Below are 144,179 nucleotides of genomic sequence, written 5' to 3' on the forward strand. Positions count from 1 at the left end.
ATATTCCAGTACACATGCTCTCAGCATGTCCTCCAGTATCTGGTTGACTCTCTCAGTCTGTCCGTCAGTCTGAGGGTGATAGGCGGTGCTGAAATTCAGACGGGTTCCTAGTCCTTCGTGCACCTTCTGCCAGAATCTTGAGGTGAATTGTGATCCTCTATCTGACACTATCGACTTCGGGGTTCCGTGCAGGGCGACTATTCTGGAGATGTACAGTTCGGCTAACTTTGGGCCTTGGTATGTGGTCTTGACGGCGATGAAATTGGCGACTTTGGTCAATCTATCGACAACTACCCATATTGAATCATTGCCTTTGCTGGATTTGGGCAGTCCGGTGATAAAGTCCATTCCTACGGAATCCCACTTCCATTCTAGAATCTGCAGTGGTTGTAGCAGTCCTGCGGGTCGTTGATGTTCTGCCTTGACTCTCTGACAGATGTCACACTTGGCGATGTAGCTGCCGATTTCTCTCTTCATTCCATACCACCAGAATTGTTCCTTCAGGTCTTGATACATCTTGGTACCTCCAGGGTGGATTGAATAAAGGGTGTCATGGGCTTCTTGCAGGATGACTTGCTTCAAGTCTGAGTCTGATGGTACGCAGAGGCGTTCTTTGTACCAAAGAACTCCGGCTTCATCCACGGTGAATCCAGGGGCTTTTCCTGCGGCTATCTGTTTCTTGATTCCGTCAATGCTAGCGTTGTCCTTCTGGGCTTCCTTGATCTGGCTAACCAAGGTGGGTTGCAGTTCTATGCTGGCTAGGAATCCTTCACTAACAAGTTCAAGTCTGAACTGTTCAAACTCTTGATACAGGCTGGGCTGTTCGGTTGCGATCATGGAGTTCAACTGGCACGGCAGTCGACTCAAAGCATCCGCTACCACATTGGCCTTGCCGGGGTGGTAGTGAATCTCCATGTCATAATCCTTGATCAATTCGATCCATCGGCGTTGTCTCATGTTCAGCTCCTTCTGGGTGAAGATATATTTCAGGCTCTTGTGGTCGGAGTAGATCTCGCATCGGTTACCCATGAGGTAATGACGCCAAACTTTCAAGGCTAGGACCACGGCTGCAAGCTCGAGGTCATGGGTTGGGTAGTTCTGTTCATGTTGCTTTAGCTGTCTTGAAAGTTAGGATACAACTTTGCCCTCTTGCATAAGCACACATCCAAGACCAGTCTTGGAGGCGTCGCAGTATACGTCAAAGGGCTTGGCGATGTCTGGCATGATCAGGATGGGGGCTGTGGTCAGTCTACTCTTGAGCTGTTGAAAGCTCTCTTCACATTTGTCAGTCCACTCAAACTTCTTGTCCTTTTTCAACAGTTGGGTCATTGGTCGAGCGATGCTCGAAAAGCCTTCTACAAATCTGCGATAATATCCGGCTAATCCAAGAAAAGCGCAGACCTCGGTTTGGGTGGTTGGGGCTTGCCATTCCATAACAGTTTTGATCTTGGCGGGATCTACGGCAATTCCTCCTGCAGACAAGATGTGTCCCAGGAATCCAACTTCCTCCAACCAAAACTCACACTTGCTGAACTTGGCATACAACTGGTGATGCCTAAGGGTTTCTAGGACAGTCTCCAAATGCTGTTCATGTTCCTCTTCGAACTTGGAGTACACAAGAATGTCATCGATGAAGACAACGACAAACTTGTCCAAAAAGTTCATGAAGATCTTATTCATGAGATTCATGAAATAAGCGGGGGCATTGGTTAGTCCAAACGACATGACGTTGTACTCATACAACCCATATCTGGTGGTGAAGGCAGTTTTTGGAATGTTGGTGGCTCGGATATTCAGCTGATGATAACCAGTTCTAAGATCTATCTTGGAGAAAACTCTGGCTCCGGTGAGTTGATCAAACAAGTCTTCTATCTTGGGTAAGGGGTATTTGTTTTTGATGGTGACATCGTTAAGCTTACGATAGTCCGTACATAAACGATTCGCACCATCCTTCTTGTCCACAAACAAAACTGGTGATCTCCAGGGGGATGCACTAGGTCTAATCAGACCCTTGGCTAACATATCATCTATTTGTTTCTTTAGCTCCACAAGCTCTGTTGCGTTCATGCTGTAGGCTCTCTGGGCTATAGGTCCAGTTCCGGGAATTAACTCGATGATGAACTCGATATCCCGATCCGGGGGCATACCGGGTAGATCATCCGGAAAGACATCAGGGTAGCGACAAACGACCCTGATTTGATCCAGAGTTGGCTTGGATACACTTTGGTTGCAGGTGAATTTTCTGGGTAGTCTTTCAGAGACATGTTCTACTATGATGCCGGTGCTGCTGGTCATGGTTATGGCTTTCTTGGCACAGTCTATCAATCCACTGTGCTTGGACATCCAGTCCATTCCTAGTATGACTTCCAAACCTTTGGTTCCCAGAATGATTAGATTGACATAGAAATCTACATCATGGATTTTGATGGGTACATTTTTGCAAAATTTTCTGGCTTTGGTGGTTGATCCGGGAATTTGAACTATCATAACATGCTTCAAACTGAGGGGTTGAATTTTACTTGTTGATGCAAAGTCTTCGGTGACAAAAGAATGAGATGCTCCGGAGTCAAACAATACTCTGGCAGGGATGTGGTTGACAGAAAACATACCCAGTACCACATCTGGTGCTTCCTGGGCTTCTTCGGCGTTCATGTGGTAGAGGCGGCCGTTGCGGTTATTGGGGTTGTTGGGGGCGAACTTCTTGCCGGTGGAGACACGGCGTTGCTGCTGAGCAGGTGCTGCGGTGTTGCCGGCGAGCTTGGCAAGTCGCTTGGGACACTCGTTGGAGTAGTGCCCCACTACACCACACTCATAACAAGTGATGGTGGCCTTGTCCTTGGTCGCAACGGGGATGGCGTTGCTTACGGTTCTGGGAGCAGTGTTGGTATTGTTGTTGTTGTTGTTGGGGGCTCTGGGCGGAGCGCGATTGTAGTAGTTGTTGTTGTTGTTGTAGTAGTTGTTGTTGTAGCCTCCTGGCTTGGAGTTTCCTCCACTCCGGTTCTGATAACCGGGGCGCGAGTTCTGCATCGGGGGTTTGTTGTTGTTTCTTGGAGTGAAACCTCCACTTGAGCTGGGGCGATACTTCTGGGTATTGCTAGACCCACTTTGATTCATCATGAGACGCTTGCGGTTTTCATTGGCTTGGTTCAGCTTGCCCTCCATCTGGATGGCGGAGTCAACAAGGGCTTCAAGGTCGGCGAAGGGGATGTTGACGAGGACAGTCTGCATCTCATCATGCAGTCCGTTCAGGAATCTCTCCTTCCTCTTCTCAACGGTGTCGGTCTCATCAGGGGCGTACCTTGACAGTGTAAGAAACTTGTCGCGGTATTCTACCACCGTCATGCGACCTTGCTTCAGTTCACGGAACTCATCCCTCATCTTTTTGATAAGACCAGGGGGTACATGGTACTTGCTGAACTTGAGCTTGAAATCCTCCCAAGTCATGAACTGACCTCCGTTCATGGCACGGGTGCTTGTCCACCAAGCGTGGGCTGGTCCGGCGAGATAGTGGGTGATGACCCACAAGTATAGGGGGTGTATCGTAGTATCTTCGATAAGTAAGAATGTCGATCCCAACGAGGAGCAGAAGGTGTTGACAAGCAGTTTCGATGTAGGATTCACTGTAAATGCTCACAGACAAGTATTCAAGGGGTTTTGATGTAGCAGTTGAATAAAGTACGAGTAAGTAAAGTGCGAGAGTAACAATTGCAGCGAGTGGACCAATCCTTTTTAGCACAAAGGACAAGCCGGTTTGTTTACTTATAATGACCAAACGTTCTTGAGGACACACGGGATTTTAGTCTAGTGCTTTCGCTACATACGGCTAATTAATCTTCATTGTTTTGATAAGTGTTGTGTGGGTGAACCTATGCTAATGTACCGCCCTTCCTAGGACTAATACATACTTGTGATTATACCCCTTGCAAGCATCCGCAACTACAAGAAAGTAATTAAGATAAATCTAACCACAGCCTTAAACTCTAAGATCCTGCTATCCCTCCTGCATCGATATACCAACGGGGGCTCAGGTTTCTGTCACTCCGGCAACCCCGCAATTGGCAAACGAGTACAAGATGCATTCTCCTAGGCCCATAAAGGTGAAGTGTCGTGTAGTCGACGTTCACACGACACCACTAGAAGAATAACACCACAACTTAAATATCATAACATTGAATATTACTCAACCATACTTCACTTCTAACATTTAGACTTCACCCATGTCCTCAAGAACTAAATGAACTACTCACGAGACATCATATGGAACATGATCAGAGGTGATATGATGATGAATAACAATCTGAACATAAACCTTGGTTCAACGGTTTCACTCAATAGCATCAATAACAAGTAGAAATCAACACCGGGAGAGTTTCCCCTATCAAACAATCAAGATCAAACCCAAATTGCTACGGCGGTGACGATGTGCAGCGGTGGAGACGGCGGTGATGATGATGGAGATGATGATGATGGTGGTGGAGATGATGTCCAGCTCGATGGCGGTGACGATGACGTCGATTCCCCCTCCGGGAGGGAATTTCCCCGGCGGATCTCAGCCTGCCGGAGAGCTCTTTTCTCTCTGGTGTTCTCCGCCCCGCAGAGGCGGCTGTAACCCTTCGCGACGTATACCCTGGAGCTTAGGTCTTCGGGACGAAGAAATACGCGAAGAAAAAGGAGGCGAGAGGGGGCTGTGGGCCCCCTCCTCACAGGGCGGCGCGGCCAGGCCTTGGGCCGCGCCGCCCTATGAGGTGGGCCCACCTCGGGTCCCCTCGGCTTCCCCTTCTGGCACCCTTCGTCTTCTGGAAAAATAGGATTTTTCATATAATTTCCGTCAACTGTTGATCTTCCGAAATATTGCATTCTGGCGGCGCTTTTTCCAGCAGAATCCTGACTCCGGTGCACAATCCTCCAATAATCATGAATCATGCAAAATAGATGAAATAACATAAGTATCATCTCCAAATATGAAATATATCAATGAATAACAGCAAATTATGATATAAAATAGTGATGCAAATTGGACGTATCAACTCCCCCCAAGCTTAGACTTCGCTTGTCCCCAAGTGAAACTGAACTCGGTAAACAGGACCACATGTTTATGGAGTGAAGAGTCGATAAATCAAATACGGACAAGAAGCATCATATTCATTCACACAAGACATTCTAGTAAACAACTTCCTCATATAATTCAACTTGGAACAAGTATAAGGTAATCACAAATAAAGGTGCATAAGAAATCATAGTTGGTGATGGCAAACTTCGTTCTTGGTCAGAGAACAATTAACAGGTTATACTTATCTTATCGAGCAGCGCTCTCATGTTAAAGTTTATATGGCATAACTTGCATACTCAATCATAATAGTTTCCTCATGATCATTGATAACTTTCAAAGCTATATTCATTCGGATAAAACTTGTACTAAACAAGGAAGAATAAAAGACATGATGAAGCAAATCACAATATAATGGTTTGATCACAACAAATCAAATGCTTGCTTAAGATGGAGGGAAATAGGTTTACTGACTCAACATAAAGTAAAAGACAGGCCCTTCGCAGAGGGAAGCAGGGATTAAATCATGTGCTAGAGCTTTTTTAGTTTTAAAATCATATAAAGAGAATAAAAGTAACATTTTGAGAGGTGTTTGTTGTTGTCAACGACTGGTAGCGGGTACTCTAACCCCCTTGCCAGACAAACTCTCGAAGAGCGGCTCCCATTAAGTTTTATTTTGGGTTGGCACTCCTTCCAACCTTTCTTTCACAAACCATGGCTAACCGAATCCTCAGGTGCCTGCCAACAATCTCATACCATGAAGGAGTGCCTTTTTATTTTAGTTTTATTATGATGACACTCCTCCCCACCTTTGCTTTCTCAAGCCATGGCTAACCGAATCCTTCGGGTGCCGTCCAACAATCACATACCATGGAGGAGTGTCTATTTAGGTTGATTAATTTGGGACTGGGAACCCCATTGCCAGCTCTTTTTGCAAAGTTATTGGATAAGTGGATGAAGCCACTAGTCCATTGGAGAAAGTTGCCCAACAAGATTGAAAGATAAAACACCACATACTTCCTCATGAGCTATAAAACATTGACACAAATAAGAGATAATAAATTTTGAATTATTTAAAGGTAGCACACGAAGTATTTACTTGGAATGGCAGGAAATACCATGTAGTAGGTAGTTATGGTGGACACAAATGGCATAGGTTTGGGTTGAGGTTTGGATGCACGAGAAGCATTCCTTCTCAGTACAGGTTTTTGGCTAGCAAGGTTAATTAGCAAGCATAAGAGTTGAGGGAAACAAACAAATATACATGTGATAGAAACAATCATGCATCTTTCTTGTAAGCACAAACAATTTTAACTTCAGAATAATAAGCTATGAGCTAACAAGAAAATAAGACAATGAAATAACTACATGTACTTCTCTTTTCTACTTAAACCTCAAAGTGTTGTTGCTATTGACCAATGCTAAGTTTGCCAAAACCAAATATATTTATTCAATGCTCCCAAAGTGATACCAATACTAATAACAAGATTAATCATATAGTAAGGGTTGCAAACTAAAATAAGATGTGCAATATGTAAATGATAAGACTTCTCATTAATATTCCATAACGATAACTCACACCAAGGGATACATAGACAACCAACTAAAGGAGAGATACTTCCACACTGCAACCCATCTTATATGATAACTTCCCTACTCATGATATGACACTACTTGATAGTAAAAAGTAAAAGATAGTGATGATGTGATACCGCGGCACTCCCCCAAGCTTGGAACAAACCAAGGGGATGCCAATACCGATGATGAATTACTCCTTCGGCGATGGTGGTGATGAATTCCTCCCGCGCTTCTTACAGATCTCCTTCAGCTTCAGTTTCTCAGTTTGGCAATTCTGCACTAAGACTCGTAGAGATTCATTGCTATCTGAAGTTGGCGGTGGTGACCTTGTGATGGGAATCGAGTAATATTCCAGCATTCTACGGAGTCGGTAATTCTCCTCCTGGAGTATCTCCACTTCTCTTCTTAGAGCCCGGTATTGATCACAAAACTCATCGGTAGTCCGTAGAGCTTCTTCCAACACAGGGAAAGAGTCGAGGCTAAGAGCAGGTGGTAAGGGTCCCTGCAAGTTATGAGAAAAAGAACGTCGAGTGTCAACAGATCCCACCAAGATTTTCTTACTCCCAACGGCTTGTTGCTCTTGTTTTGGTGACACCCTTTTCACTTCTTCCTCCGAAAGCCCCTTGCCCTTGTTGTTGGAGGCCATGGTGCTTCTAGACCGAAAACAGATCCTGGCAGAAACAGCTCGAAACAAAACACGTCGAGAAAACGATATACGGACCTCCAGGGGTCCGGGGGATTATATAGCAGGAATTTGTATATCATAAGGAAAGTACCAGGTCGAACCAGAGTCGGAGAGGGGCGACGAGGCGGCCAGCTCATAGGGCGGCGCGGCCTGGCTGGGGCCCACGCCGGCCTATGGGGGCACGCCCCCGAGCGTCTCCTCCACTCCGTTTCGATCTCGTAATTTTTCATATTTTCCAAAAACAGCAAAAATATTGTTCGGAAAGTAAATCGCGAACTTTTTATTACCTGTACTGTTATCTATTCAAAGTCGAGTTCTGGCGGACTGTCAATTTAACCTTTAATGAAAGCCTCCGGTGTTTCCACTCGAATAACATCAACATCTACATTATAAGAATCACCTGAGATAAAATGCTTGAGTCTTTGTCCATTCACCACTTGTGTGGCATTGCCTTGGAGAGAACTAATTTTAATTGCTCCTGAACGATACACCTCCTCAACAACATATGGTCCTTCCCATTTCGAGAGTAATTTCCCTGCAAAGAATCTGAGACGAGACCGATACAATAGGACTTTATCCCCAATATTAAATTCTCTTTTGATAATCCTTCTATCATGCCATTTCTTAACTTTCTCTTTAAAGAGTTTAGCATTTTCATAAGCTTCACTTCTCCATTCATCTAGAGAACTCAATTGCAGCAACCTCTTCTTACCGGCAAGTTTAGGATCTTTATTTAGTTCTCTAACAGGCCAATAAGCTTTGTGCTCTAGTTCTAAAGGTAAATGACAAGCTTTTCCATAAACCATTTTATAAGGTGACATTCCCATGGGATTTTTATAAGCAGTTCTATAAGCCCATAGTGCTTCCTTTAATTTACTAGCCCAATTCTTTCTAGTTTTATTAACAGTCTTTTGCAAGATAGATTTAATCTCTCTATTTGATAATTCTACTTGCCCACTAGTTTGAGGATGATAAGCGGAAGCAATTCTATGATTAATACCATATTTAGCAAGAGTTTTTCTAAAACCACCATAAATAAAATGAGAACCTCCACCAGTCATAATATATCTAGGAACTCCAAATCGAGGAAAAATAATATCTAAAAGCATTCTTAAAGAGGTCTCACCATCAGCACTTTTTGTAGGTATGGCTTCCACCCATTTAGTAACATAATCAACAGCAACAAGTATATGAGTGTTACCTTCTGAAGAGGGAAAAGGTCCCATGAAGTCAAATCCCCAACAATCAAACGGTTCAATAACAAGAGTATAATTCATAGGCATTTCATTGCATCTGGAGATATTACCAACCCTTTGACATTCATCACAAGATAAAATAAAATTCCTTGCATCTTTGAAGAGAGTTGGCCAATAAAAACCTGACTGTAGAACCTTTTGTGCGGTTCTATCTCCGGCGTGATGTCCTCCATAAGCACTACCATGACATTTACTCAATATCTCTTGTTGTTCATATTCGGGAACACATCTTCGCAGAATACCATCCACTCCTTCTTTATATAAGTGTGGGTCATCCCAGAAATAATGCCTCAAGTCATAAAAGAATTTCCTCCTTTGCTGAGGTGAAAAGGTTGGAGGCAAGTACTTGGAAACAATAAAGTTAGCATAATCAGCATACCAAGGATTGTCTCGCGAGCTCACCTTTATTACAGCCAATTGTTCATTCGGAAAACTATCGTTAACAGGAACAGGATCATAAGCAATATTTTCCAATCTAGACAAGTTATCAGCAACAGGATTATCAGCACCTTTCCTATCTACAATATGTAAATCAAATTCTTGCAACAGAAGTACCCATCTAATAAGCCTTGGCTTAGCATCTTTCTTTTGCATAAGGTATCTGATTGCAGCATGATCAGTATGAATTGTAACTTTTGAATCAACAATATAAGATCTAAACTTATCACAAGCAAAAACTACAGCTAACAATTCTTTTTCAGTAGTACCATAATTTCTTTGAGCAGCATCAAGAGTTTTACTAGCACAATGAATAACATTCAATTTTTTATTTACTCGCTGTCCAAGAACAGCGCCTACAGCAAAATCACTGGCATCACACATAATTTCAAAAGGTAAGTTCCAATCAGGAGGTTCAACTATAGGAGCAGTCGTTAAGGCTTTCTTTAGAGTTTCAAAAGCTTCCTTACAATCATCATCAAAAACAAAAGGTACATCTTTTTGAAGAAGATTAGTAAGAGGCTTTGAAATCTTAGAGAAGTCTTTAATAAACCTCCTATAAAACCCAGCATGACCAAGAACACTACGAATACCTTTAACATCCCTAGGGTAGGGCATCTTCTCAATTGCTTCAACTTTAGCTCTATCAACTTCAATACCTCTCTCGGAAATTTTATGTCCCAATACAATTCCTTCATTAACCATAAAGTGGCATTTCTCCCAATTAAGAACAAGGTTAGTTTCTTCACATCTCTGCAAAACTTTATCAAGGTTCCGCAAGCAATTATCAAAAGAATTCCCATAGACAAAAAAATCATCCATGAATACCTCTACAATACTCTCGCAAAAGCCATGAAAAATAGTAGACATGCATCTTTGAAAAGTAGCAGGGGCATTACATAAACCAAAAGGCATACGTCTATAAGCATAAGTTCCATAGGGACAAGTGAAAGTGGTTTTCTCTTGATCCTTAGTTTTAACAGAAATTTGTGAGAACCCAGAATAACCATCAAGAAAGCAAAAGTGAGTATTCTTAGACAACCTTTCTAACATTTGATCAATAAAAGGCAAAGGGTAATGATCTTTCTTAGTAACTTTATTAACTTTTCGATAATCAATGCACATTCTATACCCTACAACTACTCTTTGAGGTATGAGCTCATCATTGTCATTAGTCACAACAGTCATTCCTCCTTTTTTAGGAACACAATGCACAGGACTAACCCATCTACTATCAGCAATAGGATGTATAATACCAGCTTCAAGAAGTCTTAATACCTCATTTCTTACCACATCCTTCATCTTAGGAATTAGACGACGCTGAGGTTCAACAACAGGCTTTGCATCATCTTCCATATTAATGGCGTGTTGGAAAATAGAGGGAGAAATTCCCTTCAAGTCATCAAGAGTGTAGCCAATAGCACCCCGGTGTTTCTTCAATATTTCCAATAACCTTTCTTCTTCAAACTCTGAAAGCTTAGAACTAATAATAACATGATATATTTTCTTATCATCAATATGAGCATATTTAAGATTATCAGGCAATGGTTTTAAATCAAAGACAGGATCTTCCTTTGGTGGCGGTGTTGTACCCAGATCTTCTACCGGTAAATCATGCTTAAGAATAGGTTGATGAAGGAAAATTTCATCAAGCTCATCTCTTTCTTCCCTAAAAACTTCACTCTCACTATTCTCCAAATGTTGCTGCAAAGGATTATTAGGAGCAAGAGCAATAGATGCACACTGTTCAACTCTAAAATCATTATTAGGCAAATCAGCTTTATAAGGAGTTTTGGTAAATTTAGAGAAGTTAAACTCATAAGATTCACCAGCAAATTTAGTCAAAATTTTCTCTTTCTTGCAATCTATAATAGCTCCACAAGTATTTAGAAAAGGTCTACCAAAAATGATAGGACAATATTTACTAGCAGCAGAACCAAGTACCAAAAAGTCAGCAGGATATTTAATCTTACCGCATAGAACTTCCACATCTCGAACAATACCAATTGGAGAGATAGTTTCTCTATTAGCCAGCCGAATAACCACATCAATATCTTCAAGTTCACAAGAACCAATTTCGTGCATAATCTCCGTGTAAAGCTCATAAGGAATAGCACTAATACTGCACCAATATCACATAAACCATAATAACAATGATCACCAATTCTAACAGATAGCATAGGAACACTAGCTTTCTTAGACTTATTAGGATGTGAAACAATATTAGAGGCATCTTCACAGAAAATAATATGACCATCCTCCACATTTTCAGTCACAAGATCTTTAACTATTGCAACAGCAGGTTCAACTTTTATTTGTTCTTCAGATTCTATAGGTTTCTTTTCACTTTTATGAACCGCACTATTTATAACAGAGTACTCCTTCATTTTAGCAGGGAAAGGAGTTTTTTCAATATAAGCTTCAGGAATAACATGATCAACAGTTTCAACTACAACACATTTATTAATAGATGAATCAATTTTATCTTTATACGGTTCATGGTACTTATCAAAGTTTTTCTTAGGCAATTCATAATGAGAGGCAAAAGCTTTATAAAGATTTGCAGCAACTTGAGAATCAAGACCATAAGTAGCACTCATATTACGAAATTTATCAGTATCCATAAAAGCTTCAATGCATTTATAATCATAGTTTATACCTGATTCTCTATCTTTGTCATTCTCCCATCCTTCAGTATTTTCCTGGATCCGATTAAGAAGGTCCCTTTAAAACTCTTCTTTGTTGCGTGTAAATGATCCAGAACAAGAAGTATCCAGCAAGGTCTTGTCTTGAAAAGAAAGTCTTGCATAGAAATTATCAATAATAATATTACCAGGAAGCTCATGAATGGGGCATTTGAGCATTAAAGACTTCAATCTCCCCCACGCTTGGGCAATACTCTCTCCATCATGAGGCCAAAAATTATATATGCGGTTCCGATCTTTGTGAATTTCACTTGGAGGATAGAACTTAGAATAAAACCGGGGCACAAAATCATTCCATTCAAGAGAATCCCCATTATCCAGTAATTTATACCAATGCGCCGCTTACTGCACAGCGATATAGAGAATAGTTTCTTCCTCACTTCATCCATAGCAATACCTGCACACTTGAATAAACCGCATAATTCATGTAAGAACAGTAAATGATCTCCAGGGTGGACAGTTCCATCCCCTGTATAACGGTTATCCACTACACGTTCAATAATTTTCATAGGTATTTTGTATGGTATCTCTTCCTCACCTGGCGCCTCATCCACTACCTTTGCAGTATTAGTAGATTTTCCAAATAAAAACTCAAGAGAAGATCTCTCCATAATGAATTATGGCAGCAGGCAGAAATAAAATCAGCACAAACAGTAGAAATTTCCCTTACCAATTCAACTTACCAATAGCGCTTCACTCCGCAAGAACGGCGCCTTTAAAATAGTCTTGATGACCCACAAGTATAGGGGGTGTATCGTAGTATCTTCGATAAGTAAGAATGTCAATCCCAACGAGGAGCAGAAGGTGTTGACAAGCAGTTTCGATGTAGGATTCACTGTAAATGCTCACAGACAAGTATTCAAGGGGTTTTGATGTAGCAGTTGAATAAAGTACGAGTAAGTAAAGTGCGAGAGTAACAATTGCAGCGAGTGGCCCAATCCTTTTTAGCACAAAGGACAAGCCGGTTTGTTTACTTATAATGACCAAACATTCTCGAGGACACACGGGATTTTAGTCTAGTGCTTTCGCTACATACGGCTAATTAATCTTCATTGTTTTGATAAGTGTTGTGTGGGTGAACCTATGCTAATGTACCGCCCTTCCGAGGACTAATACATACTTGTGATTATACCCCTTGCAAGCATCTGCAACTACAAGAAAGTAATTAAGATAAATCTAACCACAGCCTTAAACTCTGAGATCTTGCTATCCCTCCTGCATCGATATACCAACGGGGGCTCAGGTTTCTGTCACTCCGGCAACCCCGCAATTGGCAAACGAGTACAAGATGCATTCCCCTAGGCCCATAAAGGTGAAGTGTCGTGTAGTCGACGTTCACACGACACCACTAGAAGAATAACACCACAACTTAAATATCATAACATTGAATATTACTCAACCATACTTCACTACTAACATTTAGACTTCACCCATGTCCTCAAGAACTAAACGAACTACTCACGAGACATCATATGGAACATGATCAGAGGTGATATGATGATGAATAACAATCTGAACATAAACCTTGGTTCAACGGTTTCACTCAATAGCATCAATAACAAGTAGAAATCAACACCGGGAGAGTTTCCCCTATCAAACAATCAAGATCAAACCCAAATTGCTACGGCGGTGACGATGTGCAGCGGTGGAGATGGCGGTGATGATGATGGAGATGATGATGATGGTGGTGGAGATGATGTCCAGCTCGATGGCGGTGACGATGGCGTCGATTTTCCCCTCCGGGAGGGAATTTCCCCGGCGGATCTCAGCCTGCCGGAGAGCTCTTTTCTCTCTGGTGTTCTCCGCCCCGCAGAGGCGGCTGTAACCCTTCGCGACGTATCCCCTGGAGCTTAGGTCTTCGGGACGAAGAAATACGCGAAGAAAAAGGAGGCGAGAGGGGGCTGTGGGCCCCCTCCTCACAGGGCGGCGCGGCCAGGCCTTGGGCCGCGCCGGCCTATGAGGTGGGCCCACCTTGGGTCCCCTCGGCTTCCCCTTCTGGCACCCTTCGTCTTCTGGAAAAATAGGATTTTTCATATAATTTCCGTCAACTGTTGATCTTCCGAAATATTGCATTCTGACGGCGCTTTTTCCAGCAGAATCCTGACTCCGGTGCGCAATCCTCCAATAATCATGAATCATGCAAAATAGATGAAATAACATAAGTATCATCTCCAAATATGAAATATATCAATGAATAACAGCAAATTATGATATAAAATAGTGATGCAAATTGGACGTATCAGTGGGTTGCAAACAAGACCTTCTCGTTGGCTTCCACTCCGGCTACTTCCAAATTATTCCCTATAGTCTGGAGCCAGTCGTCGGCGTCGAGGGGTTCCTCCGTCTTGCTAAACACTGGTGGGTTGGTGTTCTGGAAGTTCTTGAGCTTGGATCTGGGGTGGTCATGATTTCCATGGCCTTGGTTTGCAATGTTCTGCAAGGCTGTGATGTTGGCTTGACGTTCGGCTCTTTCTGTCTCCCTGTCGGCAAGCAAGGTTTGCAGCAGTTGCATCATCGCGTCATTGGTGCGATTGGGAGGGGCCATCTGAAGATATAGAAGATCATGAGATAAGAGGGAACATTCTATGGTTTATTTTGGGTAAGTTTGAAAACATTTGAAACTTGTAAGCTTTTCATGACAAACATAACATTCATTCATTCATCACATAGTACAAGCTAGCACACACATACTACCATGGTTTTAAGAACCATTCTCATGCTACGATACAAAGGACGGGATACAACTCACACCTACATAAGTGAAACTAGTGCAACAACTCCTCATCCTCGATGTCGATCGGGACGAAGTCGTCAGGTCCTGCCTCCAGGAACTCGTAGTCCTCCTCCTCGGTGAACTCGTCCTCCTCAAAGTCGTCGTCGTCGCTCAGGAAGGCTCCTCTTCCCTGAAGGTCGATACCTCCGTCGTCATCCTCCATCTCTCTAAGCTGATCCTCCTGGGCCTTGACAGTGGCCTCAAGTGCTGCAATCTTGGCGCGAAGGCGCACAATCGTAGCGTCCTTCTTGGAACGCTGCCGGCGAAGGCTCTTGCGGTCGTTGTTGAGTAGCTTGATCGCCTCACCCTGCTCGATGATGTGAGCATGGGTCTGGTTCACGTAAGCGCGAGTGGTGTCGAGGTCCTTCTGAGTCTGGTAGAGCATGAAGTCCAGGTGCTCAGCATGGTGCCTCAACTGCGGGTGCGGCTGCAGCTCCATGGGCACTCCCATGGCATCACACCTCACGAGATGCGCGAAGCGCGAAGCGAGGATGCGGACCACGTTCTATCCACACAGGCGCGCAAGTGCCTCCTGAAGGCCACGTGCGAGTCCGTCGAGCCAGTTGCTCTCACGGAAAGAGAAGAGGATCCTCTCCGAGGTGGGAGGCTCCATCTTGCCCCTCAAGTCAGCGGTAATGATCCACTGCAACTCTCCTCCAGGAGTGTCGTCCACCTGAATTCCGTGGAACTCAGGGTGCGGGCGCTCGAGGAAGTCCGAAAGTGCGTTGAGGTCGTTCTCGAAGATCAAGCTCCGTCCGTTCCCAAGCTGGTAAAACTTGGTGTTGATGGGTTCATTCGGCTCCATCTGAAAGAGAATTGGATGAGTAAGTTAGAGAGTGCAAAGTGTGGCAAAATTTTAAGTAGATTCAAATAAGATAGAACATGATTCATCAAATTTTTTGAAAAAGTCTCTAAGGCAAGAGTGTAAGTAAATTTTCACAAATATTCTCTTCATTTGATTTCAAAGTTAAGTTTTTCAGAATGCCCATTCTAACTAAGGTCTTCTAAGGTCAAACAATGGCTCTGATACCAACTTGTCAACACCCGGATTTTTAAGTCCGAATGCCTATTATGACATACATCGCAATCCCAGGAATGTTGTTGTTGCGAGGCATAATAGTTAAGTATCACAGTCATCATTCATTACAAACCATAATGTCTTACAAGTGGAATCACATCATCCATATTACACGAATAGTTGATCTATTGATCAACAAACAAACACAAGTTCATAGCGGAAGCGTAAGATACAAGGACTCTCTAGTCCACAGGCCAACGCTTGATGTCGGAAGACTCCTAGTTGTCGTAGGCGTCCTGTTGGTCATCTCCTTGTTCATCTTCATACTCTGGCCATTTGAATAGCCAGGGACAAAGCCGTGAGTACTTCAAGTACTCGCAAACTAATACTAGTGTAAGTGCTAGACAATTCTTAGTAATGTTTGCTAAGCTCTAGTTTATTTGCATACAGCCAGTTTTAGTTCACAAGTATTTGAGAAAAGCTTATTCAAGTGCTAACTAACTCAAGTGGGAACATTAGTGTCATTCCCACCATTCAAGTGGTGATTTCAATTCAATTCACCACTTCACAAGTCATTTCATCAACATTTCAAATATTTGACATCGAAAACTGTATGGCCTTTCCAACCGTCCGTAACCGTGGATGCGGCTATTCGAATAGATTGACACTCTGCAGAGGTTGCACACTTGTGCCACAACATTTGATTTCATCCGTCGGGATTACCCCGAATCATCGTAACACAGTACGCGGATCATCAACCATAACCTTTCACTTACGAACCCTAGTATGAGCACCTCTCCCCATGAGCTTGGCCTCCCAGTGAAGACCAACTGTCAACCTGGGAACTGCACAGGGCTTGGCCGTACAATTCACCTCAATTCACATCTTTTCTCAACAACGGAGGCAGCCTCAAGCATAACCCCTATGATGTGTGTTCAGAGGGAACCCATACTAAGATGCATAAACTTCCAGTTAAGCCCTACCCATAATTAGGTATTGTGGGAGTACTCAATATTGGAAAGGTATCGCATTCAAACCAATATCATTTTTATCAAAAATCACCATCTTCTCTTGGTCATATTCACCTTCAAAAATCATTCAATGGAATGCTTCATCATTCCAAGGTTTCAAATTTAGTTCAAGTCACTTTGTTCCCATCTAGAGTAGTCAAGTTTTATTTCATTAGCACTAGCTCTAAATCATGAGGGGTGCTACCTTGCTTTGCTAGATAGAGACCAATTTTACTACTCTAGTAACTTCTTTCACTTTGACCAAAGTTAACTATAAAAGTAACTCTTGGAAAACAACAAGTAAAACTTGTAATGTAGAAACTTGGGATAGGCTTATGGTAAGAAAAGGTAAGACTATGGTGCCTTGCCCCAAAGGGGCTTTGCACTTTGCAAGAATATTAGCTTGCCTTGGTAGTTCTCAAAGTTCTCCTCCTCTTCCTGGTAGCAACCTTCCTCTTCCGGGTATTCTCCGATGCTAGCGTCTAAATTTAAATACGAGTATAATCACTCAACTAATTCAATGGCTATTCCATACATCACATATAATCACACAAACTATTCTATGCACACAATTAATCCAATTAGGGTGCATGGGTTGTGTTGCTTAAGGAGGTTTAATTTCCTTTTATTTAATATGTAAATGATAGTTTCCATAGGGTTCTTGAGAAATAATTTCCTCTCATTGAAATCTTCTTAAGATTTAATTTCTCAAACAATCATACATGAACTTATATTGACTTAAGTCAAACATTCATCATCATCATTTGAGAAAATGATTTAAATGAGGTATACCACCTCATACCATTTAATAATGCTACAAATGATTTAAATCTCCAAGTAATTCATATAAGTGAGTTTGGCCAGGGGTCCAAACATCACATGAATTCATTTGAGACAAGATTTAAATGAAGTATATTACTTCCTATGATTTGCATAATAGTTTTGGACAATATCACTTAGATAAACTAGCCATATTGTCCATTAATTAAACTAGGGCATGATCATGCAAAGTGACCACACCATTTTCTTGCATAAACAATTAGTGTAAGTCAAATGTAAGCTATTAGAGTTGGAATTAACTTAATATCTATTTTGGTTGATTTTTAATAATTATTTGAATAGGGAAAAGTCTCTGTCTTCTTCTTTTTATCAGATTAATTCTACAACTAATCTTGACATGGGACCAGTGGCATATTGTAGATCTTTTTACTAGATTTCCAACAATATAAAATTCATTGAATTTGGTTGAGCCGATTTGAATCTATTCAATTTCAAAGTTGGGGAATTATTGAAATTGATTTGGATTTGATTAAATGGAATTTGAATTAAGAGGGTCGGTGGGAAAACGAAGCTGGGCCGAATCGAATTAAACGGCCCACTCCAGCCCACCACGGTCCACAGACGCGTGGGCTTGCTGACAGTGTGGGGTCCACGCGTCAGCGACTGTTAACTACCGAATTGGTACGTTTTAAAATGGGACGTTGGATTAGAAGCACATCGAACGGTCGAGGTTCATCGTCTTCTCCGACGAGAACCCGACGTGCTGGCGGCGAGGGTAGGGGGTCGGAGAGCTCACCGTGGCTCCAGCTAGGGTGGACAGTGTGCGTGATGACGTTGTGGACGACGGCGAAGCTTCTGGTACCGGCAGCTCCTCCTGGAACGGCTCCAATCGACGCGGCGACCTCCGGGTACTGGCGGCTCCGATCTTCAAATTGGGGCAGCTCCGGCGAAGATCAAGTGAGTGGTGTGGTGGTGGAGAGGCAGTGAAGGGTGGTGAGCGAGGTGGTGTGCTCCGTTGCTTCCAGGGAACTCGCTATTTATAGGATTGAGAGAGGGTGGCGGGGCAGTGATGCGGTCGACAATGGCGCGGCTCCTCCAGCAAGCTATCGAGCTAGGCGAGGGCGCAGAGGTGTTCACGACATCACCAGGGTCCTCTGGGAGGCGTGATACGTGTACAGCACGCGTCCGTTGGGAACCCCAAGAGGAAGGTGTGATGCGTACAGCGGCAAGTTTTCCCTCAGTAAGAAACCAAGGTTTATCGAACCAGTAGGAGCCAAGAAGCACGTTGAAGGTTGATGGCGGCGAGATGTAGTGCGGCGCAACACCAGGGATTCTGGCGCCAACGTGGAACCTGCACAACACAACCAAAGTACTTTGCCCCAACGAAACAGTGAGGTTGTCAATCTCACCGGCTTGCTGTAACAAAGGATTAGATGTATAGTGTGGATGATGATTGTTTGCGTAGAAAAAGAGAACAAGTATTGCAGTAGATTGTATTCGATGTTAAGAATGGACCGGGGTCCACAGTTCACTAGTGGTGTCTCTCCCATAAGATAAATAGCATGTTGGGTGAACAAATTACAGTTGGGCAATTGACAAATAGAGAGGGCATGACAATGCACATACATGATATGATGAGTATTGTGAGATTTAATTGGGCATTACGACAAAGTACATAGACCGCTATCCAGCATGCATCTATGCCTAAAAAGTCCACCTTCAGGTTATCATCCGAACCCCTTCCAGTATTAAGTTGAAAACAACAGACAATTGCATTAAGTATGGTGCGTAATGTAATCAATAACTACATCCTCGGACATAGCATCGATGTTTTATCCCTAGTGACAACAGCACAGCCACAACCTTAGAACTTTCTGTCACTGTCCCAGATTTAATGGAGGCATGAACCCACTATCGAGCATAAATACTCCATCTTGGAGTTAAGAGTAAAAACTTGGCCAGAGCCTCTACTAATAACGGAGAGCATGCAAGATCATAAACAACACATAGATAATAGATTGATAATCAACATAACATAGTATTCTCTATCCATCGGATCCCAACAAACACAACATATAGTATTACAGATAGATGATCTTGATCATGTTAGGCAGCTCACAAGATCCGACAATGAAGCATAATTAGGAGAAGACGACCATCTAGCTACTGCTATGGACCCATAGTCCAGGGGTGAACTACTCACTCATCACTCCGGAGGCGACCATGGCGGTGAAGAGTCCTCCGGGAGATGATTCCCCTCTCCGACAGGGTGCCGGAGGCGATCTCCTGAATCCCCCGAGATGGGATTTGCGGCGGCGGCGTCTCTGGAAGGTTTTCCGTATCGTGGCTCTCGCATCGGGGTTTCGCGACGAAGGCTATTAGTAGGCGGAGGAGATAGGTCAGGGGGCCGCACGAGGGCCCCACACAACAGGCCGGCGCGGCCAAGGGCCAGGCCGCGCCGCCCTAGTGTTTGGCCACCTCGTGGCCCCACTTCGTATCATCTTCGGTCTTCTGGAAGCTTCGTGTGAAAATAGGCCCCTGGGCGTTGATTTCGTCCAATTCCGAGAATATTTCCTTACTAGGATTTCTGAAACCAAAAACAGCAGAAAACAGCAACTGGCTCTTCGGCATCTCGCTAATAGGTTAGTGCCAGAAAATGCATAAATATGACATAAAGTATGCATAAAACATGTAGATATCATCAATAATGTGGCATGGAACATAAGAAATTATCGATACGTCGGAGACGTATCAGCATCCCCAAGCTTAGTTTCTGTCATTCCGGAAAGTGTAAACGATAACAAAGATAATTTTTGGAGTGACATGCATCATAACCTTGATCATACTATTGTAAGCACATGTAATGAATGCAGCGATCCAAACAATGTAAATGACATGAGTAAACAAATGAATCATATAGCAAAGACTTTTCATGAATAGTACTTTCAAGACAAGCATCAATAAGTCTTGCATAAGAGTTAACTCATAAAGCAATAATTCAAAGTAGAGGTATTGAAGCAACATAAAGGAAGATTAAGTTTCAGCGGTTGCTTTCAACTTGTAACATGTATATCTCATGGATAATTGTCAACATAGAGTAATATAACAAGTGCAATATGCAAGTATGTAGGAATCAATGCACAGTTCACACAAGTGTTTGCTTCTTGAGATGGAGAGAAATAGGTGAACTGACTCAACGTAAAAGTAAAAGAATGACCCTTCGCAGAGGGAAGCATTGATTGCTATATTTGTGCTAGAGCTTTTATTTTGAAAACAAGAAACAATTTTGTCAACGATAGTAATAAAGCATATGTGTTATGTAAATTATATCTTACAAGTTGCAAGCCTCATGCATAGTATAGTAATAGTGCCCGCACCTTGTCCTAATTAGCTTGGATTACCTGGATTGTCATCGCAATGCATATGTTTTAACCAAGTGTCACAAAGGGGTACCTCTATGCCGCCTGTACAAAGGTCTAAGGAGAAAGCTCGCATTGGATTTCTCGCTATTGATTATTCTCAACTTAGACATCCATACCGGGACAACATAGACAACAGATAATGGACTCCTCTTTAATGCTTAAGCATTCAACAACAGTTAATTTTCTCATATGAGATTGAGGATATTTGTCCAAAACTGAAACTTCCACCATGGATCATGGCTTTAGTTAGCGGCCCAATGTTCTTCTCTAGCATTATGCATGCTCTAACCATTCTAGCGGTAAATCTCCCTTACTTCAGACAAGACGGACATGCATAGCAACTCACATGATATTCAACAAAGAGTAGTTGATGGCGTCCCCAGGAACATGGTTATCGCACAACAAGCAACTTAATAAGAGATAAAGTGAATAAGTACATATTCAGTACCACAATAGTTTTTAGGCTATTTGTGCCATGAGCTATATATTGCAAAGGTAAAGGATAGAAATTTAAAGGTAGCACTCAAGCAATTTACTTTGGAATGGCGGAGAAATACCATGTAGTCGGTAGGTATGGTGGACACAAATGGCATAGTGGTTGGCTCAAGGATTTTGGATGCATGAGAAGTATTCCCTCTCGATACAAGGTTTTAGGCTAGCAAGGCTATTTGAAACAAACACAAGGATGAACCGGTGCAGCAAAACTCACATAAAAGACACATTGTAAACATTATAAGACTCTACACTGTCTTCCTTGTTGTTCAAAACTCTTACTAGAAATTATCTAGACCTTAGAGAGACCAATTATGCAAACCAAATTTTAGCAAGCTCTATGTATTTCTTCATTAATAGGTGCAAAGTATATGATGCAAGAGCTTAAACATGAGCACAACAATTGCCAAGTATCAAATTATCCAAGACATTTTAGAATTACTACATGTAGCATTTCCCATTTCCAACCATATAACAATTTAACGAAGAAGATTCAACCTTCGCCATGAATATTATGAGTAAAGCCTAAGGACATATTTGTCCATATGCAACAGCGGAGCGTGTCTCTCTCCCACACAATGAATGCTAGGATCCATTTTATTCCAACAAAACAAAAACAAAAACAAACCGACGCTCCAAGCAAAGTACATAAGATGTGATGGAATAAAAATATAGTTTCACTAGAGGAACTTGATAATGTTGTCGATGAAGAAGGGGATGCCTTGGGCATCCCCAAGCTTAGACGCTTGAGTCTTCTTGAAATATGCAGGGATGAACCACCGGGGCATCCCCAAGCTTAGAGCTTTCACTCTCCTTGATCATATTGTATCATCTCCCTCTCTTGATCCTTGAAAACTTCCTCCACACCAAACTCAAAACAACTCATTAGAGGGTTAGTGCACAATCAAAATTCACATGTTCAGAGGTGACATAATCATTCTTAACACTTCTGGACATTGCACAAAGCTACTGAAAGTTAATGGAATAGAAAAATCCATCAAGCATAGCAAAACAGTCAATGCGAAATAAAAGGCAGAATCTGTCAAAAACACAACTTCCAATATCATGTGTTTTATATTTGAGTCTTGGAAGTTGTTACTACTGTAGCAACCTCACCTTATCTTAGTTTTGTGCATTGTTGTGCCAAGTAAAGTCTTTGATAGTAAGGTTCATACTAGATTTGGATTACTACGCAGAAACAGATTTCTTTGCTGTCACGAATCTGGGCCTAATTCTCTGTAGGTAACTCAGAAAATTATGACAATTTACGTGAGTGATCCTCAGATATGTACGCAACTTTCATTCAATTTGAGCATTTTCATTTGAGCAAGTCTGGTGCCTCAATAAAATTCGTATTTACGAACTATTCTGTTTTGACAGATTCTGCCTTTTATTTCGCATTGCCTGTTTTGCTATGCTTGATGGATTTTTCGATTCCATTAACTTTCAGTAGCTTTGTGCAATGTCCAGAAGTGTTAAGAATGATTGTGTCACCTCTGAACATGTGAATTTTGATTGTGCACTAACCCTCTAATGTGTTGTTTTGAGTTTGGTGTGGAGGAAGTTTTCAAGGATCAAGAGAGGGAGATGATACAATATGATCAAGGAGAGTGAAAGCTCTAAGCTTGGGGATGCCCCGGTGGTTCACCCCTGCATATTTCAAGAAGACTCAAGCGTCTAAGCTTGGGGATGCCCAAGGCATCCCCTTCTTCATCGACAACATTATCAGGTTCCTCTAGTGAAACTATATTTTTATTCCATCACATCTTATGTACTTTGCTTGGAGCGTCGGTTTGTTTTTGTTTTGTTTTGTTTGAATAAAGATGGATCCTAGCATTCATTATGTGGGAAAGAGACACGCTCCGCTGTTGCATATGGACAAATATGTCCTTAGGCTTTACTCATAATATTCATGGCGAAGGTTGAATCTGCTTCGTTAAATTGTTATATAGTTGGAAACGGGAAATGCTACATGTAGTAATTGGTAGAATGTCTTGAATAATTTGATACTTGGAAATTTTTGTGCTCATGATTAAGCTCTTGCATCATATACTTTGCACCTATTAATGAAGAAATACATAGAGCTTGCTAAAATTTGGTTTGCATAATTGGTCTCTCTAAGGTCTAGATAATTTCTAGTATGGGTCGAACAACAAGGAAGACGGTACAGAGTCTTATAATGCTTACAATATGTCTTTTATGTGAGTTTTGCTGTACCGCTTCATACTTGTGTTTGTTTCAAATAGCCTTGCTAGCCTAAGCCTTGTATCGAGAGGGAATACTTCTCATGCATCCAAAATCCTTGAGCCAAACACTATGCCACTTGTGTCCACCATACCTACCTACTACATGGTATTTCTCCGCCATTTCAAAGTAAATTGCTTGAGTGCTACCTTTAAATTTCTATTCTCTATCTCTGCAATATATAGCTCATGGGACAAATAGCCTAAAAACTATTGTGGTATTGAATATGTACTTATGCATTTTATTTCTTATAAGTTGCTTGTTGAGCGATAACCATGTTCCTGGGGACGCCATCAACTACTCTTTGTTGAATATCATGTGATTTGCTATGCATGTCCGTCTTGTCTGAAGTAAGGGCGATTTACCATGAGTTGAATGATTTGAGCATGCATATTGTTAGAGAAGAACATTGGGCCGCTAACTAAAGCCATGATCCATGGTGGAAGTTTCAGTTTTGGACAAATATCCTCAATCTCATATGAGAAAATTATTTGTTGTTGAATGCTTAAGCATTAAAGAGGAGTCCATTATCTGTTGTCTATGTTGTCCCAGTATGGATATCTAAGTTGAGAATAATCAAAAGCGAGAAATCCAATGCGAGCTTTCTCCTTAGACCTTTGTACAGGCGGCATAGAGGTACCCCTTTGTAACACTTGGTTAAAACATATGTATTGCGGTGATAATCCAGGTAATCCGAGCTAATTAGGACAAGGTACGGGCACTATTAGTACACTATGCATGAGGCCTGCAACTTGTAGGATATAATTTACATGATGCATATGCTTTATTACTACCGTTGACAAAATTGTTTCTTGTTTTCAAAACCAAAGCTCTAGCACAAATATAGCAATCGATGCTTCCCTCTGCGAAGGGCCTTTCTTTTACCTTTATGTTGAGTCAGTTCACCTATTTCTCTCCATCTCAAGAAGCAAACACTTGTGTGAATTGTGCATTGATTCCTACATACTTGCATATTGCACTTATTATATTACTTTATGTTGACAATATCCATGAGATATACATGTTACAAGTTGAAAGCAACTGCTGAAACTTAATCTTCCTTTGTGTTGCTTCAATACCTTTACTTTGAAATTATTGCTTTATGAGTTAACTCTTATGCAAGACTTATTGATGCTTGTCTTGAAAGAACTATTCATGAAAAGTCTTTGCTATATGATTCAGTTGTTTACTCATGTCATTTACCGTTGTCTTGGATCGCGACATTCATTACATGTGCTTACAATAGTATGATCAAGATTATGATAGCATGTCACTTCAGAAATTATCTTTGTTATCGTTTACCTACTCGGGACGAGCAGGAACTAAGCTTGGGGATGCTGATACGTCTCCAACGTATCGATAATTTCTTATGTTCCATGCCACTTTATTGATGATACCTACATGTTTTATACATACTTTATGTCATATTTATGCATTTTCCGGCACTAACCTATTAACAAGATGCCGAAGAGCCAGTTGCTGTTTTCTGCTGTTTTTGGTTTCAGAAATCCTAGTAAGGAAATATTCTCGGAATTGGACGAAATCAACGCCCAGGATCTTATTTTTCCACGAAGCTTCCAGAACACCGGGGGAGATACGAAGTGGGGCGACGAGGCGGTCAGACGCTAGGGCGGCGCGGCCCAAGCCCTGGCCGCGCCGGCCTAGTGTGTGGGCCCCTCGCGTCGCCCCTAAACCTACCTCTCCGACTATAAGAAGCCTTCATCTATAATAACTCCAGTACCGAGAGCCATGATACGGAAAACCTTCCAGAGACGCCGCCGTCGCCAATCCCATCTCGGGGGATTCAGGAGATCACCTCCGGCACCCTGCCGGAGAGGGGAATCATCTCCCGGAGGACTCTTCACCGCCATGGTCGCCTCCGGAGTGATGAGTGAGTAGTTCACCCCTGGACTATGGGTCCATAGCAGTAGCTAGATGGTCATCTTCTCCTAATTGTGCTATCATTGTTGGATCTTGTGAGCTACCTAACATGATCAAGATCATCTATCTGTAATGCTATATGTTGTGTTTGTTGGGATCCGATGAATAAGTAAATGCTATGTTATGTTGATTATCAATATCATCTATGTGTTGTTTATGATCTTGCATGCTCTTCGTTGCTAGTAGAGGCTCTGGCCAAGTTGATACTTGTAACTCCAAGAGGGAGTATTTATGCTCGATAGTGGGTTCATGTCTCCATTAAATCTGGGGGAGTGACAGCAACCCCTAAGGTTGTGGATGTGTTGTTGCCACTAGGGATAAAACATCAATGCTATGTCTAAGGATATAGTTGTTGATTACATTACGCACCATACTTAATGCAATTGTCTGTTGTTTGCAACTTAATACTGGAGGGGGTTCGGATGATAACCTGAAGGTGGACTTTTTAGGCATAGATGCATGCTGGATAACGGTCTATGTACTTTGTCGTAATGCCCAATTAAATCTCACACTACTCATCATAACATGTATGTGCATGGTCATGCCCTCTTTATTTGTCAATTGCCCAACTGTAATTTGTTCACCCATGCCACATTATTGATGATATCTACATGTTTTATGCACACTTTATGTCATATTCGTGCATTTTCTGGAACTAACCTATTAACAAGATGCCGAAGTGCCAGTTGCTGTTTTCTGCTGTTTTTGGTTTCAGAAATCCTAGTAAGGAAATATTCTCGGAATTGGACGAAATCAACGCCCAGGGTCCTATTTTGCCACGAAGCTTCCAGAAGACCGAAGAGTCAACGAAGTGGGGCCACGAGGTGGCCACACCCTAGGGCGGCGCGGCCCAAGCCCTGGCCGCGCCGACCTGTAGTGTGGGCCCCTCGTGACGCCCCCTGGCCTGCCCTTCCGCCTACAAATAGCCTTCGTTGCGAAACCCCCAGTACCGAGAGCCACGATACGGAAAACCTTCCAGAGACGCCGCCGCCGCCAATCCCATCTCGGGGGATTCAGGAGATCGCCTCCGGCACCCTGCCGGAGAGGGGAATCATCTCCCGGAGGACTCTACGCCGCCATGGTCGCCTCCGGAGTGATGAGTGAGTAGTCTACCCCTGGACTATGGGTCCATAGCAGTAGCTAGATGGTTGTCTTCTCCCCATTGTGCTTAATTGTCGGGTCTTGTGAGCTGCCAAACATGATCAAGATCATCTATCTGTAATTCTATATGTTGTGTTTGTTGGGATCCGATGAATAGAGAATACTTGTTATGTTGATTATCAATTTATATCTATGTGTTGTTTATGATCTTGCATGCTCTCCGTTACTAGTAGATGCTCTGGCCAAGTAGATGCTTGTAACTCCAAGAGGGAGTATTTATGCTCGATAGTGGGTTCATGTCTCCGTGAACTGGGAAGTGACAGAAATCTCTAAGATTATGGATGTGCTGTTGCCACTAGGGATAAAACATTGGTGCTATGTTCGAGGATGTAGTTACTGATTACATTACGCGCAATACTTAATGCAATTGTCTGTTGTTAGCAACTTAATACTGGAGGGGGTTCGGATGATAACCGGAAGGTGGACTTTTTAGGCATAGATGCATGCTGGATAGCGGTCTATGTACTTTGTCGTAATGCCCAATTAAATCTCACTATACTCATCATAATATGTATGTGCATGGTCATGCCCTCTTTATTTGTCAATTGCCCAACTGTAATTTGTTCACCCAACATGTTGTTTATCTTATGGGAGAGACACCTCTAGTGAACTGTGGACCCCGGTCCAATTCTCTATACTGAAATACAATCTACTGCAATACTGTTCTACTGTTTTCTGCAAACAATCATCATCCACACTATACATCTAATCCTTTGTTACAGCAATCCGGTGAGATTGACAACCTCGCTGTTTCGTTGGGGCAAAGTACTTGGTTTGTGTTGTGCAGGTTCCACGTTGGCGCCGGAATCCCTGGTGTTGCGCCGCACTACATCTCGCCGCCATCAACCTTCAACGTGCTTCTTGGCTCCTACTGGTTCGATAAACCTTGGTTTCATACTGAGGGAAAACTTGCCGCTGTACGCATCACACCTTCCTCTTGGGGTTCCCAACGGACGCGTGCTGTACGCGTATCAAGCACTTTTTCTGGCGCCGTTGCCGGGGAGATCAAGACACGCTGCAAGGGGAGTCTCCACATCCCAATCTCTTTTACTTTGTTTTTGTCTTGCTTAGTTTTATTTACTACTTTGTTTGCTGCACTAAATCAAAATACAAAAAAATTAGTTACTAGTTTTACTTTATTTGTTATCTTGTTTGCTATATCAAAAACACAAAAAAATTAGTTACTTGCATTTACTTTATCTAGTTTGCTTTATTTACTGTCTTGCACTCTATATTAAAAATACAAAAAAATTAGTTACTTTTGTTACCATGTCTAGCTCTGAACCTGTTACTTCTTCGCCTGAAGAATTAGTCTTCACTTTTAAACAAGGGGATGAGGAGAGTTTTAAGGATGCTTGGTCTAGAATTTTTACTTCTTATCGTAAAACTGAACCTCAAATGACTCTAAGTTTGCTCCTTAGTAATTTTTATTTTGGTCTTATGATTCGCTATAGATATGCTTTGGATACTTTAGTGGGAGGAGATTTCCTTCATTGCAATGGGGATCAAGCTTTTAATGCCATAAAGAAGTTGGTTGCATCACATGATTCAGCTAATAACTTTGATTCAGCCCTTATTAGCATTTATAATAGATTAAACAATCTCGAGATAAGTACATCTCGCTTGGATGACAACTATCACCATGTTCGTAATCGTCTTGAACAAGTTTTAGTGAACTCTAAACCTTCATTATGGGATCCTACTGTTAAAATTGTTATCGGTGATCAAACTCTTCGTGCCAACTGTGATATTATGTCTGAATTTTGCCTTATACCTGAGAGCATTTATAAATCTTTGAAACTTTGGGGAGTTGATGAAGGAGGAGAAGAAATAACTCTCATTGATAACTCTGTTATAATTCCTAAGGGAATAGCCGCAGGTGTGCATACAACCATTCTTGGAAGAACAATATCCATTGATTATCTTGTTATTGAATGTGTAGGGACAGGAAAAATCACACTCGGAAGATCCTTGCTGAAATTATTGGGAGCAGTCATAGATGTGGGAGAAGGCACCCTGGAATTCACCTCTACACCGGGGGGGAATCATATATTTCCTAAGTCAAAGATAAAGAAAAACAGCAAGAAAGGTAAGGGTAAAGCCCAAGGTAAGGTTGATGCACCACCCTCCGATAATACTTGATACACACTTTCTGCGCCTAGCTGAAAGGCGTTAAAGAAAAGCGCTTATGGGAGACAACCCATGGTTCTTACTACAGTACTTTGTTTTTATTTTGTGTCTTGGAAGTTGTTTACTACTGTAGCAACCTCTCCTTATCTTAGTTTAGTGTTTTATTGTGCCAAGTAAAGTCGTTGATAGTAAAGTTCATACTAGATTTGGATTACTGCGCAGAAACAGATTTCTTTGCTGTCACGAATCTGGGCTGTTTTCTCTGTAGGTAACTCAGAAAATTATGCCAATTTACGTGAGTGATCCTCAGATATGTACGCAACTTTCATTCAATTTGAGAATTTTCATTTGAGCAAGTCTGGTGCCTCGATAAAATTCGTCAATACGAACTGTTCTGTTTTGACAGATTCTGCCTTTTATTTCGCATTGCCAGTTTTGTTATGTTCGATGGATATTTCGATTCCATTGACTTTCAGTAGCTTTGTGCAATGTCCAGAAGTGTTAAGAATGATTATGTCACCTCTGAACATGTATATTTTGATTGTGCACTAACCCTCTAATGAGTTGTTCTATGTTTGGTGTGGAGGAAGTTTTCAAGGATCAAGAGAGGGAGATGATACAACATGATCAAGGAGAGTGAAAGCTCTAAGCTTGGGGATGCCCCGGTGGTTCACTCCTGCATATTTCAAGAAGACTCAAGCGTCTAAGCTTGGGGATGCCCAAGTCATCCCCTTCTTCATCGACAACATTATCAGGTTCCTCCCCTGAAACTATATTTTTATTCCATCACATCTTATGTGCTTTTCTTGGAGCGTCGGTTTGTTTTTGTTTTTTGTTTTGTTTGAATAAAATGGATCCTAGCATTCACTTTGTGGGAGAGAGACACGCTCCGCTGTAGCATATGGACAAGTATGTCCTTAGGCTCTACTCATAATATTCATGGCGAAGTTTCTTCTTCGTTAAATTGTTATATGGTTGGAATTGGAAAATGATACATGTAGTAATTTGCTATAATGTCTTGGATAATGTGATACATGGCAATTGTTGTGCTCATGTTTAAGCTCTTGCATCATATACTTTGCACCCATTAATGAAGAAATACATAGAGCATGCTAAAATTTGGTTTGCATATTTGGTCTCTCTAAGGGCTAGATAATTTCTAGTATTGAGTTTGAACAACAAGGAAGACGGTGTAGAGTCTTATAATGTTTTCAATATGTCTTTTATGTGAGTCTTGCTGCACCGGTTCATCCTTGTGTTTGTTTCAAATAGCCTTGCTAGCCTAAGCCTTGTATCGAGAGGGAATACCTCTCATGCATCCAAAATACTTGAGCCAACCACTATGCCATTTGTGTCCACCATACCTACCTACTACATGGTATTTCTCCGCCATTCCAAAGTAAATTGCTTGAGTGCTACCTTTAAATTTCCATTCTTCACCTTTGCAATATATAGCTCATGGGACAAATAGCTTAAAAACTATTGTGGTATTGAATATGTACTTATGCACTTTATCTCTTATTAAGTTGCTTATTGTGCGATAACCATGTTCACTGGGGACACCATCAACTACTCTTTGTTGAATTTCATGTGAGTTGCTATGCATGTTCGTCTTGTCTGAAGTAAGAGCGGTCTACCACCTTATGGTTAGAGCATGCATATTGTTAGAGAAGAACATTGGGCCGCTAACTAAAGCCATGATCCATGGTGGAAGTTTCAGTTTTGGACAATATCCTCAATCTCATATGAGAAAATTAATTGTTGTTACATGCTTATGCATAAAAGAGGAGTCCATTATCTGTTGTCTATGTTGTCCCGGTATGGATGTCTAAGTTGAGAATAATCAATAGCGAGAAATCCGATGCGAGCTTTCTCCTTAGACCTTTGTACAGGCGGCATAGAGGTACCCCTTTGTGACACTTGGTTAAAACATGTGCATTGCGATGATCCCGGTAGTCCAAGCTAATTAGGATAAGGTGCGGGCACTATTAGTATACTATGCATGAGGCTTGCAACTTGTAAGATATAATTTACATGATACATATGCTTTATTACTACCGTTGACAAAATTGTTTCTTGTTTTCAAAATCAAAGCTCTAGCACAAATATAGCAATCGATGCTTTCCTCTTTGAAGGACCATTCTTTTACTTTTATTGTTGAGTCAGTTCACCTATCTCTCTCCACCTCAAGAAGCAAACACTTGTGTGAACTGTGCATTGATTCCTACATACTTGCATATTGCACTTGTTATATTACTCTATGTTGACAATATCCATGAGATATACATGTTATAAGTTGAAAGCAACCGCTGAAACTTCATCTTCCTTTGTGTTGCTTCAATACCTTTACTTTGAATTATTGCTTTATGAGTTAACTCTTATGCAAGACTTATTGATGCTTGTCTTGAAGTACTATTCATGAAAAGTCTTTGCTTTATGATTCAGTTGTTTACTCATGTCATTTACATTATTTTGATCGCTGCATTCATTACATAAGCTTACAATAGTATGATCAAGGTTATGATGGCATGTCACTCCAGAAATTATCTTTGTTTATCGTTTACCTGCTCGGGACGAGCAGAAACTAAGCTTGGGGATGCTGATACGTCTCCGACGTATCGATAATTTCTTATGTTCCATGCCACATTATTGATGATATCTACATGTTTTATGCACACTTTATGTCATATTCGTGCATTTTATGGAACTAACCTATTAACAAGATGCCGAAGTGCCAGTTGCTGTTTTCTGCTGTTTTTGGTTTCAGAAATCCTAGTAAGGAAATATTCTCGGAATTGGACGAAATCAACGCCCAGGGTCCTATTTTGCCACGAAGCTTCCAGAAGACCGAAGAGTCAACGAAGTGGGGCCACGAGGTGGCCACACCCTAGGGCGGCGTGGCCCAAGCCCTGGCCGCGCCGACCTGTAGTGTGGGCCCCTCGTGACGCCCCCTGACCTGCCCTTCCGCCTACAAATAGCCTTCGTTGCGAAACCCCCAGTACCGAGAGCCACGATACGAAAAACCTTCCAGAGACGCCGCCGCCAATCCCATCTCGGGGGATTCAGGAGATCGCCTCCGGCACCCTGCCGGAGAGGGGAATCATCTCCCGGAGGACTCTACGCCGCCATGGTCGCCTCCGGAGTGATGAGTGAGTAGTCTACCCCTGGACTATGGGTCCATAGCAGTAGCTAGATGGTTGTCTTCTCCCCATTGTGCTTAATTGTCGGGTCTTGTGAGCTGCCGAACATGATCAAGATCATCTATCTGTAATTCTATATGTTGTGTTTGTTGGGATCCGATGAATAGAGAATACTTGTTATGTTGATTATCAATTTATATCTATGTGTTGTTTATGATCTTGCATGCTCTCCGTTACTAGTAGATGCTCTGGCCAAGTAGATGCTTGTAACTCCAAGAGGGAGTATTTATGCTCGATAGTGGGTTCATGTCTCCGTGAATCTGGGGAAGTGACAGAAATCTCTAAGATTATGGATGTGCTGTTGCCACTAGGGATAAAACATTGGTGCTATGTTCGAGGATGTAGTTACTGATTACATTACGCGCAATACTTAATGCAATTGTCTGTTGTTAGCAACTTAATACTGGAGGGGGTTCGGATGATAACCTGAAGGTGGACTTTTTAGGCATAGATGCATGCTGGATAGCGGTCTATGTACTTTGTCGTAATGCCCAATTAAATCTCACTATACTCATCATAATATGTATGTGCATGGTCATGCCCTCTTTATTTGTCAATTGCCCAACTGTAATTTGTTCACCCAACATGCTGTTTATCTTATGGGAGAGACACCTCTAGTGAACTGTGGACCCCGGTCCAATTCTCTATACTGAAATACAATCATCGCAATACTGTTCTACTGTTTTCTGCAAACAATCATCATCCACACTATACATCTAATCCTTTGTTACAGCAAGCCGGTGAGATTGACAACCTCGCTGTTTCGTTGGGGCAAAGTACTTGGTTTGTGTTGTGCAGGTTCCACGTTGGCGCCGGAATCCCTGGTGTTGCGCCGCACTACATCTCGTCGCCATCAACCTTCAACGTGCTTCTTGGCTCCTACTGGTTCGATAAACCTTAGTTTCATACTGAGGGAAAACTTGCCGTTGTACGCATCACACCTTCCTCTTGGGGTTCCCAACGGACGCGTGCTGTACGCGTATCAGACGCCATCAACTATTTCACCTTTGTTGAATATCATGTGAGTTGCTATGCATGTTCGTATTGTCTGAAGTAAGGGTGATTTATCATGAGTTGAATGGTTTGAGCATGCATATTGTTAGAGAAGAACATTGGGCCGCTAACTAAAGCCATGATCCATGGTGGAAGTTTCAGTTTGGACAACAATCCTCAATCTCTTATGAGAATATTATCTGTTGTTGAATGCTTATGCATTAAATAGGAGTCCATTATCTGTTGTCTATGTTGTCCCGGTATGGATGTCTAAGTTGAGAATAATCAAAAGCGAGAAATCCAATGCGAGCTTTCTCCTTAGACCTTTGTACAGGCGGCATAGAGGTACCCCTTTGTGATACTTGGTTAAAACATATGTTATGCAATGATAATCCATGAAAATCCAAGCTAATTAGGACAAGGTGCAGGCACTATTGGTATACTATGCATGAGGCTTGCAACTTATAAGATATTTTATACATAACACATATGCTTTATTACTACCGTTGACAAAATTGTTTCTTATTTTCAAAATAAAAGCTCTAGCACAAATATAGCAATCCATGCTTCCCTCTTCGAAGGGCCTTTCTTCTACTTTTATGTTGAGTCAGTTTACCCATTTCCTCCCACCTTAGAAGCAAACACTTGTGTTAACTGTGCATTGATTCTTACATGTTTGCATATCTACATTCATTATATTACTTTATATTGACAATTATCCATGAGATATACATGTTACAAGTTGAAAGAAACTGCTGAAACTTAATCTTCCTTTGTGTTGCTTCAATGCCTTTACTTTGAATTTATTGCTTTATGAGTTAACTCTTATGCAAGACTTATTGATGCTTGTCTTGAAAGTACTATTCATGAAAAGTCTTTGCTATATGGTTCAGTTGTTTAACCATTGTCTTTACCATTGCTTTGGATCGCTGCATTCATTACATATGCTTACAATAGTATTGATCAAGATTATGATAGCATGTCACTTCAGAAATTATCTTTGTTATCGTTTACCTACTCGGGGACGAGTAGGAACTAAGCTTGGGGATGCTGATACGTCTCCAACGTATCTATAATTTCTTATGTTCCATGCTACTTTTATGATGATACACACATGTTTTATACATACTTTATGTCATATTTATGCATTTTCCGGCACTAACCTATTAACAAGATGCCAAAGAGCCAGTTGTTGTTTTCTGCTGTTTTTGGTTTCAGAAATCCTAGTAAGGAAATATTCTCGGAATTGGATGAAATCAACGCCCAGGGTCTTATTTTTCCACGAAGCTTCCAGAAGTCTGAAAGGGAAACGAAGTGGGGTGACGAGGCGGCGACACGCCAGGGCGGCGCGGCCCAGGCCCTGGCCGCGCGGCCCTGTTGTGTGGGCCCCTCGCGTCGCCCCTGACCTACCCTTCCGCCTACATATAGCCTTCGTCGAGAAAACCCCAGTACCGAGAGCCACGATACAGAAAACCTTCCAGAGACGCCGCCGCCGCCAATCCCATCTCGGGGGATTCAGGAGATCGCCTCCGGCACCCTGCCGGAGAGGGGAATCATCTCCCGGAGGACTCTTCATCGCCATGATCGCCTCCGGAGTGATGAGTGAGTAGTTCACCCCTGGACTATGGGTCCATAGCAGTAGCTAGATGGTCGTCTTCTCCTCATTGTGCTACCATTGTTGGATCTTGTGAGCTGCCTAACATGATCAAGATCATCTATTTGTAATGCTACATGTTGCGTTTGTTGGGATCCGATGAATATGGAATACTATGTTATGTTGATTATCAATCTATCATATATGTGTTGTTTAAGATCTTGCATGCTCTCCGTTGCTAGTAGAGGCTCTGGCCAAGTCGTTACTTGTAACTCCAAGAGGGAGTATTTATGCTCGATAGTGGGTTCATGCCTCCATTAAATGCAGGACGCTGATGAAAGTTCTAAGGTTGTGGATGTCTTGTTGCCACTAGGGATAAAACATCAATGCTTTGTCTAAGGATATTTGTGTTGATTACATTACGCACCATACTTAATGCAATTGTCTGTTGTTTGCAACTTAATGTTTGGAAGGGGTGCGGATGCTAACCTGAAGGTGGACTTTTTAGGCATAGATGCATGCTGGATAGCGGTCTATGTACTTTGTCGTAATGCCCAATTAAATCTCACACTACTCATCATAACATGTATGTGCATTGTCATGCCATCTTTATTTGTCAATTGCCCAACTGTAATTTGTTCACCCAACATGCTATTTCTTATCGGAGAGACACCACTAGTGAATTGTGGACCCCGATCCATTCCTTTACATCGAATACAATCTACTGCAAACAATGTTCTTACTGTTCTCTGCAAACATCATCATCCACACTATACATCTAATCCTTTGTTACAGCAAGCCGGTAAGATTGACAACCTCACTGTCACGTTGGGGCAAAGTATTTTGGTTGTGTTGTGCAGGTTCCACGTTGGCGCCGGAATCACTGGTGTTGCGCCGCACTACACTCCGCCACCATCAACCTTCAACGTGCTTCTTGGCTCCTACTGGTTCGATAAACCTTGGTTTCTCACTGAGGGAAAACTTGCTGCTGTACGCATCACACATTCCTCTTGGGGTTCCCAACAGACGCGTGCTGTACGCGTATCAGGAACCCCAAGAGGAAGGTGTGATGTGCACAGCAGCAAGTTTTTCCCTTAGTAAGAAACCAAGGTTATCGAACCAGTAGGAGATGAAGGCCACGTGAAGGTTGTTGGTGAAGGAGTGTAGTGCGGCGCAACACCAGGGATTTCGGCGCCAACGTGGAACCTGCACAACACAATCAAAATACTTTGTCCCAACTTAACAGTGAGGTTGTCAATCTCACCGGCTTGCTGTAAACAAAGGATTAAGCGTATGGTGTGGAGAATGATGTTTGTTTGCAAAGAACAACAGAGAACAATGATTGCAGTAGGTTATATTTCAGATGTAAAAGAATGGACCGGAGTCCACAGTTCACTAGTGGTGTCTCTCCAATAAGATAAATAGCATGTTGGGTGAACAAATTACAGTGGGGAAATTGACAAATAGAGAGGGCATAACAATGCACATACATATCATGATGACTACTATGAGTTTTACTTAGGGCATTACGACAAAGAACATAGACCGCTATCCAGCATGCATCTATGCCTAAAAAGTCCACCTTCGGGTTAGCATCCGCACCCCTTCCAGTATTAAGTTGCAAACAACAGACAATTGTATTAAGTACTGTGCGTAATGTAAACAATACAAATATCCTTACACAAGCATTGATGTTTTATCCCTAGTGGCAACAGCACATCCACAACCTTAGAACTTTCTGTCACTGTCCCAGATTCAATGGAGGCATGGACCCACTATCGAACATAAATACTCCATCTTGGAGTTACAAGTATCAACTTGGCCAGAGCCTCTACTAGCAACGGAGAGCATGCAAGATCATAAACAACACATATATGATAGATCGATAATCAACTTGACATAGTATTCCATATTCATCGGATCCCAACAAACACAACATGTAGCATTACAAATAGATGATCTTGATCATGATAGGCAGCTCACAAGATCTAAACATGATAGCACAAGAGGAGAAGACAACCATCTAGCTACTGCTATGGACCCATAGTCCAAGGATGAACTACTCACGCATCAGTCCGGAGGCGGGCATGGTGATGTAGAGCCCTCCGGTGATGATTCCCCTCTCCGGCAGGGTGCCGGAGGCGATCTTCAGAACCCCCCGAGATGGGGTTGACGGCGGCGGCGTCTCTGGAAATTTTCTCGTATCGTGACTCTCGGTACTAGGGTTTTCGCGACGGAAGGATTATATAGGCGAAGGAGCAGAGTCGGGGGACGCTCGAGGGGCCCACCCCATAAGGCGGCGCGGCCAGGGGTGGGGCCGCGCCCCCCTATGGTGTGGCCGCCTCGTCGCCCCTCTTCGTCTCCTCTTCGGTGTTCTGGAAGGCTCCATGGAAAATAAGACCTGTGTAGGATTTCTGAAACCAAAAACAGCAGAAAACAGGAACTGACGCTTCGGCATCTTGTTAATAGGTTAGTGCCGGAAAATGCATCAAAATGATATAAAGTGTATATAAAACATGTGAGTATTGTCATAAAACTAGCGTGGAACATAAGAAATTATAGATAAGTTTGAGACGTATCAAGCATCCCCAAGCTTAGTTCCTACTCGCCCTCGAGTAGGTAAACGATAACAGGGATAATTTCTGAAGTGACATGCTACTATCATAATCTTGATCAATACTATTGTAAAGCATATGAGATGAATGAAGTGATTCAAAGCAATGGTAAAGATAATGACTAAAGAACTGAATCATATAGCAAAGACTTTTTATGAATAGTACTTTCAAGACAAGCATCAACAAGTCTTGCATAAGAGTTAACTCATAAAGCAATAGATTCTTAATAGAAGGTTTTGAAGCAACACAAAGGAAGATTTAAGTTTCAGCAGTTGCTTTCAACTTTCAACATGTATATCTCATGGATAATTGTCAACACAAAGTAATATGATGAGTGCAGATAAGCAAGTATGTAAGAATCAATGCACACAATTGACACAAGTGTTTGCTTCTAAGATAGAAAGAAGTAGGTAAACTGACTCAACATAAAGTAAAAGAAAGGCCCTTCGCAGAGGGAAGCAGGGATTACTCATGTGCTAGAGATTTTTATTTTGAAAACATGGAAACAATTTTGTCAACGGTGGTAATAATTCATATGTGTTATGCATAAAACCTCCTATAAGTTGCAAGCCTCATGCATCGAATACTAATAGTGCTCGCACCTTGTCCTAATTAGCTCGGATTTCCATGGATTATCATTGCATTACATATGTTTCAACCAAGTCTCACAAATGGGTACCTCTATGCCACCTGTACAAAGGTCCAAGGAGATAAATTGCATTTGATTTCTCAATTTTGATAGATCTCAACTTGAGGACATCCATACTGGAACAACATGGAAAACAGATAATGGACTCCTCTTTAATGCTTTAAGCATTTAACAACAGATAATATTCTCATAAGAGATTTGAGGATTAATGTCCAAGCTGAAACTTCCACCATGATACATGGCTTTGGTTGGCGGCCCAAAGTTCTTCTCTAACAATATGCATACTCAAACCATTTAACTCATGGCAAATCTCCCTTACTTCAGACAAGACGAACATGCATAGCAACTCACATGATATTCAACAAAGGTGTGACAGGTTGATGGCGTCGCCAGAAACATGGTTACCGCTCAACAAGCAACTTATAAGAACTAAGATACATAAGCGACATATTCATTACCACAATAGTTTTTTAGGCTACTTTCCCATGAGATATTGTAGCGATTCAACCCGGTAAGAATTGAATCTCTGTGCATAATATTGCTAGTCCTTGGATCAATCGCTAGCACACACAGTTTAAGATGTAATACCAAGAAACAAAGATCTTTATTACATCGCATGATCCAGTAATTACAAAGTAAACATTACAAATTGCATAGCCCGAAGCTAGCATTATATCAGAGTTTACAACGAAACATATCAGCATGGAGTCCTTCGTCTTCATGTGCCACAAAGTAGCATGTCGAGTATAGACTCGTAACCCTAACCATCGAACCTCACTCGTTCATCGGAATATCTGCAACATAAAACGTTGCAGCCACGCAGGGTCAATACATTTGGAATTGTATTGGCAAATGTCACTATTTGGTGGATATATAAATGGCGCCTAACAACTACGTGCTCATTTGGCAGGTGGAGTTTAGCATCTTTTGCGAAAAGCAATAGTTTCCCTATCTTTTATAAACAATTTTTATTTTTTGGAAACATCGTCTAGGAACATATTAGCATAACCCATGCCGTCGCAAGACGGTTAGCTTCATATGCTCCTAAACATCTACGGACACGCTAGCATAGGCCCATGTAAACACAAGACAACCTAGCTTTGCATGCTCCTAATCCCATTGTTTGTCCCATCAAGTTTTATTATGAAATTGGAATGATGAGATCTTCCAAACAGTTCGAGACTCTAGTTGCCCATAATGTCCATAACCGGGGACACGGCTAAGTACTTAGTTTGACACTCTCGAGAGGCTGTACACATTCCCCACATGACCTAGTCTGTTCTTCTTCCATGATGCGCAATTTGCTCAATGGACAGATGTCGACTAGGACAAGACCTTTCAGAAGCAATACCTCAACCACAATGGACGCGCTCCGTCCTACCAACACCTACCACCCTCTGTACATTGGGTCGAGTTCTCGCAACCTACTCAATCTAGCCAGAGCCCATATAGCATGTGGTTGTACTGGAAGCTACTAAAATAGGAACACCGGGCTAATCTCTTTGTTCCTGGGTGGCCAACCTCAAGTGTGATGCACACGGTGCTGCCATAGAAATGACCCCGGTGCAATCACTCAACATAAACCAAGCATTACCACTTCCACCCAGATGATTTATTATTTTAGGTTGTTTTATTACATAAAACCATACTTTCATAATACCACATATCACATCATGAAATCCCAACCACACATCTACAATAGCAACGCTAAGCATACTACTGTACGGTGGCGACAAGGAATAAGGCATGGAATCATATGGCTATCCTAGATAGGTTTATTGGCACAACAATATATAATTTGAAAAACTCCTACACATACATAGCTACTGAAAATAACTATAATGTGCATACGAAAATAATAGGACACAACAGTGTGTGACACTTGCCTTCGGTGTTGTTCAGATAATCGTTGCAGTCGCACTCGTTGCACTCCGTACAATCTATACGATAAAAACAATACACCACACATGAACAGACAATCAAGAACCAAATAACACACAACAATCACAACAAGATAATTTAGTATTATCATTCCAATTGTTATTTTTCATGTTCGTCTCTTGGTTCAATATGCAAAAGGAATCAATCATATGTAGTTTAAGATCCACAAGGTATGTATTCATAAACTAGAAATTGAAGTTCAACGCACATGATTTGAATTGTGTGAACATAGAATGAGTGGTTCCAATGGATATTGATGAGTAATATAAGGGCATTAGAATATGAATGGATCAAACATGATCTTTGGACTTTGTGATATGGCTTATAGAAGGATATTACTTTAGAGATGAAACAATGTAAAGTGAATGTATTCAACTAAACTAAACAGAAATTCTACTGGATAGAGAGTTTTAATATGATTCGTTTGCATAAGGAATAAATTTAAAATAATTTATAGAATTTAAGTTATGTCGAAACTACTCAAGTCCTCATATTTAGACTTGAATACTTGCAAATAGTTTTATAAGTTTTAGGCACTGATGTTAATGGACAAGGGACATCAATAAGTTCCATTTTCAAGAGGAATCATTTGATTTAAATTTATAGAATTTGAACCATGCATAAAATACTCAAACTTACATATTTAAATTTGAATGTTTGAAAACAATTCAAAAGTCAAATTTTATTGCTCCACTGTGTTCTCCTCATTTTTGTGAGTTCAACGACGTATTATTTGCTAGAATCCGAGTTTCCAAACATTAGTTATGAATTTTACAAGATTAAACATGTCGCGGTTAAATTTTAATGTTGTACGAAAAGTTGTCCGGAAAAGTTTATTGGATGGAAAAACTCTCTACAGGAGAGTAGTAGAGAATTTAATTATAAACTCAATGCAAGAAGAATTAACTAAAACGGAGATGTAGATTGAAAGATATTAAATTTTAAAGTTTTTGTACGTGAATGAGCTAGCATACTCTACACGCGATCCGATCGAATCCGTTGGTACACGTGATTCACGTAATTGGGCAATTCGTGAACCATCAGAGGTAGTTCTAATCGCCTACAGCCAGATATACTCAGTCTAATCAAAAGGATATAGCTTAGGCACGATGCCATTACCAGCTGTGGCCGTGTTTCGGGGATGGCAGAGTCGAAGTAGCTTCGGACGGTGGCGCTCTTCCGGTGGTTCTTGGCGGCGGCGAAGTGGATGACGGGATACAGCGGACAACAGCGGTTACTGTGATGTCTCTCCCGTCGTGTTCCTCTCTCTCGGGTGGCAGCTACGGGCGGATGGAGCTCCGGGCGATGGTGAACTCCGGCGAAAGCTCCGGCGACCTCTCCCGAGCGGCGTAGCTCTCTGCGCAAGGGGAAAAAGGGTAAGGGCGACGTGGTGCACTGAGGGAAAATGCTTGGCGGGAAGAACGCTGGTCAGGGATGATCCGAGCCTCGAGTTCGAGCTCGAACCGATCTCCAATGGCGGCGGTAGATCGGAACTCCGGCGAGAAATTTGGCAGCCTGGCGGCGCACAAATTCGAGATTTTTGGGGCAAAAAAAAAGCAGAGGAGATTGTGGGATATTTATAGATGGACTTTTCGTGAGAGATGAGGCACGAAATCGAACAGAATTGGGAGATTTATCCGGGTTGGTTCGAATGCGTATCTGCGCCGGTCTGTGCTGGAGGTTGAAGACCCGTGCGTACGTGGCAGCAAAAGAAGAAGAGAAAAAAAAAGATAAGAAAGAGAAGGGACGGGCCACGGGCGGCTTTGCCGGGTTGAGCTGCTGCTGTGCTGCTCACGCACGTGAGCTAGTGCGTGCGTTGCGTGTGTTGAGCTGGCCTGGCTGGTTCCTCTTTTTTTTTTGTTCCTTCTTTGTTTTCTGTCTTAATTTTTAGAATTGTTTGCGACATCTGAACTGACTCCAATAAAATCTGTAAAATTTATAAAATTCTTAGCAGTTAAATAGTGCATTTTGGAATACTTTTTCAGTCCAAAATAAAAATACAAGAGTAGACTTTATGCACTTGGCCTTATATGCTATTTACGAAATCTAGAAACATAATTTTGATTTTTACGAAATCAGGTAATTAAAGTATTTTTCGAAACTAAAACTTTTGGTATGTTTTATTTCAATATGGATTTTAATATTTAAGTTGAAATGACTCAAGTGACTTTATAAAATTGATTTTGGTCAAAACCAAATTACGAAAATGTCATTATGCATATAACGCTTTATATGACTACTTGTGCATTGATTTTCCAAAATAACGTTTTGGCCTTTTTATCTTAAATAAAATCTTATAAGATTTCAAATCCATGAAATAGAAATAGGTTTGCTTTGGAAAAACTTTGAAAACAAATCTTTGTGAAAACGCCACTTTGGGAAAGGTTTTTAAATAAAACTCAAAAAGAAATTAGTTTCTTGTGAAATTTCAACAAAGACAAACAATTCAATCAACTAAATTTATTTATTTTTACATTCCAAAATTTGGAAAATTTTGGGATGTTACAGATATGTATTGCAAAGACAAGGAATGAAATTTTTAAAGGTAGCACGCAAGCAATTTACTTGGAATGGCAGAAAAATACCACATAGTAGGTAGTTATGGTGGACACAAATGGCATAGGTTTTGGCTCAAGGTTTTGGATGCACGAGAAGCATTCCCTATCAGTACAAGGCTTTGGCTAGCAAGATTGTTTGAAGCAAACACAAGTATAAACCGGTACAGCAAAAATTACATAAGAACGTATTGCAAGCATTATAAGACTCTACACTGTCTTCCTTGTTTCTCAAACATTTTTACCAGAAAATATCTAGACTTTAGAGAGACCAATCATGCAAACCAAATTTCAACAAGCTCTACGGTAGTTCTCCACTAATAGGTTTAAACTTCATGATACAAGGGCTTAAACATGATCTACTTGAGAACTCAAAACAATTGCCAAGTATCAAATTATTCAAGACAATATACCAATTACCACATGAAGCATTTTCTGTTTCCAACGAAATAGCAAAGAAGCGGCTTTCAACCTTCGCCATGAACATTAAAAGTAAAACTAAGAACACCAGTGTTCATATGAAACAGCGAAGCGTGTCTTTCTCCCACACAAGGATTGCTAGGATCCGAATTTATTCAAGCACAAACAAAAATAAAAACACACAGACGCTCCAATTAAAGCACATAAGATGTGACCGAATAAAAATATAGTTTCACTAGAGGTGACCTGATAAGTTGTTGATGAAGAAGGGGATGCCTTGGGCATCCCCAAGCTTAGATGCTTGAGTCTTCTTGAAATATGCAGGGATGAACCACGGGGGCATCCCTAAGCTTAGACTTTTCACTCTTCTTGATCATATTATATCATCATCCTCTCTTGATCCTTGAAAACTTCCTCCACACCAAACTCAAAACAATCTCATTAGAGGGTTAGTGCATAATCAAAAATTCACATGTTCAGAGAGGACACAATCATTCCCAACACTTCTGGTCATTACCCAAGGCTACTGAAATTTAATGGAGCAAAGAAGTCTACTCAAACACAGTAAAGGAGGCAATGTGAAATAAAAGGCAGAATCTGTCAAAACAGAACAGTCCGTAAAGACGAATTTTTTCGAGGCACTTAACATGCTCAGATGAAGAAGCTCAAATTGAATGAAAGTTGCGTACATATCTGACGATTACTCATGAATTTTTACAGAATTTTAAGATTCCCTACAGAGAGAACATCTCAAATTCGTGACAGCTAAAAATCTGTTTATGCGCAGAAATCCAAATCTAGTATCAACTCTCTATCAAAGACTTTACTTGGCACAACAATGCAATAAAGTAAAGATACAAAGGTATTGCTACAGTAGTAACAAGCACCTTGACTCAAATATAAAACAAAAATTGCAGAAATAAAACAATGGGTTGTCTCCCATAAGCGCTTTTCTTTAACGCCTTTCAGCTAGGCGCATAAAGTGTAAATCAATTAACATCAAGAGAAGAAGCATCAACAGAGGAGTTGGGGGTTTTCTCAACAATGCATTGTATCTTATCTATGTAAGTTTCAGAAGCTACTCTTTCATTTACTTTTAGGCTTACTATCCTCCTCAAATAAATTTTCAGGAACAATCCAATCAAAATTCTTTTCTAGTGCCTCATGCATTCCTATAAGCTTATAAGGTATTAGTACTTTAGTCTCCCCCTCACAATTGGCTTCATTAGTGTACTTTAGCCTATCTTTTTCCATCTTTTCAAGGGTACTTGCAAAATTGGTATAAAAGCCAAGCATCTTATGTTGAATAAAGACTTTTCTAGCTTCTCTAGCTACATCACCAAATTCTTTAAGAAGGGTTTCTAAAACAAAATCTTTCTTTTCTCCTTCTTCCATATCACAGAGTGTGAGAAACATGTGTTGCATTATAGGATTAAGATTAACAAATCTAGCTTCCAACATGTGCACTAAAGAGGCAGTAGCAATTTCATAATTAGGAGCAAGTTCCACCAAGGATCTATCTTCAAAATCTTTAACCGTACTAACATGAGTGAAAAATTCTTCTATATTATCTCTTCCAATGATAGACCCACGCCCTACTGATATATCTTTCAAAGTGAACTTAGGGAGAAGCATGATGAAATAAACTAAGGTAAACTGATAAATAAAGTAAATGCAAGTAACTATTTTTTTTGTGTTTTTGATATAAGAAAAGCAAACAAGACATAAAATGAAATAAAGCAAGACAATAAACAAAGTAAAGAGATTGGATGTGAGAGACTCCCCTTGCAGCGTGTCTTGTTCTCCCCGGCAACGGCGCAAGAAAAAGGTCTTGATGGCGCGTGATGCACACGTCCGTTGGGAACCCCAAGAGGAAGGTGTGATGCGCACAACAGCAAGTTTTTCCCTCAGTAAGAAACCAAGGTTATCGAACCAGTAGGAGATGAAGGCCACGTGAAGGTTGTTGGTGAAGGAGTGTAGTGCGGCGCAACACCAGGGATTCCAGCGCCAACGTGGAACCTGCACAACACAATCAAAATACTTTGCCCCAACTTAACAGTGAGGTTGTCAATCTCACCGGCTTGCTGTAAACAAAGGATTAAGCGTATGGTGTGGAGAATGATGTTTGTTTGCAAAGAACAACAGAGAACAATGACTGCAGTAGGTTGTATTTCAGATGTAAAAGAATGGACCGGGGTCCACAGTTCACTAGTGGTGTCTCTCCAATAAGATAAATAGCATGTTGGGTGAACAAATTACAGTTGGGCAATTGACAAATAGAGAGGGCATAACAATGCACATACATATCATGATGACTACTATGAGATTTACTTAGGGCATTACGACAAAGAACATAGACCGCTATCCAGCATGAATCTATGCCTAAAAAGTCCACCTTCGGGTTAACATCCGCACCCCTTCCAGTATTAAGTTGCAAACAACAGACAATTGCATTAAGTACTGTGTGTAATGTAAACAATACAAATATACTTAGACAAAGCATTGATGTTTTATCCCTAGTGGCAACAGCATATCCACAACCTTAGAACTTTCTGTCACTGTCTTAGATTCAATGGAGGCATGAACCCACTAGCGAGCATAAATACTCCCTCTTGGAGTTACAAGTATCAACTTGGCCAGAGCCTCTACTACCAACAGAGAGCATGCAAGATCATAAACAACACATATATGATAGATCGATAATCAACTTGACATAGTATTCCATATTCATCGGATCGCAACAAACACAACATGTGGCATTACAAATAGATTATCTTGATCATGATAGGCAGCTCACAAGATCTAAACATGATAGCACAAGAGGAGAAGACAACCATCTAGCTACTGCTATGGACCCATAGTCCAAGGATGAACTACTCACGCATAAGTCCGGAGGCGGGCATGGTGATGTAGAGCCCTCTGGTGATGATTCCCCTCTCCGGCAGGGTGCCAGAGGCGATCTTCAGAACCCCCGAGATGGGGTTGACGGCGGCGGCGTCTCTGAAACTTTTCTCGTATCGTGGCTCTCGGTACAAGGGTTTTCGCGACGGAAGGATTATATAGGCGAAGGGGCAGAGTCGGGGGACGCTCGAGGGGCCCACCCCATAAGACGGCGCGGCCAGGGGTGGGGCTGCGCCCCCCTATGGTGTGGCCGCCTCGTCGCCCCTCTTCGTCTCCTCTTCGGTGTTCTGGAAGGCTCCGTGGAAAATAAGACCGTGGGCTTTTGTTTCCTCCAATTCCGAGAATATTTTCTGTGTAGGATTTCTGAAACCAAAAACAGCGTAAAATGTAAAAGCGCTTCAAAGATCTTGTTAATAGGTTAGTGCCGGAAAATGCATCAAAATGATATAAAGTGTATATAAAACATGTGAGTATTTTCATAAAACTAGCATGGAACATAAGAAATTATAGATACGTTTGAGACGTATCAGCATACACAAAAGGAGTTCAAAAGTATGTAAATCCTTCTTCCTCATATTATATATGTTATTTTTCACTTGTGTGGTTCATTCTGTTTTTGTTGTGTTCCATCAAATCTTTTTTATTGGTTTGCTTATTTGTTGTTTTTACTGGTTTTTTTGTCAGGTCATACTGTGTGAAATTTTCTAAAGTTTACCGTAGCTTCATATCCTTAGGACAATCTCTATAGAGAGAAGGGCATGTTGATAACTTCTTGATTCCAGTTTTTTGTCGCAAACTGTTTCAGGATAATCACCCTAGTAAATCTGGGAGGCATCATTTCTTCCCCTTTATCGGTTTTAGTAACTACCCTTATTTTTCATCTGTTATGTCAGTTTTACTACCTTTCTCCTAGACCAGCTTACCTATTTTCATTTGGTGTTCTTTTTTCAGGAAAATATCCTGGAATATAACAATGATTTTCAGCTAGGATTAATTGCTAAAGCTTTTATTGGTGCTACATCAGCAAGTAAAGGGAAACGATTGGAGCTATCCGACAGGGTATTTTATAATTCTTGTTTCCATTTGAGAATTTTTAATAACATCATGATTTGTTAGTCTACTCTCAGTTGTGTTTCTATCTGTTTGTATTTCTAGCTCTTTTCCCAATATGTCGCTCACGTCATTGGTTCACCTTTTCTGTGGATTCCAAGTTTAACTTGTTCGTCTTTCTTGATTCTCTGTATAACAAACATGATGATTTCCATGCTTCAATCAAGAATGTCCTTGTAAGTAGGGTTTCTATTTTACTTTACCTTTGCATTTAACTCATTTTTTAGGCTACGTGTATAATCTGTATCACTAATTTTGATAGCCTTTTTCTTTCTTGTTTCCCTTTTTTCATCTTTAGATCAACAATTTTGTAAGACTATGGCAAATTATATTCAAAAGAGAATATATTTAAAAAAAATCAGTAATGTATGCAAAGGTTCCAAAGCAAGGCAACCCATAAGTTTAGAACTTCTATATCTTAATGGTTCAACTTGCTGATTGTCCTTTTATTTGTTAGATACATATTTCTGACATTTCATTGGATTTTTATGTGTGTTATTCGTAGTGACGATTGCGGGGTGTTCACTATGAAATTTATGGAGATTTTCAAACCAGAGGTGGACACATGCTCACTTTTTTCCAAGGAAGGTATTATTCATACCAGGATTCAGTTTGCCAACCAGCTCTATTTCTGCAAAAGGAACAATGTGGACAAATCAGTTGTTGTCAACTACAAGATTCAGGTTTCTATGTATTTTTGGTGTTGTTTTTAAATCCTTTTCTATGGTTCATAGTAGTTCGTTTATAGGAGTCCATTTTTTCCAGGCATATATAGGCCTGTTTTGCTGTTGTTTTGGAAAGAAGAAGTAAATATATATTTTTCATTTTAAATTTATAAGAACTCTCCATTAGTCATTCTTGTACTGATTTGTCATAGTTTCCTGCAAGACTGAACTAGTATGTTCATATATACTTTGATTCATTTCGTTTTTGCGGTACCCTCACTTTTATTCTTCCCATTTCTATTTTCTTGCCACGTTATCTTTTATTCTATTTTTTGGGGTATTTTAAGTATTTATATACTTTGATTCATTTCATTTTTGCAGTACCCTCACTTTTATTCTTCCCATTTCTATTTTCTTGCCACATTATCTTTTATTCTATTTTTTGGGGTATTTTAAGTATTTTTTTTGTGTGTATGAGGTAATCTAGGGTAACTCCGCCTATCCATCATCCTTTTGCTTTTCTATCTTGGATAGTCGGCTCCAAGCCCGGATAAAGGAGGAGGACCCCCAATCAATCTCTTGTTATTCCATTGATCTATTCATATTTATTCCTATTCTTTTCCAGTTTGTGCTTTTTTCGTGTCTTCCCTTTCTTTATTTTCCACGAGGTCGCTGCATGTACTCTCTGTTCGTACATGGACATTTTTGCCTTTCCTATCATTTTGCTCGTAAATGAATTACCATGTCAGAGCTGTTCTTTAGTTTCTAAAATTTTAGTTTCTAGTTTGGTACTTTGAGTATGTCTCGGTTTAATGAAACAACCTTTGTGTAATAAGTATAGGCAGTACATCAATGTGTGGTAGTGGTCGTATGAATCATTGCAATGAAGAGGATGGGGCAAACCATTTTCGGGAGAAATGATGAATATGTGGTATGTCACAGATCAGTAGACATATATTATTCTGCAATACATCATGAAAATTTGTTCCTTCATGTCACTTTATAACCATTTGTAGAAAAATACATAGGAAACTTATTTCTTTAGTGCGCATTTTCTGTAGTAAACAAGCCCCCAAAATGGTCATACATATAATTTCCATCCAGTACATCATACATATAGTGCAAATGCAGTATATCATTTTTGGATCATACATATAGTTTCCACTTTCCATGCAGTACATAATAGTTTCCTGAGTCTCCTGAGTGTTGCTCTGCTACATGTGTGTTGGGATCAAATGATCTTGAGTCTCCTGAGTGACTTCTTCGCTACATGTGGTTGTTATAGTTATTGTAGATGCTTCTCCGCTATATGTGTTGGGGATCATTTGAACTTGAGCTTCCTTAGTGGCTTGAACTGGATCTCTTGTTTTCCTCCCCTTCTTTGCTGATTTATTGGCTGGAGAATTTATCCCTGCAATAAAACATAAGTAGTTTGGTAATAATTCTGTTTTTTTTTTCAGAATTTGATCTGGTAGCACTATATTTTTACATGCACCTGTAGCTTTCGATTTCCTGTTCCTTTTTGGTTTTGGCAAATTCAAAATAAGATGCTTGTTTGTACAGTTTTTCAAAGTGTGTTCACCATTGCCACAGTGTGAGCATTTGTACAACTTGTTCAGCTTTATCTTCTCTTTTATTGTGAGCATCCTTGGGCGTCCTCTCGTGTGAGCAAGGTCAGGGTCAAGTATATCTATTGTCGCACTTGAACCATCACACAGTGATGCATTGAACAAGTTTGAAACTGTTCTTGTTGATGTGGCATGATCTGCTTGATGTGTTTCTCCAGTGTCTTCAGATACTCTGTCCATTGCATCCATATGTTCTTCTATTCTTTTTTTGCTTCATGTATCAGATATTGGCATTTTCACTGCTTTTAGATCCTTTTGATGTTGTCTGCGTCAGGATTTATGTTAATAAGCTGTACCTTCGACAATTGTTGTCTATTTCTTCTGGCGCAGGGAGCCTGTAGTTACCTTTTTTGCTCTTCTTTCGCCATCTTTCAATGGTGTATTTTTCTGGATTTTTTTCCACTTCAAGGTGCAGCATAACTTTGAGAATATGAGAGCACAAAATGCCGTCCTTCTCAAACTTGCAGCATACGCATGAGTATTACTGTTTCGGTAAGTTTACTAGCACTATGTAGTTTCTATGCATGTACTCTTTTAATCACAATTGTTTGCCTGGAACAAGACGAAAACTTTGTCTTTTTCCTGCTCTCGAACATGAAGTCGTGTAACATCCTTGAGTGTGTGTTGGAACTTTCTGAAAATTGGAAGGTTGTATAGGTCATGAGCTTGTCTTTCTATGTAGTACTTTGTCAAGAATCTAGTTGGTAGGACTTTCTTGTTTTCAACCTTGTTGTCCAACTCATCTTCATTTGCATGTATCGTATCCATTATTCTCTGATACTCTCTTAGGAGGCTAGTATGCTAAACTGTGCACCAACTCCTTTTTTGAACAAGGCATTCGTTGCTTCACTTCTAGCTGTTGTCTGGATAAATGGGAATTTTTTGTTTTGAAGTATACTGGGACATACTTATTTCTGTTGGTCCACATGTCATCAAATACTTTCACGCCCGCAACATGGTGCTTCTCAATCATTTGTGGCCATAATGTTTCAAATTCATGTTCTATCAATGAGTTATCAATAATGTCTTGCATTTACTCATACAAACCTTCATTCTTTGCAAATGTTGGTCTATTTTTGTCATCGTAATTTTTCTTCACATGGAACAAACAATTTATGTGTGTTTCTTTCGAGAAAACAAGCTTAATCGCACTGCCCATGGACCTACACTGATCAGTCATAACTGATTGAGGTTGTCTACCACCCATAGCTGTTAGAAACTGTCTGAACAACCATTCAAATATATTTTCCTATTCATTTATGATGAATGCACAAGCAAACAAATAAGTTTTTTCATGCGGTGATATGCCAACAAATGGAGCAAAGGGCAAGTTTTATTTGTTTGTCAAGAATGTATTGTCAAAACATATGCAATCTCCATATAGATCATAGTACTGCCTCGCCCTTGCATCTGACCAGAAAATGCTTATAACCTTATTCTATCCATCTAGGTCGAGAGAGTAGTAAAAACCAGGTTCTTTAGCTTGTTTTTTGTTGAACCATGTCAGAACCTCCTGGAGATCTTTGTGTTTTAGTTCCCTGGTCACACTTGACGCATAGTTACAGACTTTGCGCTTGTTGTATGGAAGCTGCTCCATACCGCCTCTCATGTGTGCTAAAACTGAAACAATATTCCTTGTTGGAATGTTAAATTGCTTCATATGTCTTATTATTGATTTCTCCTCTTTTCTCATGTAGACATGTGACCAGAAGAACCTACCACCTGGTTCCAGAGGATGATTGTGATCAAGCTTGAGGTTAGTTATCTTCCAAATCCCCCTTTTCTCATTAATTACCATGTCCACCTTGCAATCAATCCTTAAAAACGCCGTTGTTTGTCTATGTGCCACCACCTGCTCATTCAGCATCTGTGTTGTGTCCATGTTTACTGCACTTTACTGTCACCCTTGTTATCTCATTATTTCTCTTTTTGCTTGTTGTACGATACACTGAGACCACAACTATAGAAAAACCAGCACCATAAGAATACATGTTCAAGAAATTGTGAGCCTCCTCCCTTGATTTGAAATCCATCCCCTTCATTGGCATTAGGTATTCTGTTATTATTGAGCAACCTTTTTCAGTTTCTTTTTCATTATTTTGATATGTTCCTTGCTCATCATTCTATAGGAATCTCTCCACATCTTCCTCAGTTATGTTATTGTTTTGTTCTTGTCCATTTTGACTTGATCTCTCAGAAACATGTTTTTTTGTATCGTCACCTTCACCATTGTTAGCCTTATTTCCTTCCAGATTGCATGAATGGTCAAAGTCCTATTTATTTGTCCCATCTTCTTCATTGACTTCATCGAAAACCTAGCAACGAAAGTATGTCCACATTGTTTATTTTTTGTTGTACCTATTTTTACTGATACTATAGATGATTGTAATGATATTTTTTTACCTCATCAAGTTGCATGTCGTGAAAAAGCTTGATACCATGGTTTGTCTTCAGTTTCTTCATGCTCATTGTTGTTTTGCATGCCTGGATATCTTGCTCTCTCAGATGTTCCTTCATCATCCAAGAATGTGTGTCCCTGTAGTAACATATTTTAGTTAAGCAAGCAATTATTTATCATTTTGGAACTTGATTTATATACATAATAATGTCTGTGTTTTCTTGTAGCACATGCATATTTGTAGTTTTTGATGAGTAGTTCATTTCAAGATCGCCATTTAGTAAAGCCAAGTATGAGAATCCTTGCTGCAAGAATTTTGAAGATTTAGTTTTTATGCATACATAATTCTCATGAAAGAATATAGATGATTTTCTTATTGTTGATTGTTTGTACCTGTAATGACATTGACTCATCAAACTGATAATGAGCGTCTGTCATTCCGCTGGCACCATTGATTATCTGCAGAAAATTAGGGAGAAAAGATTATCAGTAAAGCACACTTTTTTTTTGCTCAATTTGAATTAAATTTGAAGACAAAGAGTATAAGTTAAAAAATGCGAGCTTAATATTTACTCATATATACTCAGTTTTGTCTCAGTTTTGTAGCTCATTTATTATTTTTCTCAGTTATTTTTTGAGTTTATCTCAGCTTTGATAAATTTTCTTCAGTCATTGGAAGTCATGTTCAGTGTTTCTAGTCCCTGAGTTTCTTAGTCTTTCATTTATTATTTCTCAGTGACTTGTTTATTTCTCAGTTTGTGATTCTATCTTCTATCTGTTAGTCTTCAGTAAGTGATGCTCTTATTTATTTCTCAGTATGTTTAGTTTGTGATTCTCTCTTGTATCATTTTGTCTTAGTATCATTTTATTGTATCCTTAGCGTTTCTAGTCCCTGAGTTTCTTAGTCTTTCATTTATTATTTCTCAGTGGCTTGAGTTATAACTGTCTCAGTTTTCTCTATCTCTGAGTACATATTTGATCAGTTTCACATTTTCATTTCTTCAGTTAAAGTTGGTTAGTAAGTCAGTTTAGTTTCAGCCTTTAGTTCTTCAGTGTGTAGATTTGTTTTCCTTCAGTTTTTCTGCATTTTAGTAAATCACTCATTTGATAGTTTCAAGTCTGTCATTTGGAGAAACGGGTTTCTCTCGGTCCCTTAGTTTTCAGTCTATCTCATTCGTAGTTTCTTCAGTTTTTATCTGAAAGTTTTGTTCAGTCTTCCTAGTCACTGAGTTTCTCAGTATCTCATTTGAGCAACGGGTTTCTCTCGGTCCCTTGGTTTTCAGTCTATCTCATTCTTAGTTTCTTCAGTCTTTATCTGGAAGTTCTGTTCAGTCTTTCATTTTTCATTTTTAGTCTTTTAGTCCTCAGTCAGTCAGTTTTCTTATTTCCTCGGCTACTCAGTTTCTTTGCTTGAGCATGGGCATCATCTCTCTGTTAACATTCCCTACGAGATCCTATCCGACCTACGGCCGCAATTGCTCGTCTATCAGTGACTTGAGTCATTCCTTCAGTTATCTACCAGTTTTAGTATTCTTTGTTTTGTTTTCTGTTTCCTCAGATTCTCAGTCTCTCAGCTCCTCAATTTTTTCCTCAGTTTCCTTTTTCAGTTTATTATCTCGATAGTTTCTCAGTTTTTAGTTGTTTGTTAATTGTTTGTTTCTACATGATTATTCAGTTTGTCAGTCCATTATCGTTTTTATTGTCTCAGTATCTAAGTGAACATTTCATGGACCCTTGTATTCCTCGCTTACTGGATCCAATCCGACATATGGCCGTAGTCGCTCGTCTCTGTCCTGCATGAATAAGGCGCAAACAACAGCTGCTGCACTCCTCCCGAAGGTACCTCTCTATTCGATGCTTCTCTCTTTATGATTATGCCTCCCTCTATGTGATGTGGCATGGCGGACATGGCATGACATCTATATGTAGTATCTATCATTCATCAGTATACTTATTCTTCAGCTATACTTTGTCTAGTTCCTATGTTAATAACTCTCATTCCCCGACATCATACACTTTGACTTACAGTAGAAGTCACTCTTCTCCGTATGTGGGCTATTCCAGGTGCTGCAGTAATCAGGCACCAAGAGAATAAGATACAATCCTCCCCAAGGTATCTCTATCTCGGGTTGCTCTATTGTCATGCTTCTTCATAGCTCTTATTCACTCAGATTCTTAGTAAATTTGTGTTGATTTGTAGTTCATATTTCCGTAAGATCGTACTTTAACAAGTAGAACACAGTTTGTTCGTATACGACTGTGCACTCCTCCTGGTGACCATCTTTTATATTATACTATGTTTGTTAGCACCCTAAACTCTTAGCTTTTTAGTAACTAACCATGTATTTAATGAGTATGTCAGTAATTGTGTTAAAAAGATGGTTAGTATCCTATGTGCTTGGGGCCTGATTTTGCATGGACTGTGAGGTACAGAGGTGTTTTTGTGTGCTCACTACCATATGTTGTAGCATTCCCTACTTCCTTTTGTGTCTATCTTCCTCTTATGTTCTTACGGAGATGGCATAGCAGATGACATAACAGATTGCATATTGTTTAGTGGACTTCAGAGAACAACGCAAATAGCAGTTCAGGTGTGCAGCAAATATAATTTGTAATGCAGGTGTGCATCTACTCTCCGAAAAAATCGTAGGATAAATTAACAAACTGCTGGTAGCTATATGATCTGGCAACAATTTCTGTGTTTCACTATCAGTTTCATTTATTAAGTCTCTCAGTTTGCTCAACAATTCAAGCTCTTTCTTTAGTGTTCAGTTTGCTCATATTTATTTCTCAGTATAGCCAGTAAGTGATTCTCTCTTGTATCAGTTAGTCTTCAGTTTGTGATTCTCTCTTGTATCAGTTAGTCTCAGTATCCATACGCTTTCTTCATACCAGCTTGATAGGTTTGCAGAGGCACGCTAGGATTTTAGTTACCACATATTAGTTCTGGGTTGACTTGAGTGCACATTTTAGTACACATGTCTTATTATTTGATTTATTGATTTCTCGTTTTTTAGCTCAATGTCCAGTTTTCCCAACAACATGTCAGTTAGCGGCAAACTGAGTAGATGACACTTGGTTGTTTCAGTTATCTTGCTTCTCACGAGCGTGGAAGCCCTGGTTGCCTTTTTTGCAGCAGCATGTTAGCGGCAAACTGGTAGGTGACACTTGGTTGTTTAGTTGTCATGCTACCTGAGAGCGCAGAAGGAGAAGCATTGGTTGCTGGTTGTGAGTATGGTACTCCTCTATCCTTTGTTCACCCATTTTTTGTGTTCTGATTTCATATTCTATTTTAGCTCGCCTGCTCTTCTTTTTATGGGGGCATATGGTCGTCGATGGCACGGTCACCTCAATATGCTACCTTTTTCTTGGACCAGCTTACCTATTTAGGTTATACCTACCCCTGTAGCTTACATGTTCTGGTGTAAAGCTTGGATAAGAGTTTGCATCAAAATTAGCTGGATGTTCCCAAAACTATTCTTGTAGTTTCAGTAATTCGGTTTTGTTCCCAGGAAGTATTTTTACATGTTCCGGTGAAAATGGCTTGGATAAGAGGCTACATCTTTTCAAAGTTTTGATAGAGAATTCTTTTGTGTTCTTCAGTAGCAGATTCGTCCAGGGACATTTACATGAGGGTGTGAAGAATCTTCACGTGGAATTATGGTTTGTTGGAGAAATTCTTTTCCTTTTCTCCTTTCTCTGGTGGTTGCTTTTTTCTCCTGTCCATTGTGTTTTGGGTGGAAGGTTTTACTCGATCTGGACCTCGAGATGAATGGATGGAACTGTCTTTTCTGCTAGCTACATCTTTTCAAAGTTTTGTCAGTGTTTAAGTTTCTCATATTACCGAAACATTCTCTCGGTCCCTCAGCTTGTAGTCAATGTTCTGCCAGTTCATTCGGGCAAGGAGGCGGCAACATGATAGAGAACGGGAGAATGCTAAGGCGACACCGCATTCTGCTCGACCGGCGTCCAACGGGAAGAGGTCAGCGATTTTGCGAGCGCGGAAGGTACATGCGTGGCCGGAGATATGGGTATCAGTCTCCCTTCTTCATCTGTGCTTTTTTCCCCGCATATTCTCTGTGTGTGTTGGTGTTTGGGTGGGTGCTGTCATTTGTATAAGGGGACATTTTGTGAGTGTAGATGCATTTGTGAGTTATTCAGTACTTTCAGTGTGTTGTTTTGCAGGGAACTACAACTAATTGAGTTTTCTCCGTCCGCCATGAATCAAGCGCCAACAACAGCCGATTCACTCCTCCTCAAGGTACCTATCTGGTACCTATCTATCAGACCGGTCCTCAGTTTGTACATTCATGTAAGTCCTTTTAATGCACCAGAAGATAATGCAGGTTAGGGCCTAGTGGTGAGGGGGTGTGTGCAATGACTTTCTTTTTGTGCGTAGATTCAGGTTGAACTACTGATTATATCATGTAGATTGAACTACAGGTTAGTGTAGATTAATCCATTGACAATGCACACACATTTTTATCAGGTTCAGAGGTTTTTCTGTCTAGTTTTTATGTTGTTAGGGATATGGCATAGCAGATGACTTGGAAGTTGGTGTAGCAGTTTTGCTAATTTCAGTTAATTTTAGAGAACAACGAAAGTAGCAGTTCAAACAAGTGTGCATCAAATGTAGTTTTTGTATTAAAATCGACTTAGGAACAATTCAGAACATGCTGCCCTATATTTGTTGACAAAAAATTTCATGTGTTCAGTTACTGGGATTTCAAGAGCATACCTCTGACTGAATAGGATCTTGATTTGGAAGTTGAGTTTTTTTACTGAAGTTATTTTCCTTTCTTCTTCTCCAGTGATTGCTACTCTTTTTCCTCCATCACATGCTGAACGTGCTTCTGGATCTAGATCCACAAAGGAGCATGGACTCCGTGGGAGGAGGTTGGTTGAAGTGGTTGGAGCACGTGAAGTTCTTTTCTTGCTGGAGAAGAAGGTCGAAAAGGTGGGATGCACGTGCCGGGCTGGGAAGTGTTACTGCAGCAGTACCTAGGATCTACTCACATGTATGGGCTTTTTTTGTTGTACACTCGGATGAGTCCTTTTCATTGCTTGGGATTTCTCTATACAACCGGGCTTCTTTTCCCCTCATTTAACTTTTTGGGTTTTTTTTGATTCTCACACAGAAAGTTCACTCATTAACAAACGAACGAAATTGACACCGGACTCAAGTCAGCCCAGAACTAATATGTGTTTGTTTAGTTGGACTAAAACAGATAATTTTGCAAAAACTGAGTCATCCTACTATAGTTTAGCTGTCAGTCAATGTCAATGATGGTCCTGAAAAAGTGTCTGTTTATTCTTTTTTTCTTTGACGCCTCAAGCGGCGCAGGTTATTTTTTTGAGGGGTGGCAGAACTCGTGGAAGTGCCGAATTCCGATGCTGAGCCCATCCATCTTTCCACGGGCCTAGCCTGCCCTCCATAATAAAATCCACGACGCCATACGATACGATACGATACGATCCAGAGACGAAACTTTGCTTCGCAGTTGGCATCGTGTCAGTCTCGACTCGCCGTCTCCCTCCTCCGCCAATCTCTCCGCCCTCGCCGGCGGCCGCCGCCCATGGCCGCCTACCAGCTCAGCGCGCAGCTCCACGGCCACGAGGACGACGTAAGCCCCCCTCCCCCTCCTGCACTACTCGCCTTGTGTCCTTCGTCGCCTCCACTTTTGCTTCCCCTGCAAGTATATACACGATTCGATCCCACCAGGCCGCCCCCGACGAACCTCGAAGGCGGGGATCGTTTCGGTTTGCGGCGGGCACGGTGCCGTCCCGATCCGCTAGTTGGACGCTTTCGCTAGAACTTAGAAGGGCGACTCTGGTTTGCGCAATTCGACCTAGCTGCCTAGGTTGCCCATCGCGGGTTCAGCGTGCTTGCTCCCTCGGTCCGACGCCTACCCACACGTTGTAGATTCCAAGCGCCCGCGCGAATCTAGTTCCTTCCAGATGCATGCTCAGCGTGAGTAGAGCCCTCGATGTTGGTTGCCCCCGCGCCTCTGTAGCATCTGAAATTGCGAACTAGAGTTTCAGTCTGCTACAGTGGATCTAGGCAGTTTAGGTGGAGAATTTGTAGTGAAGAGGTAGGCGGTGATCAATGCCATTCTAGTTTGGCTTGCTCTTGATATGGTGTTGGTAGTGGATTGGTGAAAACCTAGGAACCATTGCTTACTTTCCGTAATGCTGGAATTGTTAAGCTTATTTCAGGAATCTATGCTCATCCAGAATGTCACGTCCTGTTTTTCGTGACCACGGTTTTGTGGTTTTGATTAAAACTTTCAGCGTTTATAGCATCTAAAATACCAAACATAATACAAATTTGATTAGAAACCTCACCCCTCTATGCATGCCCATGTTTAATAGTCTTGGAAATAAAGAAATTACATGTATGCACTCATCAATTTGTAGGTATCCCCGTGTACTACTAACTGATTATTTTGCTCGAACTGCTAAAATTTGGACAACAGTATGTAGACCGCATCTTTATTTTCGAGCCTTGGCTTATGCAAGTACTTAGTTATTCAACAACCAAAGTTTCATCCTTATTATCAAAATCATCCATATTATTATATTTACTACACACTTGGTTCTTGGCTCATGTCCTTACTTTTCAATAGGTTCGGGGCGTCTGTATCTGTGGTGATGTGGGTTTTGCAACCTCGTCAAGGGACAAGACAGTGCGATTCTGGACACAGCACCCAGAAAAGAAGCAAGAATATGTTCTCTCTAAAACCCTTGTAGGGCATTCGAGTTTTGTCGGCCCGTTGGTTTGGGTCCCTCCTTCTGATCGCTTTCCTGAAGGAGGGATTGTTTCCGGTGGCATGGATACCCTGGTGCTGCTATGGGATTTGCGTACAGGAGAAGTCGTTCAAACAATGAAGGGGCACAGTTCACAAGTAACTGGACTTGCTCTAGATGACAATGGTGACATTATATCTTCATCCATGGATTGGTAGGTTTTTATACGGCCATACCTGTGCACAACTTGCTTGTACGGCTTCATCATACTTCTGCTTGATTGCATGTTTGTGGTGATTTCATCCTTATGCTGTTTTTGTTGTATATGCTGGAATGACATAACAAGTGCAGATAATGTTTTCATGGGATAGTTGTTTGGAAGATGTCGTAATGTAACATGGACGTAACAATAATATGTATATAGATAACTTCACTATCTTTTCTTTTTGGCTTTGCGCTGGATCTTGTAGTCTAATGACATAATGCGCTAATAGATGATCAAGTTTCCCTATTATAGTTGTTGGCTTCTTTCTTGTGGCCTAACACATCTTTATGTGCAGTACTTTAAGAAGGTGGAGAGATGGCAATGCTGTAGAGGTTTGGGAAGCTCATAAAGTTGCAGTACAAACTGTTCTAAAGCTGCCCTCGGGAGAATTATTTACAGGTAGAGGTTCTGTTATGTCTACCCATTTTCCATTTTTACTAGGTTCCTATTCTCATTTTTCTACATTGGTGCACAGGCACCTTGCACTATGCTAGTGTAATTTATTGTATTTAGTTGTTTTATAGCCTTTTCATAACTGAACCTATGTGATTGGCTTTAGCAAAATATGGAATCATGGATTGCTAGAAGTTTTCAGAGAGTAATTGTGACTTTTGAGCAACTTAGGCTTCAGTTGGTGCTTTGAAACATTTGTATTTTTCTACTTCGGCTACAATAATCAGTTGACAAACTTTATCTTGGAGGGTAGGAAAAAGGAGAACGATTATAAAAATGGTAAAAATTTCCTGTACTAAATATGAACACTCAATGCACTTGGGACACAACAATGAGAAACTTATCCCGAATGTTTACCGCAGTTTTTCAGGATACTTAAGTTCTCTCATATTAAAGCCCCCTATCTAAAATTAAATTTGCCAAATTGTGAGTAATGCTTTATATATATATATATCCCCTTTTGTATAGGTTCAAGTGATTCCACCGTTAAGCTTTGGAAAGGAAGGACTTGTCTACATACATTCTCTGGGCATGCAGGTTATTTGCTTACTCCTAATGTGTACCAGTGCTTTCCACTTTGGCATTGAACAACTATGATTATCTGTTATACTGGTGTCTTCTGGCTTGAGCTTATATTTTATACTTCGCTCTTATTTATTATATGACGTTTAGGCATGTAGCTAGGATTAGGTTCTGTTTTATATTATGTATTTAATTTTTTAGGTGTTAATTTCCGTGCTCATCCACACATACTTGACCTGTTCACATAATGTCATCCATTGCAGATACGGTGCGATGTTTAGCACAGATGCCAGGGATGGGTATACTCTCTGCATCACATGATGGGTGAGTGTTTAAAATACTCACCTAACCAGTTCCACTTGCTTTTGAGCGAAAGGATAAAACTGTATGGTAGAAATTATTATTACGCTTTCCAAAAATGGTAAATATGTCATAATTGTTTGTTTAATATTTTATATTGCTGCTACTACTATGGAACCTATTTCACTCAGAAGGCTGCTATGGGGTTGACGGGAAAAAAAATGCTCATCCCTTTGGCCTTTTATCATTTCCATTATCTTCTTCAGTTTCTGTGCATCAAATGTATTCTTCCAGTTTGCAATTACTTTATGTTGACATGATCACATATGGTATTTTGTTTGATTGCAGAACTGTCAAGTTATGGGCATTAACTGGCCAACCCCTGTTGGAGATGTTTGGGCATACTTCTCTTGTATATTCTGTGGATGCACATTCATCTGGTCTAATTGCCAGTGGCAGCGAAGATCGCTCAGTTAAGATATGGAAAGGTGATTTATTTTGTATGCTCTGTAGAATTCTTCTTAAAGTGCAGTGACACTTTTTTATTGCATACGATTGTGTATAATTGTCTCCTTTACCAAACAAATCTTTAAACCCTGATGACTGTTCCATCTGGGGTACTATCCATTACTCAACTGGTTTGTCTACCTTCCTATGCCTTAGTCCAATTTTTGCTCCAAACAGAATAGTCCGAGTCTGTGATTGTACTTCCTCTTAAGCTGGGATTCTGTTATAGGCAAAAGGTCTTACCTACGTTGACCTCAAATATATTGGTTAGTGGCATAATGGAAGGGTAGTTGCATTTACTATAAGGGCAAAAATGACAAAAGGTAAGGAGATACGTGCTGGTTGCTGTTTAGCATCTGCATTCCTGGTTTATCCTTTGGCTAGTCCATGAGAAGCTGCTCCAATGGCTTTCTTTGAGATGTAGGGTTTAGGGTTTTACTTGGGATGTATATCGTTGGATGTTGCAGTCTACTTTTGCTTCCATACTGAAATTAAATAAACCTGACATGTGCACTGGTGTCTTATTCCACCTGCATCTATGAATCTGTTCTTGTTCTAGGGATGGTGATCTGAGTTGAGTGTCTTGGGTGCAGCTAGATTCGCCGTTTATTTGTCTTGTTCTTTAGGATAATATACTTCTTTGGATTCATAATATGTGCTACTGTAGAAAAGGAAATTATATTGGAGGTGAACTAACTGAGTTTTTAGGTTCGGTTGTTAGTACGTACCAGAATGCAGATTTTTAGTTCATGTACATGGTTATATGACTGTCAAGTAATTTAATGCAGATGGAATCTGTGTTCAAAGCATGGAACACCCAGGTTGCATATGGGATGCTAAGTTCTTGGATAATGGAGATGTTGTAACTGCATGCTCTGATGGAATTGTGAGGATATGGACAACCGACAACAATAGGTTCTGCAGTGATGAGGAACTTGCAGCTTATACAGATATTATTTCTCAGTACACACTTAGCAGGTTGGTTCCTACTGCTTCTTGATTTTTTTTCTTCATATTTCTATTGAGGTTTTGCCATCTTCTGCTTCAAGTACCATTTTTGTTGTCGTATATAAGACCTACTTTTACTGTTTAGCTAAGACCTATTTTCGTATCTAAAAGCATCCCTTTTTATGAATGGTCTGGTTATTCATACATTTAGTAGTTCTAATATAATCAACTGATCTTTTTGCCTTCTGTTTTTCTTCTATAGAAAGACTGTTGGTGGACTGAAGTTGACGGATCTACCAGGAGTTGAGGCACTACAAGTTCCAGGTCATATATCTCATTTTTCTGATACATTACATGAGCATTGTGTTGATATTGCTACGGCGCAACTATTTATAGTAAATTCTTCAGCCTATCTTCATAAAACAAAAATGTCAGCATATTATGGAGCTTAAAATAAAATTGGATTGTTGATGTAGTGTTGCACATCGAAATAATATCAATATCTAAAATATTCATTCTTTCCAGTAAACCCTTCTTCGCCATAGTTAAGCGCATTAGAAAGAAGTTAAGGGAATAACCATGTAAAAAATAAAAAGACAAATTCACTTTAAATTCTTTTGTGTTGCGGACTTGGGGTTTATATAAAATAACTGCAAATATCTCTAGTGTTGCCCAATGCATTGCGGTACATGTTATTTTTGGTCTGTAACTATTTTTTGGCCCAAACAGGAAATTCCGATGGCCAGACACTAATTGTTAGAGAAGGGGATAATGGTGTTGCCTACTCATGGAATTCAAAAGAGCTAAACTGGGACAAGGTAAGTACCTTTGTGCATTAGACCCTACCATTATATTATATTAAGTTGCTATCCCAGTTACATGCGAGTGAGGATGTGGTTTATGTCCTTTTGCTGCTTGAATATTGATCCGAGTTATTTAACTTAAATTCAAGTTTGCGCAATTTGATGTATCCATGACGAAATACTCCATGCCTGTAACAGTAATGGTCCAAATTAGTACATAAAATCCTCGAATAGGATAGGGTTGGTGACAGTACAAATGGAACCTTGTTTACCATATTTGACCTGGCAGTGGCATTATTACTTTTTTTTATAGTTGTTTACTTTGAGTTCATCTGTGATGTTCTTTTGTCAACTAAATATCTAGGTTGGTGAAGTGCATTATTGCTTTTTTGTATAATTGTTTAATTTGAGTTCATCTGCGACTTCTTTTGTCAACTAAATTGCTAGATTGGTGAAGTGGTGGATGGACCTGGCGATGCTGCACCTGGTCAGGTTCATGATGGTGCCCACTATGACTTTGGTAAGTTATTTTCTCTTGGATGTGTTTTAGCGTAATATTTTCTGCTTGCTTATAGCCTTTTGATATTGTGCAGTTTTTAATGTTGACATTGGAGACGGAGAGCCTGTAAGGAAACTACCCTATAATCGATCAGGTATATCACACATTTATCTTGGTACTTTAAAACACTTCGCTGTTATTTTACCAGAGTAAACTTATATGGTGATCCACATGGCTATCCATAGACTTTCATCATTTAAATGGCTGTCCAGTAGTAAGTTTTGCTCAGCTTCCATGTGCACGCAGTTTGAGGATTGAGAGTCTGCCTCTTTGCCAATTTAACTACTCCCTCCGGTCCGAAATAAGTGTCCGACGAGACATTTTGTAAAAACAGCCTCGTATCTATTTTTTTACTTAACCCGCAGTCCACCCATTCTATTCCATCTCCGTCCCATACAAAAAAAGCCCACAGGCCACAGCCGGACACGCACAGAGCCACAGGGACTGGTTTGCTCACGGAAAAAAGTCTCCCTCGATCTTCCATCTCCCTCGATCCCCCGTCTCGTACGCAGCTCCAGCGAACCTCGATTTCGATCCGATCTTGCCGGCGCTGCACCATCTGGACCTCCTCCCTCCGCTCCCGCTCCCAATTCGAAGGCCTCCGCTCTCTCGCGTCAGATCGATGCCGGCGGCACATCCTCGCTGACGAGAGGGCGCCTCCGCCTAGAAACATGCCGGCGCGGTGGACTTCCTCGCCGGCACGGTGGGCTTCCTCGCCGGCGCGTGGTGCCCCGTCAAGTTCGCCAGCCCGCGTCCCGCGCGTGGCCAAGGCGGTCTGGTGCAGATGCACGCCGGCAATGGTCAGCCGGTCACCTGGATACAAGGATCCATAGTTTTATGATTTCAGAAGGGGTTATCTGTAAAAATGCATGTGTATTAACCGTCGGACACTTATTTCGGACCGGAGGGAGTATCTTTTACAGTCTTGCTTATGAATGCTTGTGCAGATGATCCGTATGCAGTTGCTGAAAAATGGCTCCTGAAAGAAAATCTTCCTTTGACATATCGCCAACAAGTTGTAGAATTCATACTGCAGAATTCTGGGCAGAACAATTTTGTTCCAGATCCATCTTTCCGCGATCCTTATACTGGGGGTAAGCGTGTTCCTTTGTATATGTTTTGGCAATCGTCTAAAATATTATCAGATTGGCCTGTTTCGGTGGTGCTGTTGACACTGACTTTATTATGTATCAGGTAATGCATATGTACCTGGACAACCGTCTTCATCGAACGGTATGCATTCTTGCACATAGATTTGATTTGTTACCTTTTCTCCTTTTCCTTTTTACTATACTTACATAACATGTAAATATCTCTTTCACCTTTTTTGTTTCATTTCTTCCATGTCCTGCCATAATGTTCAATACATATTTGCAGGTAGTGTCCCAAAACAAACTTTCAAGCACATACCAAAGGTACAACTTGGCGTTTTTTTAACTTAACTACCATCATGTTCTTGTGCTCACATGCACTTACACACAGAATATTGCAGACGCAGAGAGATTGATTGTTGGTTTATGACTGCTTACTAGAAACAATCTGCCAATCTATTACAGTATCTTAAAAAATAATCTCTCTTTTTTTTGCAGACTGGAATGCTATTATTTGAAACGGCTCAGTTTGAGGGAATACTAAAGAAAATTACAGAATTCAATGCAACACTTGCATCCGACTCGGTAATTTCTTAGTTTATTTGTTGGTGGTTTTTTTACTTCTTTCAGAACCTCGCAAATTTCTTTACATCTTCAAATGTTTAGCTTAAAACTATTACGGTGCTTTAGGTCCATTAGCTCCCATGTCTCGTCACTCGTTGGCCCATTTGTTTCTTAAGCCGCACGCTTTTGCTGACAATTTTGTCCATGACGGGGGGAATATAACCTTTTTAGTAAAGAGTAGTGTGGAAAAGACACACCACTAGATTTGAGCATGGTTTAATGTAAAACTATTATGATGCTTTAGGTCCACCAGCATAGTTGGGCAAGGTTTGTTCCAGCTATTTCAAGTACACAGACATGTGGTCGATGGATCTATGTCCACGAGTTAGTGGTTTATTACAACATGTTCAGGATAAAGCATTGGTGTGTACTAGGATAGAAGGCTAGTGCGGTATATGTTTGATGAAGTATAGGATAATTTGACCTTGCTAGGTAAACTGTGAATTTCTTGTGTTTTTTTGGTAAGGATAACTTGACCTTGCTAGGGTGAACTGTGAATTTCTTGTGTTTTTGGCACCTTGTGTACTACTGTAGTACACTTGAGATGGGTTGGAATAATGTTTCTACGATAATCAAATATATTGCCATCCCATCAGTATGGTTCATCTAGCACAAAGCTAAAACTGCAAACAAGTTCGTGGGTGGGGGGATTTGATTTCTGTGTCATTACATTTCATGGATTCACCCTGTCCATATGACCCTTAAAATGTCTTAATTGTTGACTTGTCTATTCAGGAACAAAAACATTTATCCTTGTCTGATGCTGACTTTTCAAGATTAGCTGCTATAGTGAAAGTATTGAAAAATACATCATTTTATCACACAAGCAAGCTTGCAGATGCTGACATGGCCTTGATGATGAAAATATTGAAGTCTTGGCCTTCACACATGATGTTTCCAGGTACATCCCTTCTCCAAAAAAACTCAGGGGGGGCCGCATTAACACTGTTAGCAATAGCAGTTACCTGGTTATTACTAGAGTAGACTCTTAAATTCCCATGTTAGTTGAAACAAGAAGAGAAACATTATGAATTTACTGGGAACTCTTATTCGTTCTCTGGACCTGTCATGATTTGAAGTAAATTATTGTTTGTTACATTGTAACTCTGTTGTTGTAATTGACAATTCCAATTAATAGTGCCTGGCGTTGTTTTTCCCGCCAAAAAATTGAGTTATACTAGTTTGAAGCTGGATTTCAATTATTTAGCAAAAAAGGCAGTTTATCAGTGTTAGAAAAATGCAAATTCATTGTTAGTCACTGATGAGGACAACTTCTTTTCATAAAGCCCTCACTCTTGGTCAAAGGAATCAGATAAAATTCAAACAACCAAGGTGCTAAATCGTCTATTTTGATTTCCCAACGTTATAACAGAAGGCGACTGACAATAAGAATGTTCAAGCTCGTTTTCTCTTCTGGAACTATTTTATCCATGTCTTATATCCTCTTACAGAGTAAAATATTTTTTTTCTGATATAGTGGGCAGTTGCTTGGGTTTAACAACTAGTGTATTATGTTTGAATATTCTAAGACGCATTCTGTTCTCCTTGATGGAGATGGTTTTCTGTTCATCTGAAATAATCGTCCATCTCTACCTTACAGTTATTGATTTTCTAAGGATGTTTGTGTTGCATCCTGACGGCGCTACTTTACTTCTCAAGACCATCGAAAGTGGAAACGGTGAGTTTTTTGCTGTCTGTTAATTTTTTAATCTTATCATAATAGGCAACCTTAGGTTGTTTGTTCGTACTGACATAGATTTTTTCCTCATGTTACCTATCAGATGTACTTGTGGACACTTTCAGTAAGGCTGTAGCACAACCTGTGCACCCACCCAATGTGCTTACACTCCTCAGAGCAATTACTAACTTATTTGACAACTCATGCTTACACCAATGGTTGAGAAACCATTGTGCGGAGGTAAAGCTCTCAAAGTACATGCATTTCATTTTTTGGTTAAAGGTTGTTTATATGTAGTGGAAGTAGCTGTTGGTTTTGATAATTTTGATTTATCAATATTTCTACAACACGTATAGATCAATTTAGAGGTATATACACCTCCAGTCCCACAACTTGTCTGTGATGTGCAAATTAGTCCCACTTCTTGTAAAATGGACTATAGCAGTCCCACAACTTGTCTTTTATGTGCAAAACTAGTCCAAACAACCGAGAAGCGGACACTTGGCGACGTTCCTTTTGCACAAATGCCCCTCCATATTTTCCTCTAGCATATGTGGCCGTTTCGTGATGCCTCCTCATACGGTCCCGCCTGTCAGTTGATGAAGAAACACATAAAATAACTTAAGTAGGCGGCGGGGATCGAACTCACGATTTCAGGTCGCAAATTTAAAGGCCATAGGTGCCAGCCACTTAATTATGAAGCTTGATGTGTCAGCTTGAACGTTAAAATATTCTAGTCTCGTGCAGGGCGGTATGCTGGTGTTGTTCACCTCAATGCTTAGAAGTAAGAACATCTTCAACACAGGGTCGGTTTTCACTTTTTTAGATGCGGGCCCGTCTCTAGGTTTTCGGACGCGAGGAAATAGCGCTTCACGAGAACGCTGTAAATACAGCCCTAAAATTAAATTTTGCATACATATGATTGAAAATAAGATCAAATATACTACTAAAATATATATTTTAAAACAATAACAAGAACGATAATTAAACGGATACAATACATGTAAAAATTGAAGAATTCGAAGTCCGATCCTGACGACTCTGACGGCTCAGTCAGGACCAAATCCGCCCAACGTTCATTGTTTCTGCCGATGGTCGTCGGGCCGGCTTCCCACGCCTCGATGAACGGCTTGCGCACGCGAATGGCTTCCTTCTCCGCCCTGCGCTCTGCCTTCTTCTGCTGGTAGAAGGCGCTCTGCCCGAGGCACCATGTCGCCACGTCGTAGGCACGCGCCGCCTGCTCCACGGTGGCGAATGTGCCGAGGGTGAGGCGAGCGCCGCCGGCACGGATCTCCATGTAGAACGTGCTGCACGGGCGGGCACGCACACCCACGAAATCAGAGCAGTTGCGCCGGGGGGCATGGCGGCGGCGCGGTCTCAACTGCGGTGGTGCGCGTGGAAGGGAAAGTGGCGCGTGGCAGGCGGGAGGGCGGCGCGTGGCGGGAGAGACTTTTCAGCGGTGGTTGAGGACGCATCGCACCAAATCTCCTGCGCGCGGGGCAAAAAAATTAGCGCGCGCACTATTTTCACGCATCTGATAGTATTAGTACTCCTTTTGTCTCGAAATAGATCGTAAATTTAGCTAAATTTGAATGTATCCAACATATATTTCGAGATGAAAGGACTACATGATATATTGTGGTTATCATGCTGCACTTCTCTATTTGGGATAAAAAGCAAGAATGGTAGATCGAGACGATGCAGGTTTGCTTATGCCATTTTACTACCTGATGAAGATCTTCACGTTCTGGAAACTAGAGGAACACGGCAGCAAAGTTAGCTTTATACCAGCAAACCATGTTTCAGGAGATAATACAAGCGCGTTGCAACAGCGAACACAAAAAACTGCTTTCTCAAGTGGCTTCCACATATAGCTCGTGACCTAAGCTCGTGAGTTCGAACTCTCACCTGCACGACTTATTTTATATGTTTCTTCATCCACTGACAGGCGGGCCCGTATGAGGTTGCACCACGACAGCCGCATGTGCTAGAGGTAAATATGCAGGGGCATTTGTGCAAAACGAACGTCGCCACGTGTCAGCTTGTCAGTTGTTTGGACCAGTTTTGCACGGGAAAGACAAGTTGTGGGACTACTATAGTCCATTTTACAAGAAGTGGGACTAATTTGCACATCGTAGACAAATTGTGGGACTAAAAATGTATATAGCTCATCAATTTATGGGCCTGTTTTATTGCTTGGTTGGTTCATACGACAAAATTAGGTGTGGAAGAAAATATTTAGTGAATTTACATGCTATACATGCTATTAAGTTATTGTGGAAACTGACTTTTGTTTGCTAAATTCAGATTATTGATTCTGTCTCGAGCTGCAAGCAATCGTTTAGCAAGAGCGCTCACTTGGCATACACCACACTTCTACTCAAGTAAGCCTTGAACGTGCTAAGCATGTGCATCTGGCGATGCTGATGTCCCTGCATTGATCTCATTTGCCTCTTTGTTCATTAATATATAATTTCTTTTGCAGCTATTCTGTTCTTTCAATTGAATCAAAGGATGAACAGAGTCAGGCACAAATTCTTTCTGCGGCTCTCGAAGTGAGTTCCTATCCTTCTGACCACTGTAGCTATTCCTGTCCTCGTGGTCAACCATGTTGACATTTCTTATCTGGATCCACAGATTGCTGAAGATGATGCCCAAGATGCTGATTCAAAATACAGAGCCCTCGTTGCAATCGGCTCTCTTGTATCCTTTTCAACTTCCATCACGTGATATACCATAATGAACGTTTTTTATAACATACTTCTGGATCGCTTGCATTGCCTTGTTGCTTCTAAATATGTCAATTACTTTTTGGATGTGCTTCCCTTAACCTGTCTAACCATTAGATGTTAAATGGCCTTGTAAAGTCCATCGCACTCGACCTCGATGTGAAGAGCGTCGCAAGCAGTGCAAAGGATTCCATGGACTCGAAGATCGCTGAAGTTGGAGCTGATATCGAGCTTCTAACAAAATGAGACTGGGTGCCGTAAATATTTGAAAAAGAAAAAGGAACAGGCCCTCCCTCACGGGAGGCCTTTGTTCTGGGAGGTGCTACCTTCTAACGAGTCACCATGTAGCGAGGCAGTTCAGTAGCAGCCCACTGGCGCTCCATTGTCAGGAGCTCAGTACCATAGCCTTTGCTGGTTTGCTGGAAAGTTTGCACCTTGTAGTCAGGATGGTAGCGTGTTATGGGCGGGCGCTGGGACGTTACAATCCTTGCCCCGATAAAATAAACTATTTATCCATCTGTGTACGTCCGATTATGAAGTCTGTTTATGTGCCTTACATGGTTACATTGGATATACTCCCTCCATCCCATGAAACTTGTCTTAGATTTGCCCAAATTTAGATGAGTGTCTAGATACATCTGAATTTTATAAATCTAAGACTACTTCAAAGAGATGGAGGGAGTAAATGCTTCCTATGTCAATGTTTGTCAACCAATCATCGATGGATGGTTTGCCAAACACTCCAGAGCTCAGAGGCCTATCATGGATACCCACCAGGAGAGTTTTTCTTTCCAAATCTGTGTGGTAACGTACACTTGTACAAAAGGTGTGCTGACGATTATTCTTAGACTTGGTTGCATGGGGCACAATTTTCCCACCCGCTACTTTGAAGTCTATTGCCGTCCAGATCCTATTTTGTGTGACCAACCAATAAAAAAACTTTCATTTTAGGGGAGCCCAAACTTACCAAACCACGGCATCGAGAGTGGTAGACTTAAATTGCATATTGTATGCTGTGGAGGTAGAATATTTTTCATCATTTGTGAACTTCTAGTGAATTGTGTCGGGAACATCATGAGCAAGATGAACATCAAAAAGCAACCCGCAAAGCTTGACAAACTCTTCTACGTGGCCCAAGACAAAGTCTTATGAGATATGTATTTGATATACCAAATAGTTGGTATTAAGAACCTTTTTGACGGTGCAATTCTTCCGCGTAGATCATTTGAAAAGCTTAGTGGGAGCCAAATCTCTTGGGAAAAGGCCACCAAGGGGATGTCTAAAATTTTGCCTTTTCTCCATTTTTGAGCGTGACAAAAGTGGCGGCTGCAAAAGACTTCATGTCTTCCTTGTTACATGGGTTGCCAAGCCCAATACTTGTTTCGTCGGTCCATTCAAGCCAAAGCCTTCTTAGCATTAGGGCAGCGGCAAAATTCTCAAGATGCAAAATACAGAAGCTGCCAAACTTTGTGTGTGTGTGTGTGTGTGTGTGTGGGGGGGGGGGGGGGGGGGTAAAACACCTTTTCCCAATTTACCTCGCACTTGCCTTCGGTAACTTTATCGCAACCCACCCATAAATATGCACGAAGAGGGCGATGATCAATTGTATGACTTCCTTGAGTAGGTCAACGGATGTGATAGGATAAATGGCATACAATGTGAGGACAACGCGAACCAACACCATTCTCCAGACCATGTTTACATTTTTCCAAGTGCCAGATACAAACTTGCCGGCAATTTTATCCTCCAAGTGTTGGAGATCCGCTCTTTTAAGTCTAGTGACACTCAAAGGGAGACCCGAATAGTGCATTGAAAGGTGGTTCTCATGGCTGATGATGGTTGAAAAACGCTACCAAGGTCTATGCCACAACATTATATGAGAGCCAAAGTGGTTGGGTCCAACCGGTGAGGTATCCAAAGCTACAAAGGATGGAAAGCAAGGCAAGAAATGTCCTCTCTTATCGGTGAAACAAAGATGCATACAAGGAGGTGCATTCCATCGCCGCTCTTCCACGGAGGGGGTGTGTAGTCAACCTTGCTCGGTGGCCTTGGTGAGAATATGGTTGATAGTCTAACAAAAAGCCCTCTTCCTATCCATCCAAAAACACAGAGAGGTGCTATTTTATAACTCTCGGGGTGGCGACTACGCACGGCATGGTCGGTAGACATAGGAAGTGTGGCATGTGGTTGTTTGACTGGGTCAAACAGAAGAGAAATGACACGAAACTATTTGGTCCCACGGTGACACTTCTTCCGTTATATGGACAATTTTGGGTACCCATTCAGGTTACTATTGAGAAGCTACGGAAGCTGATCTCCAAACAACTTCTCTAGACCATCAATTTTGCAGTCTAAATTGATGTGGGAAAAAGCTAAACATAAGCGCACACTTCTTTTGAGCTTGTGGTGAGAAACCTAAAAGCCACTTAAAAAAAATCCAAAAGAAGGGTCTAAGTCAAATTTCACCTGAGGGCGGATTAACCGAACAAGGCCGCCTTAGAGAGCAATAAAACTGATAAGGAGGAAGTAGAAGTAGAGGATAAAAAAAATAAAAAATGCTCCATCGCCGGGATTTGAACCCGGGTCGCCTGGGTGAAAGCCAGGTATCCTAACCGGCTGGACGACGATGGATTGTTAATGCTTCCTTGAGCTAATAGTATATATTTCATTTCTGTTCCATATGGTGCTGTACAAACCAAAAAGTCTCCATCGCCGGGATTTGAACCCGGGTCGCCTGGGTGAAAGCCAGGTATCCTAACCGGGCTGGACGACGATGGATTGTTGTACGTTTCGTGAGCTCATTTTAGATATATCAGGGCCATCTGTTGCTGTACAAATTTGCATCGTGATCTCTCATATGTATCGAAGCCTGCAAATAATTTATTGGTGACTTTTATAGAATTTTTTAACTGTATGTCATAAATTCACGCGCTCCAAACAGTCCCATATCACTAGCATGTGCATACACCGTCAAGAATAAAAAGTTGACTCTAGGACTTCGTTTCTTCCTTAACAAATTAAACAAGGGTCTTCAATTGTTCATTACATCTCCATGTGACAGCCATTGTCCTCACTATAAAAAGAAGTTGGATTTGGTTCATCTACCACCTTGCCGTGTTCAAGCTTCCTAAGTGGATTATTAAAAAAAATAAAGAATATCAAAAGGAGGTTCATTTGGATGAAGCCGGGGGTGGTGCCGGGAGCATGTACGCACGCCTTGGTAAATTGGGCCACCATATGCCGGGCAAAGGAGCTTGGCGGCCTAGGCGTTTTCAGCATCGAGAAGTTCGGCAGAGCTCTATGATTCTTCGATGGCCTTGGTATGCTTGGACTGAACCAGATATGCCATGGCTAGGCATGCAGCTGCCTTGCGACGACACGGACATAGATACCATAGATACATGTGCGCCTTATTCATTGAAACGGAGATAGTATATCACGTTATTAGTGAAGAAAAAGCGGGTTATTTTAAACCTTGTTGATGCCTCTTGGTTGCCAATTGCCATTAAGCCATTCAGTGGAATTCAGTGCAAACTAGAAGGCACACGGAGACTGCTGATATGTATGTGGCAAACAGGTTAGGTGCCGCTTATTCTTTTTTTTTTTAATTGAAAATGAGGTGCCGCTTGTTCAAACTTGAGTACGTACACCGCTGGTCCGCTGCACGAAAATTTATTCCCCGGACATAACCGGACACATGACTTATAACTATATGCTGTATCCAGGTGCATATAGAGTGTGAAATGCCCATCCGTCAATGGTTTGCGATGATGACCTGCGCCCTGGTCTCATATTCAAACCCGTAGCTTTCGAGCTTGGAGCTGTCGGCGGAAAAGATGAAGAGTCCCGGCAGCTTGTCCTGCCGCTGCAGCTCCATGGCTGCGCTGATGCCTTGCTCCGGCGAGAGCAGCCCGGTGACGTCGCCGGTCTTGAAGCTGGCCAGGACCTTTGCGCCGGGGTAGTTGGCCTGTTGGTCGTTGTAGAACTTGACGTAGTAGTCGACGTTAGTGTTGGCGCCGTAGCCGTAGAACTGGAAGTTGACGTAGTCGATGACGTTGGAGTACTTGCTCCACAGCGCCTGGTAGTACTCCTGGATTTCGGGTCTTTCGAATGGCGCGATGGAGGTGGCGATGTTGGGGAAGATCGCCTTGAGCTGCGTGAGCAGGCGGCCGATGCACTCGACGAAGGTGTCGACGTCGGCGCCGAAGTGCTCGTAGTCGACGTCCACGCCGTCGAGCCCGTACTGGTTGATCATGACCGAGAGGGAGGTGACGGCGTTGGCCACCCAGGAGTCGACGGAGGACGGCGCGAAGGTGGCGTTGACGCCGGTGTTCTGCACCGTGTCGCCGCCGAGGGCGACCATGATGCTCAGGTTCGGGTGGGCCGCCTTCGTGGCGGACATGGCGGCGGCGGAGAGGTTGTCCGTGTCCCAGAACGGGCTGAAGACGCCGTTGGTCGGCGCGGGCGGGGACGACTGGCTCGCCAGGTAGTCGATGGCGAAGGCGAGGATGAAGTGGAAGCTGACGCCGGCGTTGACGGGCACGTCCGAGAACTGGACGCCGGTGAACTGCGCGCCGATGTACTCGCGGAACACGTATCCGTTCGTCATGGCTAGCTCACAATGTGAACCCAAATTGCTAGTTCGCTTGATCGAATGTCATGCATGCCGATTTGGTCCAAATTTATAGCGGCTACGCATACTGCATACTCCGTACATGGACGTTTGGAACAAGTCAACAATGGGTAGCTGCTAGAATTTCTAGGCTTGTCCTGGTCAGCAGTGTCGTTGTTTTGACAATTCTTCGCGCCAAGTCGATGTACCGAACTGCCGAGGAGACGACTACTCGTCACCATCAGCGTCACCACATAAACGAGCCGGAAGGCAGCCATGCGGAGACGAGTTTCGATTGCGAAGTGTCAATTACGGAATAGTAGAAATTCGGTAGACTGGAGGTGAAGATCGGATTTGGAATGATTCTATAGCTATCTATGCAAATATTATTGATCAAGCCGGCGAAATTGGAAAGGTTGAATTCAAGCACTGTAGGAGGGAGGCAAACAAGGTTGCTCATCATATAGCTAGGAATTGTTTTAATTCTTCTAATTCTTGTACTTGGGTCGATGAACCCCCTAGTTTCATTTTGCAACTCCTCCTAGATGATGTAACAGTACTCTGATTCTTGTGGCGGCAGGTTTCTTAGGCACTCTTTTCCTTACCAGGGTACCTGAGGAGACTGGAAGGTTTTTAATGAGGCGGCCTGCCGTCGTAATATATTATGGTTTATTTAAAAAAAAAAGAATTCAATATGGCATCTAATGGTAAGCCACCGATGTGAGGTTGTGAGGCCGTGAAAAAAGTCAATGCATTTTTCAATTCGTATTTTTAGCCTTTATTTTTTAAATATATTTGTACAAAGGTAAACATGTGTACGAAATATGGATCTTAAATATACGTATTTGTGACATGTATAAAAAAACATCCGCAGGCAAGTTTCAAAAAATATAACTTGATATAAAGTAAGTTACGTTGCAGAATCAGAGGGGCGTAATCTCAAAGCAACAACAACATGAAAATCAATGGCCTCTGGAAAACCAAACCTTAACCCCCGTGTCGCACCCAGGCGACACCGGGGTCGTCCCTTGTGCCGCCGGCAGCTTCTCCCCCACCTCGGCACCGCTGCCGTCGGGCCTCGCCGCGGTGGGGGGCCCTGCTACCGAAGGTGACATGCGTGCTCCTCCTCTCTGGTGGCATCGGCGGAAGGTCAACACGGCTGGGGCGCCTTCAGCCGGCTGGTCAACCCACGTACGCCAGGATGGTGGCCCTAGACGGAGCGGTGGTCCTTGCTACATCGATGTGGCAGTGATGGTTTGGCGGGCGTCTGCTTCAGCTGGACTGGAACTTTCCCCTTTTTATAAACACCACTAAGGATGAAAATCACCTTCGGATTTTCATCTTAGGAAACACGTGTTAGTATGGAAATAAATCATGAAAGCATTAATTTTACCCTTGCAAAAATTGAGAAGTTATTGTGAGGCATATTCCGTTTTCCGCTCTCTTCGAACGGTCACGTCAGCTTGATGGTTGTGTGTGATGGTTACCATTCTGACAAGGGTCACCACTGTTATGTTCTATGAAGTTGGACGGAGTAGTACTGGGACATCTTTTGTTATGTCATTCCCGATGTCAGAGTTGACAAAAATGAGGTGCACCCACGAGAACGCGTATTACTAAACAGAAGTAGATGAAGCATACATATGAAATTCGAGTCCAAGTTTTCTTCGAGTGCTACAGTTTAAGTCTATGAGCGAATGCAAGCACTCGCCCATAGACCTAGGGCTACTCCCATCGAAAACGCTAGCCGCACACCTAATAACATGAATCTTTCAAAACCTATTTGAGCGCATTTACAAGACAAGCATTTTACCCTATGTAACATCGGGTGTGGATTTCTTATCTCCTCAATTGCCTAGATCGCATCTGCTGCACGTCTAAATCTAGATGCTACGTCTGAGACTTAAAGATAAACTCTTTAGATCTCTCTATTGGTCTGACATTCGTCTCCATGGCGCGCTCTACCAGTTGTATACGATGCAACAGCATGAGGAAAAATCCTGACGGGTGCATTAGATACCCTTCTACATAAGCAGTACCTTAACTCAGTGAAGACCTCCCCCGCATGATTCGAATAACGCCCCACTGATGATATTGGAACTCCAAGTGCAGAGTGTTGTGTCAACAAATTATTTTCCACACAAGGGTTACTTGAGGGTTTATATATATCGAACTCCCGGGAAACTGAGCAAACAATATTCTCTCCATCTCCTCTTCTAGCAATCCTGCAAAGTAAAATAAAAGCCTTGTGTTCTCAACTCCACCGTGTGGTTGTCAAGCACAATGTTTCGCGTAAGTAAATAAAACACAAGTAGTAATAAAATAAGTATACTAGATAAAATAAAGTAACTAAGTAAAAAAATAAAAAAGTTGATTGTTTTGGGTGTTTTCGATGCAAATAATAAAAGTAAATATTTTTGTATTTTTGGATTAAAATAGTGCAACAAATGAAAAAAAGATAAAAGCAATATAAAATTGTTCCTTATGATAAAAAGTGGACCAGGGTTCATGGGTTCACTTGACTATTCTCTCTTTTAAGTTGTAGTGGATATATAGTAATTCATCAATGAGATATGAGGATGCAAAAAAATAACATGAGTAAGATAAGCATTCATATGGACATCACGTCCTAACATAGAGATGATGCAACACATCTCTCTTATACTCCGCAAGAAAGGGAAAATTTCATGCAATCTTGTATTAATAATTAAGAGAGCATAGCTATAAGTAATTTGACACGATGTTTGAATATCAAATATGCTACTTTGAACAAACAAGATAATCACTTTTGTCACGTGACGAATATAGCACATGCATTCACTTTATCCCTAGTGAGGTAGCAAAAGAAAAGGCAAAACCATAATAGATCATGAATTTGTTGTCACTATCCAATCACTAAAACCATGCTACTCCATCTAATACACACATCACCCCACACACGCTCTTGCATAGATGTTGGATCAGAAAAAATACTTAAGGATGAGGTACATAATATGCATCTATGAATACATCTTGCACATAATATGATCAGATTTCATAACACAATATTATAGAATAAGGATCCACCACATATGTATTACAAATATGACCATAATCATGTAGGGCAGCTCATATAGCACTAAGAACTATGAAGAACATGAGAGAAATAGATCAAGCTACTGCCACAAACCCGTAGTCCAGAGGTGGACTACTCCCCCTTTGATCATGGTGATGATGATGAAGACGTTGGAGAAGATGGAGCTCCCTCCAACGTTGATCCTGGCGGAGTTCCCCCCTCCAATCTTCGCTGTTGCAGCCTCTGTTTTTGTATTTGTCTTCTGCGGTGCTCTACTCCAGAGAAATCTTCGGGGCCATATATATATTGATTTGTAGGTCAAAATACGTCGGTGGACGAAAGAATCAAGTGGACTGGACGGTCGACGGTCGAAAGAGGGTGGGTGGTGTGCCCTACATGTTTGGGCGCGCCACCTGACCTCTTTTGGGCCTCAGGCCCAGGATAGCATGGAGTTCTTCATCTTCATGTGACACAAGCGAGCATGTTGATGATAGACTCGTAACCCTAATCATCAAAACTCACTCATTGAGACCTACAATAGGTAAAGTTACAGCCACGAAGGGTCAATACATTTGAATTGTATTGGCAAGATGTCACTTTTTGGTGGACACAAATGGAACCTAACATATACATGTATATATGGCTTGGTCGAGTTTAGGCTCGTTTGAAGAAATCAAGTTTTATCCTAACTTGTTCAAAAAAAAATTCATCCTTTTAGAAATAAAATACTAAGAACACACTGGATCACCTAGGTGCTCCTAAATAATTCTAAGGACTCATCATTGGATCACCCAAGAGACCACTAACCATTGTTGAAACCATCAAGTTTTACTTAGAAAAATTGGGATGAGAAAGATTTTCCAGACAACTCTAGGTATAGTCGCTCGTATTATCCATCACTGGTGACACGGCTAAGTACTTAGTTTTGGCACTCTGTAGAATTTTGTACACCTTCCCACATGACTCAACGAACCCTTGTGCATCATGATGCTCATTTTGCTCGAATGGTTGGGAGAAGACTGAGACAAGGTCTTTGAGAAGCAGAACCTTAGATCCTGGATCCGGACTCGTTCCACCTACATATCTACATTTGCTAGTCACGTCAGGCCAAGGTTCCGCAACGTACTCAACCAAGCCGTACACAACCAAGCCAGAACCCATATGACATGTGGTTGTACTTGGAATCTACCAACCTAGAACCCGTCCAATCTCTTTTGATCCTGGATGGCCATCCCCACCATAAAATGCACTCCGATGACGCGTCAAAACCATTTCACCCAGGTGATTCATTCATTAAGTTTTTTTTAAAAAGATAGTCTCACATTTTGTTGTATCAAGTGAAACCCAACCCTCGTAACTACAACATGACTAAGCAATAAACTTACGAAGGCGACAATAAATAGGAGACAAAAAGGGAATTCTACAACTATAGGATTAGCATAGCATATGCTTTGATAAAAACAACCTACTCATGCAACTTCTACTAAGAAAAACTACATGCGTTGAAAACAGTAGGACATGAGTGACACTTGCCTCTTCTTGGTAGTCGATGAGCGTTCTCTGCTCTCAACCAAACACGCAGCTCTCCGTACAAGCTATAAGATATAAAATAACACAACATAAACACACGTTCCAACAAAATCAAGCAAGACAAACAAACGGGTTTTTATATTTGTTTTAGATTATTCTTCATTTTTCTTAGCGATCAATGGACAAGAAGGTTGTGGCATGAGTTTGCCTTGATAGGGTTGAAGAGGTTGAATGGTTAAGTCAAAACTTAGAAATGAAAGGATGTTGTAAATGACTCGATATTCCACACAAGACATGATTTAGAAATGGCTAAGTCCCGAATGGGAATTTCTGAAATGTTAGAGGGTGTTAACACTTAGCAAAGTTTTTAAAAGACAAAAGTAAGGCTTGGTTGAGAGGTTAAGTAAATTAAGTCATGAGGTTCATCTTTATTTCATCTTCTCTTTATTTTTAAATTCCTTCTCCTCGAGTATCTGTCCTTCTTTTCTTGGACATCTCGTCTTAAACTCTCAATCTTGCATCTTCAAACTTCTTTTCCTTGTCTTGGGCACCTAGCTCCTTGTTGAGAATTTCTAAGTCTTTGAAGTGTTGTCTCACAAGATGGGTTGAGGATTTAGAGAGATGAGTAGTTAGATAATTTATATGGCATGTAATTTATCTCTTCATCATCTTGTTCTTTCTTTGAAGTCATTCCTTCGCAGTCTTGATCATCTTTGTCTTCTCGTCAACTTTTGTTACACTTCTTATCTTGCATTCAACTCTTTGCCTTCTCTTCAGCTTCTTCTTTAGACTTGGTGTTTTCTTCGTGCTTCTCCATGGTCTTGAGACGAGATAGAAATATTTCTAAGTAGTTTTTGGTGGATGGTAATGGGAGTCAACTACTTAGAAGAATTATGGTAGGATAGAATTTAGAAGTTTTGTAGTTAGGCATAGAAATTTTCACTAAGTCATAGGTAGAGTTAGATGATCTTTAGGACTTATAGAAAAATTTAAAATGATTCTGGTTGATACATCTTTTCATATGATCCAATTTTTTAAAAAGTAACTATCTTGAAATTATTTATAGGATTACACCTATGATGAAAATACTCAAATTCACATATTTTTAAATAGTTTAAAAGTCAAATTTATTATTCCAATGTGTTGTTCATATTTTTGTGAGTTCAAGGGTGGATAAATAGATCAAAAGATATTGATTTTACAAGACTAAACATTTTATCAGCACAATGATAATAATGTCCGAAAAGTTATCAGAAAAGGTTGCTTGGATGGAAAAACAATGTACACGCAAGTTTTTGAAAATTTAATTATAAACTCAATGCTAGAAGGATCTTCTAAAACCGAGCTTGAAATATAAAGATATGAATTTCTAAGTTTTGTTGTGAGGTAGTACAACACATGCAATCAATCGATCATCACATGCGCCGACGTGACTATCAGTAAGATCGACATTCAGATATAAACCTAACGGTCTACGATGGATCTATATTGATTAGTCAAAACTGTACGACTTGTAAGCACAACACGATATGAAATTTGTAAGTTTATTATTATGTGAAACCGATCGATCACATATACTTGCGCGTGAAAGAAATAAAACTTGAGTCGTTTGAGTACACAGATGAATTGACTTGTGATAATGGTGAGGCGTACCGGTGGCCGCACGTACTGCTGCTGCTCGGGAAGATGATGATGGCGGACTGGGACGTGGTCGAGAGGCAGCGCGTCACACGGTCATGGCAGTGTACTCTCTGGAACGACTCCTTTCTCGAATCGGTGGCGACGTTGCCGCCGACGGTGACTCGGGCGGCGCGACTAGCGACAAGAATATGACGCATGACCTTGTCCAGGAGGTAGACGATGATTAGTAGAGTCTACTGTGAAAAGTAATCGAGATGAAGGCCACCGGAGATGACGTACCGTCGATATGAACTCTGATGATGCCGCGACCAACAACGACGAACTGCTGCATCACCATGTCCTGGAGGTATTCATCGAAGAGGGGATTCTCCAGATGTGGATATTTGAAGAATAGAAGAATACTTTACTGTCCAACCAAATAAATAGTAAATGGTTTATGCACTTTGGTCTATGCGGGTACTTGGGCAATACTTTGCAAAGTTAAATAAAAACTTTTACGGTTTCAAACCTTACAACAAAAATTGGTTTGGTCTAATATACTTTGAATCAAAATATGATGAAAATTTTATTTTGGGTAATAACTTTTGAAAATCCGAAAAGTTTTATTTGCTTGTGAATTTCATTCAAGACAACCATAGAATTTTATTTTAATTCAACACTCCAAAATTAGGTCAATTTCGGGATGTGACATAACTAAACAGGGTATTATTTGTAGATAAACCTCAATAACAAGGTGGACTTGGGGTTGAAAATCTTGAGATAAAAAATTCTTAATCAACAAAACGCTTTTGAATAAAGAGGGTATTTAGAAAGTACCACTCCATGATAAATATCTCTATGGAAAACTTATCAAAAGTGTCAAAACCCTACCGCCTTTCCCTTTTGGAAAGGTCTCGTGAGGGTTAGGGAGGATATCTTTAGCACATAAGTCTTTTATGTTGGAAACATGACTAGAACTCAGCTTTTGGAAATGACAAACTTCTAGTAATACGCTTCAGTATACAACATTGTTCAAAGAAAAAAATACTACATTAGCGAGCTGTTAGGAACATCTCTGTTGAATATTGCATTTAGAATATTGCTAACCGGCGCAAATGGGCTTCCTGGTTACACATGCGAAGGCTGATGTCCGTTTGTCGAAATATAGAGTGAGTCTAATAGCTTTCGATGGAAGATTCATGCTACAAAAGCTTTCACGGTCAAATTCATGTATCTTGATATGATAAATGATTCGCATAACTTTCGCAATAAGTTATCTAGAAACTTAAAGTACCACCAAAGATAATGATCTTCTTTTGGTTTCTTGGTAAAGTGGCAATTCTAACTAAGGACAATCTAGCGAAACATCGGTGTATGGAATAAAAAATGTTGTTTTCTTGAGAAAGATGAAAAATACAAAATTTATTTTCTCATCTCCGTTAGCAGAATTAATATGGCGTATAGTTTTTGTCGCCTTTAATATTCCACCACCTATCAATATTACAAATATGCTTAGGAATTGTTGAACAGCCTTAGTAACAATCCCAAAGCATAAATATAGGTAGGAGTATTGTTTGTGAAAATAAAAAAGTTTTCAACACTTTGCAGGTTATCCGTATGTGTCGTGCGGAGGCACGAGGTACATTTGGTTTTAAGTACAACCAACTAGAGGCGGTTGCATGGGGTATCTTCAACCAAGATGGTTGGCGGATTAACAAGACGATTGGCAATGTATAAGGGTTTATTGTAATATTTTTGTGGATTTATTTATTTTGTTCACTAGATCGAGTTTATTCAAATTGTATTTGGATGATACTTGGCAGTAATATTTGGCTGTATGCTGTCTACTGTTGGCTTCTTTTCCTGTAGACAGTGTTGGGCCTCCAAGAGCAGAGGTTTGTAGAACAGCAGCAAGTTTCCCTTAAGTGAATCACCCAAGGTTTATCGAACTCAGGGAGGAAGAGGTCAAAGATATCCCTCTCAAGCAACCCTGCAATCACGATACAAGAAGTCTCTTGTTTCCCCAACACACCTAATACACTTGTCAGATGTATAGGTGCACTAGTTCGGCGAAGAGATAGTAAGATGCAAGTGATATGGATGAATATGAGTGGTAATAACAATCTGAAATAAATATGGCGGCGAGTAAACATGCAGTGGAACAGTAAATAAACGGAGATTCGATATTCGGAAACAAGGCCTAGGGATCCTACTTTCACTAGTGGACACTCTCAACAATGATCACATAATAAAACTACTCTACACTCTCTTGTTGGATAACAAACACCATTCATTGTGTAGGGCTACAAGAGCTCCCTCAAGCCGGAGTTAACAAGCTCCACAACATCCGGAGTTCATATTTAAGTAACCTTTAGAGTGCATAATAGACCGTTGCAATTATACCGAGTACAAACATAGCATGCACACTATCACCGTCAGGCTATGAAAGGGGGAATAGATCGCATCAATACTATCATAGTAATAGTTAACTCCATAATCTACAAGAGATTACAATCATAACCTATGCCAAGTACTACATGATGCACACACTGTCAACATTACATCATAGAGGAGGAATAGAGTACTTTAATAACATCACTAGAGTAGCACATAGATGATATTCAACTAGATCACAAAGAGAGAGATGAACCACATAGCTACGGCAGAGCCCTCAGCCTCGGGGGTGAACTACTCCCTCCTCATCATGGGAGACAACAGCGGTGATGAAGATGGCGGTGGCAATTCCCCGTCCCGGCGGCGTGCCGGAACAGAGACTTCTGTCCCCCGAATGTTGGCTTCGCGATGGCGGCGGCTCTGGAACTTTTCTCGTATCGTGGCTTATCCGTATTGAAGTTTTAGGTCACCAGGGCTTAAATAGGCGAAGAGGCGGAGTCGGAAGGACCCTGGGGGTCCCACACAATAGGGGGGCGCGCCCCCCCCTTGGCCGCACCGCCATGTGGGGTGGGGCCCCCTGGCTCCCCTCTGGCCCCTCTTCGGTGCTTTGGAAGCTTCCGTGAAATATAAGATCGTGGGTGTTGATTTCGTCCAATTCCGAGAATATTTCCTTTGTAGGATTTCTGAAACCAAAAACAGCAGAAAACAGGAACTGACACTTCGGCATCTTGTTAATAGGTTAGTTCCGGAAAATGCATCAAAACGATATAAAGTGTGAACAAAACATGTAGGTATTGTCATAAAACAAGCATGAAACATAATAAATTATAGATACGTTTGAGACGTATCACTGTACATGTGCACCCATCGGTGCAGAGCCTAGGAGGTTTCCCTCCTTTTCGAAATATTAACCATAAAAAAATACAGAATACCCAATTGGAAACTTACATATTGGTGCAATGATGTGAAAAAAGTAACTTATCTGATGGACTTCGAAGCTATGTGAAAAATAATGTCGTTCATTTACGAACTTGCAAAACAGGGAAAGAAATATATAAGACAACCATCGCTTTTGTGCTGACCGCCTGCTTACATTGTTGCACAACACATGTGCCATATCTTTGCGACCAACACAAATCAGTAAACCTGGCCATTGTTTTTTCCCCTTGCGAAAGCTGTTCTTTTTCTCACACGAGGGATAACCCACAAAAGAAAAAGAATAAAATTGTTGAAAGGTGCAAGAACCCACTAATTGTTTCCTTAATTAAACTTGAATGAATTAAAATATGAGACAAATAATTCAACAACATTTAATCTGCAGTACTACTAAAGACAACTCATGACCACATGACCATGTGATTTGTTTGAGTTCATGAATTCTCTTTATATGATTATATATCTTGTTTAACGACCATGTTGCTTCAATGTCACATTCCATCGACATGCGCTTCATGAACATGAAGATCATGTTCTCTCAACTTGTATTTGCTCGGAGACGAGCAAAGGTCTCGGACAATCGAGTTTATGTATCCAAGCAATTTGGAAGGAAAAAATGAAGAATAAATTCCAATGCCAATATGTTCACACATGAAGAACTCATCTTTTCTACGGAAAGGTAATAGTTTTGTTGTTCTTCGACAAAATCTCGTATAGAATCTTTAGAAGCCACAATACTTTTTCCATAACTAATTCATGCAAATACCCTAGTGGTAAAATCAAGTTTTTAAAACTGCTGCGTACAACGCTTGCCTGAAATATTGTACCATTTCCTATCTTTTGGTGGAAAGATTCTTGGAAGCAAAGAAGTGAGCCTAGCTCACTTGGTTAGGGAAGTGGATGTACAACCTAGCCATCCAGGTTCAAGTCCTCAGGGACGCGAATTTGGGTTCTTATTATTTAAAAAACAAAATCACTGTAGGTGTTTCCCCTACCGTATTCCTTTCAAAAAAAAAAAAAAAGATTCTTGGAAGCAAAAAAAAGAGAGCTTCTTTCCACTCACATTTGTGTCTTTGTTGCCCCTTTAAAGGTTAAAAAACGTGTCTGCCTTTTTTGCACAATAATAATATGTCTGCTGTTCGTGTAGTGCAGTAATTGAAACCCTTTTGTTCTTTCTCCCTTTTGAGCCCTTTTGGCTTTTGTTGCATGGGCCTTTCATTTTGATCTCTTCAGTATATCCTTTTCCGTTCGTGTTTTTTTATGCCTGTCTCTGTTTGGGCGCACGTATCATTGACCCTTTTTTTTTGGCTTTTACGTGCATGCATCAATGCATGCAAAGGCAGGAGCACGGTTCCCAGTGACGAATGCGTATTCTAACGAGCTCGTTATGTTAAGATCTAAGAGCATCTCCAGCCGCGTCCTCCAAAACGTCCCTAAACCGCGTCGGATTGAGCGTTTGGGATGTGTTTTATTCGTGCCGCCTTTGGGGGAGGTCGTTCCCCAGCCGCGTCCCCCAAACGCCGCTCCAAATAAATTTTGGTGCACGAAAATAAAGATTTTCATTCAATTTTGATTATATATTACAAAGTTTGAATGAAAACGGCTAGATTTCATCTAAACCTACACTACTGACCGCCCGACGGTGCGTTCGACGGCCCCGTCCCGTCGTCGCCTCCCATACGCCGCAGCTCCTCCTGCGCGCGCCTCCTCTCCTTGCGTAGGGCGGTGGCCAGACGCCGCTGCTCTAGCAGCGCGTCGACGTCCGCCCTCCCCTGCCGCGCTGCCTGGAGGGAGAGCTCGACGGCGCGACAAATCTGCGCCTCTTCGCGGGTACGGGAGTCGTCCTGGAGCTTCTTCTGTGACTCGAAGGACTCGACGAGCGCGCGTTGCTGATCGGCCGTCTCGTCCGGGTGCGGCCTGACACGCGTACAGCACGCGACCGTTGGGAACCCCAAGTGGAAGGTGTGATGCGTACAGCAGTAAGTTTCCCTCAGTTAGAAACCAAGGTTTATCGAACCAGTAGGAGTCAAGAAGCACGTTGAAGGTTGATGACGGCGAGATGTAGTGTGGCGCAACACCAGGGATTCCGGCGCCAACGTGGAACCTGCACAACACAAACCAAGTACTTTGCCCCAACGAAACAGCGAGGTTGTCAATCTCACCGGCTTGCTGTAACAAAGGATTAGATGTATAGTGTGGATGATGATTGTTTGCAGAAAATAGTAGAACAGCATTGCAGTAGATTGTATTTCGGTATAGAGAATTGGACCGGGGTCCACAGTTCACTAGAGGTGTCTCTCCCATAAGATAAACAGCATGTTGGGTGAACAAATTACAGTTGGGCAATTGACAAATAAAGAGGGCATGACCATGCACATACATATTATGATGAGTATTGTGAGATTTAATTGGGCATTACGACAAAGTACATAGACCGCTATCCAGCATGCATCTATGCCTAAAAAGTCCACCTTCAGGTTATCATCCGAACCCCCTCCAGTATTAAGTTGAAAACAACAGACAATTGCATTAAGTATTGCGCGTAATGTAATCAGTAACTACATTCTCGAACATAGCACCAATGTTTTATCCCTAGTGGCAACAACACATCCATAATCTTAGAGGTTTCTCTCACTCCCCCAGATTCACGGAGACATGAACCCACTATCGAGCATAAATACTCCCTCTTGGAGTTACTAGCATCAACTTGGCCAGAGCATCTACTAATAACGGAGAGCATGCAAGATCATAAACAACACATAGACATGAATTGATAATCAACATAACATAGTATTCTCTATTCATCGGATCCCAACAAACGCAACATATAGAATTACAGATAGATGATCTTGATCATGTTAGGCAGCTCACAAGATCCGACTATTAAGCACAATGGGGAGAAGACAACCATCTAGCTACTGCTATAGACCCATAGTCCAGGGGTAGACTACTCACACATCACTCCGGAGGCGACCATGGCGGCGTAGAGTCCTCCGGGAGATGATTCCCCTCTGCGGCAGGGTGCCGGAGGCGATCTCCTGAATCCCCCGAGATGGGATTGGCGGCGGTGGCGTCTCTGGAAGGTTTTCCGTATCGTGGCTCTCGGTACTGGGGGTTTCGCGACGGAGGCTTTAAGTAGGCGGAAGGGCAGGTCAGGGGGCCACACGAGGGCCCCACACTATAGGTCGGCGCGGCCAGGGCTTGGGCCGCGCCGCCCTATGGTTTGGCCACCTCGTGGCCCCACTTCGTCTCCTCTTCGGTCTTCTGGAAGCTTCGTGGCAAAATAGGACCCTGGGCGTTGATTTCGTCCAATTCCGAGAATATTTCTTTACTAGGATTTCTGAAACCAAAAACAGCAGAAAACAGCAACTGGCACTTCGGCATCTTGTTAATAGGTTAGTTCCAGAAAATGCACGAATATGACATAAAGTGTGCATAAAACATGTAGATATCATCAATAATGTGGCATGGAACATAAGAAATTATCGATACGTCGGAGACGTATCAGCATCCCCAAGCTTAGTTCCTGCTCGCCCCGAGTAGGTAAACGATAAACAAAGATAATTTCTGGAGTGACATGCCATCATAACCTTGATCATACTATTTGTTAAGCATATGTAGTGAATGCAACGATCAAAACAATGTATATGACATGAGTAAACAAGTGAATCATATAGCAAAGACTTTTCATGAATAGTACTTCAAGATAAGCATCAATAAGTCTTGCATAAGAGTTAACTCATAAAGCAATAATTCAAAGTAAAAGCATTGAAGCAACACAAAGGAAGATTAAGTTTCAGCGGTTGCTTTCAACTTATAACATGTATATCTCATGGATATTGTCAACATAGAGTAATATAATAAGTGCAATATGCAAGTATGTAGGAATCAATGCACAGTTCACACAAGTGTTTGCTTCTTGAGATGGAGAGAAATAGGTGAACTGACTCAACAATAAAAGTAAAAGAATGGTCCTCCATAGAGGAAAAGCATCGATTGCTATATTTGTGCTAGAGCTTTGATTTTTGAAAACAAGAAACAATTTTGTCAACGGTAGTAATAAAGCATATGTATCATGTAAATTATATCTTACAAGTTGCAAGCCTCATGCATAATATACTAATAGTGCCCGCACCTTGTCCTAATTAGCTTGGACTACCGGGATCATCGCAATGCACATGTTTTAACCAAGTGTCACAAAGGGGTACCTCTATGCCGCCTGTACAAAGGTCTAAGGAGAAAGCTCGCATCGGATTTCTCGCTATTGATTATTCTCAACTTAGACATCCATACCGGGACAACATAGATAACAGATAATGGACTCCTCTTTTATGCATAAGCATGTAACAACAATTAATTTTCTCATTTGAGATTGAGGATATTGTCCAAAACTGAAACTTCCACCATGGATCATGGCTTTAGTTAGCGGCCCAATGTTCTTCTCTAACAATATGCATGCTTTAACCATAAGGTGGTAGATCTCCCTTACTTCAGACAAGACGAACATGCATAGCAACTCACATGATATTCAACAAAGAGTAGTTGATGGCGTCCCCAGTGAACATGGTTATCGCACAACAAGCAACTTAATAAGAGATAAAGTGCATAATTACATATTCAATACCACAATAGTTTTTAAGCTATTTGTCCCATGAGCTATATATTGTAAAGGTGGAGAATAGAAATTTAAAGGTAGCACTCAAGCAATTTACTTTGGAATGGCGGAGAAATACCATGTAGTAGGTAGGTATGGTGGACACAAATGGCATAGTGGTTGGCTCAAGTATTTTGGATGCATGAGAAGTATTCCCTCTCGATACAAGGTTTAGGCTAGCAAGGCTATTTGAAACAAACACAAGGATGAAGCGGTGCAGCAAAACTCACATAAAAGACATATTGAAAACATTATAAGACTCTACACCGTCTTCCTTGTTGTTCAAACTCAATACTAGAAATTATCTAGACCTTAGAGAGACCAATTATGCAAACCAAATTTTAGCATGCTCTATGTATTTCTTCATTAATGGGTGCAAAGAATATGATGCAAGAGCTTAAACATGAGCACAACAATTGCCAAGTATCACATTACCCAAGACATTATAGCAAATTACTACATGTATCATTTTCCAATTCCAACCATATAACAATTTAACGAAGAAGAAACTTCGCCATGAATACTATGAGTAAAGCCTAAGGACATACTTGTCCATATGCTACAGCGGAGCGTGTCTCTCTCCCACACAATGAATGCTAGGATCCATTTTATTCAAACAAAACAAAAACAAAAACAAACCGACGCTCCAAGAAAAGCACATAAGATGTGATGGAATAAAAATATAGTTTCAGGGGAGGAACCTGATAATGTTGTCGATGAAGAAGGGGATGCCTTGGGCATCCCCAAGCTTAGACGCTTGAGTCTTCTTGATATATGCAGGGGCGAACCACCGGGGCATCCCCAAGCTTAGAGCTTTCACTCTCCTTGATCATGTTGTATCATCTCCCTCTCTTGATCCTTGAAAACTTCCTCCACACCAAACTTAGAACAACTCATTAGAGGGTTAGTGCACAATCAAAATATACATGTTCACAGGTGACATAATCATTCTTAACTCTTCTGGACATTTCACAAAGCTACTGAAAGTCAATGGAATCAAAATATCCATCGAACATAACAAAACTGGCAATGCGAAATAAAAGGCAGAATCTGTCAAAACAGAACAGTTCGTATTGACGAATTTTATCGAGGCACCAGACTTGCTCAAATGAAAATGCTCAAATTGAATGAAAGTTGCGTACATATCTGAGGATCACTCACGTAAATTGGCATAATTTTCTGAGTTACCTAGAGAGAAAACAGCCCAGATTCGTGACAGCAAAGAAATCTGTTTCTGCGCAGTAATCCAAATCTAGTATGAACTTAATATCAACGACTTTACTTGGCACAACAAAACACTAAACTAAGATAAGGAGAGGTTACTACAGTAGTAAATAACTTCCAAGACACAAAATAAAAACAAAGTACTGTAGTAAAAAAAATATGGGTTGTCTCCCATAAGCGCTTTTCTTTAACGCCTTTTAGCTAGGCGCAGAAAGTGTGTATCAAGTATTATCAAAGGGTGGTGCATCTACAGCGGGGTTTGGAGTTTTCTCAACCAAGCATAGTATATTGGATACATAAGTTTTAGCGTCTCCATTTTCATTAGTCTTGGGCTTGCTACTCTCATCAAACAAATTTTCAGGAACAAGCCAAGCATAGTTATTTTCTAGTGCTTCATGCATTGCTAGGAGCTTACATGGTATTGGTGCTTTGATCTCCCCACCATCATTAATATTGTTAGTGTACTTTATTCTATCCATATCCATCTTTTCAAGGAGACTAACAAAATTGGTATAAGAACCAAGCATATCATATTTAGCAAAGACCTTTCTAGCCTCTCTTGCTATACCACCAAATTCTCTAAGAAGGGTTTCTAAAACAAAATCTGTCTTTTCCCCTTCTTCCATATCACCTAGTGTAAGAAACATGTGTTGGATTATAGGATTGAGATTAACAAATTTAGTTTCCATCATACGAACTAAAGCAGCAGCGGCAATTTCATAAGTAGGAGCAAGGTCTACCAAGTGTCTATCTTCAAAATCATCAACGGTACTAACATGGTTGAAAAATTCTTCTATATTATTTCTCCCAATTATAGACCCACGCCCTACCGGCATGTTTTTTACGGTAAAATTAAAAGGAAACATAATGAAATAAGTAAAGTAAACGCAAGTAACTAATTTTTTTGTGTTTTTGATATAGCAAACAAGATAGCAAATAAAGTAAAACTAGCAACTAATTTTTTTGTATTTTGATTTAGTGCAGCAAACAAAGTAGTAAATAAAACTAAGCAAGACAAAAACAAAGTAAAGAGATTGCGATGTGGAGACTCCCCTTGCAGCGTGTCTTGATCTCCCCGGCAACGACGCCAGAAATTTAGCTTGACACGCGTACAGCACGCGACCGTTGGGAACCCCAAGTGGAAGGTGTGATGCGTACAGCAGTAAGTTTCCCTCAGTTAGAAACCAAGGTTTATCGAACCAGTAGGAGTCAAGAAGCACGTTGAAAGTTGATGGCGGCGAGATGTAGTGCGGCGCAACACCAGGGATTCCGGCGCCAACGTGGAACCTGCACAACACAAACCAAGTACTTTGCCCCAACGAAACAGCGAGGTTGTCAATCTCACCGGCTTGCTGTAACAAAGGATTAGATGTATAGTGTGGATGATGATTGTTTGCAGAAAACAGTAGAACAGTATTGCAGTAGATTGTATTTCGGTATAGAGAATTGGACCGGGGTCCACAGTTCACTAGAGGTGTCTCTCCCATAAGATAAACAACATATTGGGTAAACAAATTACAGCTGGGCAATTGACAAATAAAGAGGGCATGACCATGCACATACATATTATGATGAGTATTGTGAGATTTAATTGGGCATTACGACAAAGTACATAGACCGCTATCCAGCATGCATCTATGCCTAAAAAGTCCACCTTCAGGTTATCATCCGAACCCCCTCCAGTAAGTTGAAAACAACAGACAATTGCATTAAGTATTGCGCGTAATGTAATCAGTAACTACATCCTCGAACATAGCACCAATGTTTTATCCCTAGTGGCAACAACACATCCATAATTTTAGAGGTTTCTCTCACTCCCCCAGATTCACGGAGACATGAACCCACTATCGAGCATAAATACTCCCTCTTGGAGTTACTAGCATCAACTTGGCCAGAGCATCTACTAATAACGGAGAGCATGCAAGATCATAAACAACACATAGACATGAATTGATAATCAACATAACATAGTATTCTCTATTCATCGGATCCCAACAAACGCAACATATAGAATTACAGATAGATCATCTTGATCATGTTAGGCAGCTCACAAGATCCGACTATTAAGCACAATGGGGAGAAGACAACCATCTAGCTACTGCTATGGACCCATAGTCCAGGGGTAGACTACTCACACATCACTCCGGAGGCGACCATGGCGGCGTAGAGTCCTCCGGGAGATGATTCCCCTCTCCGGCAGGGTGCCGGAGGCGATCTCCTGAATCCCCCGAGATGGGATTGGCGGCGGCGGCGTCTCTGGAAGGTTTTCCGTATCGTGGCTCTCGGTACTGGGGGTTTCACGACGGAGGCTTTAAGTAGGCGGAAGGGCAGGTCAGGGGGCCACACGAGGGCCCCACACTATAGGTCGGCGCGGCCAGGGCTTGGGCCGCGCCGCCCTATGGTTTGGCCACCTCGTGGCCCCACTTCGTCTCCTCTTCGGTCTTCTGGAAGCTTCGTGGCAAAATAGGACCCTGGGCGTTGATTTCGTCCAATTCTGAGAATATTTCTTTACTAGGATTTCTGAAACCAAAAACAGCGTAAAACAAAGAATCGGCACTTCGGCATCTTGTTAATAGGTTAGTTCCAGAAAATGCACGAATATGACATAAAGTGTGCATAAAACATGTAGATATCATCAATAATGTGGCATGGAACATAAGAAATTATCGATACGTCGGAGACGTATCACGGCCCGTCGTCGTCGGACCACTCGAACTCGTCGTCGTCATCGTCCTCCTCCACCTCGGTCTCCTCCGCCTCGGCCTCCTCCTCCTCCATTGACGCATCGTCCTCCACATCTGTTGGCGCCTCCATCATCGCCTCCACCAACACGTCGGCCTCCGCCGCCAACTGGTCCGCCCGCCTCCCCCAGATCGCCGCCAGCGCCGCCTCCCGCTGCCGACGCTCCTCCGCCGCCAGCTGCTGCTGGCGCTCGATCGACTCCCGCCGCCGGCGCTCGATCGCCTCCTGCCGATCTCGATACAGCGCATCCCGCTCAACGCGCTCCATCTCCGCCCGGTACCGGCACCGTCGCGCCTCCTGTCCCGTCGAGGCGTCAGACGCCGCAACGGTGGCGCCCTGCTGCTCGTGCCACGCTGCTGCCGCCGCGGCCTCGCTAGCAGCGGGGCCATGGGCGCAGAACGCCTCTAGATCCGCCGCCTGCGCCGCCTCCCGCTGCTGCATTGCCTCCCGCCGCTGCTGACGGTGTGCGCGCCACCGCTCTTCCCGGGCCGCTGCTGAGGGGTCGGTGTCGACCTGCGTTTCCGGGACTGCAAGTGGAGGAGACGGCGGTGGAGGGAAGTGGCCAGCGCCGGGGCGGTTCGCCATTGCTACTGGTGGTGGAGGAGACGGCGGTGGAGCGACGAGGGCTGTGTTTGTTGCCGGCGGGTGTGTGGTGGCTACCATTGAGCCGGGAGACCTTTTATAGACGCCGGCGTCGGGAAGAAAGCGCGGGAACAGGCGAGAAGAGGCGGGAAGAAAGCGCGGGAACGGGCGGTGGCGTGCGCACGCCGGCGACGCGTCTCGTCGGCGCAGCACCGACGAGACGTCTCGCCTGCCCCTCCGTCGCCATTAAGGCAAAGATGCCGCCGTGTGTCACTGCGCGCGAATAACTTCCGTCGCGAGGTAGGCGACGGTTAGGTTAAAATTAACTGTGCCGCTGACGGGTCGGCCCCGCCACTCTCCGCCTCGCTTTTCGTTGTGTCCGGTGTGCCCGGTGCGTCCCCTGTGGGACGGGGACGGGCTCGGGGCGCCGGACACCGTATGGGGGCGCGCCGGATAAAAATGGGTTTTGGGGGACGCGGCTGGAACGATTTTTTTGTCCGGCGCACCCCAAATCCCTTTGGGGACGCTATGGGGGACGCGGCTGGAGATGCTCTAATACTAGATTAACAAGGTTCAGGTAGGCTAATTAAATTGGAGTTGCTGTTTGTTTTTTGTTGCGGGAAGTAGGAACTGTGTTGTCGAGTGCAAATGAGAGGAGGAGACTTTAAGGTTTTTGTTTTTCCAGGTTTCAAGTTTTATGTGTAGATCGAGCATGCATGTTTAGGACTAAGTGTGAAAAATGTGAACAGTTTCGTATAACTATCTAGTTAGACAATAAAATATGAAGTAGAGCTATTTATTTAATTCATATGCCAGGTTATCGTTATTTTAATTTTTATGGATGGAGGAAATATTATATTATTACAGTAAGTTTTCAAGAATCTATTATGTCATTAACCTAAGATCACACCCTTTTTGCAGTGCACATCTATACATATATTACGATTATTTTTATTACCTCCAGTTGGTCGAGACTCTCTAGTGACTAAAGCATATCCAGTTATCCACAACAACTAGCAACTGAAAGTGGAGAAAAGCTCCTGCGAAAAGCCTCTCCTTTAAACTTCTATATTAAAAAGAGTTGGAACAATAATAAATCGGATAGTCACCCAACATGTCTTGTACAGCTAACATCATCGGTGTGGACTTGGGTAGAAGATATTGGATTCTCCTGTCTTTTGACCGTACGATAAACAACAAGAAAACGGTGCAGTAACCTAGGGAGAAGACCTGATCGATAGAATAAAAAATTGCACACTTGGACTTGGGTACATTTAGATAAATTAAAGATGATCACGCATTGATTGGTAACACGTGAGGTCGAATTTTGAACATGTACTGTCATTTGAATCCATCAGCTCAAGCTAATGCTTTCTTCGCTTCGCAAAAGCTTTAGATTTAGACAGAGTAGTGATTTCCGACACATATCTCTAAAATCTAGTTTCTAATACACTCATAAAGTCTAGTCTGCTGTGAAAATAATTTGTCAAAAATAATCTTGATCTGGTCACCACGCTCTTCCTCTCACCTACTCATTTTCCTTGCAGTCTCCAGTTCCTGCTGCGAGGCAAGGCCTTAGGGCAAGGGTGATTTCTTTTGGGCTTATGCTTAAGCATAAGCCGGTTTATAGGTTTCGGTGGGAGAAATTGCGGTGGGTAGAATCTCTTAGAAACTTGTTCGTTTTATTCTTCCGGGATTTTGAAATTATGGCTTATTTGTTGTGTTGAGTTGTAAAATATCTAGAACTCCTCAAAATTTGATATGCTCCCTAAATAAACAATTTTCTTAGTGGTTACGAAATTACATTGACATGATGTATGTGACAAGTCATAATGCTAGAAGAACATTAATTCTTATCGTGTCATACATATACAAGTTAGAATTGAAAGACATTTTCAGAGAAAATTCTATATCATGAAATGAAAATATTCTATATCACGAAATGAAATTACTAGCATCAATTCACATCTAGAGAACAATTGGAACAGTTGACTAGTAGGCATCAATGAAAATACATGCAAAACACATGAAGGAGGCTAGTTGCCGGTGTCTAAGAGGACGACATCGATTCAAGGACCGAATCGATGACAGCACAGATCGTGAAGGACGGGGCCGTTGGGGAGAATGAGCTCGATGTCATCAGTGGGACATGGCTATCTTGAGGTCAGCGTTGGTGGGGGAGGTCACCATCGAAGGAGGACGAGGTCGACGGTCAGCCAGTGGCCGGGGAAGATTGAAGAGCTCGCCATCGGCGTCCATTTGTGGTTGGATAGGTGGGCGTCGCTCTGCCCTAGGAGATCTAGGGGAAGAATAGAGGGATGCGGCAGGGGCGGCGACAGTGTGTACCCTGCCGAACTGATGGTGACAACGACGTGGGTAGCCGTGGTGGAGTGGAGGCGGCAGCACGAAACCCTATCTCTGGCTCATGAGCTCCATGTGGGAGGTATGCGAAATGGAGCGATGATGTGGAGGTGGTGTGATACGGGCCTGGCGCTGGGTCCTCACGGTCGAAGGATTTTTCTTGAATGCGACTACCCGACTGACGTTCTAGGAATTACTGATCTGGCCAGTGGCGCCATGCGCCAATCAGCAGAGATCTCCGAGAGGAAGACAGAAAATCATTGGCAATCAGATCGAGGATGTTGATATGAAGCAGATGGGTGACATGGTACTCGGAGATTAGCATGCCCAATCCAACTTTTTGGGAGCTTATAGGAGACACTGCGACGAGTCTAGTCCATACCTGACGACCTCATGTTTTTTTCTATATTTTTGTGAACTGGTCTATCGTGCTTGATGCTTTGTACATTCAGCACCAATGCCTGTATTTTTTGTGTAATCAATAATATAAAGATGTGTGTATTAGTTTTTTAGGCTAGGGTTATCTTCCTATTAGGAAAAAATGTGTGTTGCGTCTCCTGCGTGGTGGGAGACACACGTCCCCTCCGAACACTAGTTCCACTTCCTCCTATTGTCACCAATGTTGATATCAAAGCATACTGACAAGATTGGCTATGTGGCTCCTCCGCTGTGTCATGGTATTCGTGTTGGTGATGAGGCAGTGCGGCTCAAGTGCTCTACCCACAAGCATCCATGGGTGTCGGCATGCCCATGTGTGCACCCTGGTCACTTGATCCTAAGCCAGCTCATGGCATGATGAGTTCTGCCAGTTTCTTTGTGTCGCCATTTTCGTAGGACTCCACCTTGATCTTAGGCGGAGTATGCAATGGGCGATGGCGCAGTTGGAATATACGTTGTCAAGATGGGGATCAAACAACAATCTATGTTCAGAGTGAAAATATGTGATTATGGACATAAACCTGTCATCCGAGCACTTGCACCATCTCCTTGTTGGAGGCGTCGGTTTTGTGCCATTGTTCTTGTCTTGATTAATTGGTTGGACCCGACACCCTGGGGCGACGATCCTTGTCCAGATAATGCTCCAGCTTGTACTTTCCTAGAAACGTTGCACAACCATGTACTTTTATTTTATGTCCCACCTTGTTACATCAACTTTAAGGTAATCATACTTGTGTGTATCTAAGAGTGCAAAGGTAGGAAAAATCAACCTTCTTTTGAAAAGGAAAATTATACTGATGAAGCGCAGTGGGTACTAGTTAATTTAGAGTCCCTTAGAGCATCCCAGCTGCCCCCATATAGCGTATGATGGTTTGGTTGACGATTTTGTGTTGTATGGGGGTTTCGAGGCGCATGGCTGGGTGTGTCACCAGGACGAAGATTCAGTGACTGGTGTATAGCAAGTCATGTTGTAACTGGACCTCATATCCGCCCCACATTTTTCATCTAACGGTTTCAATCAATCGATTCCAAAATTTAGCTTAATTTGTCTTTTTTGCTGCGTCTAAAATACATAGTATTTTTGATTGAAATTTTTTCGTACTAACAACATGATTCGTTGGCAACATGAAATCAATCAAAAAATTCAAAACTAAAAATGTACATGTTGCCAACGAATCATGTTGTTAGTACGAAAAAGTTTTAATAAAAAATACTACGTATTTTAGACGTAGCAAAAAAGACAAATTTAGCAAAATTTTGAAATCGGTTGATTGAAGCCGTTGGATGGAAAATGTGGGGCGGATATGAAGTCCAGTTACAACGTGACTTGTTATACGCCAGTCACTGAATCCTCCTCCGTGTCACCGAGCTGCGGCCCCATACGCCCCCAATAGACAATTTGATAGAAACATGAAAATTCACAAATATGTTATTCAAAAGTAATAGTATTAAGTTTGGATGTGACTAATCATTATACAAGTTTTGATGAAGCATTCAACATAATATATTAACAAGTTAAACAAAGCAAATTCATAATTCTACAAGTTTTGAAGCACAATTCGTAACACATAAAACTAGGCGTTTTAATTTGAGCATCCACAAATGCTCCGCCAGATCGTTTTGCAGTTGGTGATGAGTATTTGCGTCTCAGATTTCTGAAAGCATGGCAAGAAAGGTAGCAAATGCAGCTGCCACCTAGCGATCAACATTTGCAAGAGGACTATGTGGGTGATACAGATCACTAGATTCTCCCGCTCGGACTCAATGGTTATGTTGTGCATGATCACACATGCATTCATCATCTCCCACATCCGTTATTTCGACCAGGTAAGAGCGGGTACCATACATAGAAAATAGTTGTTGGAGCACACCAAATGCTTACTCGACATCCTTCCTGAAAGCCTCATGGCACCGAGCATGCCAAAATCTTTTCCCCACAACAACACGATTTGAGATTGTCTTCAGAAATGTTGACCATCTTGGATAGATGCCATCTGCCAGGTAGTATTCCTTGGTATACTCATGGCCATTAATCACATAGGTCACTGGTGGAGAATGGCCTTCAACAACCTTGGCAAACACATTCAAGCACTATAACACGTTGATGTCATTGTGAGATCCAACTATACCGAAGAAAGCAAGCCAAATCCACATATCCTGACCTGCCACTACCTCAAGTACCACACTGCAAGCTCCTTTGTGATCTTTGTACATCCCGTGTCAAGCAAATGGACAGTTCTTCCATGCCCAATGCATGAAATCAATGCTTTCAAGCATTCGAGGAAATCTTGTAGCTGTGTTATGTGCTAAGATCTAGGCAGTGTCTTCTGCATTGCGTGTTCTCATGTAAGTTGGTCCAAACACTATCACCATTTCCATGCAGAATCTGTATATGGGCTCAATGGATATGGACTCGGCAATGTGTAAATAGTCGTCACCATTTACCAGGAGCCCATTAGGCAAGCATCCTTAAAGCAGCAATGTACCGTGCCAATACAGTCTTTCTTGCAAATAAATTAGATGCCAAACTCTTTAATGGACATGATAATCTTCATGAACAACTTCCGGTTCATCTTAAAATGGCGCTGAAATAACATCTCGCTGTGCAATGGATCATCTGTGAAGTAGTCGGTGTAGAACATGCAATAGCCCTCCAACCTATGCATCGACTTGCTCTTGAGCGCTCCAGCTTCATACCCCCACGACACGGCTTTGCATTCCCGAGCGTACAAGCCAAAGAGACAAGAGATGATCATCAAATGATCGTCGGCGACCATCTCCTCGTCGTCTGAATCCATGGCCTAGGTAAAACGCCTAACACCTCACGTTCAAGATGGTCGTATGGAGGGATCGAAAGTGCGGTTGAGCCAAAGGATGGTGGATCGGGGGCGGTGGAAGGTGGGGAGGGCTGGTGCGGCCTTTATGTCAGCGTGGAACGGTGGAGGTGGAGAGGATACTTTCAGCGATCTGGTGGGAGTGGGGTGAACATGGTGGCTCGAGCGGGAAAAGGGACGAAATGTTTTTTTCAGCTCCATCTGATGTCCGTGCTCATCCCCTCGTGTGTTGGGTGCGGCCTCAGGACGCTGGATGAAACTGGTGGATTATTAGGCAATTTCCGTGTGAGTTTAATTACCGAAAGCAACATTACATATGCACAAGCATACTTAACCATACACATAAGACTAAGCACATGCATCAGATCTGAACATGGAACAAGTAGCAGTGCAAGGTAGGAGAGGAAAAGCACGTACATCGCGACCGGGAAGGTCGCACCAGCAGTAGCACCACCACCACCATGGGAGTTGTTGATGTCGCCCATGGTGTAGTCGAAGTCGTCGATGAAGCTGACGAGCCGGCAAAGATGAACACGAACAGCAGCGAGCAGTCGCGCCGAGACGCTCCCCAAAAATCTTATCGCCCGTCTCCCGGTGCAGGATCTCAACGGATGGAGTTTCGGAGGCCTGCTCTCCCGGACGGCTGTGCACGCAGTCGCCGGGATGGGGAAGACTAGAGAGTAGCACAGCAAAAGGAACTTTACGAGAGAGAGATCTAAAAGCACTGTTTTCCAGATCTGATCGGTCTCCTTGTATAGCCTGGGAGGAGAGCCGCCCCAACCGCGTTGACACGCGTAGGAAGCCAGGGACACGCGGCGAGCATGCACATGCAGGTCGACACGTACCCAACACAGTTGGTGCACCAAGCAAAAATTTAGGCTTCCTTGAGTGTGTCTCGAACTCGAACTCGAGTCACGAAACGCGACGTGTCGTGTCGTGACGTGCCGTGCTGAGCCGAGACGGGCGGACGGAGGAGGAGGAGTGCGCGAGGGCTCCTTCTATTCTCACTCACTTGGAATGACTAGAACAACATCCCTTATATACCACTCCAACTCTCTCCCAACTAGCAATGTGGGACTAAACTTTGTCCCCCAAGGCTGTCCCAAGCTGCCAACGTGATGGGCCTTGAGATTTCAGGAATTGTAGACCACATGGGCTGCCTTATTGGGCTGCAGCCCATCTACATTCAACAATCCCCCACCAGATCTCATATGCACATCAGATGACACATTAGTTTCATTCACTGTTTAATATACATGCACTTCAGTGGAGACTGTTAAGTTGAACTTCCACCTAGGCAAGGTGCTACGCTTGACTACAACTGAACAATGGACTATGCCTTGAATTGTCAGTCTTTGTGCATCAAGTTTCGCTCAATGTCGGCACGGTACTGATGCGCGTGGTTGACGTATTGTCTTTCCGTTCGACTCGCGTCCGTTGGGAACCCCAAGAGGAAGGTGTGATGCGCACAGCGGCAAGTTTCCCTCAGTAAGAAACCAAGGTTTATCGAACCAGTAGGAGTCAAGAAGCACGTGAAGGTTGATGGCGGCGAGATGTAGTGCGGCGCAACACCAGGGATTCCGGCGCCAACGTGGAACCTGCACAACACAAACCAAGTACTTTGCCCCAACGAAACAACGAGGTTGTCAATCTCACCGGCTTGCTGTAACAAAGGATTAGATGTATAGTGTGGAAGATGATTGTTTGCAGAAAACAGTAGAACAGTATTGCAGTAGATTGTATTTCAGTATAGAGAATTGGACCGGCGTCCACAGTTCACTAGAGGTGTCTCTCCCATAAGATAAACAACATGTTGGGTGAACAAATTACAGTTGGGCAATTGACAAATAGAGAGGGCATGACCATGCACATACATATTATGATGAGTATAGTGAGATTTAATTGGGCATTACGACAAAGTACATAGACCGCTATCCAGCATGCATCTATGCCTAAAAAGTCCACCTTCAGGTTATCATCCGAACCCCTTCCAGTATTAAGTTGCTAACAACAGACAATTGCATTAAGTATTGCGCGTAATGTAATCAATAACTACATCCTCGGACATAGCATCAATGTTTTATCCCTAGTGGCAACAGCACATCCATAACCTTAGAGGTTCTTGTCACTCCTCCAGATTCACGGAGACATGAACCCACTATCGAGCATAAATACCCCCTCTTGGAGTTACAAGCATCAACTTGGCCAGAGCATCTACTAGTAACGGAGAGCATGCAAGATCATAAACAACACACATATATAAATTGATAATCAACATAACATGGTATTCTCTATTCATCGGATCCCAACAAACACAACATATAGCATTACAGATAGACGATCTTGATCATGTTCGGCAGCTCACAAGACCCGACAATTAAGCACAATGGGGAGAAGACAACCATCTAGCTACTGCTATGGACCCATAGTCCAGGGGTAGACTACTCACTCATCACTCCGGAGGCGACCATGGTGGCGTAGAGTCCTCCGGGAGATGATTCCCCTCTCCGGCAGGGTGCCGGAGGCGATCTCCTGAATCCCCCGAGATGGGATTGGCGGCGGCGGCGTCTCTGGAAGGTTTTCCGTATCGTGGCTCTCGGTACTGGGGGTTTCGCGACGAAGACTATTTGTAGGCGGAAGGGTAGGTCAGGGGGCGTCACGAGGGGCCCAGGAGACAGGTCGGCGCGGCCAAGGGTGGGGCCGTGCCGCCCTACCCCCTGGCCACCTCGTGGCCCCACTTCGTTGACTCTCCGGTCTTCTGGAAGCTCTGTGGCAAAATAGGCCCCTGGGCGTTGATTTCGTCCAATTCCGAGAATATTTCCTTACTAGGATTTCTGAAACCAAAAACAGCAGAAAACAGCAACTGGCTCTTCGGCATCTTGTTAATAGGTTAGTTCCAGAAAATGCATAAATATGACATAAAGTATGCATAAAACATGTAGATATCATCAATAATGTGGCATGGAACATAAGAAATTATCGATACGTCGGAGACGTATCAGCATCCCCAAGCTTAGTTTCTGCTCGTCCCGAGCAGGTAAATGATAAACAAAGATAATTTCTGGAGTGACATGCCATCATAACCTTGATCATACTATTGTAAGCATATGTAATGAATGCAGTGATCAAAACAATGTATATGACATGAGTAAACAAGTGAATCATATAGCAAAGACTTTTCATGAATAGTACTTCAAGACAAGCATCAATAAGTCTTGCATAAGAGTTAACTCATAAAGCAATAATTCAAAGTAGAGGTATTGAAGCAACACAAAGGAAGATTAAGTTTCAGCGGTTGCTTTCAACTTGTAACATGTATATCTCATGGATAATTGTCAGCATAGAGTAATATAACAAGTGCAATATGCAAGTATGTAGGAATCAATGCACAGTTCACACAAGTGTTTGCTTCTTGAGGTGGAGAGAGATAGGTGAACTGACTCAACAATAAAAGTAAAAGAATGGTCCTTCAAAGAGGAAAGCATCGATTGCTATATTTGTGCTAGAGCTTTAGTTTTGAAAACAAGAAACAATTTTGTCAACGGTAGTAATAAAGCATATGTGTTATGTAAATTATATCTTACAAGTTGCAAGCCTCATGCATAGTATACTAATAGTGCCCGCACCTTGTCCTAATTAGCTTGGATTACCGGGATTATCGCAATGCACATGTTGACGAGGGATCACCTCGGCAATGCCTACGTATTGTAGACTAGGGTTTCGGGAAAGAGCGACGATGGAGATTCCGGGGACGAGATTAGGCACACGACGTACCCAGCTTCGGGTCCCCTCGGTGGAGGATCCCTACGTGCTGCTAGCAATCCAGTATATGATCATAGATGTGTTTACAGGGTGCCACCGTAGGCGGAGCTATGTTGTCTATATTCTGTCTATATGTTGACCTCCTTCTTTCGGGTGCCCTGGCTAGCTTTATATATGCAACCAGCCTAGGGTTTTACAAGAGTCCTAGTCGACTACTTCTTCAGGTTGCCTTGTTGGGCCTTCTCCATATTGGGTCTTCTCCATATTGGGCCGAGCCAGGTATACTAATAATGGGTACCCGAAGGGTATGCCCATGTCAGTAGCCCCCGAGTTTATAGGGAAGTCAAAGACTTGCGTAGAAACTCCAAGCATAACCATCTCCGGAGTTGAAGAAAATACAAGGCGAGGTCCATGTCGTAGATCATATGTAGCGTAGATGATGTCGACGATTCTTGAAATTATCGGGTGCGCGGCAGCGCTCCCGATGGGAGTAGCCCCCCATAGACTCAAGTTGTACTACTCGATGAAGAACTTAACTATATTTCTGGAGGACTCGATGAAATCCATGTGCTCCCGATGGGAGTAGGCTCCACTCGAGTCGTAGAATCGAGTTGAGTCTGCAAACCTTGATTGTCATAGATGCTGTCGAAGTTATTTTCTATCGGGTGCGCGACCAGTGCTCCCGATGGGAGTAGCCCCCAAGGCTACAGCCAAGTGTTTGCACTTGGGTGTAGGCTCAACTTGCTTTTAATCGACACCACAATTTTTCTTCTTTCTTTTATCTTATCAAGAGGGTGAACAATACTCTTGATAAGAGTAGCCCCCGAGCCTATGAGCAGGTGCTTGCACCTAGGCATAGGCTCGAGTTGTACTACTCAATAAACAACTTGGCACAGCCCCTCTTTTTTATCGACTCCAGGTCTTTGCTATTTTTATTTGACATCCATATCTATATTGTACAGGGATAATGGTAATTGGGGCTAGTTCATCTGACGGATCAGGTACTAGTTAACTGCTCTAGTGGCAATCCGCAAAAACCTACTTCAAGATCACGTCCCTGGACATGATCTCGGGATACTGGTGTTAACTCGACAGGTGCCGCTTAAGGTCTTACCATTCTGTCGAGTCCCAGTCATATTTTATCGGGTACCTAACGCGTCCGTTAGGATTTTTCTTCGTATCTGTTGATACGGATAAAAGTAGCAGAGCGCAGTCTTCGGCGATGCCACGCCCAGCAGAACGGATCTGGGGTCTTACCTTCGCAAATTTGCGGCATTCAGAAATTGATCGCAACTTTGGCGTTCTGAGAATATATTGTCGAGTGCCTTGTTCGGCTGATGCAATGACCCATTTTGCGGGTTCTTCTATATTTTTCTCTCGGGCTTGATGAGACAGCCGAATATATTGGTTCTTCTATATTGTCGTCAGGCACATCGCCGATGCTCTTGCTCAGAACAAATGACGAGTCAATGGACCCGAAGATTTGTCCATCCTCTTTTTTTTTTCTCCTTTTTTTTTTTTTTTTTTTTTGGTTTCTCCTTGATGATAATTTCGTCGAGTTCCTCCCTCAGGAAAATTTCTTCGGGTCCTCCTTGAGGACAATTCTTCGGGTCCTCTTTGAGGACAATTCTTCGGGTTCCTCCTTCAGGAAAATTTCTTCGGGTCCTATTTGAGGACAATTCTTCGGGTTCCTCCTTCAGGAAAATTTCTTCGGGTCCTATTTGAGGACAATTCTTCGGCACCTCCTTGAGGATAATTCTTCGGCACCTCCCTGAGTATAATTCTTCGGCACCTCCTTGAGGATAATTCTTCGGCAACTCCTTGAAGATAATTCTTCGGGACCTCCTTAAGGATAATTCTTCGGCACCTCCTTGAGGATAATTCTTCGGCACCTCCTTGAGTATAATTCTTCGGCACCTCCTTGAGTATAATTCTTCGGCAACTCCTTGAAGATAATTCTTCGGCAACTCCTTGAAGATAATTCTTCGGGTCCTCCTTGAATAAAATTTCATTGGGTTCTCTTTTGAAGAAAATTTCGTCGGGTTCTCTCACAATTTTATCGGGTTCCTCCCTGAAGAAGATTTCGTCGGGTGCTATTTTGATTTCGTCGGGTTCCTCCCTGAAGAAGATTTTGTCGGGTGCTCTTTTGATTTCGTCGGGTTCCTCCCTGAAGAAGATTTTGTCGGGTTCTCTCTTGAAGAAAATTTCGTCGGGTGCTCTTTTATATACTTTGAAATTTGCTATCTCCTGCACAAATAAACAAACTTTTTCTATCTTTTCCTTGACTCTCTTTTTCGCATGCGGTGTTAGATGCTCGGATTTGATGATATGTAAAGTGAATATATGCCGTGCAGCCCCCGAGCGTCGGGTGCGGCAAAAGTAAATGATAATCAACTTTGTGCAAAAATAAAAGAACACTTAGCTTTTTGGACACGACGAAGTCGATGCATGATGAAGTCTTCGAGTGTAGATAAGAAATCTAGCCAAAGTAGAAACCATAAAATAATGAAAGTAGATGTCGCCAAATTATTGATGGAGAAATAGCCGAGCCCCCGAGCGTTGCTGAGGTGATGTCATGATTGTTGCTGAGACGCTGTGTCACAATTATTACTCGGGGCGAAGTCGTTGTCGAGCCCCCGAGTATTATCCGTGTCGCCGAAAGAAAGCCATTAAGGATGAAATACCGAAGATGAATCCGAGATGAAGTACTTGAGATGAATTCATATTAAAGATTACACCACCAAATATATAGTATGTATTGAAGATAAATCCGTCGATATCATAGAGGATGAATCCATTGACCCGAAGAATCCAGTAATAACCATAGAAGATGAATCCATTGACCCGGAAACGCATCGGGTATTATTTATAAGAGTGAACCAATAATAACCCGAAGAAGATAAATCCAGTAAGCCGGAGAAAATAAATCCACTGTGCCGAAGAAGATAAATCCACTAAGTCGAAGAAAATAATTCCACTGAGCCGAAGAAGATACATCCAGAGCCGAAGAAAAGAAATTCCCCAAGTAACCGAGTATATTTGTGGTAACGAAGTAATGGCGTAGCCCCCAGTGTTTGGGTGAATTTGTTGTAATAATGTAATGGCGCAGCCCCCGGGCTGGTGTGGTGAAAGTAATAATTAACTCTCGAAAGAGGAACACTTAGCTTTTCTATCGGGTGCGGCGGAGTCGACGTGGAAGTAGGTCGTGCCTTAGACGTAGTCTGTAGTCGTGCGGCGTCTGGCCGGAAGTAGTAGATGTGGCAGACATAGTTGATGAAAAAGACGCAACCGAAGTGGCGGATCCGCGGCAGGTGAGCACCTGACTGTGTTGAATCCGTGATAGGCAACTGTGCGCGGTCCGATCTGCAATTATATTACGACGCAAAAAAAACTGCGCGCAAATAATAGTACTAGCCGAAAGAAAATTGGCAAAATAAATTTTGCATTATTGGAAATATAGCACCTGATTTTTGTATCTGATGGCGAAATCGGATTTTGTTCGGTTGGCAGCCGAATCGCTATTCTTGGTACCCATGTCTTTGTGCCTTTTTTTTTTCTTGGGTCTTGATCCACGCGAGGTACTTTTTTCTTAGACCATGGGAATAGCAAAAACAGATCGGCCTTCTGCTCCTCCGTGTGTTTCTTTTCTTGTTCCTCCAGAACCTTAGTATTCATCCATTGAAAACGTCCCAACAAGCTGCGTACCAATCAGACCTGCATCTTCTTCACGATGGACATCTTGTCCCGCAGCAGCGCCCCTGCCAGCTCTGCGTCGGCTGCGCACCACGCCTTCTGAGCACAGCGATTTCCTTTTCGCGGCCGATGTATTTTTTTTTTTTTTTTGCCTTGGAATCTTTCACCTGCCAGCCTTCTTTTTGTCGCGAACGGACATAGCTCCAGAGATGATTGCATCTTCATCAAACGCGTGAGTGTCTAGCAGCTTCTCGACTGTGCTGTCGGAAACAATTTTTCCATCCAAGCACGCAGTGCAGCCGCCGCTGTCGACTTCTGTCTAGATCCAAAGCGAAAAAAATCCCGCCGGCTGGCTGACGAACTTGATAATTTTCTTCCCACATGCGATCTGAACTTTATTGATGATGAACTCGATAGATCCCGCCCGGATGACAAAATCCAGCGTCGCGATTCCCACAGACGGCGCCAATTGACGAGGGATCACCTCGGCAATGCCTACGTATTGTAGACTAGGGTTTCGGGAAAGAGCGACGATGGAGATTCCGGGGACGAGATTAGGCACACGACGTACCCAGCTTCGGGTCCCCTCGGTGGAGGATCCCTACGTGCTGCTAGCAATCCAGTATATGATCATAGATGTGTTTACAGGGTGCCGCCGTAGGCGGAGCTATGTTGTCTATATTCTGTCTATATGTTGACCTCCTTCTTTCGGGTGCCCTGGCTAGCTTTATATATGCAACCAGCCTAGGGTTTTACAAGAGTCCTAGTCGACTACTTCTTCAGGTTGCCTTGTTGGGCCTTCTCCATATTGGGTCTTCTCCATATTGGGCCGAGCCAGGTATACAAATAATGGGTACCCGAAGGGTATGCCCATGTCACATGTTTTAACCAAGTGTCACAAAGGGGTACCTCTATGCCGCCTGTACAAAGGTCTAAGGAGAAAGCTCGCATTGGATTTCTCGCTATTGATTATTCTCAACTTAGACATCCATACCGGAACAACATAGACAACAGATAATGGACTCCTCTTTTATGCATAAGCATGTAGCAACAATTAATTTTCTCATATGAGATTGAGGATATATGTCCAAAACTGAAACTTCCACCATGGATCATGGCTTTAGTTAGCGGCCCAATGTTCTTCTCTAACAACATGCATGCTCTAACCATTAGGTGGTAAATCTCCCTTACTTCAGACAAGACGAACATGCATAGCAACTCACATGATATTCAACAAGGAGTAGTTGATGGCGTCCCCAGGAACATGGTTATCGCACAACAAGCAACTTAATAAGAGATAAAGTGCATAAGTACATATTCAATACCACAATAGTTTTTAAGCTATTTGTCCCATGAGCTATATATTGTAAAGGTAGAGGATAGAAATTTAAAGGTAGCACTCAAGCAATTTACTTTGGAATGGCGGGGAAATACCATGTAGTAGGTAGGTATGGTGGACACAAATGGCATAGTGGTTGGCTCAAGTATTTTGGATGCATGAGAAGTATTCCCTCTCGATACAAGGTTTAGGCTAGCAAGGCTATTTGAAACAAACACAAGGATGAAGCGGTGCAGCAAAACTCACATAAAAGACATATTGAAAACATTATAAGACTCTACACCGTCTTCCTTGTTGTTCAAACTCAATACTAGAAATTATCTAGACCTTAGAGAGACCAAATATGCAAACCAAATTTTAGCATGCTCTATGTATTTCTTCATTAATAGGTGCAAAGCATATGGTGCAAGAGCTTAAACACGAGCACAACAATTGCCAAGTATCACATTATCCAAGACATTTTAGCAATTTACTACATGTAGCATTTTCCAATTCCAACCATATAACAATTTAACGAAGAAGAAACTTCGCCATGAATACTATGAGTAAAGCCTAAGGACATACTTGTCCATATGCAACAGCGGAGCGTGTCTCTCTCCCACACAAAGAATGCTAGGATCCATTTTATTCAAGCAAAACAAAAACAAAAACAAACCGACGCTCCAAGCAAAGCACATAAGATGTGATGGAATAAAAATATAGTTTCAGGGGAGGAACCTGATAATGTTGTCGATGAAGAAGGGGATGCCTTGGGCATCCCCAAGATTAGACGCTTGAGTCTTCTTGATATATGCAGGGGTGAACCACCGGGGCATCCCCAAGCTTAGAGCTTTCACTCTCCTTGATCATGTTGTATCATCTCCCTCTCTTGATACTTGAAAACTTCCTCCACACCAAACTCAAAACAACTCATTAGAGGGTTAGTGCATAATCAAAATATACATGTTCAGAGGTGACATAATCATTCTTAACACTTCTGGACATTGCACAAAGCTACTGAAAGTCAATGGAATCGAAATATCCATCGAGCATATCAAAACAGGCAATGCGAAATAAAAGGCAGAATCTGTCAAAACAGAACAGTTCGTAAAGACGAATTTTATTGAGGCAACAGACTTGCTCAAATGAAAATGCTCAAATTGAATGAAAGTTGCGTATATATCTGAGGATCACTCACGTAAATTGGCATAATTTTCTGAGTTACCTACAGAGAATTTTTCCCAGATTCGTGACGGCAAAGAAATCTGTTTCTGTGCAGTAATCCAAATCTAGTATGAACCTTACTATCAACGACTTTACTTGGCACAACAAAACACTAAACTAAGATAAGGAGAGGTTGCTACAGTAGTAAACAACTTCCAAGACTCAAAATAAAAACAAAGTACTGTAGTAAAAACATGGGTTGTCTCCCATAAGCGCTTTTCTTTAACGCCTTTCAGCTAGGCGCAGAAAGTTTGTATCAAGTGTTATCGAAAGATGATGCGTTGAAATTCTTACCAGGGGTGTTGCTCTTACCCTTCTTACTCTTATTCCTACTCTTTGGTCTAGGGAATACATGACCGCATCCGGGTGTAGAGGCAAAATTTAGAGTGCCTTTCCCAACATCTATGACTGCTCCCATAAGTTTCAGCAGGGATCTTCCAAGCGTGATTTGTCCTGTCCCTACACATTCAATAACGAGATAATCAGTGGATACCGTCCTTCCAAGAAAGGTTGTGAAAACACCTTCAGCTATACCCTTAGGAATTATAACAGAGTTATCCGTAAGAGTTACTTCTTCTCCCCCTTCATTAAGTTCCCAAAGTGTCAAAGATTCATAAATACTTTTAGGCATAAGGCAAAACTCAGACATAATATCACAACGAGCAGGAAAAGTTTCACCACCAATAGTAGCTTTAACGGTAGGCACCCACATTGAAGGTTCGAAGCTTAATGGAACATAATCATAGTATTCGCGAATTTGGTTATACACTTCTTTTAAACAGGATATATTTGTTTCAATAGTGTTTAATCTATTATGCATGCTAGCATGAGATGGATCAAAATTATTATCGGAGCTAAATGATGTAATCAATTTCCTTATGGCATTAAAAGCTTGATCCCCATCACAATGAAGGAAATCTCCTCCCACTACATCATCTAAGGCATATCTATAGCGAAGAATAAGCCCAAAATAAAAGTTACTAAGAAGCAAACTTAAGGTCATTTTAGGTTCAGTTTTACTATAAGAATCAAAAATTCTAGACCAAGCTTCTTTAAAATTCTCTTCACCTCCTTGTTTAAAAGTGAAGATTGATTCCTCAGGTGATAGAGTAACAACTACGGGACTAGTCATGATAATAAAAATAAAGTAAATGCGAGTAACTAATTTTTTTGTGTTTTTGATATAGCAAACAAGATAGCAAATAAAGTAAAACTAGCAACTAATTTTTTTGTATTTTGATTTAGTGCAGCAAACAAAGTAGTAAATAAAATAAAGCAAGACAAAAACAAAGCAAAGAGATTGGGATGTGGAGACTCCCCTTGCAGCGTGTCTTGATCTCCCCGGCAACGGCGCCAGAAATTTTGCTTGATGCGCGTGGTTGACGTATTGTCTTTCCGTTCGACTCGCGTCCGTTGGGAACCCCAAGAGGAAGGTGTGATGCGCACAGCGACAAGTTTCCCTCAGTAAGAAACCAAGGTTTATCGAACCAGTAGGAGTCAAGAAGCACGTGAAGGTTGATGGCGGCGAGATGTAGTGCGGCGCAACACCAGGGATTCCGGCGCCAACGTGGAACCTGCACAACACAAACCAAGTACTTTGCCCCAACGAAACAGCGAGGTTGTCAATCTCACCGGCTTGCTATAACAAAGGATTAGATGTATAGTGTGGAAGATGATTGTTTGCAGAAAACAGTAGAACAAAGATGTGCAGTAGATTGTATTTCAGTATAGAGAATTGGACCGGGGTCCACAGTTCACTAGAGGTGTCTCTCCCATAAGATAAACAGCATGTTGGGTGAACAAATTACAGTTGGGCAATTGACAAATAGAGAGGGAATGACCATGCACATACATATTATGATGAGTATAGTGAGATTTAATTGGGCATTACGACAAAGTACATAGACCGCTATCCAGCATGCATCTATGCCTAAAAAGTCCACCTTCAGGTTATCATCCGAACCCCTTCCAGTATTAAGTTGCTAACAACAGACAATTGCATTAAGTATTGCGCGTAATGTAATCAATAACTACATCCTCGGACATAGCATCAATGTTTTATCCCTAGTGGCAACAGCACATCCATAACCTTAGAGGTTCTTGTCACTCCTCCAGATTCACGGAGACATGAACCCACTATCGAGCATAAATACCCCCTCTTGGAGTTACAAGCATCAACTTGGCCAGAGCATCTACTAGTAACGGAGAGCATGCAAGATCATAAACAACACATAGATATAAATTGATAATCAACATAACATGGTATTCTCTATTCATCGGATCCCAACAAACACAACATATAGCATTACAGATAGACGATCTAGATCATGTTCGACAGCTCACAAGACCCGACAATTAAGCACAATGGGGAGAAGACAACCATCTAGCTACTGCTATGGACCCATAGTCCAGGGGTAGACTACTCACTCATCACTCCGGAGGCGACCATGGTGGCGTAGAGTCCTCCGGGAGATGATTCCCCTCTCCGGCAGGGTGCCGGAGGCGATCTCCTGAATCCCCCGAGATGGGATTGGCGGCGGCGGCGTCTCTGGAAGGTTTTCCGTATCGTGGCTCTCGGTACTGGGGGTTTCGCGACGAAGACTATTTGTAGGCGGAAGGGTAGGTCAGGGGGCGTCACGAGGGGCCCAGGAGATAGGTCGGCGTGGCGAAGGGTGGGGCCGCGCCGCCCTACCCCCTGGCCACCTCGTGGCCCCACTTCGTTGACTCTCCGGTCTTCTGGAAGCTTCGTGGCAAAATAGGCCCCTGGGCGTTGATTTCGTCCAATTCCGAGAATATTTCCTTACTAGGATTTCTGAAACCAAAAACAGCAGAAAACAACAACTGGCTCTTCGGCATCTTGTTAATAGGTTAGTTCCAGAAAATGCATAAATATGACATAAGGTATGCATAAAACATGTAGATATCATCAATAATGTGGCATGGAACATAAGAAATTATCGATACATCGGAGACGTATCAGGTACCAGGCTACCTTAGCCTTCCCCTCGGGTGGAGCTTATAAGTCATACTCCTCGGCCTTTCATGAGCTTGATACGTCTCCAACGTATCGATAATTTCTTATGTTCCATGCTTGTTTTATGACAATACCTACATGTTTTGTTCACACTTTATGATGATTTTATGCGTTTTCCGGAACTAACCTATTGACGAGATGCCGAAGTGCCAGTTCCTGTTTTCTGCTGTTTTTGGTTTCAGAAATCCTAGTAAGGAAATATTCTCGGAATTGGACGAAATCAACGCCCAGAGTCTTAGAATTGCACGAAGCTTCCAGAACACCCGAGAGCCACCAGAGGGGGGCCACAGGGCCACCTGATGACAGGGCGGCGTGGCCCAGGGGGGGCGCCCCCCTATGGTGTCACCGCCTCGTCAGCCTTCCGACTCCGCCTCTTCGCCTATTTAAAGGTCCCTGACCTAAATCTTCGATACGAGAAACCACGGTACGAGAAACCTTCCAGAGCCGCCGCCATCGCAAAGCCAAGATCTGGGGGACAGAACTCTCTGTTCCGGCACGCCGCCGGGACGGGGAAGTGCCCCCGGAAGGCTTCTCCATCGACACCGCCGCCATCTCCACCGCCATCTTCATCACCGCTGCTGTCTCCCATGAGGAGGGAGTAGTTCTCCATCGAGGCTAAGGGGCTGTACCGGTAGCTATGTGGTTAATCTCTCTCCTATGTACTTCAATACAATGATCTCATGAGCTGCCTTACATGATTGAGATTCATATGAGCTTTGTATCACTATTAATCTATGTGCTACTCTAGTGACGTTATTAAAGTACTCTATTCCTCCTTCATGATGTAATGGTGACAGTGTGTGCATCATGTAGTACTTGGCGTAGTTTATGATTGTGATCTCTTGTAGATTATGAAGTTAACTATTACTATGATGGTATTGATGTGATCTATTCCTCCTTTCATAGTATGAAGGTGACAGTGTGCATGCTATGTTAGTACTTGGTATAGTTGTGTTGATCTATCATGCACTCTAAGGTTATTTAAACATGAATATCGAATATTGTGGAGCTTGTTAACTCCGGCATTGAGGGTTCTTGTAGCCCTACGCAATTAGTGGCGTTCATCATCCAACAAGAGAGTGTAGAGTATAGCATTTATCTATTTATTCTGTTATGTGATCAATGTTGAGAGTGTCCACTAGTGAAAGTATAATCCCTAGGCCTTGTTCCCAAATACTGCAATCATCGCTTGTTTACTGTTCTACTGCATCTGTACTACCTGCAATATTACCACCATCAACCACACGCCAGTTGTAGCATCAAGCTATTTTCTGGTGCCGTTACTACTGCTCATATTCATTCATACCACCTGTATTTCACTATCTCTTCGCCGAACTAGTGCACCTATACATCTGACAAGTGTATTAGGTGTGTTGGGGACACAAGAGACTTCTTGCTTTGTGGTTGCAGGGTTGCATGAGAGGGATATCTTTGACCTCTTCCTCCCTGAGTTCGATAAACCTTGGGTGATCCACTTAAGGGAAAACTTGCTGCTGTTCTACAAACCTCTGCTCTTGGAGGCCCAACACTGTGCGTAGACATCAAGCTATTTTCTGGCGCCGTTGCCGGGGAGGAAAGGTAAAAGGTACTCACACTCCGGATCTCGGCTACTAAGCTATTTTCCGGCACCGTTGTAAGTGCTCAAAGCTATTTCCTTTAGATCCTGCAATTGCATATTTTTGTTTCTTGTTTTACACTAGTTTGGCATAATGGAAAGCAACAGTGAGCTTTTAAAATTATTTCCTGAGTTAAGACATGGATGGTTTGATGCGAAAATAAAAAACCCATGGAACATATTAGTATGAACACTTTGAACACCATTGTTGCTAATGATATGGAAATTCTAAGCTTGGGGAAGCTGGTTATGATGAGCATGATCTTTTTAGTCCCCCAAGCATTGAGGAGAAAATTTACTTTGATGATACTTTACCTCCTATTTATGATGATTATAATGATAGTAGTCTTTTGGTGCCACCTGTTATGGAGGATAAATTTGATTATGATTACAATATGCCTCCTATATTTGATGATGAGAATAATAATGATAGCTACTTTGTTGAATTTGCTCCCACTACTACTAATAAAATTGATTATGCTTATGTGGAGAGTAATAATTTTATGCATGAGACTCATGATAAGAATGCTTTATGTGATAGTTATATTGTTGAGTTTGTTCATGTTGCTACTGAAAGTTATTATGAGAGAGGAAAATATGGTTGTAGAAATTTTCATGTTACTAAAACACCTCTCTATGTGCTGAAATTTTTGAAGCTACACTTGTTCTATCTTCCTATGCTTGTTACTTTGCTCTTCATGAACTTGTTTATTTACAAGATTCCTTTTCATAGGAAGCATGTTAGGCTTAAATTTGTTTTGAATTTGCCTCTTGATGCTCTCTTTTGCTTCAAATACTATTTCTTGCGAGTGCATCATTAAAACTGCTGAGCCCATCTTAATGGCTATAAAGAAAGCACTTCTTGGGAGATAACCCATGTGTTTATTTTACTACAGTACTTTTGTTTTATATTTGTGTCTTGGAAGTTGTTACTAATGTAGCAACCTCTCCTTATCTTATTTTATTGCATTGTTGTGCCAAGTAAAGTCTTTGATAGTAGGGTTGATACTAGATTCGGATTACTGCGCAGAAACAGATTTCTGTCTGTCACGAATCTGGGTTGAATTCTCTGTAGGTAACTCAGAAAATTCTGCCAATTTACGTGAGTGATCCTCAGATATGTACGCAACTTTCATTCAATTTGAGCATTTTCATTTTAGCAAGTCTGGTGCCTCTTAGAAATTCGTCTTTACGGACTGTTCTGTTTTGACAGATTCTGCCTTTTATTTCGCATTGCCTCTTTTGCTATGTTGAATGGATTTCTTTGTTCCATTAACTTTCAGAAGCTTTCGGCAATGTCCAGAAGTGTTAAGAATGATTGTGTCACCTCTGAACATGTGAATTTTTGATTATGCACTAACCGTCTAATGAGTTTGTTTTGAGTTTGGTGTGGAGGAAGTTTTCAAGGGTCAAGAGAGGAGGATGATGCAATATGATCAAGAAGAGTGAAAGCTCTAAGCTTGGGGATGCGCCGGTGGTTCATCCCTGCATATTTTAAGAAGACTCAAGCATCTAAGCTTGGGGATGCCCAAGGCATCCCCTTCTTCATCGACAACATTATCAGGTTCCTCTAGTGAAACTACATTTTTATTCCATCACATCTTATGTGCTTTACTTGGAGCGTCTGTTTGTTTTTGTTTTTGTTTTGTTTGAATAAATTCATGCTTGTGTGGGAGAGAGACACGCTCCACTGGTTCATATGAACACATGTGTTCTTAGCTTTTAATGTTCATGGCGAAGGTTGAAACTGCTTCGTTAATTGTTATATGGTTGGAAACAGAAAATGTTACATGTGGTAATTGGTATGATGTCTTGAATAACTTGATACTTGGCAATTGTTGTGCTCATATAGATCATGTTTAAGCTCTTGCATCATATACTTTGCACCTATTAGTGAAGAACTACATAGAGCTTGCTAAAATTTGGTTTGCATGATTGGTCTCTCTAGAGTCTAGATATTTTCTGATAAGGTGTTTGAACAACAAGGAAGACAATGTAGAGTCTTATAATGCTTGCAATATGTTCTTATGTAAGTTTTTCTGTACTAGTTCATACTTGTGGTTGTTTCAAACAACCTTGCTAGCCTAAACCTTGTATTGAGAGGGAATACTTCTCGTGCATCCAAATCCTTGAGCCAAACACTATGCCATTTGTGTCCACCATACCTACCTACTACATGGTATTTCTCCGCCATTCCAAAGTAAATTGCTTGAGTGCTATCTTTAAACACTTCAAAAGTTATTACCTATTATTTGTGTCAATGTTTTATAGCTCATGAGGAAGTATGTGGTGTTTATCTTTCAATCTTGTTGGGCAACTTTCACCAATGGACTAGTGGCTTCATCCGCTTATCCAATAATTTTGCAAAAAGAGCTGGCAATGGGATTCCCAGTCCCAAATTAATTAACCTTCATAATTTTACAAAAAAATAGACACTCCTCCATGGTATGTGATTGTTGGACGGCACCCGAGGATTCGGTTAGCCATGGCTTGAGAAAGCAAAGGTGGGGAGGAGTGTCATCTAAATAAAACTAAAATAAAAAGTCACTCCTTCATGGTATGAGATTGTTGGCAGGCACCCGAGGATTCGGTTAGCCATGGTTTGTGAAAGCAAAGGTTGGAAGGAGTGCCACCCAAAAATAAAAATGTTTCATGGGAGCCTCTCTTTGAAGGTTTGTCTGGCAAGGGGGTTAGAGTACCCGCTACCATTCGTTGACAACAACAAACACCTCTCAAAATTTACTTTTATGCTCTCTTTATGTTTTCAAAATAAAAGCTCTAGCACAAATATAGCAATCGATGCTTCCCTCGTCGAAGGGCCCTTCTTTTACTTTTATGTTGAGTCAGTTTACCCATTTCCTTCTATCCCAAGAAGCAAACACTTGTGTGAACTATGCATTGATTCCTACATACTTGCATATTGCACTTATTATTTTACTTTATGTTGACAATTATCCATGAGATATGCATGTTGAAAGTTGAAAGCAACCGCTGAAACTTAATATTCCTTTGTGTTGCTTCAATGCCTTTACTATGAATCTATTGCTTTATGAGTTAACTCTTATGCAAGACTTATTGATGCTTGTCTTGAAAGTACTATTCATGAAAAGTCTTTGCTATATGATTCAATTGTTTAACCATTATCTTTACCATTGTCTTGAATCGCTGCATTCATCTCATATGCTTTACAATAGTATGATTAAGATTATGTTGGTAGCATGTCACTTCAGAAATTATTCTTTTATCGTTTACCTACTCGAGGACGAGTAGGAACTAAGCTTGGGGATGCTGACACGTCTCCAACGTATCGATAATTTCTTATGTTCCATGCTTGTTTTATGACAATACCTACATGTTTTGTTCACACTTTATGATGATTTTATGCGTTTTCCGGAACTAACCTATTGACGAGATGCCGAAGTGCCAGTTCCTGTTTTCTGCTGTTTTTGGTTTCAGAAATCCTAGTAAGGAAATATTCTCGGAATTGGACGAAATCAACGCCCAGAGTCTTAGAATTGCACGAAGCTTCCAGAACACCCCAGAGCCACCAGAGGGGGGGCCACAGGGCCACCAGATGACAGGGCAGCGCGGCCCAGGGGGGGCGCGCCCCCTATGGTGTCACCGGCTCGTCAGCCTTCCGACTCCGCCTCTTCGCCTATTTAAAGGTCCCTGACCTAAATCTTCGATATGAAAAACCACGGTACGAGAAACCTTCCAGAGCCGCCGCCATCGTGAAGCCAAGATCTGGGGGATAGAACTCTCTGTTCCGGCACGCCGCCGGGACGGGGAAGTGCCCCCGGAAGGCTTCTCCATCGACACCGCTGCCATCTCCACCGCCATCTTCATCACCGCTGCTGTCTCCCATGAGGAGGGAGTAGTTCTCCATCGAGGCTAAGGGGCTGTACCGGTAGCTATGTGGTTAATCTCTCTCCTATGTACTTCAATACAATGATCTCATGAGCTGCCTTACATGATTGAGATTCATATGAGCTTTGTATCACTATTAATCTATGTGCTACTCTAGTGACGTTATTAAAGTACTCTATTCCTCCTTCATGATGTAATGGTGACAGTGTGTGCATCATGTAGTACTTGGCGTAGTTTATGATTGTGATCTCTTGTAGATTATGAAGTTAACTATTACTATGATGGTATTGATGTGATCTATTCCTCCTTTCATAGTATGAAGGTGACAGTGTGCATGCTATGTTAGTACTTGGTATAGTTGTGTTGATCTATCATGCACTCTAAGGTTATTTAAACATGAATATCGAATATTGTGGAGCTTGTTAACTCCGGCATTGAGGGTTCTTGTAGCCCTACGCAATTAGTGGCGTTCATCATCCAACAAGAGAGTGTAGAGTATAGCATTTATCTATTTATTCTGTTATGTGATCAATGTTGAGAGTGTCCACTAGTGAAAGTATAATCCCTAGGCCTTGTTCCCAAATACTGCAATCATCGCTTGTTTACTGTTCTACTGCATCTGTACTACCTGCAATATTACCACCATCAACCACACGCCAGTTGTAGCATCAAGCTATTTTCTGGTGCCGTTACTACTGCTCATATTCATTCATACCACCTGTATTTCACTATCTCTTCGCCGAACTAGTGCACCTATACATCTGACAAGTGTATTAGGTGTGTTGGGGACACAAGAGACTTCTTGCTTTGTGGTTGCAGGGTTGTATGAGAGGGATATCTTTGACCTCTTCCTCCCTGAGTTCGATAAACCTTGGGTGATCCACTTAAGGGAAAACTTGCTGCTGTTCTACAAACCTCTGCTCTTGGAGGCCCAACACTGTCTACAGGAAAAGGAGTGTGCGTAGACATCAGAGCTTACTAGAGATTCACCCAAATCTCCCACACTATGACCAGTAGTGTCACTCATATAGGTGTGTTCTTCAAAAGATCGCCCTGTAGGACGGCGTCTTCGCTCATCAAGAGCCGCTCAGAACACATTAAGACAATGTCAACCTGCCTTACAGTAGCTATGAGAGAATTGCATCTGCAGCGGAGTGGGAGTATAAATTTTCTCTCAACTCAGTTGCTCCGGTTTGTTTTCCCAGGTCCTACTTCACGGAATTTCCGATTACATAGGTTGGGTTACCCCCTCGTCAACTCAAGTGGGTCTCAAACCCATCTCCATTGATGCAAGGTCTATCATATTTCTTGATAGTCCTTTTGTGAAAGGATCTGCCAGATTTTTAGCACTTTGGACATAATCCAATGCTATCACTCCGGAGTTTCTCAGTTTTCTGACAGACTTCAGTCTCCTCTTGATATGTTTGGAACTTTTCATATTATTGTAGGATAACGTTGCATAGAAAACAAAAAATTTCCTACCGCGAACACGCAATCCAAGCCAAGATGCAATCTAGAAGACGGTAGCAACGAGGGGTTTATCGAGTCTCACCCTTGAAGAGAATCCAAAGCCTACAAGATGAGGCTCTTGTTGCTGCGGTAGACGTTCACTTGCCGCTTTCAAAAGCGCGTAGAAGATCTTGATCACGATCGCTTCCGGCGCCACGAACGGGCAGCACCTCCGTACTCGGTCACACGTTCGGTTGTTGATGAAGACGCCGTCCACCTCCCCGTTCCAGCGGGCATGGAAGTAGTAGCTCCTCTTGAATCCGACAGCACGACGGCGTGGTGTCGGTGGTGGTGGAGAAGTCCGGCGGAGCTTCGCTAAGCGTGAGGGATGTGGTGGAGGAGAGAGGCCGCTAGGGTTTGGGAGAGGGGGGCGCCGGTCACTAAGGGGTGCGGCCACCTTGATGGTTCTTGGGTGGCCGGCCCCCTCCCCTTGGCCCCTCATTATATAGGTGGAACCCCAAGTGTTGGTCTCCAAGTCTTCGAATAAGACCCGAACCAAAAACCTTCCATATGGTGGGGAAACCTACCCAAGCTAGGACTCCCACTAGAGGTGGGAGTTCCACCTCCCATATGGGGGGGTGGCCGGCCCCCTAAGGGGGAGTCCACTTGGGACTCCTCCCCCACTAGGGTTGGCCGGCCATGGAGGTGGAGTCCCATGTGGACTCCACCTTCCTTGGTGGTTTCTTCCGAACTTTTCTAGAACCTTCCATAGAACCTTCCGCGTCATTTTAATTCACATAAAATGACATCCTATATATGAATCTTATTCTCCGGACCATTCCGGAACTCCTCGTGATGTCCGGGATCTCATCCGGGACTCCGAACAAATATTCGAACTCCATTCCATATTCAAGTTCTACCATTTCAACATCCAACTTTAAGTGTGTCACCCTACGGTTCGTGAACTATGCGGACATGGTTGAGTACTTACTCCGACCAATAACCAATAGCGGGATCTGGAGATCCATAATGGCTCCCACATATTCAACGATGACTTTAGTGATCGAATGAACCATTCACATACGATACCAATTCCCTTTGTCACGCGATATTTTACTTGTCCGAGGTTTGATCATCGGTATCACTCTATACCTTGTTCAACCTCGTCTCCTGACAAGTACTCTTTACTCGTACCGTGGTATGTGGTCTCTTATGAACTCATTCATATGCTTGCAAGACATTAGACGACATTCCACCGAGAGGGCCCAGAGTATATCTATCCGTCATCGGGATGGACAAATCCCACTGTTGATCCATATGCCTCAACTCATACTTTCCGGATACTTAATCCCACCTTTATAACCACCCATTTACGCAGTGGCGTTTGGTGTAATCAAAGTACCTTTCCGGTATAAGTGATTTACATGATCTCATGGTCATAAGGACTAGGTAACTATGTATCGAAAGCTTATAGCAAATAACTTAATGACGAGATCTTATGCTACACTTAATTGGGTGTGTCCATTACATCATTCTTTCAATGATATAACCTTGTTATTAATAACATCCAATGTTCATGATTATGAAACTAATCATCCATTAATCAACAAGCTAGTTTAAGAGGCATACTAGGGACTTCTTGTTTGTCTACATATCACACATGTACTAATGTTTCGGTTAATACAATTATAGCATGATATATAAACTTTTATCATAAACATAAAGATATAAATAATAACCACTTTATTATTGCCTCTAGGGCATATCTCCTTCAGTCTCCCACTTGCACTAGAGTCAATAATCTAGATTACATTGTAATATACCTAACACCCATGGCATTCTGGTGTTGGTCATGCTTTGCCCTAGGGAGATCTTTAGTCAACGGATCTGCTACATTCAGATCAGTGTGTACTTTGCAAATCTTTACTTCTCCATCTTCGATGTACTCGCGAATCGAGTGGTAACGCAGCTTGATATGCTTCAGCCTCTTGTGTGACCTTGGCTCTTGTGCATTGGCGATGGCACCCATGTTATCACAGTAAATGATTAATGGGTCCAATGCACTAGGAACCACATCGAGCTCTACAATGAACCTCTTCATCCATACCGCTTCTGATGAAGCCTCTGAAGCCGCTATGTACTCTGATTCTGTTGAAGACTTCGCCACCGTGCACTGCTTCGAGCTTGCCCAGCTTACTGCAGCACCATTCAATATAAACACGTACCCAGACTGTGACTTAGAGTCATCAGGATCAGTGTTCCAACTTGCATCGGTGTAACCACTTACAACGAGCTCTTGGTCACCTCCATAACAAAGAAACATATCCTTAGTTCTTTTCAAGTACTTCAGGATATTCTTGACCGCTGTCCAGTGTTCCATTCCTGGATCACTTTGATATCTGCTAGTCAAACTAACAACATGTGCTATATCCGGTCTAGTACATAGCATGGCATACATGATAGATACTACTGCCGAGGCATAGGGGATTTTACTCATCCTTTCTCTTTCTTCTGCCGTAGCCGGTCCTTGAGTCTTACTCAAGACTTTGCACAGTAACATAGGTAAGAACCCTTTCTTACTTTCGTCCATTCTAAACTTCTTTAGAATCTTGTCCAGATATGTACTCTGTGATAGCCCTATTAGGCGTCTCGATCTATCTCTATAAATCTTGATGCCTAATATATGCGATGCTTCACCAAGGTCTTTCATTGAAAAACTATTATTCAAATAACCTTTAACACTGCTTAATAGTTCTATATCATTCCCGATCAATAATATGTCATCTACATATAATATCAGGAATGCTACAGAGCTCCCACTCACTTTCTTGTAAATACAGGCCTCTCCATGACACTGTATAAACCCGAAGTCTTTGATCACCTTATCAAAGCATCGGTTCCAACTTCTCGATGCTTGCTTCAGTCCATAGATTGAACACTGAAGTTTGCATACTTTGTCAGCATTTTTAGGATCGACAAAACCTTTGGGTTGTACCATATACAACTCTTCCTCAATGTCTCCATTAAGGAACGCCGTTTTGACATCCATCTGCCAAATCTCATAATCGAAAAATGCAGCTATTGCTAACAAAATCCTCACAGATTTTAGCTTCGCTACAGGTGAGAAAGTCTCATCGTAGTCAACTCCTTGAATTTGTCGGAAACCCTTTGCGACAAGTCAAGCTTTATAGACAGTAATATTACCATCAGCATCTGTTTTTCTCTTGAAGATCCATTTATTCTCGACAGCCTTTCGGCTATCAGGTAAGTCTACCAAAGTCCATACTTTGTTATCATACATGGATCCCATTTCGGATTTCATGGCTTCTTGCCATTTGTTGGAATCTGGGCTCATCATCGCTTCTTCATACGTCGTAGGGTCCTCATCATTGTTATCCACAATCATGACATTTAGACAAGGATCATACCAATCAGGAGTGGTACGTTCCCTTGTCGATCTGCGAGGTTCAGTAGTTTCCTCGTTCGAAGTTTCATGATCATTATCATTAGCTTCCTCTGTTGCCAGTGTAGGCGGTACAGGTACAATTTCTGGTACTGCGCTACTCTGATCAACGAGTATAGATTCATCAATCTCATCGAGTTCTACTTTTCTTCCAGTCACTTCTTTAGTGAGAAATTCTTTCTCAAGAAAGGTTCCGTTCTTAGCAACAAAGATTTTGCCTTCGGATCTGTGATAGAAAGTGTACCCTATAGTTTCCTTAGGGTATCCTATGAAGACGCATTTCTCCGCTTTGGGTTCTAGCTTGTCCGGTTGTAACTTCTTTACATAGGCTTCGCAACCCCAAACTTTCAGGAACGACAGCTTAGGTTTCTTATTAAACCATAATTCATACGGTGTCGTTTCTACGGATTTTGATGGTGCTCTATTTAAAGTGAATGCGGCTGTCTCTAATGCATAACTCCAAAATGATAACAAAAAATTAGTAAGAGACATCATAGAACGAACCATATCTAAGAGAGTTCGATTACGACGTTCGGACACACCGTTTCGTTGAGGTGTTCCCGGCGGTGTCAATTGTGAAAGTATTCCGCATTTCTTTAAATGCATGCCAAACTCATAACTCAGATATTCACCTCCACGATCAGATCGTAGAAATTTAATCTTCTTGTTACGTTGATTTTCTACTTCACTTTGGAATTCCTTAAACTTCTCGAAAGTTTCGGATTTATGTTTCATGAAATAGATATACCCATATCTACTCAGATCATCTGTGAAGGTTAGAACATAACGATAACCACCACGTGATGCTACGCTCATTGGTCCGCATACATCGGTATGTATGATTTCCAATAAATCAGTAGCTCGCTCCATCATACCAGAAAATGGAGTCTTAGTCATTTTTCCCATTAGACATGCTTCGCATCTATCAAGTGACTCAAAGTCAAGTGATTCAAGTAATCCATCAGTATGGAGTTTCTTCATGCGTTTCATTCCAATATGACCAAGACGACAGTGCCACATATAAGTAGAATTATCATTCAATTTAATTCGCTTAGCATTAACGTTATGTATATGCGTATCACTACTATTGAGATCTAACAGAAATAAGCCATTCTTTTGTGGTGCTCGACCATAAAAGATATTATTCATAAAAATAGAACAACCATTATTCTCAGACTTGAATGAATAACCGTCTTGCATTAAACAAGATCTAGATATAATATTCATGCTCAACGCAGGTACATAATAACAATTATTTAGGCTTAAAACTAATCCCGAAGGTAGATGTAGAGGAAGTGTGCCGACTGCGATCACATTGACCTTGGATCCATTTCCAACACGCATCGTCACTTCATCTTTCAGCAGTTGTCATTTATTCTTTAGTTCCTGTTTCGAGTTACAAATGTGAGCAACCGAACCAGTATCAAATACCCAGGTACTAGAACGAGAACCAGTGAGATGAACATCTATAACATGTATATCAGATATACCTTCTTTCTTCTTCTTGACAAGGCCGCTCTTTAGATCAGCCAGATACTTGGAGCAATTACGCTTCCAGTGTCCCTTCTCCTTGCAGTAATAGCACTCAGCATCAGGCTTAGGGCCGTTCTTAGGTTTCATAGGAGGCGTGGCAGCTTTCTTGCCACCCTTCTTGAATTTTCCCTTAGACTTGCCCTGTTTCTTGAAACTGGTGGTCTTGTTGACCATCAACACTTGGTGCTCTTTCTTGATCTCAATCTCAGCAACTTTTAGCATGCCAAAGAGTTTAGGTAACTCCTTGTTCATGTTCTGCATATTGTAGTTCATCACGAAGTTCTTGTAACTTGGTGGCAGTGATTGAAGGACACGATTAATCCCCAGTCTGTTAGGAATCACTATTCCCAAGTCACTGAGTTTCTTCGCATGCCCGGTCATGGCGAGCATGTGCTTACTAACGGAGCTGCCTTCTTCCATCATGCAGCTGAAGAATTGTTTCGATGCTTCATAGCATTCCACGGCCGCATGAGTCTCAAAAATAGCTTTAAGCTCTTTCATCAACTCATGAGGATCGTGGTGCTCAAAACGTTTTTGAAGATCGGATTCCAGACTGCACAGGATGGCACACTGAACTTGAGAGTACCGAATTTTCCGAGTCTCGTAAACAGCTTTTACTTCATCGGTTTCAGTTTCTGCAGGAGGGTCACCTAGCGGTGCATCAAGCACATATTGCAGATTTCCGCCAGAGAGGAAGATCCTCACATGACGGAACTAGTCGGTGAAGTTGCTACCATTGCTCTTAAGTTTCTCTTTCTCTAGGAACTGATTAAAATTGATTGGGGACGCCATCTCTACAACATATATTTGCAAAAGTTTAGACTAAGTTTATGACAAATTGAGTTCAAATTTTAATTCAACATAATTAAAAATCTAGGTGAACTCCCACTCAAAACAATATCCCTCGCATTGTCTTAGTGATCACACGAACCAAATCCACCACACCTAAACCCGATCATCACGAGAAAAAGTGTGATTTCAATGGCGAACACTCAAAGTGTTCATCATATCAACCATATGATTCATGCTCTACCTTTCGGTATCATGTGTTCCGAGACCATGTCTGTACATGCTAGGCTCGTCAAGGCCACCTTAGTATCCGCATGTGCAAAACTGTCTTGCACCCGTTGTATGTACTTATTGATTCTATCACACCCGATCATCACGAGATGCTTCGAAACGACAAGACTTGGTAACTGTGCTACTAAGGATGAACACTTTATTATCTTGAGATTTTAGTGAGGGATCATCTTATAATGCTACCGTCGCGATCTAAGCAAAATAAGATGCATAAAAGGATTAACATCACATGCAGTTCATATGTGATATGATATGGCCCTTTTGTCTTTGCGCCTTTGATCTTCATCTCCAAAGCACGGACATGATCTCCATCATCTTCGGGCATGATCTCCATCATCGTCGGCGTAGCGTCAAGGTCAATGGCGCCGTCTTCATGATTGTCCTCCATGTAGCAACTATTACAACTACTTTGAAATACTACTCAACATGAAATTTAAAGACAACCATAAGGCTCCTGTCGGTTGCCACAATACAATAATGATCATCTCATACATATTCATCATCACATTATGGCCATATCACATCACCAAACCCAGCAAAAACAAGTTAGACGTCTTTAATTTGGTTTGCATATTTTACGTGGTTTAGGGTTTTCGAGAGAGATCTAATCTACCTACGAACATGAACCACAACGTTGATACTAATGTTTTCAATATAAGAGTAAATTGAATCTTCACTATAGTAGGAGAGACAGACACCCGCAAAGCCTCTTATGCAATACAAGTTGCATGTCGAACGAGGAACAAGTCTCATGAACGCGGTCATGTAAAGTTAGTCCGAGCCGCTTCATCCCACTATGCCACAAAGATGCAAAGTACTCAAACTAAAGATAACAAGAGCATCAACACCCACAAAACCATTGTGTTCTACTCATGCAACCATCTATGCATAGACACGGCTCTGATACCATTGTAGGATAACATTGCATAGAAAACAAAAAATTTCCTACCGCGAACACGCAATCCAAGCAAAGATGCAATCTAGAAGACGGTGGCAACGAGGGGTTTATCGAGTCTCACCCTTGAAGAGATTCCAAAGCCTACAAGATGAGGCTCTTGTTGCTGCGGTAGACGTTCACTTGCCGCTTGCAAAAGCGCGTAGAAGATCTTGATCACGATCGCTTCCGGCGCCACGAACGGGCAGCACCTCCGTACTCGGTCACACGTTCGGTTGTTGATGAAGATGACGTCCACCTCCCCGTTCCAGCGGGCAGCGGAAGTAGTAGCTCCTCTTGAATCCAACAGCACGACGGCGTGGTGTCGGTGGTGGTGGAGAAGTCCGGCGGAGCTTCGCTAAGCGTGCGGGATGTGGTGGAGGAGAGAGGCCGCTAGGGTTTGGGAGAGGGGGGCGCCGGCCACTAAGGGGTGCGGCCACCTTGGTGGTTCTTGGGTGGCCGGCCCCCTCCCCTTGGCCCCTCATTATATAGGTGGAACCCCAAGTGTTGGTCTCCAAGTCTTCGAATAAGACCCGAACCAAAAACCTTCCATATGGTGGGGAAACCTACCCAAGCTAGGACTCCCACTAGAGGTGGGAGTTCCACCTCCCATATGGGGGGGTGGCCGGCCCCCTAAGGGGGAGTCCACTTGGGACTCCTCCCCCACTAGGGTTGGCCGGCCATGGAGGTGGAGTCCCATGTGGACTCCACCTTCCTTGGTGGTTTCTTCCGGACTTTTCTAGAACCTTCCATAGAACCTTCCGTGTCATTTTAATTCACATAAAATGACATCCTATATATGAATCTTATTCTCCGGGCCATTCCGGAACTCCTCGTGATGTCCGGGATCTCATCCGGGACTCCGAACAAATATTCAAACTCCATTCCATATTCAAGTTCTACCATTTCAACATCCAACTTTAAGTGTGTCACCCCTACGGTTCGTGAACTATGCGGACATGGTTGAGTACTTACTCCGACCAATAACCAATAGCGGGATCTGGAGATCCATAATGGCTCCCACATATTCAACGATGACTTTAGTGATCGAATGAACCATTCACATACGATACCAATTCCCTTTGTCACGCGATATTTTACTTGTCCGAGGTTTGATCATCGGTATCACTCTATACCTTGTTCAACCTCGTCTCCTGACAAGTACTCTTTACTCGTACCGTGGTATGTGGTCTCTTATGAACTCATTCATATGCTTGCAAGACATTAGACGACATTCCACCGAGAGGGCCCAGAGTATATCTATCCGTCATCGGGATGGACAAATCCCACTGTTGATCCATATGCCTCAACTCATACTTTCCGGATACTTAATCCCACCTTTATAACCACCCATTTACGCAGTGGCGTTTGGTGTAATCAAAGTACCTTTCCGGTATAAGTGATTTACATGATCTCATGGTCATAAGGACTAGGTAACTATGTATCGAAAGCTTATAGCAAATAACTTAATGACGAGATCTTATGCTACGCTTAATTGGGTGTGTCCATTACATCATTCTTTCAATGATATAACCTTGTTATTAATAACATCCAATGTTCATGATTATGAAACTAATCATCCATTAATCAACAAGCTAGTTTAAGAGGCATACTAGGGACTTCTTGTTTGTCTACATATCACACATGTACTAATGTTTCGGTTAATACAATTATAGCATGATATATAAACTTTTATCATAAACATAAAGATATAAATAATAACACTTTATTATTGCCTCTAGGGCATATCTCCTTCAATTATCCTTAGAACTTTTCACTTTGACAATCACAGTTTGATTATCACAGTTCATGAGGATGGCCGGTATTGGTTTTTCAACCATAGGCAAATCCATCAAGAGCTCACGAAGCCATTCCGCTTCGACAGTAGCTGTATCTAATGCTGTGAGTTCTGCTTCCATAGTTGACCTCGTTAAGATGGTCTGCTTGCAAGACTTCCAGGAAACAGCGCCACCACCAAGAGTGAAAACATATCCACTAGTGGCTTTCATTTTAGCATCAGAAATCCAATTGGAATCACTATACCCTTCAAGTCCTCTTGGATACCCGGTATAATGAATTCCATAACTCATGGTTCCCTTTAGATAGCGCATTACTATCTCAAGAGCATGCCAATGATCATCTCCCGGGTTGGCCACAAACCGGCTAAGTTTGCACACAGCAAACGAGATATCAGGCCTCGTAGCGCAAGCTAAATACATGAGTGAACCAATGATTTGAGAGTATCTCAATTGATCTCTAGTTGCCTTTTCATTCTTTCGAAGCAAGACACTAGGATCATAAGGTGTGAGAGAAGATTTGCAATCAGCATAGCCAAATCTGTTCAACACCTTCTCAACATAATGAGATTGCACAAGTGTAATCCCATTATTCTCATCTCTCAGTAGCTTGATGTTTAATATAACATCAGCTTCTCCAAGATCTTTCATCTCAAAACACTGAGATAAGAAGGTTTTTACCTCCTTAATCACTTTGAGGCTTGTCCCAAGAATTAGTATGTCATCCACATACAAGCATAGGACAACGCCCTCACCCCCACCATGGCGGTAGTACACACATTTGTCAGCTTCATTAACAACAAAGCCCACAGATGTCAAAGTTCTTTCAAACTTCTCATGCCATTGTTTGGGTGCTTGTTTGAGACCATACAAAGATTTCTTTAATTTACACACCTTTCTTTCTTGACCTTCTAGTACAAAACCATCAGGCTGTTCCATGTAAATTTCCTCGTCCAACTCTCCATTTAGGAAAGCCGTCTTAACGTCCATTTGATGAAAGAGAAGACCGTGTGAGGCAGCCAATGACAGTAGTACTCGAATGGTGGTCAATCTCGCCACATGTGAGTAGGTATCGAAGAAATCTTCGCCTTCCTTTTGGGTATAGCCTTTGGCTACAAGCCGAACTTTGTACTTCTCGATAGTACCATCAGCTCGGAGCTTCTTCTTAAATACCCATTTACATCCTACAGTTTTGCACCCATAAGGACGCTCAGATAACTCCCACGTTCCATTAGCCAAGATGGAATCCATCTCGCTTTGAACCGCTTCCTTCCAGTAGTCTGCATCAGGAGATGCAAGAGCTTCTGAAATGGTAGTGGGAGTATCATCCACAAGATACACAATGAAATCATTACCAAAAGACTTTGCAGTCCTTTGTCTCTTACTCCGTGTGGGAGTTTCATTGTCATCTTCATCAGAATCTGAACTCTCATCATCAGATTCCTCATCAGACTCCATAGGAGTTTCATGTATTGGATCAGATTCCCAACTAGACATGCCATGCATATCTCTCATAGGGAATATATCCTCAAAGAATGTAGCATCTCTTGATTCAAAGATGGTCCCAACATTCATGTCGTCCACTCCAGATTTCACCACAAGAAATCTATAAGCTATGCTATGGACAGCATAACCAAGAAAGACACAATCCACAATTTTTGGTCCAAGCTTTCGCTTTTTGGTGATTGGCAAATTCACTTTAGCCAAACAACCCCAAGTTCGCAGGTAGGAGTGTTGGTCTTTTCTTTTCCCACTCCTCATAAGGGGTAATCTCTTTATTCTTGGTTGGAACACGATTTAGGACATGACACGAAGTCAATATAGCCTCCCCCCACCATTCCTTGGATAAACCCGAAACATCTAACATGGCGTTAACCAAATCTGTTAGAGTACGGTTTTTCCTTTCCGCAATCCCATTGGATTGTGGGGAATTGGGAGGCGTCCTCTCATGGATTATACCATGTTCCGCACAGAATAAATTGAACTCATTAGAAAAGTACTCTCCACCATGATCGGACCGAACCCTTTTTATCTTTCTTTCAAGTTGATTCTCAACTTCAGCCTTATATATTTTAAAGAAATCAAGAGCCTCATCTTTAGTTTTCAGTAGGTACACATAACAGTACCTAGTGGAATCATCAATCAAAGTCATGAAATATTTATTTCCACCTCTTGTCAACTCACCATTCATCTCACATAGATCTGAATGTATGAGCTCTAGTGGTGCCAAGTTCCTTTCCTTCGCAGGCTTGTGAGGCTTGCGAGGCTGCTTTGCTTGCACACAAGCATGGCACTTAGAGCCTTTGACAAAGGTGAATTTCAGAATTAAACTCATATCAGCAAGCCGCGTCATACAACCGAAATTAACATGACAAAGTCGTGAATGCCAAACATTAGTTTCATTAACATAGTGCTTACATGGTTCACAACATTATCACAGAAGTCTTCTAGAGAGAAGCGAAACATTCCCTCACATTCATATCCCTTTCCAACAAAAGTTCCATACTTAGACAGTACAACTTTATTGGACTCAAACACCAACTTAAACCCATCTTTCATAAGACGGGAGCCACTGACGAGGTTCTTCTTGATAGAAGGGACATGCAGCACGTTCTTCAGTTGCACGATCTTTCCCGAAGTAAACTTCAGATCTACCGTGCCAACACCACGAACAATATCATGTAACCCATTTCCCATCATTACTGAGGAACCTCGGGCCTGATAAGAGGTAAACATGGAGATGTCAGCACACACATGAACATTAGCGCCTGTATCAACCCACCATTCCGTGGGCTGAAACACCGAAAGAACAATAGGTAACATATTACCATACCCTGTAGTTCCTTCCTCTGTGTTGCCAATGATCATGCTGATAGAATTTGAGTTCTGTCCAGCCTGACATTTCTTTCCTTTGCGTTGTGGACAACGATTAGCCCAATGGCCTGTCTCGCCACACACCCAGCAAGGATCTTTCTTCTCCGTTTTCCCCTTCTTCTTAAAGTTGGTAGTCTGGGAGACTCCCTTGTTCTTTCCCTTGGACTTGTGGGCATTTTTCTGTACCATATTGGTAGCAGAACGTCCCTCGGTTCCTCCAGTGTGTTTGTCTTTTGCCCTCGCCTTCTCCTCAACATCCAGAGAGCCCATGATATTCTCAACAGAAAACTCATGCCTCTGATGTTTCAGGGAAGTGGCAAAGTTCCTCCATGAAGGGGGAAGCTTAGCGACAATGCATCCCGCGACAAACTTGTCCGGTAGCACACACTTGAGGAGCTCAAGTTCCTTTGCCATGATCTGTATCTCATGAGCCTGTTCAACCACAGATCGGTTCTCAACCATTCTGTAGTCATTGAACTGCTCCATAGCATACAGTTCACCTCCGGCATCAGCAGCACCAAACTTAGCGTCCAGTGCATCCCACAGTTCCTTCCCATTTCGGATGTGTAGATAAGCATCAACCAACTTGTCTCCAAGCACACTTAGGACGGCACCCACAAAGATTACGGTGGCATCCCCGAATGCTTTATCCTCGTCAGGAGTAAGCGACCTCTGGAAGTACCTTCCGCAACTTGGTGCACGCCCATAGAAGTGAGCCACAAGAGGGTCTTACTCTGCCATCTCTTGAAATGAGAACCCGTAAAAGGGCTCGGTTTGAGCGCAGCAGCAAAACCAGACGGTGAAAATTGCCTAAGCAAATAAGGTTTTTGGATTGATGGATTATTAGGCAATTTCCGTGTGAGTTTAATTACCGAAAGCAACATTACAGATGCACAAGCATACTTAACCATACACATCAGACTAAGCACATGCATCAGATCTGAACATGGAACAAGTAGCAATGCAAGGTAGGAGAGGAAAAGCACGTACATCGCGACCGGGAAGGTCGCACCAGCAGTAGCACCACCACCACCATGGGAGTTGTTGATGTCGCCCATGGTGTAGTCGAAGTTGTCGATGAAGCAGACGAGCCGGCGAAGATGAACACGAACAGCAGCGAGCAGTCGCGCCGAGACGCTCCCCAAAAACCTTATCGCCCGTCTCCCGGTGCAGGATCTCAACGGACGGAGTTTCGGAGGCCTGCTCTCCCGGACGGCTGTGCACGCAGTCGCCGGGATGGGGAAGACTAGAGAGTAGCACAACAAAAGGAACTTCACGAGAGAGAGATCTAAAAGCACTGTTTTCCAGATCTGATCGGTCTCCTTGTATAGCCTGGGAGGAGAGCCGACACGCGTAGGAAGCCAGGGACACGCGGCGAGCATCCACATGCAGGTCGACACGTACCCAACACTGTTGGTGCACCAAGCAAAAATTTAGGCTTCTTTGAGTGTGTCTCGAACTCGAGTCACGAAACGCGACGAGCCGGGCGGGCGGAGGAGGAGGAGTGCGCGAGGGCTCCTTCTATTCTCACTCACTTGGAATGACTAGAACAACAGCCCTTATATACCACTCCAACTCTCTCCCAAGTAGCAATGTGGGACTAAACTTTGTCCCCCAAGGCTATCCCAAGCTGCCAACGTGATGGGCCTTGAGATTTCAGGAATTGTAGACCACATGGGCTGCCTTATTGGGCTGCAGCCCATCTACATTCAACAGAAACTAGGCTATGGGGCAAGATTTTCGGTCCTGGTGCCCCACAGGCCGTTTAGGAGGGGGATGCTCTTACGAAGCTAACGATTGGTGCCACAAATTTAAAAATCGGAGTCATAGCTAAACCTCCAGCTAATACGTCACTCCTCAGATCTGAAGATCCATGTAAGATTTTTATAACTGTTCAGAGATTCCAAGCTAGCTTCATTAGGCAGGCCGCGACCGCGTCCGGCTGTCTTCCTGTCTGTCGATCTTGTTATCTTCTTGTAGCTGTTGGGCGTATAAATATTTCTTCTGCATGATCTTATAATCATTTGGACAATAAAGGACACTGTTATGCTACTAGATATAAACAAGTAACATGAATGCTGACTCGAACTATCGTCCTATTATGTTGATCAGATCATACCTATTTTAATACGGGCCATGCTCTTTTTAATTTTGTAAAGAATAGAGCCACATCGCCTTTGAAATTCCGTTATCACCTTCACGCATTAGAATACTCATTGAAAAAGTAGACATGGAAAACTTAAAAGAAAAACCCAAATAGAATACAGATAATGTGAATTGTGGTATGTGACCAGCATGTTTGGGTTGTAAATTGATCTAGAAAAAAAATCTCCTAAACAGAAGTTCCATACCTTTTGTCTCTCCTTTTGCTTCCTTTCTCTAAGCCTACCTAATCTGCACTCCTACTTAGCCCATGCACCAAATGCGAAGAACCTCATCCAAATGAGACAGGCAGAGACCACGTTCCAAGCAAGAAGCTGCCTTAGTGCAGAGGACAAGTACTTAGTTGTAAATGAGGCTTTCTTTTGAGAAGAGAAAAGAGCACTAGTAGTAGTGTTTAGTCCCAAACAAGAGGAAAAGCCCAACAGAACACGGTTTGTTTTCCTTGGGGCACAGCAACAGCCTCCTTTTATCCGCACACTTTCACCACTTTTGAGGCCACCCCTGCAACTTTCCTTCCATTCTTTAGTTTTATGCACCTGAAGAAGCTTTCAAGTTTAAACATTCTTAGGACAAAACATGGTTTTGTCTCTAATGTCTGGTTCTTACTTATGTATGTATGGTTTGTCTAGCATTTCCATGCTTGCGGAAGCTTTTGTTTAACAGCTCTAGATGGAGGCTTTCACTAATAAGCATCCTAGTATATTGGAGTAGCAGTAGTTTTAAATGTCTTAACGGGAGCCATGAGGATGCAGAGTTTAAAATCCATCATTAAAATTCACAACAAATCTAATGCATTTACGGATCCAGCTGCCACATTTTCAAATTTAAATGAGCAAGCTCACGACGTTGTGTGTGGTTGTTAGGGTACTTATTGAATGCAACAGTCAAAGATCCTGCCATTCTGAAACTGCTACTAAATGTTGTAGCAGATCTCTTGCACTCATATCACACCCTCTTGTTTCCTTGTCCATCAATGCCACAACGATCTTCATGTGAAAGCTAGGTAGATGAAATAGTACAAAGATTTTGAAATGAGTTCTCTTGACTGTCACATCTGAAGACCGACCATTGTAACTGAAACTGTGCACCAGGACTACCAGGATTAAGCAGAGACATGATCCAAATGTAATACACTACTTAACTAATGATGTGTTGCATTAATGACGCGTTGCTTCATGTGCCCATTGAGCCCTGCTCACTATTATATGGTTGAAATCTTGGAGATTAGAGAGACACACACAGAGAGAGAGAGAGAGAGAGAGAGAGAGAAATCCTAACGCTTGCGTTGGCATTTGTCAGCAAGCATTGGCTCTATTAGGAGGACACACCGATCTTCGATTAATCTAGTCCCAAAATCTCTTACCTCTCTCAGCCTCACAGCACATGTAACTTGTAGTAGCACACAATAACCAAGCACAGGTTTAAAAGGTTGGACCTTTTTCTGACCTAGTAGAAAGGTGCAGCATAGTTATTGCATATACTGTCTCCAGCACACAAGACTGAGCTACTCTCAACAAGGAAGAAAGGCAACAAAAAAAAAGTTTGTGTAGCTCTTTATGAGGTGTCATGGCCTGTAAAACAATGATTTGTGGGAACGCTCAACCCCCTTAGGGTTGGCTTTGGTATTATATATATAGTGTACAGAGTTACAATCATACACGTACAAATACAGAGACTACCATATATACAATGTCTAACACCCTCCCTCAATCTTAACCGTGTCACTGAACATCTAGCAGGTTAAGATTGCGCCGACAGCCTTGAAACAAGGGCAAGGGCAGTGGCTTCGTGAAGATGTCTGCAAGTTGATCTTTAGAAGAGATGAACTTGATCCGAAGCAGTCTCTGTGCTACACGTTCCCTCACAAAGTGATAATCAACTTCGATGTGCTTGGTCCGGGCATGAAATACTGGATTGGACGACAGATATGTAGCCCCTATGTTATCACACCAAAGAACAGGAGACTGAGGCTGCGGAACCCGCAGCTCTCGTAACAGAGACTGTACCCATATCAGCTCAGCAGTGGCATTGCCCACTGCTTTGTACTCAGCTTCAGTACTACTCCGAGACACCGTAGGCTGCTTTCGAGCACTCCAGGCGATCAGATTAGGACCAAAGAACACTGCATACCCCCCCGTGGATCGCCGATCATCAGGATTGCCAGCCCAATCCGCATCCGAGAAGGCAGACAGCAAGGTGGAGGAAGAGGCACACAGTCGCAGGCCATAGGACACCGTATGGCGAATATACCGCAAAATGCGCTTCACAGCAGTCATATGTGCATCACGGGGAGAATGAAGATACTGACAGACCCGGTTGACCGCATAGAATATATCCGGGCGAGTGATGGTGAGGTACTGTAATCCGCCAACGAGGCTGCGATATTCTGTTGCGTCCTCAGAAGATAAGAGGGTACCATCAACAGAAGTGAGCTGCTCAGAAGAAGACATAGGAGTAGTGGTAGTCTTGCACAGAAGCATAACAGCACGTCGCAGAAGATCATGAGAGTACTTCTTCTGAGTGAGTGATAGACCAGTATCATCATGAGTCACCTCAAGGCCAAGGAAGTAATGTAGCTTTCCAAGATCCTTCACAGCAAACGCCACACTGAGCGAGGAGACCAGACGATCAGCAGCAGTAACAGACGAGCTGACGAGGATGATATCATCCACATAGACCAGAACATACATAGTAACCTCTGGGCGCTGAAGCAGAAACAAAGAAGTATCCGCTGTCGATGGAATAAAGCCATGAGCACGAAGAGCGGCTCCAAGACGTGCATGCCACGCACGAGGGGCCTGCTTAAGACCATACAAGGCCTTCACCAATCGGCACAGGTGGTAAGGACGATCCGGGTCCGAAAAACCAGGAGGCTGACGCATATATACTTCCTCCTCAAGAACACCGTGAAGGAAGGCATTCTGGACATCCAGTTGACGAAGAGACCAACCACGCGTAACAGCCAGAGAGAGCAAAACGCGGATAGTCGTGGGCTTGACCACAGGACTGAAGGTATCCTCGTAGTCAAGGCCATATCGTTGCTTGAACCCCTTAGCAACCAAGCGTGCCTTGTACCGCTCAATAGAACCGTCAGCATGTGTCTTCACCTTGAAAACCCATTTGCAGTCAATGATATTAACACCAGACCGGGGGGGGGGGGTACAAGAGTCCACGTACCATTCTTCATGAGAGCCTGATACTCAAGCTCCATAGCACGGCGCCAATGTGGAATCTCCATGGCAGCTGTATAATGACGGGGTTCAGCAGAAGGATCAGCAATGGCCTGAGACAAGCATGCAGCAAGCCAAGCAACCGTGCCATCAGTGCGCTGACGAGGGCGAGTAATGCCACTCTGGCTGCGCGTGTGAGGGCGAGAGGCCACAGGAGCAGTCACAGTCGAGGACGGAGGGGTCGTCGAGGCCGGTGCAGGCGAGCTGGCAACCGGCGGCACAGGTGATGTCGAGGCCGATGGAACAGTAGGAGACTGCACCTCCGGCGTGGCAGAGGCAGATGGACCACGCGGCGAGGTGGGCGGTGTAGAGGGCGGGGACGCCAGCGGTGTCGGCCCAGTAGCAGGCGACGGAGCGGCCGGAGACGGCCCCGGAGACGGCCCAGCAGTAGGCGACGGCGGGGCGGAGGGTAGCGGCCCAGGAGGTGCCGTCGCGGAAGCGGTGCGTGGCCCTGCATGGGGCATGCAGGGGGCGGCGTGATCGTCGTGATCGACGTCACCGCCAGCAGCGACGGGGTCAGGAGCATCCTGGCTGTCCAGCAACTCAAGGCGAGCACCTCGTCCAACACCTGCACCATGGTTATGCAACAAAACGGGCGAATATGCAACATCCTCAAATTGACCAGGCAAAGCAGGAGAAGAAACTGGAGACGGTATATGTGGTTCGGCTATGGGAAGAGATGCAAAGGGAAACGAGTGTTCATCAAAGACAACATCGCGAGAGATGTATACACGGTTAGAAGGTACATGGAGACACTTGTATCCTTTATGGAGAGAACTGTAGCCAAGAAACACACATTTTTTAGACCGAAACTCTAGTTTGCGACTGTTATAGGGACGTAGGTGTGGCCAACACGCGCACCCAAAAACCTTGAGGAAGGTATAATCGGGTGGCTCATGGAACAGAATCTCGACAGGAGTTTTCATATGAAGGAGACGTGTGGGTAGGCGATTTATGAGGAAGCAAGCAGTGGTAAACGCATCACTCCAGAACCTAAAAGGAACAGAAGCATGCGCAAGTAAGGTAAGACCAGTTTCAACTATGTGACGGTGTTTGCGTTCAGCAGCACCGTTTTGTTGATGTGTATGTGGACAAGCAACACGATGTACAATCCCTTGTTTCTGAAAGAAAGTGTTCAGATTACGGTATTCACCCCCCCAATCAGACTGAAGGTGAATAATTTTGTGTTGAAGAATGCGCTCAACGTGTGCTTGGAACTGAATTAAAACATCAAACACATCAGACTTGCGTTTAAGTAGATACAACCATGTAAAACGACTATAGGCATCAATGAAACTGACATAATAATTATGACCACTGGCAGAAGTTTGGGTGTGACCCCACACATCCGAGTACACAAGTTCAAGAGGAGCCTTAACAGTATGAGTAGACTCAGAAAACGGTAACTGATGACTTTTGCCTTGTTGACAGGCATCACAAACTGCTAAGTCTTTATTACTAGAGGCAAACGGTAACTCATGGCGACGAAGAACATGACGAACAACTGGGGTGGCTGGGTGACCAAGACGAGCGTGCCACTGAGAGGGAGCAACACGAACGCCAGTGAACACCTGGGAGACTTGGGCGACAGTGGGTGTGGCAGGGGCATCAAGAACATAAAGACCATGGCGACTCCGACCTCTAAGAAGAACGTCCATTGTGACCCGATCCTTAACAAAAAAATGAAACGGGTGAAACTCAACAAAGACATCATTATCAAGAGTAAGTTTCTTAACAGATAACAGATTACGAGTGACAGACGGGACACGGAGAACATTAAGCAGATTAATGCGTTTAGAGGTGAGAGAAAGGAGAGATGCCTGGTCAACATGGGAGATGCGCATACCTGATCCGTCAGCAGTGCGAACCTGGTCAGGGCCGGTGTAGGACTCCCGTGAGTGCAGCTTGGAGAGCTCATGAGTCAGATGGTCCGTCGCCCCAGTGTCCATGTACCAGGTAGGATCAACGGGATATGTCGAGGTAGACCCGTGTGTCGCCCCATAAGTCGCAAGTGCAGCTTGCTTCTCATTACCCCGGCCATCATTACCAATGCCGAGGAAGTCCGCTTTGAAGCGACGGTGGCAGCGAGAAGCAAGGTGCCCTTCAATACCGCACAACTGACAAGGGGCCTTGGCACCGCAGACAGTGCACACCCACGCGCGGCCGCGCCCGCCCGAGGTGGGACGAGGTGCCTGCGAGGGCTGTGGAGGAGTAGCGCCGCTACCAGGGGGACGAGGCGCGGGAGAAGGACCACGGCCGCCACCGCCACCCCCACCACCACGGTAGGCAGCGTTGGCCGAGGAATCAGGGCCATCAGGGCGGTGAGCACCAAGTCGTTGCTCCGTGTTGAGGAGCCTGGCATACAGATCATGAGGCTTGATCGGGTTGTCATGGTCGCGCCCTTCAATGTTTTCAACGAGAGAGTCAAACTCTTCACCGAGACCCTTGAGGAGATAGCCAATGAATTCGGAATCACTGAGAGGCTGTCCAATGGAGGAAAGCGTATCCGCCAGTTCCTTAGCCTGGTTGTAGTACACAGTCACAGATTTATCCAGTTTGTGGAGGTCCGCGAGTTTGTTGCGGATAGCATTGGAGCGCGCCATGGTTTGCGAAGAAAAACTGGAGTCAAGAGTAGTCCAGGCATCACGCGACGTGGCGGCAAAGAGCACCATGCCCGCGACAGACAGCGTCAAGGAAGACTGGATGGCGCTGAGGATCGCCTGATCTTGGGCCGTCCATTGACGATAGGCCGGATTGGCAACCGGCAGGGGCGCGCCGTCGGTGGTGGTCAGGTGAACCACAGCAGGGGGGCACGGAATCGATCCGTCCACATAGCCGTCGAGGTGATAGCTGCGGAGGAGCGGGAGAACTTGAGCACGCCAAAGGAGATAGTTGTCCGGGGTCAACTTCACCGTGAGTAGATGTGCAAGATGAATCGGCGGGAGATCACGAGAGACCGAGGCATCGCGGGCGGTGGGTGTAACCGACACAGGGGCAGGAGGCACCGCAGGTGGAGGCACTGCCGAGGGAGCGGGCGACAAGGAGGGCTGCCCATACGCCATTGCAGGTGCACCGTAGAACAAGGGATGGCCATGGGGGCCAGCCCCATAGTGTGGCGGCGCGGGGTGAGGGACAATATCACCATGTCCTGGAGGCGGTACCTCGGTGGTGATGCGGGAGACGGGAGCGGGGTACGTCGACGCGGCAGAGAGCCAGCGCAGGGCCGTGGCGATCGGGCTGGCGCCCGAGACAGAGGAGCCCGCCGCAACCGTGGCGATCGGCGAGGGCACGAGTGGCGGCGGCGGCTGCCCGGCGAGAAGGGCCGCAAGAAACGGCGAGACCAGCGGGCGGTCCATGGCAGAGGACGGCGCTGGTGGTGCAGAGGTGGTCGAGGAGAGGGAGATCGACGCGCCGGCGACGAAGGAGCTCGCGGCGGCGGCGTCCGAGTTGGCAGCGGAAGACATGACCTAGATCGGTTTAGTCTGATACCATGTAAAACAATGATTTGTGGGAACGCTCAACCCCCTTAGGGTTGGCTTTGGTATTATATATATAGTGTACAGAGTTACAATCATACACGTACAAATACAGAGACTACCATATATACAATGTCTAACATGGCCAATTTCTTTTTGCATGCACACACATACTACTTTCTCCGTCTCAGTTCATAGGGCTTACGCGTATCCTAGATTATCAATTTGGTCAACATAATATCATTTGTATAATATAAAAATTATATCATTAGAAAGTAGAACATCTAAGCTTTCTAATGATATATATTTTTGTAATACATATGACAGATTGTCATTGTTAAATTTACGACCTAGGGATACGCGTAAGCCCTATAAACTGGAACAGAGGGAGTAATCGCGATGTTGTTTGCGTGTGATTAATCGGGGCGTTGCTGCAGTTAAAGAGGCTTTGCAAAAATTGCCCGCTTTACTTAGCTCTTTGACCTGCGGAGTAGGTGATGGCTGGTCGGGTACATGTCACTGGTGGCTATGTATGTGCATTGCAGTACAGAGCTTCTTGGAACCTAGTGCGGCCTCTGTCTTTCTGAAGGCACCATTCTGCTCACTTGCATCATTTGGTGCTCCCTCTCTCTCTCTCTCACCCCATCCTCTCCATTTCTTCAGAATTCAAGTCTGAGCACTACACCAGCTAATTGTGTGAGTTCTTTTATTGCGCTCTGCATTTCTATCTGTCTTTCTCTCTGGCTCTCTCTTCTTGTTTCTTGCCACAAGCAAGATGGTTCTTGATCACTTTGTTCTTTAGTGCTATGGTGCCATTTTTGAGTCCGTGCTGATTACATTCAGTTCTTCGCTGGTTTGAAGAAAGTGCGTGGAGAATGAGGGAGATGGAGACAGTGGAGAGAAGAGGACAGAGATCCTTTGCCAAACCAGTGAAGCCCTCCTACAGGCGCTCCAAGAGGTTGGAAACATGATTTTCTCCTCCTCGAATTTCTCTGTTCTTTTTTTGTCATGGTGATGGTTAACATTTCTCATTAGGAATCATGTTATGTTTTGTGTAATGGCAGTGATTTGGGGGAGAAAAATGCCAAGGATGCTCTTCAGAAAGCACCGAATCAGCAGAAGTTGGTAAGTTCTTATCCTTCTTTTCTTGTGCGCCATATACCACTGGTTCTCTGTAAGTTTGAGCGTTTGTTTTCCTGTGGTTTCTTCCAGAATGGCATTAAATCAAAGTCGCATCTTCATTCCGAAACCAAGAAGGGGATCCAGCCCAAGAGTGAGGCACAAAACTCCCTGAGAAAAGAGGCAAGCACTGAATTTTCTGTTCTTAGCCCACAGACACAAGAAAACAGAGCCCGAGTCTTGAATGAACCGTCAAGAGTTTCATTTTCATCTGTAGATGCTGCATTCCATCCAGAATTCTGGTCTAATAATATGATGATGTTCTGATGCAGATTGTGCAGCTAGAGAGGCACCTCGATGATCAGCAGACTGTGCGCGGCGCACTAGAGAAAGCGTTGGGTCCTGACCCTGCTCCAGTTACCTTGTCCAATGAGAGCCCAATCCTCAAGGTGGCATTTTTGTAAAAAAAACTTTGATTTCACATAGTCCATTCATGGATGAATGAACCCATGAATAGTATATTCATCAGATTCAACTGATGTTTTTTGTCAGCCCGCTAATCAACTGATAAGGGAGGTTGCCACATTGGAGCTGGAGATCAAGCACCTGGAGCAGTACCTCCTGACACTGTACAGGAAAGCATTTGAGCAAGCACCCTCATTGCCATCTTCGGGCGTTCACGGGGAGGCACCGGCGCCACCAAAGCCGTCAGTGAGCTCACGCTCTGCGGCGCTGGTCGAAGAAACGCCGAAGGCGAAGGCGACCGTCGGAAGAGGTGGCGATGCAATGCTCCACTACAGCTGTCCTCCGCTTAGCAAGAGGAGGAACGGCACAGTGGATGATTCTTCTCCGTCGACGTGCCCAAGGAAGACTATGGACTCTGATCATGGCTTGCGGAGCCAGTCTGCACTGTCGTTCCGCGGCGTGTGCTCGTCGAGAATATCGCCGTCGGAGGAGAGCCTGGCGAGGGCTCTCCGCTCGTGCCATTCTCAGCCTTTCTCATTCTTGGAGGTGATTGTTGACTCCATAAGTCCATATGAATTGCTAATTTCTGAAATGGTTCCGTTTTCTGCTGCAGTTCAGACAATAATATAGTGACAGAACTATGGAAACAAACAAATATTCAGAAACTTGACTGAAAATTGAAACGTGTAACACTGTATCATGTTAAAAATAACTTGGAGTTACTGCTACTGTTGCAAGATTCTGAACTCTGTTATCAACTAACTTGTCTGATATTATTTTGTTATTTTGCAGGAAGGGGAGACTGCAACTACATCAGGAGTGGTAAGCCTAGCCGACTATCTGGGCACTAACGTGGCTGACCACATCCCTGAAACTCCCAACAACCTTTCCGAGGAGATGGTCAGGTGCATGGCAGGGGTATACTGCAAGCTCGCAGATCCACCTCTAGTTCATCACCGCCCATCATCGTCACCGACATCATCGTTCTCCTCAACCAGTGTGGTCTCTCCGCAGTACCTTGGGGACATGTGGAGCCCCAATTGCAGGAGAGAAGCCACCCTGGACTCCCGGCTGATCAACCCGTTCCATGTCGAGGGGCTCAAGGAGTTCAGTGGACCGTACAACACCATGGTTGAGGTACCGTCGATTTCCCGCGACCGCCGAAGGCTAAGCGAAGCCGAAGATTTGCTCCAAACTTACAAGTGAGTTGTTCCTCCAAATGGATGAAAGATGATGTGCTCTTATATTCAGTACTGTGGATATTTCAGTAGCTCTGAGTGGATGGATAGTGATAAGTTGGTGTTTTCAGGTTAATTCTTCATCGGCTAGAGACTGTTGACCTCCGGAGGATGGCGAACGAAGAGAGGCTCTCCTTCTGGATCAACATACACAATGCATTGTTGATGCATGTAAGGCTTGCTTGCCCCCTGCTACTAGTAGTAGCAAGGCAGTTGATCAGTGTTCTGTGTCTACTCATTTCTTCTGAATGACTGAAATGATGAACCCTTGGCACTAACTCCCACAGGCTTACCTCAAGCATGGCATCCCACAGAACCATCTGAAGAAGACATCACTTCTTGTCAAGGTAAAGTGGGACCATGCTCCCCGAAAAATCATTGAAACTGTCGTTGTGGAAAACTGTGATCCTTTTTTCTAGAGATGTTGCACTGACAGATGATTTCCCGCCAGGCTGAGTGCAGGATCGCCGGCCGCACCATCAATGCAGCAGCAATCCAGGGGCTTGTTCTCGGGTGTAGCACCCACTCTCCCGGACAGGTATGTACTCCATGTAGATGCATCGCCTACTCCTGCATCATGTGGTCAAGAAAGGCAAACTACAATGTATGCCTACTCTGCATCATTTGGTCAAAAGACGTAGCGAAGATCGAGTGCAATGTTCCTGTGATACTTGATTAGCAGTACTTGCGTAGATGATGTCTTAAAACAGTTTTTCACACTTTTGATTCTATACGCAGTGGCTGAGGACTTTGCTGCACCCGAGGATCAAAAGCAGAGTGAGCAAAGGAGGAGGCCAGTGGCAACCCTTTGCCATCAATCGACCGGAGCCTCTTTTGCGGTTCGCACTTTGCTCCGGAAGCCATTCCGATCCAGCGGTATGAACTCCGCCTCATATCTGAACAGTATGAATTTGTATTTCGTAAATGTAGTCGTCTTTTAGCTGAACGTTTGGGCACCGTGTACCACTTTTCGCTAGTAGCACATCTTTTTTACAAATTTTGCGAAAGTGTAGTATGCTTTTCAAATGGCGTTTTCGATTTAACAGAAGACGTGCATTCTATGCTCCCAAAAGGCAGAACATTCTAGCATCGAGCCATACACTGTAACACGGCTGCACATACTTTGTTGAGTCACTCTGGAAACATGAGAACGATCCTAGTCGAGTGGCACAAATGTTTCTGAAAGTGATAAAGCTAGTTTACGTACACGCCACAGCTTGACGTGACACAATGATGAAAAGAACTTGACACGTACTCCTTTAATCGCTACCTTCGAGTACCATGTACCATGGAATGTTTGCTGCACCTTTTGCTCATCAAAGTACGTACTAGGTACTCGTAGATGCATCAATCATCACGGCTGATCTCTTTCTGTCGCTCCCGTTTCTTTCGGTGGATCGTTGGGTGCAGGTGAGGGTGTACACGCCGAAGCGGCTGTTCCAGCAGCTGGAGGCGGCCAAGGAGGAGTACATCCGCGCCACGGTGGGGGTCCGGCCGCCGGAGCATCAGCACCGCCACCGCGGCGGCAGAGTGGTGCTGCCGAAGCTGGTGGAGGCGTACGCCAGGGACATGGGGCTCTCACCGGAGCGGCTCCTGGACGCGGCGCAGCGGTGCCTGCCGGAGAGTGTACGGGCGGCGGTGCAACGGTGCCGGCAGCAGCAGCAGACGGCGGCGGTCGTCGAGTGGGCGCCGCACAGGCAGAGCTTCCGGTACCTGCTCGCCAGGGACGTCGCGTTTCCGCACCTCAGCTGACCTGCGTTGAGCGAGCAGAGCTTTCATGGATATGGCCATCACCTCACCTCCACTGCTTGGCCACTAACAGTGAGCTCCATGGATTGGCTTGGCTTGACTTGATCGCATTAGTTGGGTAATGACAGTTTGTGAGATAAGATTAATCAAGTGGTCATTGATTTGTTCATAGAAATTCGTTCTAGGACTACACTACTTATTTCCATTTTCGTGTGCATTTTACTTTGTAAGGAGATGTGCAGTGTGGGGGTCTGTACGCTCTGTAAAGTTCTATTTTTGTAGATAAAGAGAAGAAGAAAAGTTGAGAGTCAAGTGTCGTTCAATCTGAACAAAGGGCGTGCTTGGGCTTGAGCCGGCTGGATCAACTGCCTCCTCGACCGTTTTAACTAGTAAATCTCGGACCTTCAATCATCGCAACATCAAATTCTCTAACACTATATTTTTCTAAAAATATCATACAAAAGAGTTGCAGCATCACCAATGTGTCCACTATACAAATATTTCTACATATGCAGCAAAATCCCCATTCATTGCACCGAGATGATTGAAAAATAAGTTGTAGTACCCAGTACCCACACATTGTAACAACAAATTAGTGCAACCACACAACACCAAAGTAACAAACTCGAAATATGAGAAAATCTCTTGGAATCAGCTAGATATTTGCAACCAATCTCGCGGGAAGAGCACAAATTCTGTGAACACAGCGACATCTGGATGCACACCAGGAGGTACACATGATACATTGCGCTTTTTCTACTACCATTCGTCGTGCACATTTTGGCAGTAACCTTGGTCACCCCAGCGGTACTTTTATTTTGAAGTTTTCTGCTTGTTGTGAAAATATTGTTTGCGATATATACAAATTTTTGTTCCAATGGAACTCATCAAATCTATCCACCGATATAGTCACAATCCTATTCTTGTCTAAATAGCATGGAAGCAAGTAGCAGCAAGAAGGGTAACCAGATTCTACAAAATGAACAAATAAAATATATAGTTGAAAACCACAGGTTTGTTCGTTTGTGCGCTTGTTGTGGTTACTGGAGATGAGGTACCTGCGGATGTTATTGCTAAGCAGGTGGCTTGACGTTGCTCTGATTGTCCCAATTAGAAGTGGGGGCGGTTCCTCATGTTGACATGCAGTTTCTGCTTTCTGTACCATCGTTCGAGGACCTTGATAGGGTGGATGGTATTCAGGTGGGGGTGCCCTCTTTTAGCTCCTCGATTTCCATTTCAGCATGGCGGTTAGACGAAGTTCCTCACAAGGCCGAGCTAGAGAAAGTGTGGCTGCACGTGGAGGGGGTGCCACATACCTTGCGACACTTCTTGGGGTTTGTGGGCAGTTGGGTCTCTTCTTGGTAAAACAGTGGATGTGGATCTTATTAGTCTGAGACGGAGGGCGGTGGTCCGTATTCAGGTGGCCATGATACATGCTGGAATTCTTGGGGATCCTTCTGATGAGGCACGCCCGATAGCTAAAGCTGATGCTGTGGTTAAGTTCAAGGCTTTTGAGTTCCGCTTTCGCAGGGAGCCGGCA

General features: G+C 42.7%; 3 protein-coding genes, 1 long non-coding RNA gene and 2 other non-coding genes across 8 annotated transcripts; 2 read left to right on the plus strand and 4 right to left on the minus strand.

Moving 5' to 3' along the window:
• Nucleotides 1-38,313: 38,313 nt before the first annotated feature.
• LOC139836099 (uncharacterized) lies at nt 38,314-41,384 on the minus strand. The gene is made up of 3 exons (XR_011752160.1): nt 40,792-41,384; nt 39,618-39,671; nt 38,314-38,525 (listed from the first exon to the last, which is right to left on the minus strand). It is a non-coding gene; the product is annotated as an uncharacterized lncRNA (long non-coding RNA).
• Nucleotides 41,385-56,805: 15,421 nt separating this feature from the next.
• LOC127334013 (uncharacterized) lies at nt 56,806-69,116 on the plus strand. The gene is made up of 22 exons (XM_051360446.2): nt 56,806-56,973; nt 57,976-58,310; nt 58,657-58,760; nt 59,283-59,351; nt 59,600-59,660; nt 59,985-60,124; nt 60,932-61,121; nt 61,354-61,415; nt 61,821-61,909; nt 62,342-62,414; nt 62,488-62,547; nt 63,401-63,547; nt 63,648-63,686; nt 63,831-63,868; nt 64,043-64,129; nt 64,904-65,069; nt 65,769-65,846; nt 65,950-66,086; nt 68,154-68,230; nt 68,332-68,401; nt 68,484-68,549; nt 68,693-69,116. The coding sequence occupies exons 1-22, from the start codon at nt 56,926-56,928 to the stop codon at nt 68,819-68,821; spliced, it is 2,265 nt and encodes a 754-aa protein (XP_051216406.1). The 5' UTR covers nt 56,806-56,925; the 3' UTR covers nt 68,822-69,116.
• A 2,017-nt stretch (nt 69,117-71,133) lies between these two features.
• Nucleotides 71,134-71,206, minus strand: TRNAE-UUC (transfer RNA glutamic acid (anticodon UUC)). Its single transcript has one exon. It is a non-coding gene; the product is annotated as a tRNA-Glu (tRNA).
• A 73-nt stretch (nt 71,207-71,279) lies between these two features.
• On the minus strand, nt 71,280-71,353 carry TRNAE-UUC (transfer RNA glutamic acid (anticodon UUC)). The gene has a single exon. It is a non-coding gene; the product is annotated as a tRNA-Glu (tRNA).
• Nucleotides 71,354-72,231: 878 nt separating this feature from the next.
• On the minus strand, nt 72,232-73,245 carry LOC127334015 (chitinase 1). Its single transcript, XM_051360447.2, has one exon. It carries the CDS (start codon nt 73,182-73,184, stop codon nt 72,330-72,332), a length of 855 nt encoding a protein of 284 aa, XP_051216407.1. The 5' UTR covers nt 73,185-73,245; the 3' UTR covers nt 72,232-72,329.
• A 65,377-nt stretch (nt 73,246-138,622) lies between these two features.
• On the plus strand, nt 138,623-143,042 carry LOC127334016 (uncharacterized). 3 transcript variants are annotated; one of them, XM_051360448.2, is made up of 12 exons: nt 138,623-138,764; nt 138,912-139,026; nt 139,133-139,193; nt 139,281-139,370; nt 139,520-139,636; nt 139,740-140,198; nt 140,445-140,854; nt 140,962-141,061; nt 141,178-141,237; nt 141,342-141,428; nt 141,629-141,766; nt 142,301-143,042. In XM_051360448.2, exons 2-12 carry the CDS (start codon nt 138,944-138,946, stop codon nt 142,640-142,642), a joined length of 1,947 nt encoding a protein of 648 aa, XP_051216408.1. In that variant the 5' UTR covers nt 138,623-138,764; nt 138,912-138,943; the 3' UTR covers nt 142,643-143,042. The 3 variants fall into 3 exon arrangements, with proteins under 3 accessions (XP_051216408.1, XP_051216410.1, XP_051216409.1); XM_051360450.2 differs by having other exon boundaries at nt 138,930-139,026; XM_051360449.2 differs by having other exon boundaries at nt 138,934-139,026.
• The last annotated feature ends 1,137 nt before the right edge of the window (nt 143,043-144,179 follow it).

The sequence above is a fragment of the Lolium perenne genome, chromosome 2 (genome assembly GCF_019359855.2).
Source record: "Lolium perenne isolate Kyuss_39 chromosome 2, Kyuss_2.0, whole genome shotgun sequence".
In the NCBI taxonomy this organism is placed as follows: Eukaryota; Viridiplantae; Streptophyta; class Magnoliopsida; order Poales; family Poaceae; genus Lolium; species Lolium perenne.

Bases quoted from the DNA above. Each gene is read 5' to 3' on its own strand.
- LOC127334013 (XM_051360446.2), top strand. From the start codon at position 56,926: ATGGCCGCCTACCAGCTCAGCGCGCAGCTCCACGGCCACGAGGACGAC. The intron at 59,352-59,599 runs GTTATTTGCTTA...CATCCATTGCAG, and splicing joins TACATTCTCTGGGCATGCAG to ATACGGTGCGATGTTTAGCA. The intron at 64,130-64,903 runs GTAATTTCTTAG...TTGTCTATTCAG, and splicing joins CAACACTTGCATCCGACTCG to GAACAAAAACATTTATCCTT.
- LOC127334015 (XM_051360447.2), bottom strand. From the start codon at position 73,184: ATGACGAACGGATACGTGTTCCGCGAGTACATCGGCGCGCAGTTCACC.
- LOC127334016 (XM_051360448.2), top strand. From the start codon at position 138,944: ATGAGGGAGATGGAGACAGTGGAGAGAAGAGGACAGAGATCCTTTGCC. The intron at 140,855-140,961 runs GTGAGTTGTTCC...TGGTGTTTTCAG, and splicing joins GATTTGCTCCAAACTTACAA to GTTAATTCTTCATCGGCTAG. The intron at 141,062-141,177 runs GTAAGGCTTGCT...TAACTCCCACAG, and splicing joins ACAATGCATTGTTGATGCAT to GCTTACCTCAAGCATGGCAT.